Genomic DNA, 144,179 nt, shown 5'->3' with positions numbered 1-144,179 from the left:
AAGATCAAAAAGCTTTGACGAAAGAAATGTAACAGAATCTTGCCTAATTTCTGGCACTTATAAAAAGACTGTAAACATGAGCTATGGTCGTTTTAAGTGTGCTAAATTGTTAACTGAATTAATTTTAAAGCAGTATCCCCCAGACTAACAACTGATTGTTCCTTGTCGTCTACTGGTAGTGCAGTCACACCTGTGTGGGACACACCTAGCACTAACCCTCTAAGTCTCAAGTTAAGCTGCAATATTTACCCTCCTTTTGTCAGGTGCATCCCTAAGGGGGGGGAATAAAGAAGTCAAGTACCTATTGTTCTGTGCATTGCTCATTTGAAAATTCAGGTCATCCTTTGTTGTGTGTCACTTCCTGCTGCAGGTGTGCATAAGTTAAGCCGCAGATAAAAAAATGGGTACCAATTGTTTTTTGTATCGATCAGTTTTTATTCAGATCATCCTTTGTTCAGTGTGCCACTCCCTACTGATGGTGTGCATAAAAGACCTCTACCTTTTACGTTTCTGTCTCACTCTGTCTGAGGATGTAATACACGAAAGTGCTCACTGTCGCTCCTTTCGTTTCTCCTGTCGTTATTTTGCATATATATATATATATATATATATATATATATATATATATATATATATATATATATATATATATATATATATGGAGCCTCTGTGGTACAGTGGTAGAGTGTGCGTTTCGCACGCTGGTGAGCGTGGGTTCGCCTCCCGCCAGAGTTGTAAAATCTTTGGGAAGAGTTCACCAAGCCACTTGCTGCTTTGACAGACACAAGAGGTGCTGTGGTTGAACCAGTGTCGCATACTAGTATGCTTGCACCCAATCGGCTTAAGGCGGGCCGATTACACTTGGTTCACAGACTACACACACATCCAAAGCCACTACAACACAAAAATCACGCTCACAAGCACGTCTCACCCTACGTACAGTTTCTACCAGAGAGCCTAAGCCACTGGGTAGAGATACATTGGCTGTATCGTCCCTGCTTCGGTAGGGATAGGCCGGTCCTGCAGTGGACCTCAACGGCTGCTGCTGCTGATGATGATAAGGATATATATATATATATATATATATATATATATATATATATATATATATATATATATATATTATACATATATAGGTAGAAAGATAGATAGATAGATAGATAGATAGATATATATAAGAGAGGAAAACGTGCAAAAGAAGTTGAGAGTAGAATGACACAAGGAAATATAGTAACTGGTGCAATGAAGGCCTTGATAAGAAACAGAAGCTTGAGTGTTGCAGCTGTACGAGGTTTACATGAGGGAGTGTTAGTGCCAACTTTAACATATGGATGTGAGACTATGGTGTGGCATGGAAACGATCAAGAATAAGAGCAGTGGTGCTGGGACTGCTGAGGAATGTATGTGGAGTACAGACGGTGGATAGGATACAAAATAATGTGATTCGTGAATGATATGAAGCAAGGAAGTCGGTAGACACCGGAATCAAAGAGAGTGTACTAAGATGGTAGGGTCATGTGGAAAGAATGGATAACAACAGAATGGTGAAGAAGGTATATCTGACCGAATTTGAAGGAGGGAGGAGGCAAGATAGGCCAAGGAAAAGGTGGAAAGATATAGTGGATGGGTGTGTAAGGAAGAGTGGCTTGGAAGTCGGTGAGGTTAGGGAACTGACAAGCGATCGAGCTGGCTGGATGAATGTTGTGAGGAGAAGTGCATGATCAGGGATATTGGCACCCCTTTTTAATGTGGCAGTGTCCGGATTGACTCAATCGGATACGTTTATGTGAAGCTACAGAATGTGGTCAATGATTTTAGCATATACGATGGAGCCAGGATTCCGGAGACTTGAATGATGAGTGAATGGATGTGTAGCCCATTGGAATGGGCAAATTTGGGCTGTTTGGATATTGCTACGCCTCACCCTGTGCTAGTGTGGGAAAGGAGGTGCAGATGATGATGATGAATATTATATATATATATATATATATATATATATATATATATATATATATATATATATATACACTTATATATTGTTACTTCCCCGTCCCACACTGCCACAGGCTCCAACAGCAGTAGATCAGTATTGGAAGGACGTTGCCCTGTGAGTTGCTCCTCTTAGAGGCAGCCCTTATGTGTACAACAACACAGAGCAGCACAAGCATTGTAAATAAACACTGGCTTCCTAAGTTCACTGTATTTTCTGAATAATGACACTTAATGCTTGGCAACTTCATTTCACTATTTTCTAAAGTACCAAAGATACACAAACTCTACCGAAGTGACACTGTATTGACACTGAACCACAGTCAAATTAACATGAAAACTGACTGAAAACTGCTCTAGTCTCTCCCCCATTCTTATATATGGCTTCCTATATTCTAGTGTTTTCTACTACTTCTCCGAAGTTCTCATGCATTCTCGAGGGAGCACCGGTTGCAACAGTTTCCAACTCGGAGACATCCCAAACATGCCAGAGTTTACTTACACTGCATAACACTCTAAATTATCTAGCACACAAACTGAGATAAAATTACATAATTTAACAATCACATAAAGAAAACGTTATTAAGAAACATATATATATATATATATATATATATATATATATATATATATATTGTTACTTCCCCGTCCCACACTGCCACAGGCTCCAATAGCAGTAGATCAGTATTGGAAGGACGTTGCCCTGTGAGTTGCTCCTCTTAGAGGCAGCCCTTATGTGTACAACAACACAGAGCAGCACAAGCATTGTAAATAAACACTGGCTTCCTAAGTTCACTGTATTTTCCGAATAATGACAATGCTTGGCAACTTCAATTCACTATTTTCAAAAGTACCAAAGATACACAAACTTTTCTGAAGTGACACTGCATTGACACTGAACCACAGTCAAATTAACATGAAAACTGAAAACTGCTCTAGTCTCTCTCCCATTCTTATATAGGCTTCCTATATTCTAGAGTTTTCTACTACTTCTTCGAAGTTCTCATGCATTCTCGAGGGAGCAACGGTTGCAACAGTTTCCAACTCGGAGACATCCCAAACATGCCAGAGTTTATTTACACTGCATAACACTCTAAATTATCTAGCATACAGAGATAAAATTATATAATTTAACAATCACATAAAGAAAACGTTATTGATAAACATATATATATATATATATATATATATATATATATATATATATATATATATATATATATATATATAAGGCACTGCATGCGGGTTTGTTGTAAGCACCGTTTTTTAAAAACGTCAGAAATCGCAATTAAAGTTTATGCTCTTTCAGATAATCATAACTCTGTTGTTTTTAAAGTTAGAGACCTCATTCAAAAAGCAAAATGAAGGGTGATTAATGCAGAATGAGACTGTGTTGTTAATATTTTATAATCATATGAATGAATACATGCATACTAGCTTTTTTCAAAAGGGGCGAAATTGGCATGTTTGTTTATGCAACTTCAACAAAGTATAACTTGGTTATTAATAAAGACAGCAACTTCAATCAAACACTAAAGTAAAGAGTTTATAATGCTCAATATGAATATATTATCATAATTTGGTTATATCACACATTGCAGCATGGAAGACCCAGTGTTTTATAGTAACAAAATTTTCACTCGAAGTTGATTCCGATTCAACCAAAAATAACTCAGTTATATTGTGCATAGGGGCTGTGATATTCCATGCCAAGATTCCTCTTTCTCTTGGCAACATTCCTGATCCAGGTCGCTGGACGCCGTTTACGTGTACGACTCTTTCCTTGGCCCACAGTGGTGTTATCACCCTGACCATCACCATCACCATTATCACCATCACCACCACCACTTACACTCCTTTCACGATCATCCTGGCCATGCCCTTGGCTACTAGGGGCATTATCACCACCCCCATGAGCCACACATAATAACACAATATCACCATCACTAGCACCACCAGCAACTCCAGGCCCTTCACCACTTTCCTGGCCATGCCCTTGGCCACCAGGAGCACTATTACCACCACCATGAGCCACAGGCAATGCCAGAATTGCACCATCACCATCACCTTCATCATCACTATCTCCACTATCCACTTGTGGCTTACTATCACCACGTGCACCAGTTTCACCAGGATGCTTGCGGCGGTAAAAATAACTCACTTTGAAGGCGACAGAGCCTTCATCAAGCCAGCCTTCTTGCACCTCTGATGCACCAGCACATGGGTCATCCACGTATTCACTATCAGAATACATTATCACCGCAATGATCATAAAAAAGGGTGCTTGAAACAGGTTTGTGCGTGTGGTTGAAAGCGGGGAGGGGAAAACTGAGGGAGCTGCAGTACCACCAACACTAAGCACAAACGTAACTAAAAACAGCACACATCATAATCATTAGCATACGAACTTATGAGTTAATGTAAAATGAGTTTGACCTTCCAGAACATGTAAGAGCATCAGAAAATTTAATTTAAAACATGGTAAATAATGTATGATATTACTCATACAGATTGTTAGATGCTAATGGTAGCAAACATACCATAGCAGAAACATTAGCGGTGTTGCCGGCTCCCATCATGGCATTTACAACAAAACCCCTCGCAGATGAGACCTGTCAAACCAGCCCACCAAAAATATCGATTTCACCAATATTCTTCAGAAGACTTTCAACCCTATTTCCAGTGCTGTTTTGATGTATCCGACATGCCACAGATATAGAGGAAGGATCAAATTAGTGGTACATACAGAAAACTCAATTTCGGTAAAGGAGGCACTTACAACAAAACCACACGCAGGTCCTCATATATATATAGATAGATAGATAGATAGATAGACAGACAGATAGATAGATATTGATAGATAGATAGACAGATACACATGAGAGAACCCTAAAAATTCCCAGAATTGTTTTTAAAAATCTTTACAAAACGTTCAACAAATCCATTTTAGTTCCATTCAAAGACCCTTCCCCCCTTTGAGACTATATACACTTATCTCAGCTCTTTTCCCATTCCTGGAAACACTTCCTGTGGTAGTCTTCTGTTGCCTTGTTCAGACTCCTATGTTTTTTCTTGGATTTCTTCTAAGTTGTGTAATCTGTTGCCTTTCATTTCTAACTTAACCCATCACATCCAGGGATTGATTTCACCACCCAAACCACCAGCAGGCGTTTTTCTTAAAAATCACCATTATTTCAACCATAATTTTTCAGCTAAAGCTATAATATAATATTATAGTATAATATAATATTATAATAGTGCTATAATCATAATAATACAGCAACAATAATACTACAAAACACTAGATCATGTATACATGCCACCCGGACATCCCTAGGTTGTCATGTACACGTGCCACCTGGACAGGAGGGGTTAATCTTGGGGAACAAGAAAATGACAGTATCTGATGACAACGGGAGGGGGGGGCTAGTGCAGAGGAATAAGGATGCTCTCTTTGCCCAAAAATACCTGAATTGCCTGACTACACAGTGTGTGTTGGGGTGTTGTCATGATGCAAGAGCCATTTCCAGGTACACCTCTTCTCAGGACATTTGAGGCGTTACCCGTAGAAAGGGTCCAACACGCCACAAGTAAACTTTGCCTGAAAATGCACTCAAAGTTCGGCAATATTCACATGAGTATAACTCAACTAATTGATGGGTTAGAGCCTTCATTTTTTTTTTAACTGAAGCTTGATATGTCTACTTTTTGACTATGACAATGCTTTAGTGGTTATTAGTTTAAAAATTTTTGTTTATTATTATTAATGATAATAATGCAATCAGAAAATTAAATCCCTGTGTTTTTTTCTGCTATTACTGAACTATGAGTGCATTTTCTGGCACAATATTGGTTCATGAATGGTGGTACATGTTAATATGCATATTAATGATAGTGTAAATAACAATAATAATAATAATATTAATAATAATAATTATGGTAATTATTATTGACAATGAAGATGCTAAAATGGAACCTTGAGTGCATTTTCTGGTACAATATTGGATGAAGATTGGTGGTACATGTTAATAACCATGCTAACACTGGTGTAAAACATAGAAATATTATTATTAATAATAATAATGATAATATGGTATTATTATCGAAGATGAAGATGCAGTTATGGAACCTTCAGTGCTGATGATGATGAAGCTGTATAATCCGTCTGTATGTTACTGTCAGTCCAGTCATTATTACTGTTTTTATGCTCTGACAGCCACTCTGTTTAATGAATAATAATAATAACTGCAATATAGTTAATAATAATAAAGATATTATTATTGAAGATGAAGATGATGATGATGAACTTTTATAACCCGTCTTACCCACCTCTGGAAGTGACGTAACCTCCCCACCACCTCCTACTCAACCCATCCCACCACACGTCTTGCTCACTTGACGGAATAGGCTAGTGTACCCTTCCTACATGCAGGCTGCCCGGGCCGATGGTGGTGGCGGTTGATACGGCTCATTCGTAGTTTTTTTTTTTCACCAGACTATAACCCTTACTTCCAGTATAGAAACTGGCTTTAAACCACTAACAGTGCATAAAGGAAGAGTTGTACTGTGGTTTTATGCAATAAAACGGTTTTGAACATAGGCGGTGCGTTGGACCCGTTCTACAGGTAACCCCTCATTTGCACCTGATGCTTTTCTGCAGACACCTCAGAATTGTAATGTAAAACTTCTGGTTCACATGCTGTCCATGGAGAACAAACAGTTTATGGACAACTCCCTAAAATATGCCATAGTGGTTTGGGGACAAAAATTGCAAAAGTCAAGTGCACAAACAATGAAAAAAAGCATTTGGGAGCCAAATGCTAATCGCCCGCCAGAATATGTTGTTGGCCAAGTCCAAGATTTAGGCTATATCTTGACATCCTGAAGGTTTCATGTGGAGAGCTCAAGCCGTTCATGAAACAAAATGGTGCTAGAGGTGGGCAGTAAAAACTAATTGACCTGTGGTGGCCATTTTGGTGGTCTTGACCTTGACCCAGAGTGCCCATTTTCGAATTCGTCCAAGATTTTGGCCATATCTTGATACCCTGAAGGTTTCATGTTGATACCTCAAGCCGATCATGAAATATCATGGGATCACACACACACACACACACACACACACACACACACTGTTCAGATTCAAACTTAATAATGCTCACTGATGGTAACGAAATCTTTATAATATCACAGTGGGTATTAATAAAAAAATGTCTCTCAGTGTATGTAAGGCACATTATATCATATTTGCTGGTAACAGTTATATTCAGAATGACACAAATATTATGCTGGGTAATGAAAAAAAAACATAAATATAACATTTCTAGTTTACTGTGATGATAAGCTTAATTGGAAAGAACATATCAAGCACATAAAAGAAAAAACATCAAAATCTTTAGACATTATGTGCAAAGCAAAACATCTACTTCCCAAAGGAGCATTACTGTGCCAATATAATAGTTTGATTTATCCATATTTGCAATATTGTAATGTTATATGGGGTTCAGCCACAAAAATAAACCTACAACCAATATTTTTACTACAAAAGAGCCATCAAAATTATATCCAAAGTAGAACTTTTAGATCACACAACTCCGCTGTTTTAAAGCTTCATAATGTTTATCACACTGTCACTTAAACTTGTATTTAATCAATTAGGTAATGTACAAAATGAATATTTTTTATAAAACTGACAATATACACAGTCACATTACTAGGAATAAAAACCTCCTTAGACTCCCCAAACTAAATACTAACCTCAGTAAAAGCTTCCTAACCTACTCTGGCAGTAATCTATGGAATACGTTGCAGGAAGACATTACAGTATCTGATAACCTCATGACAGTTAAGCGGAACTTCAAACATTTTTTACTAAATCAGAATTAGTTTCTAAAATGCCCATTACGTTAGATTCAGAAATTCTATGAAACCTAAATAATATACAGGAGAACACTTGCTAAATTTCCCAAACGCATTATCAGGGGACCCACAAAAAATGAAAGCATTTCATGGGCTCAGCCTTGTTATATGTATTATGTTGATATGTCTTAATATATTGTGTTTCAGGCTAAATACAGTTCTCATTATTATTATTATTATTATTATTATTATTATTATGACACACACACACACACACACACACACACACACACACACACATGACAGCTAAAACATTATCGCTCCACCTACTAAAGGCAGGCAACAACAACAACAACAACAACAATTCAGAAATGCGGACTTGACCCTCTCAGTTCGATAGCACGTGGAAGAATGAGTCACCAGACTGCACTGAAGTGGTGCTTACCTGCACAAAGGGAAACAATATCTTTTTCCTGTGCTGTCAATCTAATCCGTAAAGTTTTGGGTCCGTACTCATATCTATCTATCTATCTATCTATGTACATATATGTATGTATGTATCTCTCTCTCTCTCTCTAAAATGTGTGTGTGTGTGTGTGTGTGTGTGTGTGTGTGTGTGTGTGTGTATAAATCTGCTACCAAGAGATAAGATGTGCTTAAGTGACTCCATATCGTCTTTACCTCTGCACACTTGTTGACTTCCACGGACTGCACTCGCCGCTGTGTATAGTACAACTCTCATGTCTTGGGAGGCTCCCCACATACAGCTCTTCTCAACAAGGTGGAGCGATACAAGGTAGGGCAGTGGATGTTGGCGTGGCCCTAGTGAGAGAGGGTAGTGTTTGGAAACTCCCTGTACTGTTGTCTGCAGATGATACTGTGTTGTTAACCTGCTGACGCCCATTGACGTATATATATGTCCACATATTTTTTCACTGACTCCCGTTGACGTATATAAACATGCTGCAATTGCAAGGTCCATCATTTGCACATTTTTCAAATATCGTGCGTGATTTTTGGTAAGTATACACGGGACACCTTCCTCTACAAGATGCCAGGCAGGGACAATGCCTTACCCCGCATGACCTCCCCCCCCTACGCCATTGTCTTGGCAATTCACCTGTTACCAGTGACTTGGCCAGTAAAGACATGTTGTGCCACGGTACGAAATTCAAGGCCAGAGTGATTCCCCAATCAATGACAATGTGGTGGACAAAGTTTACGTAGCATTAGAGGAAGAAACAGTCAGAAATAATGATCGGGTAATGTCACCAAAAAGGTCAGGTATGTTGAGGTGTCTGGTGAGTGAAACAATGCTTATACTGCCTGTATTACTGTGTGAAAACCAATACACTCCTGTACTACATATCAATTCATACAAATAAAAAAAATTAAATACCGTTTATGAGTGGTGTGGAAAAGTTACCTTCCCATAGAACTCGTTTTCTTTGCAGCCAGCCTGATAGAAAACCCAGTAAGGTAAGGAGTACTGCTACCTATATCCAGCATTTTAACCCCTAAACTGCGGGGTTGTTTTGGCTCTACTTGCATGTCCTGCTAGGATATTCGCGCTCTGACAGACTGTAAAAATATTTGCCAAAAATCAGTTATTAGTCCTAGAATATTATAAATAAATATGCCTATGGCACATATCTCTAGCTTTCTCCTGGGATGTTTGTTGAGCCTTCGTCGAGTACCGTAGGACTTGTGGAGCCTTCTGAAGTTGGGTAACAAAGTCTCCACTTTACACTTCCCGACACTCCGTAATATGATTACCACAGCCTGATATTATCACTAGAAACACTATTCTATGATTTTCAAATAGTTTGGAATCCATACTCAAAAAAAAAAACTGTGAAAGCAATGAAAATTATGAGCGCGTATGATCTTCCCATTTGTGCTCGTTCGCTGCTGGTATTCTGTCATTTATTATTCATAAAAACACTCACACTTTATATTTCTATTACTATATAACACTTATATATATTTGCAGTCTTTATCCATTAGTTTCCTTCGGTAATAGTAGTTTATTGTCACTGTAGGCATTCAATTTCTCTTTCAGTAAAATACCTAGCATTCACTTTCTCGTCCTGTATACTAGCGTTGAGAGCGAATCTGTTACTTTCACTTCCACTTTCATAATTCATAGTATTTATACATGCTAGAGTGAAACTTTCACTTTCATTACTCCTAGTATATATACTCGTGTTCTTATATTACTACTCGTTTTCATTTCTCTTTACAGTCTCTATTTTATTTACATTATTTACATTTCTATTTTATTTACATTGTGTTATGCACTGTCACTTGCAGTAACTTATAAAACTATTTTCCACTCTTCACTTATATTTACATTCATTGCTTTCACTTGCTGTTTACACATTATTTACATTTCCACTTGCACTGTTTTACTCACCAGAAAGATCATAGTCAATGTCCATCATTTTCATTGATAAATTAGCCAGTTCACGTTCCACAGCAGTCACTTAGCCCTTTACCCCTTTCCACACGAGGTTTAGTAGGGGTAGAGGTCACAGGACCCTTTGCATGGGGCTAAAAAGCGGCAGAATTGGACAGGCGCGAATCCGACGTGGTTTCACCGTGAAAGACGACAGTAAACTGAATGCTGTATGCTGTGGTGGCCTAGGGGGAGTGCAACACTGCCAATGTCAGCGTGGTGACAGCTGCTAATATATACGCTATGAAATGATTGGCAGGAAATCTAGACAATACATAATAAATTAGGTAGTTCCAGGTGAATGTAAATATCACTTAGGCTTCTCCCCTCCTTTCTTATATAAATTTTTATTACAAGAATAGATTATACGGCATATTTGAAGGGGAAATAAACTGTGAAAATTAGCGAACAAGTGCACATGAGGTGTTGTCAGGTGATATTTAGCCAATTCCAGGTGTATGGCACTATCACTTACCTTATTTCTTTTTTATATATATATTATTTTGTATAAGAATAGGGCATAGGGCTTATTTCAATGGATGAAATCAGTGGAAAATTCCGGGGAAGATTTACTTAGCGCAGCGCGGCCGGGCAGGCAAGAGGAGAGGATCATGGAGGGGAGGTAGGGAAGGGAGTCAAGAATGGGGAGAAATGGCTAAATTGTCAACAATGGATGGGAGTACAGATGAGATTAGGAGTGCTGACTAGTGTTGGACATTGGCAGTACTGATAGATGATACAAGCCACCACTTGAAAGCCCGGGCGAATTCAAAATAATACAGAATCACAAAAATGATGCCCCGCGGTATGATCCCTTGCTCCCAAGTGTCACGAAAGTGACGCCCTGCAGTTAAGGGGTTAAACCTCAGGTGAGCGTTTTCTCTATGAATTTGTGATGTTTCTCACCAAAAGCGGAGGTTTGATCCAAAAACATTTTTTTCCATAATTGTTCGGGATTGGGGGGAGTCAGTGGTGGAACAGTGGTCAGGATGGGGTGAGTTAAGTGAGGACAAAGGGGAGCTGCAAGGGTTGGTGGATAAGTTTGGGAGAGTGTGTACGTAGTGGAATCTAGAGGTGAATGTAGGGAAGAGTAAAGTGAAGGTCTTTGAGAAAGGTGAAGTCAGTGAATGTACAGTGAGGTTGGATGGTGAGGAAATGGAAAATGTGAGTACGTTTAAGTACTTGAGGAGTGAAATGAGTAAGGATGGAAGTTTGGAGGGTGAAGTACTTGAAAGGGTGCAACAAGGAAGAAAGGTTGCTGGTTCCATGAAAGCAATGAAAAGAAACTGGGAAGTGAGCATGGAAGTGAAAAAGTTGCAGCATGACAGTATTGTGATACCAACTCTGACATATGGGAGTGAAGCTTGGACGTTGTTGTAAGGACACAAGTCAAGAGTGAGAGCAGTGGAAATAAGTTATTTAAGAGGAGCCTGTGGAGTCACATGGAGAGACAGGCTGACAAATAAGGATATAAAGAAGCGTTGTGGTGTGGATGTGGTTTTGATAGGAAACGTTAGGAGGAACACACTGAAGTGATCTGGCCATGTGGAGAGGATGGAGGGTGAGAGACTGATGAGGAGAGTATATGTGAGTGAGGTGGAGGGGGGGGAAAGGGAGGGGGAGGCCGAGGATGAGATGGAGGGATGGAGTGGAGTGGTATATGAGGGAGGGGTGTGTGAGTTGGGAGCAAGGCAGTGGATGACGGGACAAGGTGACGTGGAGGCGATTTGTTTGTGGCCATCCCCTATGGGATTAACCCTTAGCCGCTGGGGGGTTCCCGGCTGCAGCACACTCCTCCCTACGAGTGATTTCCGAGATTTTGGAAAAAATACCCTTACTTCAAACCCTTATATCTGCCAAACTATAATAGCTAGAGAATTCAGTGAAAGTTCCTAAGACTCACCAACTCTTTGTCCTTCCAATGAATTTATCCCGAGGTCTCTAGGTGGTCCCGTCGATGAGTAAGGTTGAGTTGAAGATGAGTGGTTTTTCACGTTTTGGCACGTGGCTCTGAGTGCAGGCCACTGGCCATGGCATTGGCCCAGCCGGCTAGAGTTGGCAGCGCTGATTGGAGTGGTGATTGTAACACTGCCCGAGCGTCCTTGGAATGCGGAATATTCCACTCGTTTTTTCTACTCCTTACTCACCACCGTGAAAATGAGTCATCACCCGGTTCATGTGGCTCACCCAAGTATTTACCGCCCACACCACCATGCCACTAAGCCCCGTAGGTGTGTGGGAAAAGAAATATCTCATCGATTTTCTGTACTCACTTCTGTAAATAATCATATTTTTCCTTTACTAAGACACTTAGAACTGCATTTTACATCACAATTACGGGTAATTGCACTTTGACAAGTAAATGCTGTTGCTCTTTCACGCATTATCGTAGTGTATGAGGTAATTATTTGTACTGTAAATCAGACTGCTTTGTACTAATCAGGGTTATAGTGAAAATCATATAAATGTTTCACACAACTAACATTATTTGTACTTCACATCACAGATACATTGATGCTCATATTTGGCACAATCCCCCTGAGTATTGAGTGAAATAATTTAGGTATACCAAAGCAGGTATTGTTCATTGTGGCCCGCTCACAAGTGGTTTTCTTTCAGGTAACAGGTAGGCAAACTCAAGGTATATCCAATAATTCTCTAACCAATATCCAATAAACAGTATCAGCTCCTGTATTGCACTTACTATAAATCATTTATATGCACTTGTAGAACTTAGAAAATCACTTTCTATAATTCATTTACAATATCACACATTTTACTCATTTATGAAAATACACAAGCTTCTGGACTGCTGTACAATATTTACACTTCCCCACACACTTGCTCAGTACTCATACCACTCCCGAAGGGCCTGGTTGTGGAGATTTTGCCTTTGAAGTGGTAGGCTGAGGTGTGGGGGAGCACAAGCAGGCGGCGAGAGTGTGGGAGAATGGCTCTGCAGCGTTTTTTTCCACAGATGACCGCCAGGTCCGCAGTCACTTTCCCGATGTCCTGGGTCATCTTGCACCTCCTCATCGTCGAAATCATCACTCTCGTAGACTGTCCCTTCCTCCTGGAGAAGTCAGAGAACCCTCCCTGGCATCGGAAAGCGAGCAGGGGTTGGAGGGCAAGAGAGCTCACTCTCCACGTGGTAGCTTTTTTTTATCTTCAGAGGACGTACTCCTGCTGAGTATACGAGTGGAGACAGTATCGTCAAGGGCACGTCCTATGGATCACTAAGCCCTTTACCTGGCAATAAGGGCTGAACTTTCGCGGGGATTGATGAGGCAATCGGCCCTTCATGCGGTGGGACATAATCGGACGATGTCAAGGAAGATGACATGGCTCCTGTTGCTACCACTGGTGAGTACAAACTGAACCCCACAACCGCAGGGTACCTGGGCGTCCTACCTAACCCATAGGTATCACAGAAAATGGGCCCACGCTTAAATAGTGACAGGAAAGTGAGTGCGGTATATCAAGTCAACCGGTGGCCCTCCATCCCTTGAATCCTGCCGTGCATACAAGTCAGCCGGCAGATAGGAGTTAAGGCGTCTGACAATAGATAGATAGAATCGATAGATAACTCTCCTCCTCTTACTGGTTCCTTTCAGTCTCTCTTTGTCTTACTGTTCATCTTTATCATTCTTTTATGAGTACTTCAATGGTCACTGCTCCTCTGAACTGTCTGCTTGCATCCCTCCACCATTATGGCAAATGCATAGCACCTGACTAGCAACAAACTCTTATCCTTTTTCTGTCGAACTCTCTAATGCAAGAATTAACCCTTACTCACAGTCTTGCATGTATGCAACAGATGAATTCTGGAACTGTCTTCCTCTGTATGTACACTCATAATCACTCTTCTCTGACCAGAGTGTTAGCCATAGTCGTGGCCAGGCGTAGGCTACACAGTCAGACATGCTCAACCACTGTTCCAGAAAGGTTTAGTGCTTCAGTGCTTCAATGAACAAATTTCTAAGCATCAATGAAGCACTTTTGTTTCACATATTATATTACTTTCTCAAGCAATATATGCATGGTAAGAAATAGACAAATTTGGTTATAGCTGTTGTTTTTGGTCTATAATGAGTGCTTGATGATATTTGAATTTCATACTGTGTTTTATTTATCTGTTTATTATTTCACTGACCTATTTCTTTAGGCAAGCCTTTAACCGAGCTGTTGGTAGGTTATACTGTGGTAGAGAAATATCCGCAACTACCACAGCAGCCGGCATTCACACGACATATTCTAAGTAAGAATGCTTTATAATACATCATGGATAATACTATTACAACTACTTTGAACAATGTTTTTCTGTAGTGATAGTAGGTCCCGTTGCCTGTAGATATAAATAAGCCTAGCTGCCACTAGATGCGTCTGCACGGCCGCCATCTTGGAACGGTCGTGGCAGACGAGGTCGTGTTCCTGACGATGATCAAAGCTGACCATTTACCTGGAAATGCAACAGCACTGTGCTGCTTTTGGGTGTAGAAAGCGTTGGAATATATCTATGGTGACACTGATATCACGAGCGGCTCAATTGTCTGGTTATGCAAACGTCCCTCAGCTGATTCCCTATCCCCCGAAAGGAGCATGGTGGATTGCAGAAGGGAAATTTAAGCCTGCAGTCCACCGAGTTCACGTTTCAGATGAACCAGGAACCACAGCATTTACCACCACAACAACAGCCACAACCATAACAGCCACCACCACAACCACCACCACAACAACAACCATTATCACAAAAACAACCACCACCATCACAACAACAACAACCACCATCACCACAACAACAACAACAACCACTACCACCAGCACCACATCCACCACCACAACCACCACCACCACCACAACAGCAACAACATCCACAACCACCACCATAACAACAATCGCCACCAAACCAACAATCACCACCACCACAACAACAACCACTATCACAAAAACAACCACCACCATCACAACAACCACCACCATCACAACAACCACCAGCACATCAACCACCACCATCACAACAATAACCACCACCACAACAACCACAAAAATCACCACCATCACAACAACCATCATCACTACAACAACCACCACAACAACAACCCCCACCACAACAACCACCATCATAACAAAAACCTCCACCACAACAACAACAACCACCACCATAACAATAATCACCACCACTACCATCACCATCACAACAACCACAACAACAATAACCACCACAACAACCACAAAAACAACCACCACCTTAACAACAACCACCATCATTACAACAATTACCATCATTACTACAACCACCATCACAACAACAGTGACAACAATAACCACTACAGCAACAACCACAATAACAACTGCAACAACAATCATCACAAGAACAACCTCCACAAGAACAACCACCATCACAACGACAACAACCACAATAACCACCACAGCAACAACCACAACAATCACCACAACAATAACCACAACCACAACCACCACCACAACACCCCCACTACCACCAATGCAACAACCACCAACACCACCATAAAAACAACAACAACAACAACACCCAACACAACCACCACCATAAGAACAACCACTACAACATCAACAACGACAACAACCACAAAAAACACCACCACAACAACCAGTCCCGCCCAGGGAAGTCCTACCCCCAAGGTTACGGGAGACTCAAGAAATAGCCTGGATTCCATTTTCTCTCCTAGGTCTTGGTAGCTGGTTACACATCTTTCTGCCTCACACACCGGAGGACATCAGGCTGCCCTCTTTACACAACACACACATCCACATCATATTACATTACCTTAAACCAGCTATCCTCTCTCCAAAAAACACCGATCTTGTCGTTACATATCATACCAATTCCACAACACATCCATGTTCTTCCCCCCATAAAAAGAACCATGTCTGCTGCCATACTGGGAATCAGTGCGGTGGTTTCCCGGGTGACCACCACCGGCAGGGCTGGGTTGTCTGCACAGGGCCTTCCCAGTCGTGCCACCTCCAGTGTTGCGGCACCCTAAAGCTGCTCGTCAGTGCAGTAAAACTTTCTTTTGCAATATTAGGGAACTTCACTCCAACATCAACTCTGTTCAAAGTTTCCTCCAGTTTGAATCTCCTGATCTGCTATTCTTGACAGAGACACAAGTAAGCTCCACCTCTGATTTAGCTAGATTTAATTTTCCTGGTTATATCTTGATTCAAAATTTCAGACCCAAAGGAGGTGTATGTTGCCTTGCTAAATCAGAAATTGCCCTGGAGGAGATTACTAAACTGAATTGTCCTTATTTCGACTATTCCATATACAAATTAAATTCTTTTGGTGAAATTAAGTATTTCTGTTGTGTTTATCGTTCCCCTAATGCTCCTTCAGAGCCGAGTTTATTTGACTCTCTGTCTTCACAACTAAGTGTCCTCAGCATTAATACTGCATCAGAAATTACTATTCTGGGTGATTTTAATGTCCATGATGTCGAATGGCTCACTTATTCACCCAGAACTGATGACTCTGGTCTTGAATGTGAGCTATTTGCAGACTCATTTAATCTCACCCAGTTAGTCAGTCAACCCACCTGTGTACCAGACAACCCTGATCAAAATCCCCACCTATTGGACTTGTTTCTAACAACCAATTCAGATAATTATAATGTCGAAGTGAAGTCCCCCCTTGGATCCTCGGATCACTGTCTGATTCAAGCCACCAGTTTCACACCTACCACACCCTCCTGCTCTGAACCTGTCATGATGACTAAATGGCACTACGACAGGGCAGACTGGGAGGGACTTTAAATTTTTCTCATGAATGTTCCTTGGACCTCCTTTTTCTCTCATGATGCAAATTCCACATTGGGCCACATACAGGATTTAAAGTCGGCATGGAAACACTCATTCCCCATCGTAGTTACAGAAAAAGATGTAATTCCCCTAAATGGTTTGCCACAATTGTGCTAGAGTAACAGAACATAAAACAATAGCCTATAACATTTATACAAGGACCAAAACCAAAGAAGCCTTTAACTATTATTGACATATCAGATACCATGCAAAAACTATTATCAATCTTTCTACATCAAACTTTCTACATAGACAAGCTAACAAACTACTAAACAATCCAAATGATAACAAAATATTCTGGTCAACCCTTAATTCATTCAAAACTAACTTCACTACCACCTCTTCCATTCCACCGTTTCACTTCCCCAATGGAAATCTAGTAAGTGACTCTCGCAGAAAAGCCAACCTTCTTGTTGACATTTTTTCAACAAACTCAACCCTAAATTCAGAAAATCATAATATTCCTGTACTTGATTATGATTCCCCTCAAATACCTCCTTCATGATTCACACCAGATACGTTCAAGGCGTATTACAGAATCTATCAGCAGACAAAGCCACTGGTCCAGATGAAATTCCTTCAATAGTATTTAAAAATTGCTCCTCAGTGTTGGCTCCTGTATTAGCAAATTTTTTCCGTTTATGCATCCGTACCTCAATTTTTCCAGCCCCTTGGAAAGAAGCAAATATCCATCTTGTTCCTAAAAAGGGGAGAACTTCTGATCCATCAAACTATACACCAATTGCAATAACTTCCGTTCTCAGTATAGTTTTTGAGACACTAATTAACAAACACATAGCCAAGCATCTAGAAATCAATAAATTGATCAATGATCGGCAGTATGGATTTAGACAGGAACGTTCAACTGTAGATATTGTTTGCCTTCTTACCCATCAGATTAACAAAACAACAGACCAACATGGTGAAACACACACATTAGCACTTGATATTTCAAAAGCATTTGACAGAGTATGGCACCAGGCCTTATTGTCTAAGATGTCACACTATGGCATTGCATCACTGGTTCCTCTAATTTCTTCTTACCTTCATAGTAGAAAAATACGGGTCATGGTAGATGGAATTCATTCTCAGTTTCATTCCATAAATGCTGGCGTACCTCAGGGATCAGTTTTGGCGCCAACCCTCTTTCTCATTCATATATATGACCTCCTATCTGTCACGCACAACCCAATACATTCTTATGCTGATGACTCGACCCTTCATAGTTCTTTCACATTTAGTACCTCCTTTACACAATTTGATATATTAAATTCCCAAATAAACACAGCAATTTCTTTGAACCAGGACCTTTCTAAAATTAATCAATGGGGACAAAAATAATCTGGTCTTATTTAATGCTCAGAAAACTAAATACATTAATTTCTTCAATAGAAAGAATCCCCCAGACTCTAACATAATTTTAAATGATGTTAGTATTCCCATATCCAATACAATTTACATCCTAGGTGTTACTCTAAACCCCAACCTAAGCTGGACAGATTATGTTAAATCCCTTGCTAAAAATGCTTCTAAAAAAACTGGGACTTATGAAGAGAGTTCGTGAGTTCTTCACTGACGAGCAGATGGCCACAATATACAAAAGTCATGTGTGTTCTCAGATCGAATACTGTCCACCACTGTGGAGTGGATGTGGAGCGGTTGCACTGAGGCAGTTGGACAAAATTCAAAATAAAGCCATTAGATTAATCAATAATCCTGCCATAACGCAGGACCTTCTTCCGTTATCAGTACATAGAGATATTGCTTCTTTAGCACTATTTTATCGATATTTTTACCGTAAGTGCTCTAACGAACTGGCTTCAATTGTGCCTCCCCTTCACATTTTCTCCCGAAATATTCGGGCAGCTCACACACTCTCCTCCACAATGCAGAACCTCTGCTTATCAAAATTCATTTATCCCCAGAACTACTACTCTGGAATTCACTTCTTGGGAGTTGCTTCCCACATACATTTAATCCTCTCGATTTTAAATCCAATTGTTATAAGTATTTTATGAATGGAGGATGCCTTTAGGCACATGAACTTATTTTTTTTTCCTTTGTTTTTCCTTCCTCCATTCATTATCATTAAAAGAAAACAACAACCACCACCACCACCACAACAACAACAGCAACAACAACTATAACCACTGTCAAAACAATGAGCACCGCAACAACAACCACCAACTACAGCATCCACTGCAACTACCACCACATCCACCACAACAGCAACAACAACCACAACTACCAACAGAACAGCCACCATTATAACCACCATCACAACAGCCATCACTACCACAACAACAACTACCACCTCCACAACAACCATCACCTCAACAACCACCACCTCAACAACCACCACCTCAACGACCACCACTAACACAACAACCACAACTAACACAACAACAACCACCACCACCAACATAATAACCACCACCGCAACAACAAGAACAAAAACCACCATCACCACAACCACAACAACAACAAAAACCATCATCGCCACCAACACCTCAACAACAACAGAAACCACCATCACCACCACCGCCACCACCACAGCAACAACCACCACTTCCACTACAATAACCACCATCACCACCACCACAACAATGACCACTATCACCACCTCCACCACAACAACATTCATTTTCATAGTCTGAATTCACTCCAAAACAAGCCCCACTACTACATGCTTGACCGCTCCAAGATGGCGGCCGCACACACGTATAGCCGCTGCACTGAAGAATGGGCAATGCAGCATCTAATCTTATTTATATCTATGCTGTTGCCATCCAGTGGGAATAATTGCCCTATTCCTACGTGACGTCTTAGCTGCATGCCCCCCCTGGTCAAAATGTGTGCCGGTTAATGCCATTAATTAATAAATAATTATTACGGTATAATATGAGGTGTCTAGCGGCAGAGTGACATATGCGCCAAAAATGGCCGATGGTGAGCTATTCCCGCCATTATGTAGGTGGAGCCTTCTAGATCCCCCCTGTATAAAGCTACATACTGGCAGATGGGCAAGGATCGCGTGTTTTAGGCCTTGAAAGCCCATAGAGGAAGTCTGCTCCCACATGGCAGATGGATGTAGGGCCACGAGCGGCTAGCCATTGGGAGGCCGCGTCTCAGTACTAGCCCCCAGCCTCAGCCAGTCCCCCACCAGTGTCCCCCTAAACCTTGCACGTGGTTGATGGGCTGCACTGTCCTCTGCCCATTTTGACTGCTTTGAGTGCTTTTAATTATAAATTTACACTATAAAAATTAATCAAAAATCAAGAACTTTAATTATTAATATAAAATTTTCACAACTTATTAATTTTTATGTTTATTTTTATTTGGATCACATAATTGTAACCCATGTTAATATTTTGTGTATGACCCCAATGGGGGAGTGCGCGTTTGTGTTTGGTTTTTATTTTTGTTTGTGATTTTTGCTAAACAATGGATACATTAAATTGCATTTTTTAAGAGCATTACATTGATATAAAACATTAGTTTTTCTTTATACATTTTATGTACACATTCTTCAAATTTAAGCTTTAATTACTCGAAAGTAATCCCCTGGTGCATACGTCACTCTGCCGCTGGACGCCTCATATATGATGCCAGTACTCACATATAATGGCACATGTTTTTTTTTATTTCTTGGAAATTGCTAAATTGCAGACTGACTGAAGAAATGTCAGCCCCTGTCAATAAACCCAGATTATTACATTATGGAGGAGAAACCATAAGAATATGGTAATATCAAAGATATGAGGAGTAGTAGGCCTCAGATCACCTGGTTACAGTTCTTTGCCCCACCCAGTAGTGCAGAGGCTGTGTTCGAATGCGTGGCTCGTGTGTGGTCATAACACTGCCCACCACGCGTCTCTGGTCAGAGATTAGTAATCATGACTGTACTTCTAACAGCCTATGACCTCCAGTCTTTCAAACGCAGTGTGTCCAGGAATCTCAAAATGATCAGATATTGACTACGGCTCTCTGTTATCTTGTTTCTGTTTTTTCTTGGAAGGAACATGTCTTACAGGCTTCTGGCCTTTGGTTCTTCTTCGTTGCATTTTGTTAAGAGTATATTATAGCATACTCTTAACATTTTATCAGTCACTAAAAGGGGTAAGGTAATGCTCAAAAGAAAGCTTACTTTACTGTACACTGTAACATACACAAAAACAAACCTGGATCCGTATATCAAAAACAAACATAAAAAAAATGTGTTATTTCTCTTACATAAGCATATTAAAATAATTTACAAAAAATAATCACAGCTTGAGGAACCATTAAAACTCGTTGGTGATATTATAATCCACATCACTGTTATGTGGAGACGTGAACCAAAAAGGGGAAATGGTGCTCAGTGTGTGTTTTGTAACAGAAGTGAACAAGTGTGTCTGCATGAATGTGTCTTGTGATATACTGGCTGGTGGGAAATGCATCCCAAATGTGTCTAGAGATAAGCTGTGTTAACCCGTCGATTCCTGTCAGTGTATGGATATGTCAGAACCTTTTTTCCCACTGACACCCGTTGACATACCGGTATGTTCTGCAATTGCGAGGTCCGTCATTTGCACATTTTCGAGTTTTGCGGATGATTTTTGGTAGGCATATATGGGAGACCCACCTCTACCCGCTGCCAGTCAGTGACACTGCCTGACCCCTCCCGCACGCCAATGTCTCAGCAACCCACCTGTTTGCAGTAACCTGGCCAGTAAAGACATGTCACGCCACAGTATGAAATTCAAGGTGAGAGTGATTTCCTAATTGATGATGATGTGGAGGACAATGATTTCGTGGTGCCACAGGAAGAAACGAGCAGAAGTGATGAGGAAGTAACTTCGCCAAGGAAGGTGTGGTATGTTGATGTGTTCAGTGAGTGAAACAACTCTTATATTGCCTATATTAGTGTGTGAAAACCAATATAGTTTTGTACTGCATAGAAATTCATACCAAATGAACAAATATCTATTCTGAGTGGTTTGCAATAGTTACTGCTACCATAGAAAACGGGACAGCAGCAGCGGAACTCCAGAGAAGACAGTACTAGGTGTGGGGAGGGTCACCTGAACAGTGCACTTCAAAGCTCAGGTGAGCACTTTTTTGTGATTTACCATTGTTTCTCATAAAAAGCAGAGGTTTGAGCCCCCCAAAAAATCCAAAATAGGTCGGGATAGGGGGGTAGGTCACTGGTGAAAAATCGGTCAAGATGCCGCAGGTTAAAGTGTGTCAAACTGTATCTCTTGCTACCTCCCCATGCTTATAGTAGCTTACTCCACCTTGTTACATTTAAAAAGTCAGTGGCCTGTTTTAAGTTTAATCTCCAGCCTATTACATGCAAAGGAAGCTTAGCCACCAATTGCAAGCTAACACATCCTGACTCTTAGCCAGTTAGTTGTTAAGAAGGTCGAGCTGGTCAGTCATTAGAGGACATTTTCACTAGCTTCCCCTGTAGTATATGGGAAATTACAGAGTGTTATTTGGCCCAGAAACAGAAAACATTAAAATTATTTAGTGATCTTTCTCGTAGCTGTGCAAATAGTTTAACACGATAACTGCTACATACTTCATATGAAGGAAATGTGTAGCTGCAATATTTATCATATGAGCTATTTTTTTTTTGGGGGGGAGGCATATTTCTAATGCCGTTTGGCATCTCAAATGAGCTATTTTCATCACCACCCACGCATCCTCAGTATCTCCCTATTACTAGTATGGATATGCACAACTCCATCACACACACCACAAAGCCAGTCAGGAGACAGGACGTGTGTGCTGGGCATTCCCCAGGTCCTGTCCTCCCCACTTACTGTTTTTTAATCAGCCCATACACCACTGACCGGGCTAACGTATGGCCCGGCCTGCACTATATGTGCAGGGAATTTTCAACAACAACAACAACAACTCCATAATTTCACGGCTGGTCTAAGGCAAATAATGAACCCACGTATGTCTTCCCTACAGTTTTCCATGCACTTTTTCATTTCATATTAGCAAAAAAAAATATATATATATATATATATATATATTTTCCCGTTTTCCTGGTGCATTCGGGGATAGACCAGGAAACCTAAAGCAGCAGTTGTCGGGTTAAAAGTAGTATGGTCATGATTTCCTCAGCTCCGGTGTGCCAGACAGATAAGGAAACCTAGACCTAGACCTAGACCTAAGCCGACTCCGCTCTTTCTTTACCCCTGCACAATTGTTGACTCTATACAGGGGTTTTATCCGCCCCTGTGTGGAGTACAACTCTCATGTGTGGGGAGGCTCCCCACATACAGCTCTTCTCAATAGGGTGGAGTCAAAGGCTTTTCATCTCATTAACTCTCCTCCTCTTACTGACTCCCTTCAACCTCTGTCTCTTCGCCGCACTGTTGCATCTTTATCTCTTTTCTATCGCTACTTTAATGGTCACTGCTCCTCTGAACTGTCTGCTTGCATTCCTCCACCTCTACGACGGGCGCGTAGCACCCGTCTGGCAGCAAACTCTCATCCCTTTTCTGTCCAACTCTCTAATGCAAGAGTTAACCGTTACTCCCAGTCTTTCATTTATGCAACAGGTCAGCTCTGGAACTGTCTCCCTCTGTCTGTATTTCCTCCTGCCTATGATCTCCAGTCTTTCAAACGCAGTGTGTCCAGGCATCTCAAAATGATCGGATCTTGAATTTGGCTCTCTATTGTATTTTGTTTTTCTCTTGGAGGGAACTGTTACTGCGGGCTCATGGCCTTTGGTTCCTTCTTCCTCGCATTAAAAAAAAAAAAAAAAAAGACTGGTAAACACAGACCCTCGAAAATGATTTAGTGTTTTTGGCTACTCGTCTTGTCGTCCTACTTTATCTTCATTTCTTCCACTTTCATCCAGTTCCATTCTACTCCATCTACACTCCACTGTCACACTTATATATATATATATATATATATATATATATATATATATATATATATATATATATATATATATATATATATATATATATATATATATATATATATATATATATGAAGACCTAACACTGAACCCAGTGGCACACCACTTGTTAGGTCTATCTGTATCTAGTGTGATGCATTTCTATTGCTCAAACTCTTTGCTTTTCTTTTGGTAAATCGATCTTCGATCCACCTAAACACACTGCCAATGATAACGATGTGTTTTTAGGCTCTAAAAGTGACCTTTGTGTGGAACTTTGTAAAATGCCTTTTGAAAGTCGAGGTAGACAATATCAGTGAATTTAATCTCACTGCACATGTTCAGTGTATCACTGGAAATGTCTATTAGAACTGTGAGGCAAGAGCAATTATTCTGAAACCATGCTGCGAAACTTTGCTGAGATTATTTGCTTTTAAGTGTTTCACAAACGTGTATTTGATAATATCTTGTAACAATTTACAAACCACCATTTTAAACTAATTGAGTGGTGGTTTGCTGGTTAAACGGTTTTGCCGTTTTAGTTATTGGGTTACGTTTGCAAGATTCCACCCACGTGGCACCTTACCTCTCTTTAGTAGTAACATAAAAGTTCAGTTAAAAGCACTGAAATTTCATTCTGTAATTTCTATAATATGCATGAAAATATTGTGTCTGGCCTCAACGTTTCATTCACCTTTCTTTAAGTGAATGCAAGTCATACATGTCTTTCATTAACTATATCATCGATTATGTTAGTTTCTTCTATAGGAACTGGGATCTGCAGGAATCATAAATGGATTTCCTACTGCAAATACTAATGGAAAAAAGTATTAAGAATTCTCGCCATCTTAGTTCCATCATTAGATCTGTTGTTTGTCATTAGGGGTCCGAATGTTGGCATTATTGCCTTTTATCTGCTGATGTAGCTAATTTTTGTGTGTGTGTGTGTGTGTGTGTTTGATATTCCTGATAATAACAATATAATCTTCAAGGTTTTTCTTATTCTGCTTTATTAATATTTTGTGTTTTTGTTGGGTATCATATTTGTTTCATCTCTCAGATTCCCTTTGGTATTATGATGTTTGTTTGCAAGTTTTCTTTATTTTTCTGATTTTTTTTTCAATGCAAAGAACGAACCAACGCCATAGCCCGCAAATCGTTCTTTCCAAGAAAAAAAAAAAAAAAACATACAAAAGAGAGCAAAATTCAAGATCCGTTCATTTTAACCCATCACGTCCCGACCACTTTCGCACCTCCGACACCCCCCAGTCCCGACCATTTTTGGAAAAAAAAAATTTTTGGCTAAAACCTTTGCTTTTGGTGAGAAACATCGAAAATTCATAGAGAAATCGCTCACCTGAGGTTTAACCCACCCTGTCCCGGCCACTTTTCGACCACTGGTACCCCCCAATCCCGGGCATTTTTCGACCCTTTTTTTTTTTTGCTTAAACTTTCGCTTTTGGTCAGAAACAATGGCCGGTGGCAAAGAAAGTGGTCCCCGGGGTCCCTAATTAGCTTAACCAGGTATGCCTTGGTCCCACCTGGCCCCGTGTTCTCCCTAGGCGGTGTGAGCCTCAAACGTTTTCTATGGTATTATAAGTTTGGGAAACCAATGAAAGTAAGTAGAAATGAATTTATTACAAACATAAAAACATGTGATAAAAGAGTATATTGGATTTTATACAAAAATAAAGCAGAAATAAGCATTGTACCATCATTGCGAAAACGAGCAAAATCGGCCAACTTGGTCACAATGAATCGCTAACATTCTAAAATCATGATACATATAATTTTTTTACTTACATAATACTTCTACAATAACATTATACCATTTTACATTTTATTGAACTGTTTTTACGTATTCACAGGCCTTTTTGATAACATTTAGCGTAATGTTAGCGCTTATTTACATAGTGAGTGAACTCGCTGTGACTGTTGTTTCAACTCGTATTGTGCTTTTTCTACTTACATAATACTTTTCTAATATTATTATACACTTTTCAACTTTATAGAACTGTTTTGAGATTATTTCAGGCCTTACGTAAATATATAGCGTAATAATAGCGCATAATAACACACACGGTGAAGTCGCTATGACAACTAATTCAACTTACAACCTATTTTTGTACTTATATAATAATTCTACACTAACATTGCACATGTAAACACTTGATATAATTGATATCACATCATTTCTGAACGTACGATGGAATTTAGCGTCATGTTTGCGCATACTTACACAGGGAGTGTTATCGCGATATCATTTGTTTCATCTTACACTAGTAATCAACTTATAAAATACCTTACTACTAACATTACAACATCTTCCACTGTATATAATTCCTATCACATACTTACTGACCAGAATGTGGGTGTAATCGTGACATCAATTATGACAACTTACAGTAATGTTCAACTTATACGTTTTATTCATGCTAACATTACACCCGTTTCCACTTTATTTCCTTGCTATCACATATTTACTGACCAGATTTACACAGTGGGTATAGTTTTGATAACAATTCTTTCCACTTACACTAATTCTCATCTTATACATTACTTTTCTGAAAAAATAACACCCGTTTCAACTTTATATTTGACTTAGCACCTACTGACTGGCCTTACCATTATCATGAGCGTCATTTCGCCTTCCCACACAGTTTCAGTAGTGTAGGAAATTATGATATTCCTTGAAACAAGGCTGAAGGCACAACGCAACATTGCAATCGACACACTCGTATCTAGTGTCTTTTCTCTGCGTGGATGGTCTGACTGTCGAGTGCCTACATACATATGGCAGCTGACGCTGGGGTTTACGACGGTTTGGTCTCGAAGGGATTGCGCTGGGGTAGTGGCGGCCTGCAAGACGTAGGGGAGTCTGAGCAGCACGGGGGGCGCGGGGGCGGTGTGGGGGTCTGTCCTGGGCATGCTGGGCGATTATTTCACGAGCAAGCTCCCTCACAAACCCCTCAAAGGTCTCGGATACTCCGGTGGTCATTGCGTGCAGGTAGTGGGCGTTCAGGACCGTGATGTCGAGCAAGTGGAAAAAGAGTTTCTTGTACCACTTCATCGTTGTCCTGGCACAGTCAACACTTGAAATCATCGAGTCTGACTGATCAACTTGCCTCATCTTCAGATTATAGGCAAGTACAGACTCTGGTTTCCATACGTTGCGCCTCCTCTCGCTACGGTGATCCACGGAGTCTGTGCGGTGCATCAGGGGGTTGTGAACAGTTGATAGGAGGCAAACTTCCCTGTTGTGGTTCCACAGGGTTGCAAGGATGTTATTGGCCTGGAAGAAAACCACCTCGTTCTTGTCAAGTTTCCTCCCTATCTTGACCATATGGCGACGGTTTCTCTTGACTGTACCACAGACTCCGGTGTCGTGTTGGTGGAGGAACCTAGCGAGAAGAGGGCTAGTGTACCAGTTGTCCAGGTACAACACATGACCACGATGAAGGTACTCTTCTATCATTGTCTTCACCACGGCCCCAGAGAGTCCTATACTCCGATCTTCTATTATATCTGTCTATGCGCCCGTGTACAAGACTATGTCTTGCACATAATCAGTCTTACAGTCACACATAACAAAGATCTTGAACCCGAAACGGTGTCTCTTGCTGGGTATGTACTGCCTAAAGGAAATATTGCCTCTCCACAACACAAGACTCTCGTCTATGACGAGGTCTCTGTAGGGATAAAATGAGGAGCGGAACATTTCCCGTAAATGATCAAATACCAGCCTAATTCTCCTCATTTTATCAGTGTTATTTGCATTGGCTGGATCATCTGCATCAAAAAGGTGGAGGCGGCCGAGAATAAATTGAAATCTGTTACGATCCATTACCTTTCCAAAGAAAGGTGTGAGGATGATTGGGTCCGTTGTCCAGTAGGCAGGAATTTGATTTTTCCTCACCACACCCATCAAGATTACCAGGGCAAAAAATAGGAACATCTCTGAAATAGTCACGGGATAGTCATACTGTTCTGCATGCTTGCTTGTGGTTCCTAAGCGTTCACTTTCAAGGCGCTGGGATTGTGAAAAAATATTTGTCTGTTCTACTATGCGCCCAACAAACGCCTCACCAAAAAACAAGTTGAAAAAATCTAACCATGACGACCCAGCATTTACACCTGGAGCCGTGCAACCTGACCGTCACTCCTCAGTGAAAGGGTGAATGATGGGAGTAAAATTACTCCCATCCTCCCAGTTCCACGTGACACCACCGTCTCCAGCCACGTCACCATCGTCCCCTTCGTCAGGGTGGGGAGGTGAGGGTGGTGGGGGAGGTTGGGGAGGTGGAGAGCGGCGCCTCTCATCACTCGCACTTCTCTTCCCTCTCCCTTTTCCTTTACCCTTTCCCTTCCCTTTCTTTCCTTTACCCACATCCTGGGGCGGTGGGGAGGAAGTTTGTGAATATTCAGGGGCGAAAGAAGTGCTGGGGAGTGACTCAACCTCCTCTCCCCTAGGCCTACGAGCAACGTGCTCGTGCTGCCTCCCTCACACCACTGGCCCCTTCACCCCGCACTACCCCCACACCACTCTCACTTTCACCCCGCGCTGCCGCCACAACACTTTCCCTTTCTCCCAGCAATCCCACCACACCACTCGCCACTTCCCCAGACAAAGTACTTTGACCATACCTTAGGTGTCGTCTCGCCCCACCTTCTGATCCACGTGGTGAAATTTTCTCCTTTCCCAACCACGCGGCGATATCACGTCCTAGGCCTCCGTCATCCTCATCGTCCTCATCCTCGTCCTGATCAGAATCGTGATGGAGAGATAGCTGTGCACATGGTTGGGGAGCAGGCTGGCCTTCCCTTGCCTTACGGTATTTCACATACCGCGTTTTTCGGGGCGAAGGGACCTCCTCATCACTGCTACTTATTTCTTCCTCTGGCTGGACGTAATCGTGATCCACCACATCATCATCGAGTGGAGAATCACTGTCTCCAGTGAAGGCTTCCAGGACGGATGCGATTTTCTCGTCTGAGAGACCTTTCCGCGCCATGTCTGACCTGGGTCACTGCTGGCAGGTGAGTGACCGAGACAAGGGCGAGCGCGGGTCACGCGGGGTCTAGGACGCTGCCCGCCTGGCGGCAGGTAGGGGAGGCTTGGGTACCCGGGCGAAACGAAAATCTCCCGCGAATTTTGAAAATTGTGGAAATTATGAACCTTGCAATTGCAGGACGTTGAAATACGTCCCCGGGATTAGCTGTGACAAAACGTGAGGACTTGGAAGTACGTCCCCGGGACGGCGCGGGTTAAAATACTCGATACAGGTAGGAGTACCTCCTTACCTTACAGGGTTTTCTGTCAGGCTGGCTGCAAAGAAAACAAGTTCTATGGGAGGATAACTATTCCACACCACTCCTAAACGGTATTTATTTATTCATTTGGTACGAATTTATATGTAGTACGAGAGTACATTGGTTTTCAAACAGTATTATAAGAATTATAAGCATTGTTTCACTCACTAACTCATCACCATTCATGACCTTTTTTTCCCCACATTACCTGATCATCATTTCTGACTGCTTCTTCCTCTAATGCTATGTAAACTTTGTCCTCCACATTGTCATCAACTAGGGAATCACTCTGGCCCTGAATGTCTTTATTGGCCAGGTCACTGGTAACAGGTGAATTGCCAAGACAATGGTGTGGGGGGGAGGGGGGAGGTTATACAGTGTAAGGCATTGTCCCTGCTTGGCATCTTGTAGAGGAATAGAGTAAGGTGTCCCGTGTACAGTATACGTACGAAAAATCGCGCGAAAATTTAAAATTGTGCAAATTAGGGTCCTTGCAATTGCAAAACGTACCAGTAAGTCGATGGGACTGGCAAATGCAAAATGTTGCAACATACCCATACATCGATGGGACGTCTTGAGTTGAGACGCCTGGACACACTGCGTTTGAAAGACTGGGGATCATCGGAAATAGGAAATACAGACAGAGGGAGACAGTTCAAGAGCTGACCTGTTAAATAAATGAAGGACTGGGAGTAACAGTTAACTTTTGCATCAGAGAATTGGACAGAAAAGGGATGAGAGTTTGTTGCTAGTGCCACGTGCCTCTTGTAGAGTGGAGGGATGGAAGCAGAAGTGGCGATAGCAAACAGATAAAGATGCAACACTGCAGCAAAGAGACAGAGGTTGAAGGGAGTCAATAAGAGGAGGAGAGTTAATGACACGAAAAGCCTTTGACTCCAGCCTGTTGAGAACAGCTGTATGTGGGGAGCCTCCCCACACATGAGAGTTGTACTCTACACAGGGGCGAATAAAAACCGTGTATAAAGTCAACAACTGTGCAGGGGTAAAGAAGGTATGGAGTCGGCTTAGCACACCTAATCTCTTGGAAGCAGATTTTACAAGAGATGTAATGATCTTTCCAAGTTAAATCTCGAGAGAATGAACCCTCAAGTATGTTTAAGGATGATGCAGGATTGAGCTGGGTATTATTAAACATAAGTGGGTACTCCTGTGAAGAATTTGTCGGGTTGATAGGTGATAGAACTGAGTCCTTGATGCATTAAAAACAACAAGATTACTTTTACCCCAGTCAGAGATACGGGCGAAGTCAGACATTAGGTGTGCCATACCCTCATCCCTTGTTTGTGGAAGTAACTGCTAAGATGGATATTGCGGGAATCAGACGAAAAGGTGAACGGTGGAATCATGAGCGTATGAGTGGATAGGATTAGATGTACAGCTCTGAAGGTCATTTATGAATAAAAGGAAGAGAGCTGGTGATAGGACAGAGCCCTGAGGAACACCACTGCTGATAGATCTAGGAGAAGAACGGTGGCCGTCTGCAACAGCAGCTATAGAATGACCAGAAAGGAAGCTAGAGATGAAGGCACAAATAGAAGGTTTGAAACCATAAGATGGCGGTTTGGAAATTAAAGATTTGTGCCAAACTCGATCAAAAGCCTTTGATATGTCAAGTGCAATGGCAAAGTTTTCGCCAAAGTCCCAAAAGGAGGATGACCAGGAGTCTGAAAGGTAGGTGAGACGTTTGCTAGTGGAGCGTCCTTGATGGAACCCATACTGACGATCAGAAAGAAGGTTGTGGTAGGAAAGATTCTTTAAATTTTTTCTGTAAAAAATGGACTTGAAAACTTTTGAGACATAGAATGTTAAACCAATTGGGCGATAGTTAGAGGGTTGGGAATGGTCACCCTTCTTTCGGATTGGTTGAATGAGAGCAAATTTCCAGCAAGAAGGAAAGGTACAAGTTGAGAGACTAATGCAAAAGAGTTTACCTAGGCAGGGTGTAAGCTCAGAAGCACAGTTCTTGATGACAACAAGAGGGACCCCATCAGGCCCATATGCCTTGTTAGTATTGAGACCAGTTATGACAGAAAATACGTTAGTTGAAGATATTTTATTGCCAGCCACGAGGAAGTCAGAGGGGGGAAGTGATGGAGGAACAGCATCGGAATCATCTAAGGTGGATTTGGAGGTGAAAGTCTGGGTGAAGAGATCTGCTTTGTTAGTAGAAGAAATAGCTATAGAGCCATTAGGGTAGAAAAGAGGAGGGAATGATGATGAGGTAAAGTTGTTAGAATGGTTTTTGGCAAGGTGCCAAAAGGAGCGGTAAGAAGTCGAGTTGGAGAGTTGAAAGCATTTAGTATGGATGGAATTATTTTTAGCAGAGCGAAGAACAGACTTAGCACGATTCCGCGCAGAAACTTAAAAAAGATGTAATTCAGGAGTGGGTTGGCTCCACAACCTTTTATATGCCTTCCCCTGGTTGTGGACGACATTAGAACAAGCCTGATTACACCAAGGCTTTCTTGCATTAGTCAATGGATGATAAAAATCCCCAAAAAGGGAGATTTAAGTGTGTGTGGCAATTGGAGGGGGATAACTTTGACACCTGTAGTTGAAAAAGTCTTTTCCAAAATCATGTTGAACAGAATAGAGCCAGTAATTGATAAAAGATAAGAGAAGAACAAGCGGGATTTAGAAAGGATCGAGGTTGTAAATAACAGATTTTTATTGTAAGGCATCGAATGCAACAAGCGAATGAGATGCAAATGCCACTTATTATGTGTTTTGTGGATTGTGAAAAGGAGCTTGATAGTGTTTCACGTGGAGCTATGTTGAAAATTATGAGATTCTATGATATACCAGAAAAGTTTGTAAATATTATTAGAAGCCTGCATGAAGGTACTTTTTGTAAGGTAATGGCGGGTGGTTCTTTGAGTGATGTATTTGAACTTAGGTCAGGAGTGATTCAAGGGAGTTCATTCGCCATTGCTGTTTGTTTTGGTTTTGAATTATGTTATGAGAAAGTTTGTTAGGAGAACAGGTGCAGGAATTAACTGGAAAGAAAATAGGAAGCTGATGGATTTGGACTATGCTGATGATATTGCACTGATCTGCGGAAGTATTTACGAGATGCAGAAGGTGCTTGATTGTCTGGAGGAGGAAGGAGAAAAAGTGGGATTGGTAATAAATTGTGGAATGACTGAAATTATTAATATTATTAATATTAATAAATTGTGTTATTGGGAATAATGTGGTGAAGAATGTAGAAAACTTTAAATATCTGGGAACGATTGTATCATCTAATGGATCATTAAACAACGAACTTAAGGAGAGGGCTAGAAAGGCTTGGCGAGCTGTTGGAATGTTGAAATCTGTTTGTAATAATAATATGCACTCGGTAAATACTAAAGTGAAAATTTACAAGTCCATGGTTAGACCAATTTTAATTTATGGGCATGAGTTATATATATATATATATATATATATATATATATATATATATATATATATATATATATATATATATATATATATATATATATATATATATATATATATATATATATTTCTTTTTCTCTAATTCTCGTTTTCTAAATTTAATGTTACGTCGCCACCTGTCATAACAAGCTTTTCTTTCCATCGGTGCTTTGTGAAATTTCCTTTTTCATATTCTATCACATATATATCTTTCGTTCTTCCTTCAGCCTTTAACAGACTTCTCTTTTGTCGTTTCACATCCTTTTTGTTCCTGTCCTCTACCATTTTCCTTTTTATATCCTGAAGTTATCCAAGCCTTCTATTGACTTTTTCTTTTTGCTCACTTTCTATTTTCTAGTAAATTCTTCTTTAACCACATTTTCTTTTTCATCGAGACATCCTTCTAATTCTCTCATTTTCACTCGTCTTTAAGCCTTCCCTCTAATGACTTTGAACTTATCCTTCCTCAAAGGTTTTCTTTACCCCCCTTTTATTTCCCTGTAATCCTCCCTTCCCACTATTTTCTCCTTCATCTGCACTTTCACTTCAATCTTCCGTTCTCACTTTTTTTATTTAACTTCAAAAGGCGCAGTAGTGCCTCCTTCACGTGAAGACAGGTTAAAGGTCGTCGTGTTTCTTTCATATTTACCTTTATTCCGCCACGATAAATGAACATGGAAGGTTAAAATATTCTTACTGAACTCCTTGAACTTTTCCTTGAAACAGGAGAGCACTGACCGTAAACAAATGCTCCCACTCCACGAATCCTCAATACCCAAACTTATTCCTTACCCAACTTTTTTTCCGCATCACACTCCACACCATCTTTCTAACTCATTTACCGCCTCACTTCGCTTCTTCCAAATAACCCGAAACCATGCTACCTCACTTAACCTCCATTTTTTATTAAGATAATTCTGGCAGTATATATGGCGAATACGCTTTGATGATGCACAATATTACTCTTTGAATACCGGGGGACCTGCTTGAAAGCCTGTTGTACCGTAAATTTAATTGCGTGAAGAGTGCAATGTAATCAATTTCTAATCAGTTACGAAGTAAACATATCACATGAATCATCATCTCCGTGTTTGTGCCTTTATCGACGAAAGGTGACTTTGTTTCTAGACACTTTTGTTATCATGACGTCCGTAAATCGAGAGGTATTGGACGTCTGGTAGCCTATCATTTCAAGTCTTACGACTCAGATACGTATTATTTTTATTTTTCCTGTCGGCGGGAAGAGTTAATAAAGTCAGAAACTCAAATCCTCAACCTTTCTACTCACCACAATGTTTCATATGAAATTCCTCCTTTCCTTAAGAAGTATTCATCTTATTCGATCGTCTTCTCACAGCAACGTCACTATACTTTTCGCGTTACTTGTAACATCAGCTTCTTATAGGGTATATCATTTGAGTTTACTCCGTTTTCTTTAACTTTCTTCTCTTGCTGATCCTGATCAATGGTCTTGTACCAATATGTACCGTACATCAGTATGTGAGGGCTCTCATCACACTAAACACTTGTAAGCAGTGTGGACCAAAAGTTTTTGCGTCTCAATCAAACTTCTCTTCTCATTAACTTATTTCCACCTCTCTCACTGTTTTCACCGTAATGTTGGCTCCCACATTGTAATTCTTTTCATTAATACACTGACCACTGCTTAACACAACTCTCGGCCTTCACTCATTATCCAGACCGGTGGCAAACAGAATCGTGTCTCTGTACGATCACCCTCTGCTCGGTCTGACTCTCTAGTGCAAGCTATGACGTATTCACAATCCTTCATTTGCAGTACTGATCATCTCTGGCAGTTCTTTCAGTCTTTTCCCCACCTGTGACATGCAGTTTCAAACACAGTGCATGCAGGCATGCTGAAAGTGACGGAATATGATTATGGCCTTTGTTTCACTTATATCAGAAACAAGCTGAAAACTTTCAGCCTTTACTTCTCATTTTCTCCCATTAGTGTCTACATTATCGACTATAACGGGAAGAGATCAATATCAACTCTGGTTGCGATGGCTTTTATGATCTCAATAAAATAGTCCTCCATAAGGGTAATAAAATTTTGTATTCTCCAGAAATACGTGATAATTTATCATATTTTTGGGGTCCTGGGTTTCTCTGTATCAAATTAGTCATCTGACATCAGTAAAAATAATTGCAAAGTAGATAATTCCCAGTCAATAGGTTAAATTATCATCTCTCACTTGGTGTAATAGCTGAAAATGTGTATCTACCTGCATTAAAATTTCTGCAATCATGTAATGCACTAACGAGCACGTTAATATTTTCAAATGTTCATAGCTGTGCTTTTGAATGTATCGTACCCATATTTTTGTTCGATTGCGTGTGGCCGAAACAGTACGCGTTATCGGTGTTGTCAATAAACCTATAATCCTGCGTCATGCACAGTCTGCAACATCTCCCGTGAATTCTCTCTCTCTCTCTCTCTCTCTCTCTCTCTCTTACTTACAGGGATTCTCAGTCATTCACTTTCGTACGTATCAGTTACTCATCCTTCGTTCCCACTCAGTGACTTACTTTCTCAACTGTCTCACTTACCCAGTAGTCACATTTCACTCATTCAAAGTTATTAACTTTCATTCCCAGGAACTCAGTCACATTTTTACTTTTCACACACTCGTTCACTGTCACTCTCTCAAACCCATTCACTGTCCCAATCACTCTTATTTGCATATTCACTCGCACTCCTTCACTTAATTTCTCCCACCCATTGCCACATATACAGTTTCTCACTGTCTCATTCACTCCCACCCATCCTCTCACATTGATGTACTCTCACTTGTACTGGCTTGCATTCCAACACCCACTCTTAGGCAGTCAAAAAATAGGCCTACAACCCTTATATGATCCAGTCGCAGTATACCACCATTATGTGACTCGACAGTGTTCCACCATTAAATGACCAAGCCCCAGTATATCAAGGTAGGGTAATGGATGTTGGAGCGGCCCTAATGAAAGAGAGCAGTGTTTGGAAACTTCGTGTATTGTTGTGTGCAGATGATACTCTGTTGTTAAGTGAAGACGAAGGGGAGCGGTAAGGCTTGGTGAATGAGTTTGGGAGAGTTTGTAAGCAACAGAATCTATAGGTGAATGTAGGGAAGCGTTAAATTATGGTCTTCGAGAGAAATTAAGTTACTGGATGTACAGTAAGGTTGGATGAGGAGGAAATGGAAAATGTGAGTGCGTTTAAGTACCTGGATAGTGTGGTGAGTAAGGATGGAAGTTTAGAGGATGAAGTGCTTGAAAGGGTACAGGAAGGAAGAAATGTTGCTGGTTCTTGAATGCAGTGATAAGAAACAGGGAGGTGAGCATGGAAGTAAAAATGTCGCTACATGACAGTATTATGATACCACCTCTAACGTATGGAAGTGAAGCTTGGACCTTGTTGGAGGGACACAATCACGAGTGAGAGCAGTGGAAATGAGTGATTTGAGAGGAGCATGTGGAGTCATATGAAGAAACAGACAGACTAATGAGGAAGTGAAGGAGCGTTGTTGTGTGGATGTGGATGTGATAGAAAGCGTTAGGAGAAATGCGAAATGGTGGTGTGGCCATATGGAGAGGATGGAGAGCGAGAGACTGACGAGGAGACTATGAGTGAGGTGGACGGGGGGGGAGGTGGGAGCCAAGGATGAGATGGAAGGATGGAGTGGAGAGGTATACTCGTATGAGAGACGGGAATGTGAACTGGGAGCAGGGGAGTGACATGGTGGGAGACAGGGCGACATGGAGTCAAGTTGTTCGTGGTCACCCCTTATGGGATTAAGTCCTCTGGTAGTAGATAGATAGCAGTAGAAGATGAATACTAATACAACGATATCCACATCCCTGTAGGCATAATGGCAACATCATCCATCAGGGCTGCCAACGCTCATAGTGTAACTACATCCGTGTGTCGAGTGTTTCTCTCACTGCGTAATATGTTAGTCATTTGGGGGGAAGATAATTGTGACCGCGACTGTACTTGCCCAAATGACAGCCGTTCCTGTGGCGAAGCACGAAACTCAACGGAAGTGCTTCGTAATATAACACTGCTGGGGGGAATTATTAGGGCTAGAAACATCCCTTCAGAAAATGTATATGAAATTGAAACTGACCCGTCTGGGACTTCTTTCCAACTATCTTGCCAAGTTTCATCTATACTTGCTCAAATGAGAGCAATGTACGTGTGTGTAACATAAGGAGGAAAGTAATTTCTTTATATCTGTGGTTCTCAACCAAGGGGGCGCGCTCACCTTTAGGGACATCAGCAATTTCCAGGGGTAAGGGGACAAGGACCCAGAGGAAAAAGAGGAATGTTCAGAACAAGTGTGGGTATATTATGGGAATCTTTGATTTACAATCACTCTATGTATTTTGTCTCCGTTCCAACCTTCGAGCACGATCTTCATCGTATTCTTGTTTTTATTAGGATATTTTCCTTTCCCGTTCGTCTGGCCGACTCCCAGTTGCGTTTATCCTGCTCTGGCCGTCTCGAGATCCCCAGTGGTTTGATGTCTAGTGATGGACCACATTTTTTTTTTTTTTTTTTAGCTTAAGCATCAGTATGTTTTGCTGTGATCAAGTGTGGTATCCGTGTCCTAACTGGGAAGAAACAACAGTTGTCCCAGTGTGATCTCGAGTTTTCCATTTTAATACGACATAAAATTAGTCACCAGCTTTGTCAGCATATGAGTATTTTCAGTACCTCTCTATTTGTCCAGTTGAGGTATTTGTATTATCACAAAAAATTAAAATGTTATCCGATTCTGAGAACTATATAGAAATTGTGTGTGTGTGTGTGTGTGTGTGTGTGTGTGTGTGTGTGTGTGTGTGTGTGTGTGTGTGTGTGTGTGTGTGTGTGTGTGTGTGTGTGTGTGTTAAACGAAAGAAAATTTGTCAACTAAAGTTTGGATAATGAACATCCTTAGGCTTTCTTTTTATGTTTATGAATTTTGATAATGTGGTGATGTTCCCGACCATGTGGTCAGGGTGACAATTTGGATCTTGTGGTGGTGTTTATAATCGTATGGTGGTGGTCGTGGTTTTGGTGACAGTGACGGACTTTTTGACCATATCGTGGCATTTTACGAATATCTGGTGATTTTCACGATCATGTGTTGGTGATACATATGACCATGTGGTGGTACTAATTATCATATGATGATGTTTATGAACAAACGGTGTTAATGACAATATGCTGATGCTAATAACCATGAGGTGGTGTTGATGATCATGTGTTGGTAGTGTTTACGGCCGTAGGGTTGTCTTGTTTATGATCATGTGATCAAGGTATTTATGACCATGTAGTCAAGGAGTGTATAACTCTATGGATATGGAGATGTTTATGGTCGTGTGGCGTAGCCGGTGGTGTTTAATACAATGTGAGGGTGTTCATGACCATAAGGTGTTGTCTAGGATCATGTGGCTGTGTTCATGGGCATTGTGCTGATATTTTACCACCACGATGTGGTGAGTGTTTATGATCATGTGTTTGTGTTCAGAGCAGTATTATATTCATAATGTTGCATTTATTAGCAAGGCACAGTGGTGATGAATATGTGCTGTTTATGATCTCCATACAATAAAATAGTTTGTTGTTTGCGACCAGTTTACTAAAGCACTTCACATCTTATGTCTCAGTATATCTTGTGAAGAAAAGTTATTGTATATTTTTTACTTTGCTTATATATTTATAGGGTAAGTATTGAAAGATAAGGCAGTTGAAAAATATATCTATACTTGAATGGCACGAAGTAGAGCGCATCCTTGCCATCAGCATCCATGCAATATTCACTGAAAATTTTACGAAAAAGTTGAAAAACGCCCTATCTCGCAATGTTAAAAAAAGTGAAAAAAAAAAAAATCCTGGATCCGCACCTTTATCCGGATTCGCACCAAAATTTAATGGAGTCTATTCTCGGTCAAGGCCCATTCTTCTATCAAGTTTCATGGAAATCCGTCCAGTAGTTTTTGTGTAATCTTGCTCACAATCCAACCAACCAACCAACAAACAAATGGACAAGGGTGAAAATATAGCCTCCTTGGCGGAGGTAATTGTAATGATCCGATTTCTGTATGTTTGTTGATTTGTCCAACTGTTACCGTAACACAGCAAAAATGGCGCGTTGTAGCACAATTTCTGCCAGAGCAAGCTACCGCTAAAATGCTTTAACTTGAAGAATAAAACAATTTCCAGTCCAGTCGGGCCACCAGTTCCCGAGTCATAACTAATTTCTTGAATTCGCAGAATGACTGTGTACATGCCAATGGACACTAAGCAAGTGCATCCCACTACGAAATACTCATATTTTCACCGGTGACGGGACCATTTTAATTTTCGAAAATCTTTTTTTTTTTTTTTTACGATGGCCACCTGGCAATGAATTTTTAGCTTCTAATCCCATTCTGGGATTTATAATGAATCGCTGAAAAAATTCGCAAGATGACTCCATACATGCCTGTGGAAACTAAACGACCGGCGCTTTGAAACATATCCTTATTTTCGCAAAAAACAAAACATAAAATCATTGTTGCCGAAACGGTTTCGAATGACTATAAATTTTTAATACGAACAAATTAGTACATATTATGGGAAGTTTTATAAAAAGAAAAATTATGACAGCGCAATGTAGCGCAATTTTTGCTAGAGCAAGGTACCGTTAAAAAGCTCTAACTTGAAGATTAAACAATTTCCAGTCCAAACGGACCACCGGTTCCCGAGTTATGACTCATTCCTGAAGAAAGGAAGTGACCTGACATGAAACGGAGGCCGCCCAAGGCTGCATCTCAGCTACTATGAATTAAGGAAGAAATACCTGAAAGAGGTAGAGGGGACGTGGAGTTGAGGATCAACTATTGTAGGTGGTCACGACACTGAAAAGGATGAGAACACCGTCTATACATGTTTTGGGGCGTCTTAGCAGCAAGTAGAACTGATGGATGTTAAGTAAACCATAGAAGAGGAGGGTCAAAAATATGCTTTGCAATGAAGAGTGTTTTGGCAGAAACATGAGAGTGGGTTTAGATGAAGTGATGAAAATGATTTACCTAAATCCTGTCTGATGTGAGATGGTTCCAGTCTAAGAAATGACTCCGTTAGTGTGAACGTACATAGTATGATAAAAGTGACTAACTAGGGCATGAAAGTGATAACGCCATAATATATATATATATATATATATATATATATATATATATATATATATATATATATATATATATATATATATATATATATATATATATATATATATATATATATATATATATATATATATACAGAAACTTCCCTTCACCGTGAAGATGTGTATGCAAAATAACCACAGGAGAAATGAAAGAAGAAACAGTGAGCACTTTCGTATATTACATCTTCAGACAGAGTGAGACAGGAACGTAAAGGGTAGAGGTGATTTATGCACACCAGCAGCAAGGAGTGGCACACAAAGCAAAGGATGACCTGAATTTTTACCTGCGGCTTAACTTATGGTCACCTGCAGCAGGAAGTGGCACACAACAAAGGATGACCTGAATCTAAAAATGGGCATGCACAGAACAATAGGTACCTTTCTTTTTTCTTCGTTAGGGATGCACCAGATTAAAAAAAAAGGGGGGGGAAGGGGGTGTTGTTCACATACTGAAGAAACTTAATGTACAAGTGGTATTCAAATATGAGAACACTATCAATAAAACCCTCATCAAAAACAGCCCATTCAGTAATTCAGGCGTTGTTGACAAAATCTCGTGTAAAAGCTGTAACAAATTTTACATAGGACAATCTGGAAAAGACTGGGAAACCAGAATCTCACAACATAAATATAGTGTAAGAACAGCCCAACAGAATAGTGGTTTATTTCAGCACAAAGCATCCAGTGATCACCACATTGATTGGGCAGGCTCAAAGATTCTAGCAGGATCAAAAAGTATTGATGAAAGAAATGTGATAGAATCTTGCCTAATTTCTGGCACAGATGATAAGAATGTAAACATGAGCTATGGTCATTTTAAGTGTGATAAATTAACTGAATTAATTTTAAAGCAGTATCCCCCAGACTAACAACTGATTGTTCCTTGTCGTCTCCTGGTAGTGTAGTCACACCTTTGCGGGACACACATAGCATTAATCCTCTAAGTCTTAAGTTAAGCCGCAGTATTTACCCCCCCCCCTTTTTTTGTCAGGTGCATCCCTAATGAAGAAAAAAGAAAGGTACCTATTGTTCTGTGCATCTCCCATTTTTAGATTCAGGTCATCCTTTGTTGTGTGCCACTCCCTGCCGCAGGTGTTCATACGTTAAGCTGCAGGTAAAAATTCAGGTCATCCTTTGTTCTGTGTGCCACTCCCTGTTGTGTATAAAAGACCTCTACCCTTTACGTTTCTGTCTCACTCTGTCTGAAGATGTAATATACTAAAGTACTCACTGCCGCTCCTTTCATTTCTCCTGCAGTTATTATATATATATATATATATATATATATATATATATATATATATATATATATATATATATATATATATATATATACACACTGTGTGTGTGTGTGTGTGTGTGTGTGTGTGTGTGTTTTCAGATTTATGCTCTTCTTTCAAATATGTAATTTTAAAAACTGTCTCGGGGTAAAAAAAAAAAAAAAAGAAAGAAAAAAAAAAAAAAGTGGCCTAAAGTGTCCAGTGCACGAGTTTGTCGCAATATTGGATTCCAGAGCTTGTACTCGAATGGTAGTGGGAGAAAACATCAAATGTTTTTCAGCCGCATCCCCCGAGGATGGTTGTGATGCAACGCTGCAACAGAGAGGGCGAAATAGTCTCCATTTTCAATTGCATCTTTCTTTATAAAAAATATATATATATCACAAAATGCCATTAGTGTATTCCAGTTACGTCCTGCACCGTGATGCACTGATAGATACACTGAACTACTCTACGCACGGTACATTGCTGAAGAGAGTAACAATTATTGTTTAAAAGCTATCTATTAGGTTTTAGATTAGTTTGTATTTTCATAACTGTGCCTGACCGACTGGCTGATGTTGTTACATATATCATAACAATATATATATATATATATATATATATATATATATATATATATATATATATATATATATATATATATATATATATATATATATATATATATATATATATATATATATATATATATATATATATATATATATATATATATATATATATATATATATATATATATATATATATATATATATATATATATATATATATATATATATATATATATATATATATATATATATTTTAGAACTAACAAACGCATTCCATAACTAAGCATCGACTTCAAGCCGGCGTAACCAGCAGCCAGTGAACACCTTAACCGGCTAAATCATCACAGAAACAATCAAAACGGGCAATTACTTTATGGTGTAGGCTAACCCAATTAGCTGCTAATTTGTCCAGTAATTGATTCAAGCCACAGTAAGTCCATTATGATTCACTTTTCCTTGACACATTGGGGAAACACCGATGTGGGATTTAGTGTGTATTGTCGTTTCGCCTCATGGCTTCCTCAGAATACAACTGTATTCTGAGGAATCCATGAGGCGAAACGTCAATACACACTCAGTCCCGCTTCGGTGTTTCTTCAAGTCCATTAAGGCGCTTGACATTCATTCCAGCCTCGTCAGGTCATTTAAATGACCTAAACCAATTTAGGTTCATTCAGGATGCTTCAGGACAATTAAGTCAAATCAGATTCATCAGACTCACTTGACCAATATTAGCAACATTAATGAGATGTAGAGTTTAATACCAATCATACGAAGCAGGATGGTATTTTCGGCAACGAGCCGTATACCGTTGAACGAGATCCTGCCTGTGTGTGTGTGTGTGTGTGTGTGTGTGTGTGTGTGTGTGTGTGTGTGTGTGTGTGTGTGTGTGTGTGTGTGTGTGTGCGTGCGTGCCTTGACTCTTAGGCGTTTGATGGTCTGGAATGAAACTTCCCAGGTAATGTCGTCGTGTTGCTGGGAAGGTCTTCCAATACATACAGTTTTTCCTACCATGATTTTTTTGGGGGTCAGCTCCCTCACCAAACGAAAAACTCTCATAAGTAGTGAAAGGAGAGCGAAGATGGTTTTGATATCTTAGTACATGCTGTACAATGGACTTTCATCCGTAATGCCTTGTTTTGGAAGCGTGACCCCTCCAATGAGTCGGAGGGGAGGGGGGTTCGACAACCCTACCCCAGTAATAAACAATTCAGATATAGGCGAAAGATCTGAATGAGACTTCCTTGCTGAGTTTGGTTACTACGAAGGCCTTACACAATATTCAGTATTCCAATCCTGATTTTTTTTTATTCGTCACCCCTCCCCTTACCAAATAAAAAAAATCCTCAAAAATACTAAGAAGAGCAGATATGGTTTTGATATCTTAGCACATGCTGTACGATGGAATCTCGCCCATTATGCGATTTCTGGGGAGCGTGACCCACCTCCCTGTGATTCTTGGGGGAGTCAGCCCTTCTCCCAAAATGAAAACGATCAGAAATAGGAGAACGTGAGTAAATGGATTTCAGTGAAATCGGCATACATATCGCAGGATTGGGTAAGTAGTTTCCATGACTTTTTTTCCGAAAGCACAGAAAAAAACAGCACATCAACCAGTATAGTTCGCTTTGTGAGCGTTTGATGAGCAAGCAAGTGCCACGTTATCGCAATTTTTCTCTGATATACCACAAATGTTTTTTTTTCCTTCGTGATTTCACCATCAAAACAGGAAAAAAACGTTAAAGTAAAATTATAGGCGGAATCTCTGATATTTAATTGCTAGAGCTGATGTGAGCGCGTGACGAGCGGGCCAGCGCCATGTTATCACAATAATCCTTCTGATGGATCAGAAATGGTATGATCTCTCTTGGAGATTTTACCACCAAAACAGCAAAAAACGATAAAGTAAAACTATAGGCGTAATCTCCAATAACAAGAAGCTGTGTCAAGGCACAGCAAACCCATCCCCGGCAATCATTTTAAGGCTGACGTATACACACAACAGGATATCTAGTCAATGATGTCACATGTCCAGTTTGGAGTAAATCAGGTGAAAATTGATGATTTCATGCCCATTTCAAATTTTAGGCTCGACCCTCTTGACACTGAACTCCCCCGCTACTGCTAACTGGAGGGTGGGCCCCCTGATGTAATGAAGCACGTTATAGGATGTAGATTTAAAAGACGCACCTTTAGAATTTGGTTTCATGTCGATATGATGGCTCTGAAAGGAGTTATGGTGAAAAAGTGATTTATTTTTTTATTTTTTTTTATTTTTTTATTTTTTTGGTCCTACAGACTGGGCCTTGGCCCGGTTTCACCAAAAATTTAATAAGTTCATCAGAAGGTCATAGCCCATCATCTCTTTAATTTAAGTAAAAATCGCACCAGTGGTTTTCGTGTAAAGTTGTTAACAGACAAACAAAAAACAAAAACAAACGGACAAACCGAGTGAAAACAATACCCGTTCCCGAGCCCCTCCAGGGAGGGGAAGGGTAATTAATTAATAGAGCTAATGCAAAAAGAAAAAAGAAAAAAAAAACCGTGACGATGGAAAATCTTTTTTCTTATTCCGCAATTGAAGTGTTCACCGATTAGAGCCGAACACTCTCTTGGAAAACTCGAGATTCCAAGGGTTCCTATACTTTTATGGGTGAGTTTTTAGTTGATAACAACATTTATCGAATGACTGTACCACATGCATCACAGGAGCAAAGTTATTAGCTTCTGCTTGGCATGACGATCGGGTCGGGCCGGGCCGCTCATTTCCAAAGTTAACTGAGAGTAAACATCGCTCTCTCGCTCGTAACCAGACCACTTCTAGTTGATTTTACTTAGCTTAAGGGAGATTTCTTGTAGTCAGGGAGTTAATGAAAGACATATACTGTATATACTTCGTAATTCGAAAATTCTTTCCAAAGTTGAATCAAATCACATAAAAATAATCTAGCTATCTATCTGTCTATCTGCCTGTCTATTGCCAGACGCCTTAATCCCGTAAGGGGTGGCCACAAACAAACTGCCTCCATATCTCCCTGTCCCCCGCCATTTCATTGCCCTGCTCCCAGCTCACACACCCCTTTCTCATATACCTCACATAAAAAAATAAAATACAATATGTGTCATAGGATTTCAGAGGATAATCTCATTCAGGTATAGTTACGCTCATTCAGATTCAGTTTGGTACATTGAAGCACCTTCCCATCCACCCTAATCCAGTCAGATAAGTTCAGAACCATTCAGGCTAGGTCAGGTTCACTTACGGCAAACAAGGTCATTACTAGAATAAAAGGCACTGAATCCCTACAGTTCGAGGAGGTCTTTACTGTGATGATAGTCATCGACCACTAACCTAGCCAGAGTAGAAAAATTACTTCCCAAGCTGAAAGGCTTTTAATCCATTTACACTGATGAAGGTATATTCAAGGACTTCACATCCATTCCAGCCCAGTAAAGACAGTTCACGGCAGTCCAAGGTCATTTAAAGATACGTAGGTTGTTCAGGTCTAGATTAGTTCATCACTGTCGCTCCAAATCCACTAAGGTCCTGCACATCCATTTTGAAAGAATCATTCTGATTAAGGTCAGCTCAGAACTCACGTCACTTTAAGCTGTTTAAGGTCAACGTGCCATTCACACACGGTTAGATCAATTCGAGTCCATCTCGGCACATTGAGGTCAATTACCTACAGTACATTAGGTTGTTCACAATCACTAAGTCTCCCAGCTTAACACATGGTCATTCAGTTCAACGTAGTTTCAATGAAATCCTTTCAGTTGAACTCATAAGCATTCACATCCTTTCAGGTCAACTAAACTTCTCCTTAACTATTACAGTTCCTTTCACCATACTTGGACAGAAGTAAAACAAATCAGGTCCATTTAGGTAGAATTTGGCTGGCTTAAGCTGCAAGTCTTTTTCAGGTCAGTTTGGCCAATCAGACCGATTCAGATCAAAAACAGATTTATTTGGGTCATGTCCATGAAGGAGAGACCGAAACATCAACACCATCACTTGAATGATATTAGAAATAACTGCAGTTATGGTCTTTCAGGTTATTTCAGGGCCCCCTCTAGTCCTTCCTCAAAGTCCAACAAATTCATTTTAATCAATGTGTTACTCCAAACCCATGTGCAAAACTGTAATGTCAACATGGGTCCAGTTCTCATCCATTGCGGGTCTACAGTTACTGATCATCTTATGGGTGAAATATGAGAGACTAAATTCGTCCATAATGGATTCAGAAACTGTACCTCCGTAGCTGTTGAGAACTTAACCCGAGGTGGTATAGATTTTTTTTTTTCTCAAAATCATCCCTAAAATCATCTCCTGAAATTAGTGTGTCAAGTCTCGAAAAACCGTGCACTCGTCAAGCAGCAAACTTGCATTCCTTTTCTGTCCAGCTCTCTAATGCAAGAGTTAACCCTTACTCCCAGCAATAGATCAGCTCAGGAACTGTCATCCTCTGTCTGTATTTCCTATTCTCTGTGGCCTCCAGTCTTTTAAAAGCAGTGTGTCTAGGCATCTTTAATTTAATGGATCTTGAAATTGCCTCTTTGTTATCTTGTTTTCATTTATTATTGGAGAGAACAATCTTGCGAGCTTGTAGCCTTTGGTTCCTTCTTCTACACACACACACACACACACACACACACACACAGATATATATATATATATATATATATATATATATATATATATATATATATATATATATTTACGCGCACACACGCGGGTTCTTCAAAAAATTTTCAGCTTTACTCCCCCCCCCCCAAAAAAAAAAAAATGGATCGAGACTGTTCTCATACTATTTCCCAACATAAACTTCCCCATGTTCAGTACACTTTTTCACCGACGTTCAAGCACTGCTATCCCTTCGCAGAAGGTTGCATCTTGTACACCAAATACGCCTAAACTGTTTTTATTTTATTAATGGAGGTAAAATAAAATAATTTGAATTAAAAACGACCATAAATAAGAAAAAGCAAGACGTGTGGAGACTCAGTATACATACAATAAAAGAAACCTTACTCTCAGAAACTAGCGTAAGCACAGCAAAAAGGATACTTGGGATAGGGAAAAGTCTGATGTAATACTTGAATAAACCATTTGGTGAAATAACACATAAAAGGGAAGAAATAATGAAATTATTGAATAAACCATTTGGTGAAATAACACATAAAAGGGAAGAAATAATGAAATTAATGGAAGAATTTTATGGTCATCAATACAACTCAGACGACAGACCAAACTTCGAAGGAAATTCATTATCGACAGACACTCCAGCTATAACGAAAGAAAAGAAAACCGCTTTCAGAAGTATGAAAAGAAGTAGAGCATCAAAAGACGGTATCACAGTAGGGTGAAGGATGGATTGCAATGGAAAAACTATCAAAACTCTTTACGAAATGACTCAGAGAAGAAAAAATCCTAACGACCTGGAAAAACAGCAGCGATAATCTTCATACATAACAAAAAAAAAAATAATAAATAAAAGGACCATAAAAATTATAGACTAATTAGCCTATTGTCATTTATATACAAGTTATTCACAAAGATCATCATCAGTAGAATTTCAGACGTGCTAGACTCTAACCAGACTAGGGAACAATCAGGTTTTCGAAGTGGATTCTTAGCCATTAACAACATACTGTACATACAATAAATTAAATAACTGAGAAGACAAACGAGTATAGCATACCTTTGTGTATGGAGTTCGTTGCTCATGGAAGAGCTTTCGATTCAGTAGAAACAACAACGATATTGAAAGCATTTGAGGAAAAAAGTTTTAGATGAGATCTACTGTAGTAGGTTGGAAGACATATACAGTGATGGAACAGCGACCATTAAGTTCCATACAGACACTGGAAAAAACTCAGTTAAAAAAAGGCGATACTATCTCACCAAAGCTATTTTCTGCATGTTTAAACGACGTATTTATTGATTTTAACCAGAGAAATACAGGAATTAAAAATAGATGATTATCTGCGTAACTACAGTTTGCAGATGACATCGGTCTCATTACTGAATCAGGTGAGCAACGGCAACACATGATAGAAGGCCTAAGCCAGGAAACCTGTGCGTTGTACTGAAGATGAAAAACAATATGGCAAAAGTCTTGTTTAATGAGCAAACTCAATTTGAGGGGAAAAAATCAGAGATGAAGTTTTAGAATTACCTGATGAATTTATATACCGAGGGCAACTTGCACAGACTTACCCGTCATTCAAACCTGAAATAAGTAGACACAAAAACTGTTGAAGTGCGTTGGTAGGAAGAGTAGCATAATAAAGGGCACTTTACCATTGTATTAAAAGAGAAAAGTTTTTAATAAGTGTGTTCTCACCGCAATGACGTGCAACTCAGAGACATGGACAGTGACCGGTCCACCGCAAAAAGAGTTAAGAAGTACCAAGAGATATATAGAAGGATCGGTGGTAGGAATTATTTTAAGAGATAGGAAAGAATGAGCTTGAAATTGTAACGGATATGAAGTAAAATTAAATTTAAAGTAGTCCTACCCAGACTAACAACTGATTTTTCCTTGTCGTCTCCTGGTAGTAGAGTCATACCTGTGGGGGACACACCTTGCTTTAATCCTCTTGGTCTTACGTTACGCCACAGTATTTATCTCCCTTTTTTGAGGTATATCCCTAATGAAAAAAGTCAGGTATCTATTGTTCTGTGCATCGCTCATTTTTAATTCAGGTCATCCTTTGTTCCCTGTGCCATTCATTGCTTCAGGTGTGTATAAGTTAAACAGCAGTATGTACCACTTTTGCCAGGTGCATCTTTAAGATAAAAAGTCAGGTATCTATTTGTTATGTTAATTCAGGTCATCTTTTGTTCTATCTATCTATCTATCGATAGATAGATAGATAGATATACATACATACATATATATATATATATATATATATATATATATATATATATATATACACACACACAAGTTTCTCTATCAGCACCAAACTCCATGCACAGTACACACTACACATCCTTTTCCACACAAAAAAAATAATAATAATAATGGCCTCGGAGTCCCCAAGGGGGGGGGGGGACATAAATGCCCCCACCTTCCACCCTTCTCCCGGTGACGACTCAATCTGCCTGGAACCACAGTCAGACTCTCTTCTTCTAGTCCCTGGGCCGAAATTCATGAAGGGGGTTACTTTTTGAGTTAGCTTCATCCCCCGGGTGGCCAAGGTTTCAAGATATCATAGGAAAGGGTAGGTCCTTAGGGTCACAAAACAGTTTTGTTCCGGTCGATCAGAGTGGAACCTATAGTTTGACAGACCGTCAAAGTTTTTGGTCCAAATACGTGTAAAATTGGTACCATGATAGTCACTCTTCATTTACTGTTATTTTCCATGTAATATTGGCTACAAAACTTGAGATAACATTTAATATTAGTAAAATTTATCTTATTTTCTCAGAATACACTGCCAAAATTTAATAAATGAGGCTTTGTGTCAGTTTCAATAAATCTAACTTTTGTAAGGCATAGGTAGGTTAGCTCAACAATGGCATCTATAATGTGGCATGTACTTTTACTAATCACATTGCATTCTAAACTACTTTGAAAATTATGTTTTGATGCTTTTGATGTGTTTCTGAATGATTATGCAGTTTCCTTTGCAGTATAAAATTCTCCTATGCCCGTACTCATGACATTAATCATTTACAGAGATTAAACGTGCGACAGTTATTCCAGCCACTGCAATGCTTTTGGATACAACTCTGTTCTTTAGATTATTCTCTTGTTTTAACTGTGACTAATGGCTTTTTTTATTTGATCTTTTTCAGGTAGACAATATGCATTTAGATGCAGCAATAGAAGTAGAACATAGAAACTAAAATGGCGTCAAGAAGTAGCACATATATAGACACTAACATTTGCTTATGCCATAGCCAAGGTGTAAGTGGAGTGCTTACGAAATTCACAGAAGCAACCTGGAGAACATTAGAGTCTGCTTCGGAAAGTAGGGAAGATGATGTTTCCAAAAATCTTGAAGATCTATGGGTGCAGGGACCTATCGGTGGGTATCATCGCAAGTGCTATCAAAAGTATACCCGGAAGGATACACTGCTTCTGATAAGTAAAAAACGCAAACAGCCAACATATGACAATGTCCAACCAGTCACTGGTACACATAGTGGACTACCATCTACCAAAAAGAAGAAAATAGCTCGAACAACACGTCGGACTGTAGCATCCTCTGACCTGTCTAAGTGCATTATATGTCAAACATCAAAGCGTAACAAAGGAAGTAAGCGTACAAAACAAATGTATGAAGATTTACCTGATCTTCAGACAAAAAAAGCAGTAAAAACACTTTTGGAAGCAGCTGAAATACAGGAAGATGATCGTGTTTTATTGTCAATAAAGCACGTTGCAATTGAAGTAAAGTATCATAAGTCATGTTATAGATACTACACAAATCCAAAGCATCTATCGATTATTGCTACAGAGAATAAAAATCAGGAAGAACACACAAAACTCAGTATGACTCAGCATTTAATGACCTAGCAGCAGAAATCAAACAGAAAGTGATAGATGATGGTGAGACTCTAGCACTTCCTGCAATTTTTGACAAGTATGTCTCACTGCTTCAAAAACAAGGAATAGAAAATTCAAATTACAGGTTAGAAAAACTGAAACGCAGACTTGTAATAAGGTTTCCCACTGAAATTGGCTTTTGGTATCCGCAAGGTCGTTACAAAACGGGCTATGTGTACTCTAAGATCAAACCAAAAGATTTCTATGCACATGCTCTCAAAGGGGAGGGTGTTCTGAATTCGGAATCGGAAATTGAAGGCGATGTGATATTAGAACAATCTGATTTAGAGCCTGCCTCTCCTAGTGATTATGATACCATTCATGAAGTCTACCACACAGCGAAATTGATAAGAGGTGAGCTTTTGAGTATGAGCCCATTGATATCGTGGCCTACAGAGTGTAGTGAGTTAACTGTAGAAAACATCGCTATACCAGATATCGGGTACAACATGATTGCATGGAGTTTAACCGATGATAGCTCGAATAGTGAACCAATAACAATGGAACGGGTTAAGGTATCAGAAACTGTAGAACTCAAGATTCTTTCTTTTGGACAGGACTTACTGTTTGCTGCATCAAACGGCAAAAAGAAAACACCAAAACATGTGGCTCTGCCGATGACTGTCAAAAGCCTTACAGGTTCAGCTGAAGTAGTACATCTATTGAACCGATTTGGACATGGAATATCTTACACACAGCTAGAGAGGAGTTGGAGACTGCCATTGCAGAGAAAGAGGTTGTTGCAGAGCAGAATGGTGTTTTTGTTCCAAGCAACTGTCAAATTGGTATACCCGCTGTCTTCTGCTGGGACAACCATGATATTGCCGAGGAAACACTCTCAGGGAAAAATACAATACACTGCACGAATGGAATCATCATACAGCAGCCTGTTGCAACACGTACTCAAAAGCCAAATGAACCAAAGATACAAAGTTTACAAAAGAAGCGGTCCCTGCCTTCAGGAACATCTTTGAATAACTACCATATCAATCTGGAAAGCGGTGTCCTCCAGAACAGGTTGCTATACAAGAACCTGATATTGCAAGAAGTACTAAATTTCAGGCCAATGACAAATTGATCGATACAGTATGGCTTCTTTCACGTTTGACACTAACAGAATACAGTAACCTATATACCCATTATGGGAACAGTCAGCAGTCAGTGCCTGGTTGGACAGGGTTGAATCACCTGATGCGCCAAGAAATTGTTCAAGACCAAAGTATCATTAGATACTGTCAAATGATTGATAGAAGTCCCACCGAAGGGTCAACAGTGTACACCTTACTGAAACGTTCTTTGCAAATGGCAGACCTTCTAGGACAAAAAGATGTCGTAGTAGTATTAGATCAAGCTATTTATCCCAAGGTAGTAGATATTATTGCGCAGCAAAAAGAAGAATTCAACAGAATTGTCTTAAGAATGGGAGCTTTCCATATAGCTTGCAACTTCCTCTCTGTCCTTGGAACAAGATTTGGAGATGCAGGGTTACGGGACATCCTTGTGGAGTCTGATATCATTGCTCCCAATTCAATAAAATGTGTCCTTGATGGAAGACACTACAACCGTGCAATGAGGGCCAACAAAATTGTTTATGAAGCAATGTGGCGAAATCAGTGGGAAGTATTTTCCAAATGGTTAGATGAAAAGCCAGGCATCCAGCTAGATAGATACACCATTGTAGGCCTAGTCAAGGCAATCAGGGATGATTGCAAATCAACCAGCATTGACCAAATGATATTGTCTGAAGAATTTCAAAATCTTCACAAACGTATCAAGATTTCTGTAAAGAAGACCACGGGCCAATGGCAGCATTTTGGAACTCATACCTGGAAATGGTCAGTCTTCTTTGCTTTGTTAGGGCAACCCGAGAGGGAAACTGGTCCCTTCATCTGGAATGTGTAAGAGATATGATTCCAGCCATGTTTGCATATGACCACACCAACTATGCAAGGTATTTGCCTCTGTATTTGTGTCAGATGAAATGCCTAGATAAGACACCCTGAAGCCTGCAACCTCCTTAGTCAAGGGGAGTTTGGGGTACAAAGAAGCAAGCTCAATAGGTTTGGTAGGGTAGCCGTAGACCAAACCATAGAGCAAACACTGAACCGAGATACCAAAACTAAGGATGGTTTGATTGGATTCAGCCTGAATAAAACAGCAGTTCAGGAATGGATGCTCACAGCATACGAAAGGGCATCAGTAACAATAAACTGCCGTAGATTGGCATCAATGCAACCTTCAACAGAAGTAGATATGAAAGATATTCAGCCATTCCGCATGAAACAAGATGAACATGATGTAAAATCTGTAAACAATGCAATCAAAATGCCCCAAAAACCCATTTGAGGAGTCAATAGAACTCAGAAGTCTTGGTTCAGGTGTTGTTGTCCCACCAGATGTTCAGAATGATATAGAGCAAGCACTGACAAAAGGTGAAGAAATCATGCAAACCTTCATTGATGAAAGAATAGCTTCAGGTGAAAAAGACTTCCATGCACCTCTGAAGAAGCTTAAACTCAAATCATTTACTTCACTTTATAAAACAGTCCAGACTAAAACAAAAACCCAAAGCATTTCCCTCCAGGCTGACAGACAGCTGTATGCTAGACTCGTTATAGTAGCTCAATCCAGACAAATGAACATGCAAGATGTCCTGAAATACAATCTTGGCCCTTTCCCATACTCCATTGCACAACTGAATGGGAACCCTGTGAAGACAGATAAGGCAAAACTCACAAAAGCAATGCCCTTAGCAATGTTTACTGAGGATCTCCCAGACAATGTGCCTCACATTGTGGATTTGATGTCGATTTTACATTCAGTCTCAAAAGTACCTGGCACATTTGGAGATTTAGCAAAGATTGTTCTGCAAACAATCTTACATGGAACAAGTCTAAGGTGTAGAGTAGATATTGTGGCAGACCAGTATCCAGAACTTTCCATAAAACAAGCAGAACATGACAGAAGATCATCACCAGGGACTTACTCAATTGCAGTCAAGTCTGCAGATCAAAAATGTCCAAAGCAGTGGAAAAAGTTCCTTGCTGAAGGTGCAAACAAGCAAAGTCTACTCGATTTCTTGTTCGTTCAATGGAGAGACCAAAGTTACGCTGGGATGATAATGGGGAGGAAAGTCTACCTAACAAATCGTGACAAATGTATAATGATATTTGTTGAAGAAGATGTAGTCCGTACAAATGAGGTACCAGAATTGTACTGCATTCATGAAGAAGCAGACACCAGGATCTATCTACATGCCAAGCACATAGCTCAGCAAAACCATGATGAAATTCTGATCAGGTCAATCGACACAGATGTAATAGCTCTTGGATGCCACCTTTAAGACCAGATTCCAGCTAGGCTACTGATCAAATGTGGCACAACTGCAAATCAGAGGACAATTGACATTCAAAAGTCAGCTGGTAACTTGGGTGTAGATCTGTGTTTTGTACTACCAGGATTCCATGCGATAACAGGTTGTGATTCTGTTAGTGCGTTCTTTGGCAAAGGAAAAAAGAAGGCATTTGATCTCCTTCTCAAGAAACAAACCATGGTTGATGCACTTCAGTCACTTGGTGAAAAATTTTGATGTAAGTGATGAGCTGATGAAGAAATGTGAATCATTTGTGTGTGCCCTGTATGGTTCAACTGCTACTGACATTGACATGGTGCGATACCATAAATTTTGTAGTAAAGCTGCAGACCCCTTTCAGCTTCCCCCTACCAAAGAATCTCTGAAAAAACATATTAGTCGTGCCAACTATCAGGCTGCTATATGGAGGCGATCTTTGGAATCGCATCCTGTGTTACCCAGCCCAGATGGCCATGGATGGTGCATCCAGAACGGCATATTATTTGGCTGGATGGATTTGCCTCCAGCTCCAGAAGCTCTACTGGAGTTAGTGTGTTGTGGATGTTCTAAGGACTGTAATACAAAGAGGTGCACATGTTTAAAGAACCAGCTTCCATGTACAAAGAGTTGCAAATGTGGTGATTTGTGCACAAATTCAAATGATGAGCCAGAAGTTGATGTAGATGATGAAAGTGAAATTGAAGATGAAACAGCGTAAGGTAGTAGTGAAATGACATGTGATATCTTCCTCTTGTGGTTTTTGCTTTTCATCATAACAGTAAAAACATACGGTACCAGATATACTCGTACCAAATTCAGAATCCTTTTGTTGTTTTCAACTGAAAATAACAAGTTATACTTTCGTGGTAATTTACATGTGCCATAAGGTTTAGATGTTTAAATATGTGTATGAAATTTAAGAAAATTAAGGAAGGATATAATTATACTTAAATTGCGTTATCAAAGACAACAAAATGCTTTATGTTCTTCAACAATTAAGGTACTTGCTAGTAAGTAGTGATGTTAAAATAATTATGTTTACCTAAATAGTTACAAATTATTAGTCAATTGGCATTTTCTATATGTAGGTCTTCACATATCTACTGTAAAATATGTTATATGTATTAGAAACATATAGATACATTTAAATGAGTTAATACATTGTTTAAGTCTTCCTGTATGAAAGAATTTCCCCATTGATTTTTAAAGAACAAAGGCTTCTCTGAATGTTTAATGAGCAAACATAGTAGGTTCTATATATGAAATATATTGACATATTACCAGTGTTTAATGTACCAAACTGTTTAGGGAATGTAAATAAGTTTTTTTTATTAAATAATGTACATAAAGCATGAAAATGTTAAAAAAAAAAAAAAAAGACTAAACAAGGTACTTATTGTAGGGCAATAACTACGACTTTGAATAGAAAAGTAGTCTCCAAAGCATTTTTGTTATCTAATATAATAATATTATTACCTTGAAAACTTTGGTATAGTGCTACTTAATACAACAAACCCCTCCTTTGGAATGCCAAAATACAATGAATCATTTGTTTCATTATAAACCTTACAATTTATTTAAGATACATATATTACATATATTTTATCTTGTTATTTGGAGATGTCGGCCATAATGAAGTAGCGGCCATCTTGATTTTTTTCAAAAGTACTAATTTCATGTTTGAACCAAGGATTTCAATCAGCCTACCAATTTAGAAGCCTTTATGGCCTTTAGAAAACAATTCATATATTATAGTGTCAAAAAATATGGTCTCAAAGATATTGAAAAAAAAATTTACAGCCTCCTGAAATGATAGGTTCCAGTCAAATTGACTGGAACAAAATGGATATGACATCCCTTGGGGATACACTTTCAGAATATAACATCAAACCTTGGCCACCTGAGGGGTGAAGCTGAAGTACTTCTTAAGGATTTGGGCTCAGGGGCTATTCTTCATATCTGCAATATTCCCTGCCTTTCCTCTAACTTTCACTCTGTTGAGCACCACCTCTCCTTCTCTAAACCTCACCTTCTTTTTCTAACTGAGACTCAGCTGTCAAAGGCAACTGACAGCAGACTCTTTTCTGTATCTTCCTACTTTCTCTATACTCATTTCAAAGCCAAAGGTGGCTGTTGTGTATGTATACACAACGACTTATCTTCCTCTCGTGATCCTGAACTCGATTCTTCTGAATTCTCTACACTCTGACTTCAGCTTTCCTGTCATTCTCTGACTAATTATATCTGCGCTGTTTACTTATCTCCTAATTCTACTGGCTATCAAAAATTCTTTGACTATCTTACTGCTATGATGGAACTCATTCTAGCCATTTTTCCTTTCTCTGAAATCTCCATTCTAGGAGATTTCAATGTTCACCACCACCTTTGGCTCTCCTCTCTCTTCACTGATCCACCTGGTGAACAAGCCTATACCTTTTCTATCCTTAATGACCTAGAGCAGCTTGTACAGCATCCTACCCGTATCCATGACCGCCTTGGAGAGAGCTCCAACATACTTGACCTCTTCCTTACGACTAATCCTTCTGCTTACACTATTAATCTTTCCTCTCCATTGGGTTCCTCCGATCACAACTTAATCACCTTAACCTATCCTATTGCTCTTGTAAGGTCTGTGGACCCTCCAAAGAAACGTCGTCTGTGGTACTTTGGAGCTGCCGATTGGGAGGCCCTCAGGCAGTACTTCCTTGATTTTCCGTGGAATGACTATTGCTCCCATGGCCGGGGGCCATCTGAGTGTGCCTTCCGCATTACGGAGGTTATTCTCGTGCATGGAAGCATACATTCCTTTCTCATATCCTCTGACTAATGCAAGAAAGCCTTGGTTTAATCACACTTGGTCTAATGTTGTCCGCAACAAGGAGAGGGCCTATAAAAGGTACCGGAGCCAACCCACCTCTGAATCACATCTTTTATACGTTTCTGCCCGGAATCGTGCTAAGTCTGTTCTTCGCTCTGCTAAAAATAATTTCATCCGTACTAAATGCTCTCAACTCTCCAACTCGAATTCTTTCCGCTCCTTTTGGCACCTTGCCAAAAACCTCCCTAACAACTTTACCTCATCATCCTTCCCTCCTCTTTTCTATTCTGATGGCTCTGTAGCTATTTCTTCTACTGATAAAGCAGATCTCTTCATTAAGACTTTCTCCTCCAGTTCTACCTTAGACGATTATGTTGCTGTTCCTCCATCACTTCCTCCCTTTGACTTCCTCATGGCTGACATTAAAATTTCTTCAGATGATGTATTTTCGGCCATCACAGGCCTCAATACTAATAAGGCATATGGGCCTGATGGGGTCCCTCCTGTTGTCCTCAAGAACTGTGCTTCTGTGCTTACACCCTGCCTAGGCAAACTCTTTCGCCTTTGTCTATCAAATTGCACCTTTCCTTCTTGCTGGAAGTTTTCTCTCATTCAGCCAGTCCCAAAGAAGGGTGACCATTCCCAACCCACTAACTATCGTCCAATTGCTTAAATATCCTGTATCTCAAAAGTTTTGTTGTCAATTCTTAATAGAAAAATTTTAAAGCATCTTTCCTATCACAACCTCCTTTCTGATTGTCAGTATAGTTCCGTCAGGGACGCTCCACTGGCGATCTTCTCACCTACCTTTCAGACTCCTGGTCATCCTCCTTTCGGGACTTTGGCAAATCTGGCATAAATCTTTAATTTCAAAGCTGTCCTCTTACAGTTTCTATCCTATCTGTGCCTTCATCCCTAGCTTCCTTTCTGGTTGTTCTATAGCCGCTCTTGTAGACGACCATCGTTCCTCTCCTAGATCTATCAACAGTGGTGTTCCTCAGGGCTCTGTCCTATCACCAACTCTCTTCCTTTTATTCATCAATGACCTTCTAAGCTGTACATCTAACCCTATCCACTCATACGCTGATGACTCCACCCTTCACCTTTCCATTCGGTTTCCCGCAACGTCCATCTCAGCAGTTACTTCAACAAACAAGGGATTAGGCTATGGCATATCTAATGTCTGACTTGGCTCGTATCTCTGACTGGGGTAAAAATAATCTGGTTGTTTTTAGTGCATCAAAGACTCAGTTTTTACACCTATCAACCTGACAAAATCTTCCATAGGTATACCCACTAATGTTTAATAATATTCAGCTTAATCCTGCATCATCCTTGAACATGCTTGGGGTTTCATTTACTTGGGACTTATCTTGGAAAGATCATAAATACATCTTTTGTAAAATCTGCCTCCAGGAGATTAGATGTGCTAAGCCGGCTCCGTTCCTTCTTTACCCCTGCACAATTGTTGACTCTACAGTATACAGGGGTTATATCCGCCCCTGTGTGGAGTACAACTCTCATGTGTGGGGAGGCTCCCCATATACAGCTCTTCTCAATAGGGTGGAGTCAAAGGCTTTTCGTCTCATTAACTCTCCTCTTACCGATTCCCTTCAACTTCAGTCTCTTTGTCGCACTGTTGCATCTTTATCTCTTTTCTATCGCTACTTCAATGGTCACTGCTCCTCTGAGCTGTCTGCTTGCATTCCTCCATCTCTATGACGGGCACGTTGCACCTGTCTAGCAGCAAACTCTCATCCCTTTTCTGTCCAACTCTCTAATGCAAGAGTTAACCGTTATTCCCAGCCCTTCATTTATGCAACAGGTCAACTCTGGAACTGTCTCCCTCTGTCTGTATTTCCTGCTGCCTATGATCTTCGGTCTTTCAAACGCAGTGTGTCCAGGCATCTCGAAATGATCGGATTTCGAATTTGGCTCTCTCTTGTATTTTGTTTTCTCTTGGAAGGAAAAATAATTGCGGGCTCGTAGCCTTTGGTTCCTTCTTCCTCGCGTATATATATATATATATATATATATATATATATATATATATATATATATATATATATATATATATATATATACATATATATATATATATATATATATATATATATATATATATATAATGTGGCGGGCGGGACACAATCTGGCCGCACTATAGGGTGGTACTACTACTCTGCGGCCAGGTTGTGTTAGGAAGAATACTGCCACCGTATTCCCTGCGTGTCGTAAAAGGCGACTAAAAGGGGCTGGGTGAAGGGACTAGGGACCCCCTCCTCTATTTTTTAGTTCCTAAAAAGAGACAGGCCAGAGAAAGGGATGGGGGATGGAGTTACGAGTATCCCCGTACCCTGAAGATTGGGTCTATGAATGTGCGTGGATGTAGTACGATTGAGGCTAAAAGGGAGGAGATTGGGAGAATGTTTGTGAGAAGAAAGTTGGATGTGTTGGCTTTGAGTGAAACGAAGATGAAAGGGAAGGGGGAATCTATGTTTGGAAGTGTGAATGGAAGATTGTCAGGTGTTGATAGAGGAAGGGCAAGAGAAGGTGTGGCCTTGTTAGTGAGTCCGAAACTACAGCAGTGTGTGATTGAATGGAAGGAGGTGTCATCGAGACTGATGTGGGTGAAAGCGAAATTTGTCAGGTGTTGATAGAGGAAGGGCAAGAGAAGGTTTGGCCTTGTTAGTGAGTCCGGAACCACAGCAGTGTGTGATTGAATGGAAGGAGGTGTCATCGAGACTGATGTGGGTGAAAGCGAAATTTGAACGTGAGTTCTGTTTGTGAGTGCATATGGGCCTGGTAGTGAAAGGGATGAAGAAGAGAGGGAGTCTTTCTGGAATGATGTTGATGAGTGTCTGCAGAGTTTTGGAGCGAATGTGAATGTGGTAATGATGGGAGATCTGAATGCTAGAGTGGGAAATGTAGCAGTTGAAGGTGTAGTTGGTATGCATGGTGTGCCTGGAAGAAATGAAAATGGGGAACGAATGATAGCGATGTGTGTTGAGCGAGAGATGGTGATTGGAAATACGCTGTTTGAGAAGAAAGATATTTATACGTATACATGGGTGAGACAAGAGAGTGGAAGGGGTGGAAGGGTTGTTGATAGAGCATTGATGGACTATGTGGTTGTGTCTAGGAATGTAATAGGAAGATTGTTGGATGTGAGAGTTCTGAGAGGGGAGGGTGGAGGTATGTCTGACCACTACCTGGTGGAGGGAAAGTTAAGAGTAGGTAAGAGATGGGTGAGAGCTAGGAGGGTTAGGTGTGGCAGGGAGGTTTTGAAAGTGAGTTGGATAAAAGAGAGAAAAAGATAGACTATCAGGAGAAATTGAAAGGTGAGTGGAACGCAGCGAAAGATCGGGAAAATGGCAGTGTGGAGGAGGAATGGCAGTTATTTAAGAGTGCTGTGGTGGGGCATGCAGAAGAGGTGTGTGGTGTGAGACGTGTGGGTGGTGGTGTAAGGAAAGGAAGTGAATGGTGGTGCGAGGAAGTAAGTATGGCTGTGGCTGAGAAGAGGTGTGCATATGAAGTGTGGCTGCAGAGGAAGGATGAGATGTCATATGAAAGGTATAGGGAAAAGAGGAATAGGTCAAGAAGGGCTGTGCGTGATCCTAAAGTGGCAGCAGATGAGAGGTGGGGTAGGCGGCTGACAGAGAATTTTCAACAGAATAAGAAAATGTTTTGGAAGGAGAAGAAAAGGGTGCGAAAGGGAGAGTCTGGGAAGGAAGAACGAGTAAAAGCAGAGGATGGAAGGATGTTAATTGAGATGGATGCAGTAAGGAAGAGATGGGCAGAGTATTTTGAAAGATTGTCAAATGTAGAGGAGGAAAGGGTGGCTGAGATTGTGGCGGATGGAAGGGTGCAAGGAATAAATGTATTCGGAGAGCTGAATGATTCTTTATTCACGAAGGAGGAAGTGGAGAAGGCAGTAAAGGAGATGAAAACAGGGAAAGCTGCAGGTATGGATGGCTGTGCTGTGGAATGCCTGAAGGGTGGTGGAGTGACTATTGTTGACTGGTTAGTAAGATTGTTGAATGTGTGCTTTGTGAAAAGTATGATGCCAATTGACTGGGCAAGTGCTTGTGTGGTCTCATTGTATAAAGGCAAGGGTGATAAGTATGAATGTACTAGCTTTAGGGGTATAAGTCTGTTGAGTGTTGTAGGTAAGGCGTATGGTAGTGTTAATTATGAGAGTTAGAGAGGGTACAGAGGGAGTGATTGGTGATGAGCAGTGTGGCTTTAGGAGAGGGAGGGGATGCGTGGATCAGGTGTTTGCGGTGAGACAAGTGTGTGAAAAGTATTTAGCGAAAGGCAAGGATGTGTTTTGGGCATTTATGGATTTAGAGAAAGCGTAAGATAGAATTGATAGGGAGGCTTTGTGGACTGTTTTAAGATTGTATGGACTTGATGGTAGGTTACTAAAAGGGGTGAAAATTTTTCCTGTAAATAGTAGAGCGTGTGTAAGAGTGGGAAATGCTGTGAGTGATTGGTTTCCTGTGAGAGTGGGGCTGCGACAGGGATGTGTGATGTCGCCTTGGTTGTTTAATATTTACATGGATGGTGTTGTAAGGGAGGTGAATGCAAGAGTTTTAGGTGGAGGTCTGAGTCTGGTGAATGTTGATGGTGGAGAGTGGAATCTGAAGCAGCTGCTGTTTGCAGATGATACTGCACTGGTGGCTGATTCAGAGGAGAGATTGAGACAGTTGGTATAGGAGTTTGGAAGGGTGTGTGAAAGGAGGAAATTGAAAGTAAATGAGAATAAGAGTAAAGTGATGAAGTGTACGAGGTTGGCAGATGGTAGGGGGATGAATATAGTTTTGAATGGCGAGTTGCTTGAGGAGGTAGAGTGTTTTAAATATCTAGGGTCACATGTTGCTGTGGATGGAAGAATAGATGCAGAAGTGAAGTTTAGAATAAATGAAGTAGGAAAGGTGCTGGGAGGAATGAAAAAAGTGTTTAGCTGTCGTTCACTTAAAGTGGATGTAAAGAGAAGGCTGTATGAGGGTGTTGTGGTTCTGACTGCATTGTATGGGGCTGAAACATGGAATATGGCTGTAGCAGAGAGGAAAAGTTTGAATGTAATGGAGATGAGGTGTCTGAGGAGTATGTGTGGAGTGACGCGTATGGATCGAGTTCGAAATGAAGTGTGAAGGAGAACTGGAGTTGTTCGGGAGATAGCTGGTAGAGTTGAGCAGAGGATGTTGCGATGGTTTGGGCATATGGAGAGAATGGATAATGAACGATTGGTGAAAAAGATAACTAGATCTGATGTGAGAGGTGTAAGACTGAGAGGAAGACCAGGAATAAGATGGATGGACAGTGTGAAGAGAGCGCTGGATGTGAGAGGGATGTCCATTGAGCAAGGAAGAGTGGCTGTGCGTGACAGAAATAAATGGAGAGAAATTGTGAATGAATAAATGATGACGCAGCCCTGAGGGGATCTCCTGCATTTGGTCTGATCAGCTAGTCAGGTGACGTGCGAGTAAGGGGATGAATCTGTTATGATGTGGCAGGGGTAAACCAGCTCTGCTGTCGGGCCCTACTGCGGATGTCACTGACTGCATTGCGCAGTTGACCCTTGTGCGGGGTGGTGCGGTGAGGATCTGTCTGTTCTCCCCTTTGGGGCTAAGATGCGAATGAATGTGTTTGAATGGATGAGTAAATGGGGAGTGTGTCGTCCTGTCTCGGCTACCACCCTTTCCTTGGGGGAAGCAGCCTAGGTATATAGATAGATAGATAGATATACTGTATGTATATATATATATACATATATATATATATATATATATATATATCTATATCTATATATACATATATATATATATATATATATATATATATATATATATATATATATATTACTGAGCATTATCTGGTATCTCATTTCATCAGGGCTGACTTAGATAAATTTACACTTGCTAATTTCATGTTAATAGAGGCTATTGCAGTTAACCATATATTTAACCTGTTTTTTACCATTACATTATCCTTATAAGTCCTGAATGTTTAGTTGTTAGTTTGAGCATTAAACTTTAACTTGTAATTTTACCTAACTCTTTTGTTTTGAACCTGGAACTTTGCGGGACAGTAGTGATTTTTAGTATTCTCACTTAAAGTGTACATTATCTTTCTCTGTTCCGTAACATAAATTTGGCGACCTCTTATCAGGATATTCAGGATATATATATATATATATATATATATATATATATATATATATATATATATATATATATATATATATATATATATATATATATATATATATAGTTGTCCCCATATTTTTAGCCCCAGCCCCAACCCACCATACAGTTTTTGTAGTGGCTCGCGGCCCCTAGCCTTCCCAGAATCTTACACACACACACACACACACACACACACACACACACACACACACACACACACACACACACACACACACACATAGAACCAGCAGCTTGTTAACCGTTTCAGTAGACTCATGTTCTTTGTTTTGCTGTGAAACTGTGGGCAGGTAACAGTGGCACGTATGGTCAGATCAGTACCGAGATACCAATTATTAACTTTTCAGAGATGTACTTCAAAGTGTAAATGCAGATAGGCATCAAATGCTTTTACGCAAAATTGAGCTAACTTTGAGACAGATTTTTCTGCTAAACAGTTTTGCTTCACTAAGAGTCGGCCAGTGTGGTCGTGTGTATCATCAGTGCTTAGCAAATAAGTAAAGTAAATATAGTGCTCAATGCGTCATGAAGGTGACGATAAGATGGTGAGGAGCGATTGGGGTAGGGAGGGAAAATAAAGCTTAGGGTGCAGTCTTCTCGATAAACTTAGATTATACCACCCATCTTTGGGATATGACAGATGCAAAATAGTTCTGCACGTATATATCGCGACTAACCAGTATATAGCCTTTCGTAGTTATTATATGGTAATAGTGAGATAACGGTAATTATTTTTCCAGTGAAGCAAACAAACATAAGGAAAACATTAAGCCGATATATCACTGCAACACATCGAAATTTCTCGACATCCACCTTTGGGTCGCGACCCACGCATGAGAGTTGTAATCAACACAGGGGCGAAGAAAACTCGTGTATAAAGTCAACAACTGTGCAGGGGTAAAGAAGGTACGGAGTCGGCTTACCACATCTAATCTCTTGGAGGCAGATTCTACAAGAGATGTAATATGATCTTTCCAAGATAAATCCTGAGAGAATGAAACCCCAAGTATGTTTAAAGATGATGCAAGATTGAGCTGGATAAAATCATACATTAGTGGGTACTCCGATGGAAGATTTTGTCGAGTTGGCAGGTGTAAGAGCTGTCTTTGATGCATAAAAAACAAGATTATTTTTACCCCAGTCAGAGATACGAACCAAGTCAGACATTAGGTGTGCCATAGCCTCATACCTTGTTTGTTGAAGTAACTGCTGAGATGGATGTTGCAGAAACCAAATGGAAAGGTGAAAGGTGGAATCATCAGCATATGAGTGGATAGGGTTGGATGTACAGATTAGAAGGTCATTGATGAATAAAATTTTGCATTATTCAAAGGATATGGGAAAGGAATGTATGCTTCCATGTCCGAGAGAATAACCTTCGTAATGCGCATGGCACACTCAGATGGCTCCTGGCCATGGAAGCAATAACCATTTCAGGGAAAATCAAAGAAGTACTGCCTAAGGGCTTCCCATTCAGCAGCTCCAAAGTGCCACAACCGACGTTTCTTTGGAGGGTCCACAGGCCGTACTGGAGCGATTGGACAGGTTAAGGAAATAAGGTTGTGATCGGAGGAGCCCAAAGGAGAGGAAAGATTAACAGTGTAAGAAGAAGGATTAGTTGTAAGGACGTTGTCAAGTATGTTGGAACTCTCTCCAAAGCAGTCAGAGGTAGAGGTATGGTGCTGTACGAGCTGCATTGGTCATAAAGGACGGAAGAGATGTAGACTTGTTCACCAGGTGGATCAGTGAAAAGAGAGGAGAGCTAAAGATGGTGGTGAACATTGAAATCTCCTAGAATGGAGATTTCAAAGAAAGGAGAGATGGATAGGATGTGTTCCATCGTAGAAGTAAGATAGTCGAATAATTTTTCATAGTCAGTAGAATCAGGTGATAAGTAAACAGCACGGATATATTTAGTCAGAGAATTACAGGAAAGCCGAAGCCAGAGGGTAGAGAATTCAGAAGAAACAATTTGAGGATAATGAGAGCAAGATAAGCCGTTTCGTAGATACATCCACCTTTGGCTTTGAAATGAGTATATAGAAAGTAGGAGCATACAGAAAAGTGTTTTCTATCAGTTGCCTCAGACAACTGAGTCTCTGTGAAGATGAGAAGGTGAGGTTTAGAGGAGGAGAGGTGGTGCTCAACAGTGAGAAAATTAAAGGAAAGGCCGCGAATGTTGCAGAAATGAAGAAATGAGTCAGACAATGGTTCCAGGCAGCTCGTTGAGTCGTCACCTGGAGAGGGGTGGATGGTGGGGGCATTTATGCCCCCCCCCCTGGGGACTCCGAGGCTTGGTTATTAGACGCCATTTATTTTTACATTTTGAAAAGGAAGTAGAGGTAGGTGGTGGCGACCATTATCCACTCACTTGATGTAGTGCTGCCTACTTCTTCCGTTGCCTTTATCATTCTTTTTGTGTGCCTGCCCTCCTCTCTTCCTATTTCTCCCACCTTTCCTGTCACTTCTCATCGCTTTTCTTTCCTTTACAGGTGATTTACATTGAGTGACTAGCCAAATGGTTTCCTGTAAGCCAAAAAACCATTTACAACGCTGGATGGTAACTATATAACCAAACCATACTTGCTCCATACGTGTTAACAAGTGGGTTGGTGGAGGGTTAGTGCCCCTCCCTGTAAAACATATGACGCAAAGTCAAATGGCTACCCCTTACGGGATTATGGCCTCTGGCAATAGATAGATAGATAGATAGAAAAGGATGTGTAGTATGTAATGTGCATGTAGTTTTATGCTGACAGAGAAACTTGTATTGTAGAGCATGCTGGCCTACTCGCTGTGTTACTGAAACTGAAAAAGTTCAGCAAAGGGGGATGGTCAGGAATTAGTCCCGAGGGCTGATGAAACGGGAGCTTCAGCCCTCCCTGTCATCAGCTTTCCACCCACTTTGGGAGTACTGCCCTTTTCGACTGGTGCTACAGTATACTTCCTCAAATTTAGCTGCTATCGTGTATGGTCGTCCACAGCTCCTCACAAGTGTATACAGTAGCACACAGTATTGTCATAGTTTTATTTCCACACAAGAGTACCTCCATTTCTGCCTTTATTACTCACAGTTTCAGTTCCACATAGCACAGACTCAGCACATATTCCTTCCACCGACTAAGAATTTCGGTGACAGGGAAGAACTCACTGGCCTCGCATTCACTTGACACTGCTAATGGTCGGCCCCGGGTGTGATGGAGGGTCATTGAGTCCAGGCGCCCGCTGTATTTGCTGAGTGTCGATATTCTGGGAGCGGCAGAGCAGAGTCCGCCCGAGGTCACGTACAAGTGGTGAACACCCTCCGCACTCGTATGTGCTGGGGAGGACGACAATCATTGGCTAAATTATCAAGGCACAGTGGGAGAGGGATGGAGAGGGTCTTTGGATGTGGTTCATAAATCTTGCTGCCATTGTTTCATTATTTTGGTTATTGTGAACAGTTAACAAACACCTCAGGATTCCTCTTGTAACTTATAGCTAAAGGATACCTTTTCTCACCATCTTAAATGCTTTCATTACTATGACGCATTTTTTATTTATTTATTTTTTATTTTTTGCTACCAACAGACGCCATTATTTACCTTGAAAATCCTTATAATTCAGAAGAGGTTAAGGAAGGCTAAAACTAAAGACAGCCAAATTCCTCTAAAACTAGTTATCTGTAGCCTGCTCATCTGGAGACAGAATAATTCAGCGAAAAAAACAAAATTGAATTGAAGGAAATTAGTGCAGTGTATTGTTATACCTGTATCTCAATTCCATTGATTTTATAAATTTATTTGTATGGGACCTACTTGTACAGCACTATACCAAAAGGGAGTTAGTAATAAAAAAAGTGAACTACGTGAAGATACCTTTACCGAAGTGCCGATCGTGTGACGTTAGCGGCCATGGAGCGCCAACTTCCTCTATCCTCAGCTATCCTGATTAACTCCACATCGCTGATTCTTTCTTGCATATCACTTCTTATACAATCCATATACTTTAATCGTTGTCTTCTTCTTGCTTTTCTTCCCTCTATTCTTCCAAGTAAACAGTCATTTTCAAGTTCTTTTACTATTGTAACATGTCCCAAAAATTCCATGCCTTTTCCTTATAGTCTTCATCATTTCTCTTTCCACTCCTGCCCTTCTCAGAATATCTTCATTTGTTACTTTTCCTATCCATGAAGATATATCGGTAAAAAAGAAAACTAAGTGATTGAAGTGGATGGTACAGACATCGCAAAGGAGAGAGAGAAAAAAAGAAAGGTCAAGTGAAACTGTGCCTGCAGAGTGGATGAAGGCTGTGATTGTACCCCTGTACAAAACTAAAGGTGAGCGAAGTGAGTGCAATAATTATCGTGGCATAAGTTTATTGAGTGTGGTAGGGAAGGTATATGGAAGAATTATTATAGAGAAAGTAAGAGAGATATCAGAAGTCCTAGTGAGTGATGAACAGGGTGGATTTAGGAGTGGCAGAGGTTGTGTGGACCAAATATTTGCAGTGAGACAGATAGTAGAGAAGGCTTGTGAGAAGGCCCATAAGGTGTTTATGGCATTCATGGATCTTGAAAAAGCATATGACAAAGTGGACAAAGAAGGATTGTGAATACTTTTGCGCATGTACGGTGTAGAGGGTAAGCTGCTAGGCGCTGTCAAGAGTTTTTATGATGGTAGTGAAGCATGTGTCAGGGTTAATGGGCATCTAAGTGAATGGTTCAAGATCGGTGTGGGCTTGCGACAAGGTTGTGTGATGTCCCCATGGTTGTTCAATACATATATGGATGGGGTGATGAGAGAAGTAAAAACATGAGTAATGGAGAGAGGGATGGCGTTGGTAATGAATGGTGATGGGTGGAATATCACAAATGTGTTGCATGCTGATGATGCAGTACTGCTTGCAAGTACCGGACAAGAACTTGGTAGGCTAATGCAGAGTTTTGCTCATGTCTGTAAGCGTCGTGCCCCGGGAGTAAATGTAGAAAAGAGTAAAGTGATGGTTATTGAGAGAAAGGGTGACTCCCAGTGCGATGTAACAGTGAATGAAGAGAGACTGGAATTGGTGAGAGAGTTCAAATACATGGGAAAAGTGATAGAAAAGAGAGGAAAATGTGCAAAAGAAGTTGAAAGTATAGTGTCAAGGAAGAAAAGTAGCTGGTGCAATGAAGGCCTTGATAAGAAACAGAGGTTCGAGTGTTGCAGCTGCACGAGGCTTACATGAAGTTAGTGCCATCTCTAACATATGGATGTGAGACTATGGTGTGGCATGAAAGTGAAAAGTCAAGAGTAAGAGTAGTGAAGATGGGACTACTGAGGAATGTATGTGGAGTACAGAGGGTTGATAGGATACAAAATAATGTAATTCGTGAAAGATGCGGAGTGAGGAAGTCGGTGGACACCAGAATCGAAGAGAGTGTACTGAGATGGTATGGTCATGTGGAGTGAATGGAAAACAATAGAGTGGTGAAAAATGTATATCTGAGCGAATTCGAAGGAGGGAGGAGGCGAGGTAGGCCAAGGAGAAGGTGGAGAGATATGGTGGATGAATGTGTGAGGAAGAGAGGTTTGGAAGTCGGTGAGGCTAGGGAACTGACAGGAGATCGAGCCGGCTGGGTGAATGTTGTGAGGAGATGTGCATGAACAGGGATTTTGGCACCTCTTTTTAAGATGGCAGCGTCTGGATTGACTCTATCGGATACGACTATTTGAAGCTACAGAACGTGGTGAATGTTTCTTGGCGTATCCGATAGAACCAAGATTCCGGGGGCTTGAATGATGAGTGAATGGAAGCATGGCCCATTGAATTGGGCAAATTTGGGCTGTCTGGACATTGGTACTCCTCACCCTGCCCTAGGGTGGGAAAGGAGGTCCGGATGATGATTTTTTTTTTTTTTTTAAGGAAGATGGGGGAAACAAGAGGGCCGAGGGGAAGGGATAGTAAGAAAGAGGAAGGAAGGGGGAGTAGACAGCTGGTGGGCTGACCACCGTGCTTTTGTTTTGTTTATTGTGTTATTTTGGCTACGTATACGTATACAAACATATAGTGGTTTTGTGTGTGTGTGTGTGTGTGTGTGTGTGTGTGTGTGTGTGTGTGTGTGTGTGTGTGTGTGTGTGTGTGTGTGTGTGTGTGTGTGTGCGCGCGCGCGCTTGCGCGTGTGAGAGTTACACTAGCTAGCTAGTTGAGGGTTTGGTTGAGTTGTTTAGGTTTAGGTCATAATTAGCTGGCTTATCGTACTGGAAGATTGAGTAGTTTGGGTAAAAATCAGTGAGTCACATGTCGGTTTTAGTTGAGGTTGTGTATATACGGGTATAGTTTGGGTATCTAGTGTAGGGTAGTAGACGGCTTAGTGATTTTAAATCTTAATATATGGGGAGAGGGTCCTTTGTTGTAATAGTTTTTCTATTTGTAGTCCTAATATATGGGGTGTGGGTCCCTTGTTATTGTGGATAGATTGCTGGGGAACCATCTGTGAAAGTTAAAATTGTTTTCTTCGATGTTATTTCTCAAGAGATTGTATATGTTACTGCTGTAGGTTTAAATTTTTCCCAGATTTTCTTAGCTTGTTTATGAAGTCTAATCTTTAGGGGTAATGTTTTGGTAGTTTGACGTATTTGCTCGGTGTTAAGTGTATAGGGATAGTATTGGTTTGTGGCGAATCTGAGGGCCTTGTTTTGGACTATCTGTAACTGTTTTAGTTGTTTTTTGCTAAGTGTGTGTGTAGGTATGGGGGGATATTCTAGTATTGGCAGTACTAATGCTTTCACGAGGTGTACTTTAATGTTGGTTGGCATGTCTTTAAATCGATATAAGCGACTAAGGGCTCCCACTGCCTTTTGTTTTCTGTCTATTATACTGGGAAGGTACCCTCTTGAGTTGAATTTGAAGCCTAACATTTTACCTTCTTCCTTAAATTCCGTGATTTCTTCGTTAATGGTGAGGGGTTCTTTTTTGGTATTTCCTAGTTGTATTACGGTAAATGTATTAATATTGGTCCGGATTTTCTATTGGGCTTCATATGTATTGATTTTTTTTCTGCCTCGTTCTTTGTTTTAGTATTCATTATGTTTCTGGATGGGCCTGGGTAGTGTGTGATTTGTGTGATATCATCGGCAAAGCTGATACTGATGCCGTGTGTTGATAGAGGAGTATCGTTTGTGTAAATAGTGAATAAGGTTGGAGATAATACACTTCCTTGAGGAACTCCACAGTTTAGGTTGAAGGTAGGGCCTAAATGGATGTTTATTTTTATTTTTGCTTTCCTATCAACGAGGAAGTCGCAAAGAAGTTTTTCTGTGGTCGGCGGAAGATTGAGTCCAAGTATTTTATATTTTAGCCCAAAATGCCATACCATGTCAAAGGCTTTAGAAATGTCCCTAAGGACTACTTGGCTTTGGCCTTTGTTTGCTTTATAGATAGATATGTGTTCGGTGGCGATGGCAGTTGCATGAGTTGTACCTCTATTAAATCTAAAACCATATTGATGTTCATGGTAGAGGTTATTGTGTTCTAAGTGGGATCGAAGTCGTTTGTTAATAATATTTTCAAGAATTCAACCTGGAACTTCTAATAGTGATATTGGTCTGTAATTTACGACTTAAGGGGGGTTATTGTTTTTTTTGGTATAAGTTTCAGGGTGGCAGTTTTGAATTTATCGGGATAATAACCTGCAGAAATGGTGGAGTTGAAGATTTGGGCTAGTTTGATTTTAGCAATACTGGGGAGATTAATCGGAATTGTTTTATTAAAACCACTTTCTCCTGGGCATGTCTTTTTTATTTTACTAATGATTGCGGTAATTTCTGTTTCAGTAATAGGGGTGGTGAATATAGTTTCTGAGTCTAGTCTGGATGGGTCAGCAGTATTATAGGGTGATAGTCTGTCAAGATTAGTGTTGAGGAATTATCTTATATTGTGGTCTTGTATGTTATCATCTTGGTCCTCGTTTTCCTCCACGAATATAGATTCCCAGTATTGCCTGTGTACAGCCTCTTTTCCCTGGGGGGGGGGGTGTTGTCTGGAGCCTTTTGAGTCTAGAATATAGTGAGGGTCAGGATTATGGTTGCCAGAGAGAGATTTTATTTTTCTCCAAAATGTAGATGGATCTCTGTATGTGTTGGCTGTATCATTGATGACGTTGGCTCAATGCGTGTTTTGTTCAGTGATGAGAGCGGTATGGAGTAGTGTCTGGAGTGATTTGTATCGTCTGTAGTGTGCTACTGTCCATCCGTGTGTTTGGGAGTGTGTTCTGAGGGCACTGAACTGGTTAATTAAGTTTTGTGTCTCCCTGCTGAGTCTGGGGTGAGTGGTTGGTCTATAAGTGGTAGTGGGGATGTTGTTATGTACGGGGAGTGAATTTTTGAATACCAGTTGTCTAGAGCCAGGTCTGTTTCTTCCAGTGTACCTCTATTTATGTCAGCGAAGTTTAAAAATGCTTTGCCAAGGCAAAGTTGGGTCTAGGTTGGGTAGGAACATGAATGGGTGTAATAGAGATGGTGGCTATTATTGGGGTATGGTCACTAGTATTGAGGGGGCCAGGTGTGAAGAGTATGTTATGGTATGTGTTATGATTACGTAGTGCTATGTCTGGGGTAGTACTAGAGTTGTGGGAATGAAAAGTGGGAAAATGAGGGCTTAAGTGTTTCAATGTGGTGTCAGAAATGAGTCTAGCAAGTTGTGTATCTACGGTAGTTGTGTTTCTAGTACCCAGGAGATGGTGTTTTGCATTTAGATCCCCTATTAAATAAACAGGAAAGTTTCTTTTAAAAAGATTAACGAAGTCTGGGGTAGGTAAATAGGGCCGGCTGGGCGGAAGATAAATAATGGCTATTATGATATTACCTGTGTGTGTTGGAATTTCTACAGCAATCATGTCTGAAATGAAATGGTCTAGTATTTTATGAGTTATGTTGTTCTTTATGGCTATAGCTGAGCCATCCATTGGTCGGTTAAATGAGTTTCTTTTGTGGGTGGTGTATCCTGGGATTTTTAGTGTAGTGTGTGATGAGATTCCATGGCTGTTTATTAGTATTATGTCAGGATCAATGGTTTTATAGGTGTTTATGAGGCCTAGGTTTCTACCTGACCAGTTTAGTACATTATGTTGCAGGATTTTCATTTTTGGATCTTTGTGATCTGTTATTGTGAGGTTCGGTGGTTTTGTTGCGGTTTTCTAGGCTGTGTAGGAGGAATTTCTTTTCCTCATTCTTGGCCATTCTGATGGAGTCTTAAATGTTACTGTATTTTTCTGAGATGGCTCTGATCTCGTCCAATGCTGCATCTTGTTGTAGTGTTTTTTGTTGCATTTTTACCATGGCTTTGTTCTCTTTGCAAGCTCTAGTTATTTCTCTGATGATGTAAATTTTGTTGGGTTTCCATATGGATGGTAGTAATATCACCCCTGTTTGTCAGTTTCTTTTTTCTTTTTCTAGGAAGTCAAGTTCTTCTTCAGATGTATCGTTTTCCTGGATGTCTACGGCGGTAGCACCCTCCAAGATGTTGGTGTTTGGGGTAAGGGATTCTGTTATGTGGAGTGATGATGATTCTGAAGAGTGTAGAGTGGGTGTGGGGACTGTGATGTGGTCTTCGTTTGGTGTAAAGATGGTATCTATTGCTGTGAGTGGTGCTTGTTGAGGAGGGGGAGGTGAAGGAGTGGTGTTAGCAAGAGTGTTTACTGATGGGAGGGTGAGGTAGTTAGTAGCTATTGATGGTAGGAGTGCTTGCATGATTTTACCTGAGGGGAGGTTAGAAGGCAGATTTATTATGGGGAGGTTGTTGAGTTTACTGCTTTCTTCGAAGGTTGAATTAAAGCTGCCTGGATTAGCAAGTTCAGTCAGATGAGCTTTGATAATGAGCATCATGTATTCAGAAATTTTCGTGTTCTGATTCAGGATACTGGAAAAGCTGTAGTTATGGGTTGGGGGGAGCTGTTGGAGGTGGATTGGTGAGTAGCCTGAGCATAGGTGATCCCAGGTCGGGTTGTGGAGGTCTGGGGAGTGGCCATTTTGTTTTTAACTATTTCCTTTCTCTTCTGGCATTTCATGGCCAAAGTGCGGTGTTGTTCTCCACAGTTTATGCATTTTTTTGTTGGAGAGGTGCAGTTTTTCCAGATATGCTCTCTGGAGGAGCACTCAGATCATATTTTAAAGTCTTTTGGTTTGGGGCAGTTTTTGATGCTGTGTGATTGTAGAGCATATTATTTGAAACAGGTAGAGATGTTGACATACTTTTCTGCCTCAATTTGTTGACTACTAATGCATAGATGAAATAGTTTGATGCCCTCCAGAGCCTTCTAAGCCATTTTGATGTCTTCAAATTGTACTTTGAGAAGGTTGTTCTTGCCAAATTTTGTTACCTTTATGACTTTGGCCCAGGTATTGTTCCTCATGATTTCTGTGGTAATTTCTTCCTCAGAATGGCAGTAAATTATGCCATCGGTTTTGGAGCAGATAATGCTCCTGCTGGCCTTGACTTCGGGACGAAGAACTGTTGTGAATCCATGTTGTTCTAGAGGTGTCTTTAGTTTGTCTGAGAGTAGTTCATCAGAGTCGAATTCAGAGGGGGTAGATACTATAATAGCTTCCCTGGAAGAGTGAAGAGCGTTGATCTTGATGTTGTAGGGAGCTACTAACACAAGAAGTTTTAGCTTGGTTGCATTGTCCTGAGGGGACTGTAAAAACTTAAAGGTGGTCCATCCTACCTAAAAATTCTGAGCTTGGTAACCTAAGCTCCCCCCCCCCTCTAAAGGGAGTGAACACTTGCAAGTTCAAAGGAGCACCCAGAATTCCTATCCCTAACAGAGAAAAACCCACCCTGGCGTCAGCTAAACCACCCGCTAACGGGGCCCCCTCGTGCTTATAGCCTCGGAATTCAGAGTTGCTTACACCAGGGCATCTACTGGGCCGGCCTAATGGAACCAAGGACAAGTGAAGAAATGCCAAGTCGGGCGTTGGAATGAATGGGAAAGAAAAAAATGGGAAAGTGATTCCCAAGTTGAATATGTTGCAGATCTAGCAAATAGACTGCTAGAGGAATGGTGGTTCTCAGCTAAAAATCAGCCATGGTGGGCGGGCTGACAGACGGACAGACTAATGGCAGTGGCCACAGAATCAAAGAATATATATATATATATATATATATATATATATATATATTGTTACGGAACAGAGAAAACTGTCCCGCAAAGTTCCAGGTTCAAGACAAAAGAGTTAGGTAAAATTACAAGTTAAAGTTTAATGCTCAAACTAACAACTAAACATTCAGGACTCATAAGGATAATGTAATGGCAAAAAACAGGTTAAATATATGGTTAACTGCAATAGCCTCTATTAACACGAAATTAGCAAGAGTAAATTTATCTAAGTCAGCCCTGATAAAATGAGAAAACCGGATAATGCTCAGTTAATGCAAGATATATTATTAGATACAAACTATTATTACTACTGGCTGACAGTAAACCTTTACATTAATCACAAAAACCTCACCAGGCGTACGAATTAACACCTTATGCTATACAGTACAAGAAAAAATGTAATAACACTTATACTCAAATTACACAGCAGCTAGCTGGTTGGAGACTTCCTGAGCACTCACAAAAATAATAACAACTGTACAGGGGAGGACAGAGATGTGAACAAAATGAGGAGTAGATCTAAGTGGCAATTAATGCAGAGACTGAGCTCATTATATAGGGGCCGGCAGAGCTTGATACAACTTGCAACAAGGACACGCAAATGAAGCCATAGAGGACAAAGAGTTGACACTCCTGCTCTGAACGACAGAAAAAACGACTTACTCTACTATAAGGAGAGAAGGGGGAAGTGAGGTAGAACACGCTCGTGATCAAACATGCAGCATACTGTACATTAGAATTATACAAAGGATGATGAAATCATAGACTATGTAACTATATATATATATATATATATATATATATATATATATATATATATATATATATGAATAAAAGAACCATGGTCGCAATCCTCATCTTTATTCGCAACGTTTCGGAACAACTCGTTCCATCATCAGCCCTAGTAACAAAGAATTAAAATATCAAGAATTATGATAAAAATGAAAAATTAAAATATTAATATAACCCAAGCCTGCAACACAAACACAGACATCCTCAAAATATCATATCATAATATTAGTTCACAAATATTGAAGTATAATGAAATAAGATATAGATTCTACCAGAAAATTTTGTTTTAAAGTTTTCAGACAAAGTGCTATCTACTACAGAGAACAAGGCCTTTACCAAAGGACTCAAATATGTTCTTTATCCAAGGAAACTAAATTTTGCTAGACATTTTCTGAGTTTTGAAAAACTGTAAAAAATTGTTAAAGATCATCCCATTTACGATCTATGTGCTAAACGTTTTAACTCTGTCAAAGCAGCCTTGAGATGTTTGGCTTACTGGTCTTTCTATTCACATGACAAGGTTCATAAAGATAACCTCACTAAAGAAGAATTCAGTGCCCTTAAGAGTGTCTCTCAAGAAAAAGAATTAATTGTTATTCGTCCAGATAAGGGTAAAGGGGTTGTTTTACTTAGGAAGTGTGGTTATGTAAATAAAACTATGAGATATTATTCTTCGTGATACCTCTAACTTTAAGTTATTATCCGGTAATATTTTCCCTATTATTTTGAAGTGTAAAGATAGAATGAACAGGCTTTTGAGAAAATTTAAGTAATGCAGGAACTATTACCCAGGAAGTATTTTCCAAAATTTTCTCAACATGCTCTGCACCTGGTCTTTTGAATGGTCTAACAATAATTCACAAACACAATGTTCCCGTCAGGCTCATTCTCTCGGCTATAGGTACCTTTAACTATAACCTAATTAAATTTCTTGTACCCCTAATTTCGCCAATAACTAAGAATCGGTATATAACTACTAGTTCATTTTCATTCGTTAAGGATTTGTAATTTCCCTGTAAATGAGTGCTTCTTCGATAATTTCGATGCAACACCTTTATTTACCAATATACCACTGACTGAGACAGTTAATATCTGTGTGGAGCTGAATATGTCAAAGATATTTATCCGTGATCAGTTTAAGGAGTTATTAATGTTAGCAGTTGAAGATACAGCGTTTATATTTAATGGTAAATTTTACAAGCAGTGTGACGGTGTGGCAATGGGATCTCCACTGGGCCCTACATTAGCAAATGCTTTTCTGTGCCATTTATGAATACTTCGTACTTATTGCTAGATAAATTGCCCTCTTGCTTTTAAGCCTTTCTTTTATCAAAGATACAATGACGACACGTTTCTTGTATTCAGATCATCAGAACATGTCCTTCTTTTTCTTAATTACTTGAAAGATCAACACTCAAATATTAAGCTCATCTCAGAGACAGAAGATTACCCCGTATCAGCCGACTGAGACGTAGCTGGGAGTACTGTTACATCATGACTTTTTTCAATTTATCTTAGTATTCACAAAAGTTTACCGAATCACAGATTTAATAAATTTCAATATTGATATAAAACTTTTAATTAGTTAGATTTCATATATTCAGTGAGTTTAGTTAATTATCACAACATAACCTAATGGTGTTTCATCAACCGGCCCATGGTAGTAGGTTCTAGAACATTCTATCATATTCTGACTTTGCCTAGACAACCAGACCCACAGTGTATAAAAATGATCATCCACAAGCCGTTCGTCAGATATTGGATATTCTCGCTACTGATTACATTGTCTCAAGTTCAGTGTATCAAAACACTGTCTCCAACGAACCCCGACTAAAGAAGGTAAGACTCACTGATTGTCAAGATACTGTGATGATGAAATACTGAATAGTATTATATCATGTGGAAACTTAACACTGTAACTAACCATCGTGTTTGGTCTCTTTCTAGGTTTTCGTTTGTGGACTATCTAGTCCTGTCATGGCATGTGCGACAAGAAAACAGGATCATGTGTGGCTGATTGGCTTTCCAGCTGACGTGATACCCGAAAACCCCATCTTGGGCAAAAGTCCTGTGGCAGTACTTCAAGTTACACCAACACGAAAAGTTCTAAGCAGAGTGCAGCTACCCAGGCTGTTCACGAAACAATGAGCATTGACCACAGAAGACAGGAATGCAATTTCTAAGTTGGATAAGAAGGTGACGCAATACCAGTCTATCCTTAATAGAAAAACTCGACGATCTACACCAGAGATAATGAGAGAAGATGAGTTTAAAGCGAGTCACAATGTGATATTTAATACTGTCCACGTCGAGGCTCGTCAGCTGATTAAATTTCCAGAGGACCACAATTCCTCAGAATGCAACGGGGGCTGAGGAGACGGGGCTTTATTGTCGGCATCAACAAAGTCCTAGCAGAAAAAGTGGAGCAGTCTCTTCAACATAATCAACTGATGACAAAGACAGTGCAAGAAGAAAAGAACGAGCAGTGAGAGAGGAGACTCCTGGGTTGATATACTCACCGAACAGCAGTGACAGCAGCAGTGATGAAGCCAATGATAGTAGGAATGATGGCACTCTTTCCATTGCAAAGAGATTGTGCCGTGCAAAGACCATAATTACACTGGAGTCGACTGCAGCACTTGACAATGCTCAAGTCAGTGACCGGACGGCAGTTCACATACTATTTGCGACAGCATCTGCCTTGGGTTGTGAAAGGTCGGAGTTGACAGTTAATCAGTCATTGATCAGGATATCAACACAAACCCAACGGAAGGCGATCACGGAGAAAATCCTGGGAACTTTTACTAGGAACAGGAAGCTAATCATCCACTGAGATGGGAAAATCCTTCCAGATGACGATTAGAAGGTTGATCGTGCTCCTGTCATTGTCACAAACACAAGAGGAACTGCAAGGCTTCTTGGTATATTGATGATTTCTACGGGAACTGGACGAGCAATGGCTAATGCCGTGATGCAATGTCTCAAGGACTGGGAGTTATCAGAGAATTTTTTTTTTTTTTTTTTTTTATGTGTCCGACTCTGGGCATAGGGTTCACAGCCTGCTTTCAAGGCCCAGTAGCCCTCCTTTGGTTAGTATGAGCTTTGATATGACATCTAATAACACTGAATCAGCATTTCGTGCATGCACTCATCTGCAGCAACAGTTGGGACGCCCACTGTTTAATTTCACATGCTGTCATTACATCTTGGAACTGGTTGCAGAAGCATTTCCAATTAAGTTGGGAAACCGTCGATCAAGAGAAGTTTGAGTCATTGATGCCTGTTCATATGGATCCTGCCGTTGTCTGCGCATTTTGCAGTTACAAAGTACAAATTGTGTCATTTTGCATCAAGGAACTCGAAATTGTTCAGTCTAGAGATGATTACCATGAACTTCTAGAGTTAGTCAATGTTCTCTTTGGTAATGTCCACCAAGGGCATCGTTCAGCTTCCTCCAGTCAGGTGCCCTTCACCATGCAAGGTGGATGGCCCGCATGATGTACGGAATAAAGTTATATTTGTTGCGAGCTCATTTTCATATGACTGTTGCTGACCTCACTACCCTGAGACGATTTGTGACATTCACTAGAGTATTGTATATGAAAGCCTGGTTCGATTATCTATCCACCATTGCTGCTCCAGCTGGAGTTCTGGCATTTGAGAGGACTATTGTACTCTCCAGTCCTGATTCCAGCATATCCACGGTCGCTTGCAAAAAACTTGCCAATCACCTGTGGTACCTGAATGAAGAGGTAGCCAGATTCACTGTATTCGATGGGACAATTCCCATCGATATTAAGCGTAAGATGGTGGTCACTCTCAAGGGGGAACACGACGAGAAACCTCAACCAAGGGCAAATGTTGACGCAGCAGCAAAGGAAATCATCGTTGATAAGACTGAAGCAAATTTCATCATATCTGCCTCAAGCAGGATTTTTGAGGCATTCAACATCAACATGGACATCCTAGGCAGAGACCCTCCTGACTGGGAGGACTCCTTCTCCTTCCAGTCAGCACAGCAGGTACTGGGCTAGATTGCATTTGTACAGTAAATGACTGCAAATCGTGCAGTAGCTCTAATCCAAGGCTATAATCAAGTCATTACAAAATTTAATGATGAACAGCAATGTCAGTATCTACTGCAAGTTGTTCAGTGGCATCGTCCCCAGTTCATTGGCACGAAGAAAACAGGAACTCCACCTAGCTGCCCACAGAATTATTTATTGCTTGTGAGATGTGCTGGTTCATAATACCTTTGTGGTGTCTTAGTTTTAATTGTCAAGTTGTCAATAAACCAGAATTACAGGAATGATATGTTTTCTCTCCATAATATTATTATTCCTCTGAAAAAAGTAAAATTTCCTATAGTTTTCGTTTCAGTATCTAATGCTGCAATATAGCCATCCTCCGACTCGGAGACCAGAAACCCATAATATTCATCGCACGTGTGACAGGGGTTAATGAAGTCGTTTAAGAACAATATCTGGCTGTATTTTGGTATTTGTATGAATCATTCCATAAGGAAGCGTCGTTAGAATATTACTTTTGGATTATGGTGTACTGCTGAGGACCATCCTGATATATATATATATATATATATATATATATATAGATAGATAGATAGATATTTATATATATATATATATATATATATATATATATATACATCTCTCTCTCTCTCTCTCTCTCTCTCTCTCTCTCTCTCTCTCTTTCTATATATATATATATATATATATATATATATATATATATACACACAGGCATACCTATGTTTAACGATCTAATTGGTTAGGTAAAACCCCATCATTAGGCAGAGTATCATTTATCGGGGTACTTTTAACGTGTATTTCAATGTGGACCGTTAACCAGCCCTGGGTTTCCCCCAAAACCAAGTCCAAAACCTGCCCAGATGAGCCCCAAAACTGGTTTAAAGGCAATCTCAATGGCCTAACAGCTGTAAAGAAAGCTAAGCTAAGCCTAACACCTGTAAATAACTCACTAAAATGAACAAATCAGATCTGAATATCGTCAAATATATGTCTGGAAAAAATCAAGCTTAGCAAACCGTACCCCTAAATAACAGAGTTCACCCCACCTATGGCTAAAACACATTAATCAAAGTCTAAAAACAGTTTATAAATCAACCTAAACACACAATTCTAGTCTAAAATATTATCACGATCGGTAAGAAAATATCAAAACCCATCGTTAAACTGGGGTTTGGCTATCATTAGGCGGGGTATGGTGCAATTTCTACCCCCATCTTTAAGCCGGGGTATCGTATCTAGGGGTATCGTATATCGAGGTATTACTTACTGAATATATATATATATATATATATATATATATATATATATATATATATATATATATATATATATATATATATATATATATATATATATATATATATCAGTGCTACTGTACTCATCCATCCATCCATTTTTCCATCCATGATCAATCATCCTTACGTTTAAGATAAGAGTGACCAGCCTCACTCATCCCTGAGTGGCATTGCTTGAGCAATAAACCTCAACCATCCCTTGGATATAAGCCTGCACAGGCTCATTCCCCTTGGAGCGCCTTCTTTTATCTATTCACAATATATTGGAAACAGGCAAAGTACATAATTGGCAAGATTATGACTGTAAAATGCAACAACTCCATATATGCAGGATAAGATCATAAGAATATCAAATGCTACAGTGTAAAGGTGAAAACTAAGCCAATATATGTGTGTAGTTACTATCTATTTTATGGCTATGACAGCACTAAGTATGAAAAAAAAAAAAATCGTGGCTGAAGAAAACGAAAAGGCAGTACATTTTAGCTAGCTGCTGGCACTAAAACATCCAAGTTAGCAACACTTACCAGGTGACGAAAACAACGAAAGTCTCTCTCTCTCTCTCTCTCTCTCTCTCTCTCTCTCTCTCTCTCTCTCTCTCTCGTCATTAAATAGGTTAATGGTATATCATATATATCGAGGAAAAATTACGGAAGCTGAAATTTCGGACAGTTGAAGAATGTTTAAAATTCCTCCCAGACAAAGATTGTGACACCTACATGCAGGACATGTCCGGGAAAATCCGGACTTTTGGCAACCTTAATACACACACACACACACACACACACACACATATATATATATATATATATATATATATATATATATATATATATATATATATATATACCCCTACCAATTCTTTTTAACTGATTCAGGAATTTTTGGCCAAGCACAACATCCCACGGACCCGGCAGGTTCCTTACTCACCAAACGTGGCCCTATGAGACTTTTGGTTATATTCCAAGCTCAAAAACTCCACTAAAGGGTTCTCAATTTGAGAGAAAAGATCATAACGAATGCGATGTAGCACCTGCAAGAGATACCGAAAACCGACTTTGGAAAATGTTTCAGGCAGTGGAAACAAGGATGGACTACGTGAGTGAAGTCAGAAAACGCTATATATATATATATATATATATATATATATATATATATATATATATATATATATATATATATATATATATATATATATATATATATATATATATATATATATATAATCAGCAGCAGCTGCAGCAGCCGTCTGAGTATCCACTGCAGGACCGGCCTATCCCGACCGAAGTAGGGATGATACAGCCTATGTATCTCTACCAAGTGGCTTAGGCTCTCTGGTATATATATATATATATATATATATATATATATATATATATATGGAGCCTCTGTGGTTCAGTGGTAGAGTGTGCATTTTCGTACACAGAAGAAAGAGGGTTCGTGCCCCGCCAGAGTAATAAACTTTGGGAGTGTTCCCCCGGCCACTTACTGCTTTGGTGGATATAAGAGTTGCTGTGGTTGAGCCAGTGTAGCATACTATAAGGTATGCTTGCCCCCAGTCGCCTTGCACGGTCCAATTACACTTGGTTGACAGACTACACACACATCCAAAGCCACTCCAACATTACATTTACACTTGCAAGTATTTTTCACCCTACATACAGTCTGTACCAGACGTCCTAAGCCACTTGGTAGATATATATATGCTGTATCGTCCCGTCTTCGGTTGGTATAGGCCGGTCCTGCAGTGGATATTCCATCTGCTGCAGATGATGATGATGATGATGTATATATATGTATATCTATCTATCTATCTATATCTCTCTATCTGTCTATCTATATGAATGTATGTATCTATATTAGGGTGGTCCTTATTACTATGGGGGAACTTTTTCTGGATTATGCTTATTGTGGATTATTTTGTTTGTTGGCAGTGTATATTGTGAGTTTAGGTGTAAACTCTTGAGACACCAAATTTTAGCCGAATCGGATGATATTTAGCGTACTGGTGTCGCATCATTCTCAAAGTTTGAGCCTATTAAGCAAAATTATTGTTGTGATAATCTTTTTGGTTATTTGAATAAAAGTGTTTGCTCTCCTTCATTGGAGGTTACATTCTGTTAAAACCTGTATTTGTTTCTGTTTTCAGGGATTGTCTTTTGAGTTATTATTAAGCACTTATTTACTGCAAATGAAGTGAAATTGTCAATGTCAGTGATGAAAAGCAGGAATAAAACCAAGATTTGGTTTGTTGGCCAACCAAGTGAAAGATTACATGGTAGTAAGTTTCCTTCTTGTCGTGAAGTGTTAGAGCGCCTTTTCTACCTGAATCGAACAGTGACACAAACACTGAGGGGTTCAGCATGTGTTCTGTCTGAGGAAGTAGGGGGATTCTGGGAGAGAGATCGCATTCCTGCATCTGAGCCATGAAGTTATATCCACTAAATCGACTCTCTTTATAAAGAATGGAGAAAGTTGGAGAAGGGTAAGAGTTGGAATAAAGAAAGTGAGGAGAAGAAAATGAGCTTCCAAGAACAGATGAAGGATCTCTTTGACACTGCACACACGAATGCCTTCGACCTCAACAAAAATCATGAAAATAAAGAGTCTCTTGTGGCTCAGAGGAAGAAAGGGAGGCGAGGCTCTGTATTGGATATTGATGTCAAAATCCACCGGAAAGAACGAAGACAGAGAGAGAGAGAGAGAGAGAGAGAGAGAGAGAGAGAGAGAGACGACAGACTGAACAGGAGAGGAGAGAGCATGAGGAATGTCATCGAGCATTAAGAGAGGAAATAGCGGAGCTGGAGGAAAGCCCAACTAGTGATGAAGACGAAACAGGTGACGATTTTACAGCTATAACCAGGTCCTTGCTTTTCGGCTGCAGCTCCTCCTTTGAAACGCCAACGAGCACGAAAAACAGTTGTCACTCCTTCAGTTACTGCTCCTGCTTTAGATCGGACCAAGACTTTAGACCATGCTGCAGTCCATCTGCATTCTGCGACCATTTCTGCCTGTGTACAAGATCCAACAATGTATACTATCAACGGGCAAGATGTCCGCCGAGATAGAATCAAGAATTGGAGGGAATCTGCAGACTGGCTGAAGTAATCATTCCGTCCAACTGTGCCACATGTAGAACACTGGGATGGAAAACTAATTCCCGATGTAACAGGTGCAAATGTCACTGAACACCTTCCAAGTCTCGTCTCTGGTGATGGAGTTTCAAAGCTTTTAAATGTACTCAGTTTGTATAATGCTAACAAACTGTAGTGTATGGTATGAGGTGGGTTGGAGCTGGTTGAAGGGGATATTGCGATCAGTGATGGACTGATTGGGTCAGTGCCCAAATAGGTAAAAAGGCATAAAACTGCAAACATGTACGACACAGAAACGTACTCGAAAGGAAGAATACAAGGGCAGGTTCCAAGAACTCTAGAAACTATTCTCTGAACTATAATGGAGAGGAAAGGATGGCATGATTATAATCAACTGACATACGGAGAGTAAGGAGATGTTTTTGGAAGAGGGGACAGTGTGAAAACAACGAGAGATGTAACAGGAGAAGCAAGAACGGGATGGTATGATGAAGTGACACCAGATTCTGGGAAGGCGAAAGGTGTTCAGAAAATTGTTTAGATTTATGAGTTATGACAGTAGGTGATATAAATAAATGAATGAATGAATAAATAAATACATATAAATTATATATATACATGTATATAAATACGTCTCTCTCTCTCTCTCTCTCTCTCTCTCTCTCTCTCTATGCAGTATATATGTCCTCATTATCATCAGCCATTGCAAGTCCACTGCTTAACAAAGGTCGCGATTTCATTGATCGAGACAATCTCTGCCATGTTTTCATTGCAAACTTCTGTGTCTCATCTCTCCATCTCCTTTCTGGCCTTGTTCTGCTATGCATATAATCTCTTGGAGCCCAGTCAATCAGCCTCTTGCTCCATCGGCTAAACCGATGTAGCGAGAATAGGGGATAACCGATGTACCAGTATATATATATATATATATATATATATATATATATATAGGGAGAGAGAGAGAGAGAGAGAGGGGGGGGGGGATTACAGACACTGAGGTCTGGAATGGTTTGAATGGCAACAGACGAACTAAGGAATGAGGATGTTCGTGATATAGCTTATTAGGGGTTTCAGTGAACGACGGGAGTGAGGAGAGGTACAGCCTACTGCAGATGAAAGTAATACGCCAAGATCACTACATGAGAAGAAGTAACGACATAGGACAAGGTGGCTCAGTGTTCTGGACTGTTGGAGTGAGTGTGAGACTTAGCAAGAGGTCCAGTATTCTGAAACCTGTAAAGACAATAAATACAGGCAGATCTCCCTTAATATAAAACACTTTCTGGCCTCATATCACATGTATTTGCATGGAATGTTGTATTCAGGGTTTCTGCTGACATAAATTATAGTGAATAAATGATAAGCAAATTTCGGTTCATGAATAATAATAGTTCTATTTTATTCGGCGGTAAAAGGCTGAGTAGCTCTATATGAGCTTATTGTTACACTGGTGTTGTAAAATATATAAATCCTTTGTTTTCGTATAAAACTGTCAGAGTATGTTCAGTATAGCACTGTATACAAACACTATAACGATGGACACAGGTATCAGTTCATTCCATGTTTGCCAAAGCAGATTACATAAGAAACAGATCAGAGAAATTTATAATCCATAATGGTTTGGCGAAACCCCCAGAATTAAAGATTACAATTCTCGTCAATTTGTTTGTTGTATGGAAGCATTCCAAACCTGTTACTGACCTCTGTCCTTCCTCTGTGTTTGATTAAAATCCGATCAGAATTGTTTGTTATTTTGCTCACACACACACACACACACACACCGCTCGCTGGTGCAGTGGTAACGTTCCTGCTTGCCAACTGGTGGACGGGAGTTCGCGCCTCGCTCAGGTTGCGAAAAGTTTCACTGACGAACTGGGTGGTTACTGTCCCCCTCGAGCAAGGGGATGGGTGTGTGCATGTGTGAAGGTCACAACCTTGCCCTTAGATCGGACTATATGAGCTCTCAGCTCCCTTCCGGGAGGGTAAAAGCTGACGATCACGACCATCAAGTGATCCTGACCGACTCGGTGAATTAATTAATTACACACACACACACACACACACAGGTCGAACTTTGACCTTGCCCTGCGACAAAACTGAATCACTTCATTATTACCTTAGCCTCAATCCCTTACCCAAGTTTGCTCTAAGCTGGATAGAAACTACTGAAATTAATTTTACTAGGCAATTGTTTGTTCAGTCTCTGTGATCATATCCTCTGGTCCATTGTTTTTAAAAAATAATTGGTTTACTCATTGGCTGACTCTCAACCATTCCTCCCAGTTTGCTTAAAATCGGATTAAACAGTTATTTTGTTCACACGCACACCTACAGTACAAGAAATAAAATGCGCTCTCGCTTTGTGAATAAGGGTGTAATGAGGGGAATGGAGACAAAAGGGAAACAGGATGACAAGAAATGCAACAAAGGGAATGAGAGCTGAGGGAAGGAAGTTGAGTAAAAAAAGAAAGGGGTAAATGGCAGGTAAACTAGTGCTGTGGCAGTCAGGATTAGGGTAGTGAGGGATGGGCTAGTGATGGATAAGAAATGTCAGGATAGTAAGAGCAATGGACAGAGACGCTTGGGGTAGGAGAGTGATGGATAGACAAGTATGAAGAAGGAGGGCAGTAGATAAAGATCTTATGGGAAACAGAACAATAGACAGAGTAGCGGGAACGAATAGCAATGAAATGAGAGGCGAGGGGAAATGGTACAGTGAACTGATGAGCAAGGGGTGTTCTTTTGTTTGAATACGAGAATTTTGAGGTTCCTAATTGAGCTCCCAATTAAACTTCTATATTGTTTCATGTTACTGGAAGTAAAAAAAAAAATCATGTTTCTAGGAGCTTAGGAACTGTAAGTAATTACACAAAATGCATTAGCTTCCCTTTCTACCATCGCAGTGACATTTATCAAAAATCAGCTTTTACCTACCCTCAAATTCCGTTATGGTTTGTATTCGTGAAGACTCACAGTAGGCTTTATTGTTGCAAAACAAGTATAATGCCGGTATAAGTAAGGCCGTATGTTCGAACACTATGTTCATTCTAATTTTCTAGCTGAACAGTTAGATATATTATCAGTTCAACTTGGAACTTCGAAATTCACTTGTTGAAACACAGGGGCTTACCTCACCTACTATCCCTCCCACTAACAAAGTTACATAATAGATTAGGGACGTGGACTCGCCTTATGACAATTATTGTTGTTTTTATTATAATACTGTATTAATTTTAACTAATGATTTGATGTTTTATACGTTTAGTGATTGTGTATATTTGAATTTCCATTGTCTCATGAAACGCTGTGTTATACAGAAACTATCCACCTTTTATCTAAACGTGATGTTGAGCATTGTCGCTTACACCCTGGCTGGTTTTACTGAATAATGTAATATTGTCACCTGCAGGTCAAGTGATTAGAGTGCCCACAGTTAGGGGACGGCCTTGCATAGGCTCAATCCAGTAGATGTGAGTGGATGTTCATCAGCCACGTAATGCTATCAATGGAAGTAGACTTATCCACTCTGAAATGTACTGGACTACGGTAGCCTAGCCTTGGGGCCCTACACCGCAGAAGAAGTATAACAGCGTTTTACAACTTCTGCGGTGTCAAACAGCACAGGGAGTGGGAATTAACACATTAAGTGAGCGGTAAATAACACAGTGAGTGAGTGGTAAACAACACAGTGAGTAAGTGGTAGTTTAAACATCACGGTATGTGGGTGGTGTGGTAGTATAGTATGATGGAAAAGGTTGACCCGGGTGTGTTGAAATGGTATGGCCAGATTGAGAAATGGGTGATGAAAAACTAATGAAGATGATTTACAGATTAGCAACAACGGAACTGATAGGAAGGAGGAGGTCAAGGAGGCTGCAGAATAGTTTGAAAGAGGTGCCTGAATCATAGAAGTGGATGTTTGAACCCGTAAAATAGAATGAAATGGATTGTGAGGGGATGAGACGCAGAGAATTAATGAACTGTTACAAGGAAGAAATGAAGCATCCTACGAAAACCCCAGTGTCATCGGCCGGGTTTGGACGTGAAAATTGCTAAAAATTTGTTGATTATAGACCGTTATATACAACTGAGAAGATAAATGTTAGTGAATGAGCCATTCATTCGTTCGTTCATTTTAACTAGGCGGAGATTTTCATCCCTTTCCAGCTCATTTTCCGTACACGAATGGCAGGATAAAAAAGAAAAAATACTACAATTGAATATCCATATCTTCTGGCAATGCATGCCTACGTTTACCACTAGCATCATTGCCATTAGTCACTGCCGACACCAAGTATTATTTAACCACCATTAACATGTTCTGCTGTAAATAGCTGTGTAACTCCCCATCCCCCTTAAATCAAACATTGCGTTGCATATGACAGTACGAAATGAAGTGTAATACACCTTTTCACATTTCAGTTGTGACACAATTACATATCACTATGACATAATTAAAAATCAAATGACAAACCATAGATCGACTGACATACCAACAAATCTGTTAGTGTACTCTAACAGAAATGATTGACAATGGCCACGACATTGACAGATTTTAAAAATACACTGACAGTTTACATAATCTTTGACATTGTAACATCTGGAAAATGACAATCTGTCATAACATTTTAACGATCAGAAAATAAATTGATAAACAACAGTATCATTGTAATCATAGCCCAAAGTGCCTCGTACACTGACGACAGTAGTGTTGAACAGGGGATGATACATATACACAGGTCTAACATTCGAAACTCAAGATTTCGAAGCCCCATTACATGAAGCACTCCTAAACAGTATCACCTGAAACAGTACGAGCTGATTTGGCTTGGTGTCTCTCCTGAAACATCACCATTCCCAAGTCAACCACCCGAGGTGTACCACAGGATCGCCCTACTATTGTGTACTGTACAGCACAGTGGTACATGTACTACTATGTCTCGCAGACGATATCGGCGAGTCTTAGATGAAGACAGTGATAGAATCGTCAGGAGATTTGAGACGGAAGATTTTTTGGACACAGCTGCTGACTTACTCATTCCTAGAACCACCGTGTGTGAAATAATTCGCAGTTTCTTGGAGACTGGAGAAAGGTGTGGGCGACTAGTTAGAGGCAGGCGGCCATCTTTGCTTGATGATGAGACAAAGGACTTCCTAGTCATGCTAATTTAAGCTACCACAATGATCACCATCAAAGAGCTCAACGAAACACTTTAACAGATATTTCCAGACAAGCCACATGTATGTAATATGAATGTGTCTCGAGCTTTGGACGGAGAGCTTGTTACCCTAAAGAAAGTGCATAATATACCTGTTAACAGGAATTCAGAAGACGTCAAATCAGCTCATGTAGCATTTGAGCAGTACATGTACGAAGAGGGCATTCATCAACATTAGGTGTACATCGATGAAACTGGCTACAAACTGTACACATAAGTATGACCTACGGACGGGCTCCACAGGGACAACGCGTCAACAGGAAAGTTGCAGGAATGCGAGAAAGTAACGTGACTCTAATAGCAGCTATCTCCAACCTGGCAGGCTTGTTTTATCGTGAGATTCATGTCCCATCTGTAACCAAAGAGGTATATACAAAATTCATGAAGTCAATTCATGCCGTACTGGACCCCAACGATGCTGTGATTTTAATGGACAATGCTCCGTGTCATGAGGGAATTGTACAGAAACTCGAGGGTTGCATCACCAAGAGGCTACCTCCACACTCGCCTTTCCTCAGTCCTATTGAAAACTGCTTCCCGGAACTGAAGCACAATGACAAGGAGTCACCTTACGAGCTTTTTGCAGCGGGTGTTCAATGCTCCCATTCCCAACATTGATGCTGCTATGTGTTCTGCAAACTTCCAAAATTGACACATATCTACGGAAATGCATCGCATGGGAGGACATCTGGGAATATGCTAATTGACTTGGTGACGGTAGTGATGGGAAACTGGTGATAATGGTGGCGGTAGAAGTATGGTGGGTACATCATATTCAGTATATATACATCAGTTTTGCATCCGTATGATCTACAGTATATACAGAAATTTGCGAACAGTAGGTAATTCTTGGGTTGGTGTTGTGTCTACTATCCTTCGAGGATGAGTATATACATTTCCTACACGTATATACATTACTAGCAAATATATAACATTTTAGTATTTGTCAATTAATGTTTGAAAATATCCAGTCTTTTATTATCACTGTCAAACTGTATTTGTACATCGTCAATCATAATGTGACTATGCCACATGTCAAACTATTGTCACCCCGTCAAACAGTTTTATTGCAGTGTCTGTTGTATATGAAGAAATGTCAAGATTGATAGCAAACTGTCAAGGAAATATGTGGACTGTCATAGATTTTCACTGAAGTCTGATCTGTTGTGTGAAAAGGTGTAGTCTGTTACTGCTAAATTCTTATTGATCTGCTGCCATAAATATTTCACTGGATAACATCACCCCCAAATTTAAGTAGCAATCTACCCAGAACACAAAAACACCATCATGAACTATTCCCAACATGACCATTAATATTATGCAAACACATTATGACAACTTTTCCACAATCGTCGTCTATTTTACAAGTGATCAGTATAATAACTAGTCATAAAGTCTGTAATCAATAGCAATAAGTTCCAAATATTTCTGTAATGTCGACGACTCATCTTACGACACAAAATCCTCCCTAGTGTAATATTCTACATCATCTTTGTACCTGTACTGTTGTTTGCAGATGATACTATGTTGTTAAGTGAAGACGACGGGGAGCTACAAGGCTTGGTGGATGAGTTTGGGCGAGTGTATAAGAAAAGGAATCTAAAGGTGAATGTAGAGGAAAGTTATGGTCTTCGAGAAAAGTGAAGTCAGTGAATGGACAGTGAGGCTGGATGAGAAGGAAATGGAAAATGTGAGTGCGTTTAAGTACTTGGGTAGTGTGATAAGTAAGGATAGAAGTTTAGAGGGTGAAGTGTTTGAAAGGGTGCATCAGGGAAGAGAGGTTGCTTGTTCCTTGAATGCAGTGATAAGAAACAGGGTGAGCATAGAAGTGAGAAAGCTACTACATGACAGTATTGTGATAGCGACACTAATGTATGGAAGTGAAGCTTGGACCTTGTTGGAGGGACACAAGTCAAGAGTGAGAGCAGTGGAAATGAGTTATTTGAGAGGTGCATGTAGAGTCACAGAGAGAGGCAGACTGACAAATGAGGTAAAGGTGCGTTAGGGTGTGGCTGTGGATGTGACAGGAAACGTTAGGAGAAACACACTGAGGTGGTTTGGACATGTGGAGAGGATGGAGGGTGAAAGACTGACGAGGAAAGTGTATGTGAGTGAGGTTGAGGGGGGGAGGTAGGGGAGGCAAAGGATGAGATGGAGGGATGGAGCAGAGAGGTATATGAGAAAGATGGGTGTGAGCTTGGAGCAGGGCAATGAAATGGCAGGGGACAGGGTGACATGGAGGCGATTTGTTTGTGGCCACCCCTTGCGGGATTAGGGAGTCTGGCAATAGATAGATCCTTGTACCTTGTTATCTTTTTTCTCTGTTTCATATTCTGTGTACCTTCTTCTCTACTTCCTCTTCCACTTACCTCAGTATCATACACTCTCCTTGACAGTCTCACATTCCATTTCTCCTTATAGTCAAATCTACTTGATATATTTTTTTTATATTTCAAACAAAAATTTCTGTGAGATGTCGTACTATCACACCTCTCGCCTTTTTCCTTTTCGGGCATCGATATTATAGCAAGCATGATTTATTACTTCATAGTTTTCAGGTTCCATCTTACTGCGGCCTCCCATTTACAAAACATTTTCCACTTTACATTATTTTTTTTGAGGCGAAGATGCACTTGACAGGTTGATGATGACTGGCTGAATGCATTATGTCCAAAAAATATTTACTAACCCAAATTTCCCCCTCAGATATTTGTTGTCAGTTAATAATGCTAGATTATGAAGTAATGTTGCATTCAGGCAATAATCACCAATCTGTCAAGTTCATCTTCGCCTCGATAAAAAAAAAAAAAAAAACGGAGTATAGTATCATCCACTACTGGAACCTACCCTGCATTGCTTGTGCGTGTGCGTGTGCGTGTGTGTGTGTGTGCGTGTGTGTGTGCGTGTGTGTGTGTGCGTGTGTGTGTGAGCGTGTGTGCGTGTGTGTGTGCGTGTGTGTGTGTGTGTGTGTGTGTGTGTGTGTGTGTGTGTGTGTGTGTGTGTGTGTGTGTGTGTGTGTTTTGCAGCCGAACATCCCTCTCCAAGTGATCACTATTTTTAGCTTCCACTCTCTGCCACTGGTCGAACCCTCCCCAATCCTGATTCCACGGCATCGTTTTTGCTTATCGCTTTCTCCAGCTGACAGAAATATTTTCACCATCTCCTCAGTTCCACATTCATTCCATTAACACTAATATTGCGCTGCTTTACTCCGTTGCTGCTTTTACTTCCACCTGCATCTTTACTTTTGTGGTGTATTTTATCTGCTACCGTTAATCTTAGTATCACTTGCTGCCACTCTCGCCTCCAACCTGTTACCATCACCATATTACTAGTAAGCACTTTCCTCACATTACCACATCTGCATTACTTTAGTATTACAAAAATCGGTAAGATCACACAGTCGTCACAGGCATTACGTTACCAGTGCCATCAGCACCAACAGCAAGCCAATACAACCAAAGATGTTTTGCATCTCACTAAAATGTGCCTTTGCAGTTTATCCTTGCTGCTGCCACATCATTTTATTAATCTCAGTTGAACCTCCATGTAGTAGAGAGGAAAACGAAGATCACGATATATTTAGCCACTGCAAGAGAGGGAGTATGTCTGATGATAAGCAAGAAGTGGAAGGAGAATATAAGAGAGTATGGAACAGTGGGTGTAAGGATTGTATGGGTGAGGATGAAAGTAGGTATACAAGCGTGGGCGATTGTATATGTGTATGCCCCGACAGAGGATCGAGTGGCAAGAGTGAAAGATGAGTTTTGGGCGAGAGTAGAAGCATGTATGGACAAGTTTGAGAGGAGCGAGAGAGTGCTGTTGATTGGAGACATGATTGGCAAAGTTGGGAATTTACGAGTGGATGGAGTGGTTGGTCAGTGGGGTGTGCCAGCTGAAGTAGATGGGAATGGTAGTGCTTTGGTGGACATCTGTGCTTGTAAGGGGTTGGCAATAGCCAACACCTACTTTCGTCATAAGATGATCCACCGGTATACATGGAGAGTAATGAGGAGGATGGATGGTGAACTTGTTGAACGAAAGGCAATGATGGACTACGTGTGTGTGGATGAGCGAATGAGAAGACAAGTGTTGGATGCAAGAGCGAGGACAGGGTGGGGGAATGGAGTCTCGGACCATCACTTAGTGATGGCTAAGGTAGAGCTGCAAGAAAGTGGTTGAGGAGACGAAGGGGAAGACAGAAGGAAGCAGCTCCTGTGAGAAGAGTGGAGAAATTGCAAGATAGTGAGAAAATGACAGAGTATAAGAGCATAGTGGAAGAAAGATTGGGAAGGTATGAGCTAGAGCAGATGGAAGGGGTGGAAGACGTATGTAAGATATTCACGGAAGAGATAGGCGCAGCGTGTGAGGCGGTTTGTGGAGTGAGGAGGAGATGCAAGGGTGTGCAAGGGACAGCATGGTGGAATGATGAGGTGAAACGAGCTGTGGAACAAAAGAAGAAGGCATATAGTGAATGGTTAGCGAGTAGAGGTAGGGGAGAAGATGAGAGAGAGAAGAGAGAGGTATATGTGAGCAGGAGAAGGGAGGTTAAGAGACTGGTGAAGGAGAGTAAGAAGAAAGTGGATGAGGAGTGGGAGGAATCTGAGTGTGAAATGGAGGGAGAGTAAGAAATTGTTTTGGAAGGAGGTAAAGAAAGTAAGGCAGTGTGAAAGGGGAAATAGTAGCGGAGTGAAAGATAGGAATAATAGATTGTTGGTGGAGAAGAGAGAGAAGTTGAGGAGATGGAAGGAGCACTTTGAGGATTTGTTGAATGCAGAGAGTGAGAGCAGTGCGAGTATAAGTGGTTGGGGAATGGCTGGGAGAAGAAGAGATGAGAGGGGGGAGGAAGAGATCAGTAGCGAGGAAGTAGTGGAAGCGATAAAGATTAAACTGGGAAAGGCCCCAGGAACTGAATAAGTATGTGGTGAAATGCTTAGGTATGGGGGTGAGATTGTTGTGGAGTAGATATGGAAGTTGTGTAGATTGGCTTGGGAAGAGGGGAGGGTTCCAGAGGACTGGAAATCAGGTGTTATTGTTCCTTTATACAAAGGAAAAGGGGAGAGAGAAGTATGTGGTAACCATAAGGGTATTTGCTTTCTTAGTGTGACTGGTAAATAATATGGTAGAATACTCATTGATAGGGTTAGGCATATGACAGAGGAGCTAGTTGGAGAAGAACAAGGGGGATTTAGGAAGGGAAAATGGTGTGTAGATCAGATATTTGTTCTAAGATGATTAGTGAAGTATCTAGAGAAGGGAAGGAAAGTGTATGCTGCCTTCATGGACTTGGAGAAAGCTTATGACAGAATAGATAGGCAAGGTATGTGGAAGGTATTAAGAATATATGGAGTGGAGGGGAAATTGTTGAGTGCTGTGAAGAGTATGTACGAGGGAGCTAGGGCTACGGTGCGAGTGGATGGTGAGCTGGGTGAGTTCTTTGATCTCAATGTGGGACTGAAACAGGGTTGTGTAATGTCTCCATGGCTGTTTAATATATCCATGGATGGGGTTGTAAAGGAGGCGCAAGGTAGGGCAGTGGATGTGGGGGTGGCTCTAATGAATGAGGGTGAGATTTGGAAGATTCCGGTGTTGCTGTTTGCTGATGATACAGTATTGTTGAGTGAAGATGAATGGGAGTTGCAAGGTTTGGTGAATGAATTTGGGACAGTGTGTAGGAGGAGGACTCTGAAAGTTAATGTAAACAAAAGTAAAGTTATGGTGTTTGAGAGGAATGAAGTCACAGAGTGTGCAGTGAGGTTGGATGGTGAGGATATGGAGAATGTGAGTACATTCAAGTACTTGGGTAGTGTGATGAGTAAGGATGGAGCTTTGGAGGATGAAGTGCGTGAAAGGGTACAGCAGGGAAGGAAGGTTGTTGGTACACTGAATGCAGTGATGAGAAATAGGGAGGTGAGTATGGAAGTTAAGAAGTCACTGCATGATAGTATTGTGATCCCTACCCTGACGTATGGAAGCGAGGTGTGGACCTTGCAAGAGGGGAACAAGTCAAGAGTGAGAGCAGTGGAAATGAGTTACTTGAGAGAAGCATGTGGAGTGACGTGGAGGGACAGGTTGACGAATGAAGAAGTGTAGGAAAGTTGTGGGGTGGATGTGGATGTGGTTGAGAAGATTAGGAGAAATACACTGAGGTGGTTTGGACATGTGAAGAGAATGGAGAATGAAAGACTGACTAAGAGGGTGTATGTAGGTGAGGTGGAGGGAGGGAGAGGGAGGGGTAGACCGAGGATGAGGTGGAGGGATGGAGTTGAGAGGTATATGAGGGAAGGGGAGGTGAGTTGGGGAGAGGGTATAATGTCCTGATAATTCCAAATGGTGGGTGACAGAGAGACTTGGAGGCGTTTTGTCTGCGGCCACCCTTTGCAGGATTAGGGCGTCGGGCTATAAATAGATAGACTTCGCCATGTCACTCCTAACTTGAGTCAAAGCGTCCGGAACGAGAAATTGTATTAAAATGCCGTCTTCGAATTGATATGCATAAGGGGAAATCCAAAATAAGCATGTAAAAATCTATGCAAAGCAAATGTAATATCTGATGCATGAGGGTTGGCAACATAGACTGGTGAAGCAGGAGATAAACGGGGCAATTAGGAACAGGAAAAAATGTGGCCATGCCTCAGTGCCAGCTGCTTGCTTGAGCGCCTAATTTCCATGTGGGCGTGTAACGTGTCGTATCACAACGCCCTGGAATTATCAGGACATTATAACAATACAAAGTTTACGCGAACTCTAGGGTGAATAGAGGCCAAGTTGATGAGGGAATGAAGAGCAGGAAACCGAAATGGAAAGTAAACAAACGAAGCAAACGAAAGCAGGAGTGAATAAAGGGAGTCCGAAAACAGTATTGTAGGATAAAAGAATAAACACCTAAGGAAGGCCGATAAAAGAATGAGAAGAGAGAAGCCGGAAGTGAGAGAGAAAATAATGAATATAGTTTAATAGCAAAGTGAGGAAAGAAAGGGTGGGGAATAAACTGGTGATTTAAAAAAAGAAAGAAAAAAAAAACAGTTTACAGGAAAGAACCGGACGAGAGAATGGCGAGTGAATAACCAAGAAGTACCGTAGGTAGAAAATTTAAGCAGATGACGTCACTGAGACTGGGAAATAGTCATATAAATGTTGGCATAAGAAACTTCATACTGACTCTTCCTCACGAATCAAATTTCCATTTCCATCTTACTTTCAGAAGTATCGAATGCACATTTCCGTGGCTACCCTGTATTGATTCTCTTATTAGACATCTGGTAACAGATTAATAGAGAGATACATAGAAAAGATACGGAGCTTAAAAAGGGTTTAATTAGTGTTGTGGACTAGAAATATATAAGGTAATATCTAATGCAATGCTTCCGTGCCAAAAGAAATGAATGATGAATCTGGCATATTCTCTTCCAAACCGGCTGGAAAGCGTGGCATACCAAAACGACGAAAAAATAAATAAAATGCAGGGAGTTGCGAATCTGCCCAGACGAAAACCCTTACAAGGAAAACGCTCGCGTTACATGAAACACGCATACTCTTATTATAAAGTAACGACGACGTTCATGATCACCGTCGAAATTTCTCGAGCAAGATATATATATATATATATATATATATATATATATATATATATATATATATATATATATATATATATATATATATATATACAGTACCATTCCGCACTCGATCCATACGCGTCACTCCACACATACTCCTCAGACACCTCATCTCCATATATATATATATATATATATATATATATATATATATATATATATATATATATATATATATATTTTACTTTATTTTTTTTGCTGGTACCAGTCGAGATTATCCACATTAGGAGAGCCTCCTGATGCGATTCTGAAGGAATTTATAATGGCTGTTTTATTCGGTCAGTTTCAAATATCTAGGCTAAAAATAGCAGTCTGCATAACAATATACATACATACATACATACGCACACACAGACACAGGCGCACACACACACACACACACACACACACACACACACACACACACACACACATGAGAGAGAGAGAGAGAGAGAGAGAGAGAGATTTAGTCATGTTCACGTGGAACCAGTTGGCAGGTAAGACAAGCACTAGACCCTGGTCATATCGTACAAGCTGAGGCTGTATATGCTGTCTGAACTTGGTGGCCGGCAAGTGGATAGTTTCATTAAACATCTTTACTCATTATATCCTCTTGTGCATCATGGCTGAGACACGACTAATGGACTGCAGTTAACACGTCTTTTACCCCCAGTATCTAGCTATTGTTGGAGTTAATCAAAACTACTGTTTACCTTATCAACTGCCCGCCATTCGCTGACCCGCGTAGGAATTGCCACTCTGCAGATGTACAGGCGACACTGATATTTTGCCCAGGTTCTTCTTAATAAAAGCAGAATTAAACAGGATTAATACATCAGGTCTGGCACTACAAAAGAAGTCACTGCGTTATTATAGTGTAAGTTTTGTTAAATATAAGTAAAGTTACCTGTCTGAAACAATATACCTACTATGGACGATAATATTAGAGAGTAAATCCAGATCATTTATCTTTGAAAATAGTGACACCGACAGAGTGAGGAAATTAGGAACATGGTTTCTCTCTTAGTCGCATATAAAGTCGTCAGAAATTGCAGTTCCGTCATCATCAGCATTAACAGTTGCAGCTAATCCCACTTCGTGAAGGGTCGCAATTCCTTCTAAGTCGTTTCCACTCCTATCTCTTAGTTACCACGATTGCCGCCCGGTTTTTCCCCCTCATGTCTGCCTCAGTACACTCTCTCCATCTCCTACCTCTGTCTCTTCGCAGCACTGTTGCATCTTTATCTCTTTTTTGTCGCCACTTCAATGGTCACTGCTCCTCTGAACTGTCTGCTTGCATCCATCCACCACTACGGGGGGCGCGTTGCACCCTTTTAGCAACAAACTCTCATCCTTTTTCTGTCAAACTCTCTAATGCAAGAGTTAACCGTTACTCTCAGTCGTTCCTGTATGCAACTGGTCAGCTGTGGAACTGTATCCCTCTGTCTGTATTTCCTACTGTCTATAGTCTCCCGTCTTTAAAATGCAATGTCCAGCCATCTCGAAATGAACGGATCTTGAATTTGGCTCTCTCTTATCGTGTTTTTGTTTCTTCTTGGAGGGAAAAAACTGAGGATTCCTGGCCTTTAGTTCCTTCTTCCTTGCATTAAAAAAAAAAAAAAAAAAATCGCCTCCCCGGTCTTCCCCTCATCCTTCCTGGCAATACAAACCCCATCACTTTCCTCTCGATATATTCTTTATCTCTCTGCATACCATGGTCTTCTCTCCAGAACTTACTGTGATACCTCTGTTGCTTTTATCGTTCCTCTTCGTCGGTCATTCCTGTGTTTGTCTTCATTGGTGGTTCCAGCCATCCAGCTCTGCAGACTAGTCTCTGTCATATTCATCTTCCTTTTCCAGCTTTTCTTGATAGGACATGTCTCAGTAGTACACGTCATTGCTGGCTTCACCATCGTTTTGTACACTTTACCCTTCAACTTAACACGCCTCGTTTTGCTGCAAAAGAACTGCTGATACTTTTTTCCAGTTCATTCATCCTACATTATTTCTGTGACAATTATTACTCCCCCTCCCATGATTCCATAATAGACGATCCCAGATATCTGAAACTCTCCGTTTTCTCCACAATTTCGTCTTGCATCATATCTCAAATACTTTTTTTTGTGTGTGTGATCTTAAGTATCATATTTTCCAAAGGTTCTCTCCACCTCCCTAGCATGACTTTTTCCTCTGCTCTCAGCAAGCGGTACAACATCATCAGCAAACATTTAGGATTTCTTTTCGGAAGATACTGTTACTGCAATAGTGGCATTTTGTAAACATCATGATATACATACTTCTGCTTTTCTGAGTAACACGTTTGCTGAAAATGCTTCCCTTGATGCCCTCTATGACATCAGTGTATTTTATATTGGTTATCAATAGTTCAAAGTAATGATAAGCAAAAATCGTTATGAAAGTTATATTAACTTGCAGTGACATTCAGTTATTTCCAGCTCTTGTGAGCTTACAACCAAAAGTTATAAACAAAAAAAGAACACACAGGAAGTACAACACCCACTCCCAGCAACTGGTCTAAAGGTTGAATATTTCTCTGACCTGTGACCTTGGATATCGACATATAATTATCAAAATAGAAACCTTCATTCTAGCCTTTTGCTCAACCCTTCCAACAACTTTGGTTCGTATCAGATCAAATCTGTTAGCATTGACTTTACCCAGTGACCTTGACCTTTCCTTGTGATTTTGTCCAGTGACTGATTATTCCCGATGTCGAATTTCTTTATCCCTGTTTTAACCTAAACCCTTAATGAAGCTTAGTCTACATCAGATAAAAACTGTTCCAGTTGACCTAGCCCTGTGAACTTGAACTTTGAACTTTTATTCTCAGAAACAATAGATCAGTCTATTGGGTAATCCTCAACCTGTCCACCATGTTTGATCAAGGTCAGACCAAAACTTTGTAATTATTTCGTTCACACAGAGACATTTACTTTGCCTTGTTAACTTGACCTTTGACTGATAGTTCTCAGAACTGAATCCTTTCGTTTTAAGAATTTATTCAGATCAGACCGAAATAGTTTGATCTGACCTAGTCTTGTAACCATGATCCTTAACCTTTCCCTGTTACCTTGGTAAATGACCTTTCCCCGCGGCCTTGGTATTTAACGTTTTCCTGTACTCTCGACCTTTGACTGCCTGTTCTCAATGTCAGATTCTTGAATTCATTTACAATTGCCATATCCTCAGCCAATGTTTCATCTAAATCAGGTAAAACTTTTTTAGTTGACCTTGACCTTTGACCCTTTGTTATAACAAACACCCTTCGACTACATTTGCTTGAAATCAGATCTAAACTGTTCGTCTTATTTGTCACGAATTCGCGAGATCGTGTTATTATGACAATTCATGACACTGTATTATTATTATTAGAACCCATGAAAGTAGTGAAGCCCCATAGAATTTCGCTCAGTCAGTTAACCAAATGCGTTTGCAATCAAACTTTATTTTTATTTTTATTTTTTTCAAAGCATTCGTCATTGTACCGTGAGTAACTGTCTATGTATTGACAGAAATGTTTCAATGAGCGAATTATTATGTATAATATCGTTCCCTGTCCCTGTCTTTATAACCGTTAGAGAAAGCTCCGCCCATTTCCGCTATCGTGCATTGCTTTGTGCCGGTGTCATATGCACACCGGGCGTGAGAAAATTAGTTAGTGCCAGCCACCGTGAGAGATGGACATTACGAACAGTTTAAGGTAGCAGAATCACCGGAGATTACGTTCGTGCCAGTGGCGTGTCTCAGCGACTTCATTGCTTAGTTCTGCCTGCAGCACTACGTCTTCAGCATCTCTCCACTGAGCTGGTGATAGACAGGAAGTGGACGTCACGTGCAGTGTGTATTGCAGTGGCCAGTGGGCAGCGGCCATCCAGTCTCTTCACAGCCGTGTCTCCATGTTCTCCACCGTCCAGTATATTCTTTCTGTGTTTTTCTAGGCTCAAGAGTGTTAGCTAGTTTGAGTGAGTGTGATTACTCGTTTAAATCATCGTGTAAGGTAAGAATTCATTTGTTTGTCATTAACATATTGTTTGTCATTAACATATTTGTTCTTTTCTTTGAGCTCGATTGAATGTAAGAATCGTTTTTCATTTCTCCATATTGTGCGCATTTTAATTTGCTTGCTTCCAGTTTGCACAAAGTTTTCTTATATTAATCATGACTGGTAGTTAAGCCAGTTCCTTCATTAATACATAAATCCGTTGTGACAGGTAGGAGTTAGCATTAACAAGAATCTGCTTTCTGTTACCACGTTCTGTGGTAAAAGCAATTATTAAAGACTCTCAGGAGTAAGGACACTTTCTCAGAGGCCACCGGTATTAACAGTTCAGCATTCGTGAGTGACTAGTCTCCACTGTGTACTGTTGAGAAAGTTTATGAAATTCTCGTGTTCAGAGAAGCGGTGACGTAAGCCAAATAAAGTAAAACTTCCTATTTTATTTCATAAGTCGATAGCCCTTGTGTCAGTGGCGACTTTCCTTTTTCTTCCATAAATTGTAGGGATATAATCAGTATATATTTCTTTTCCCACCGTGACACTGACGACTTACTGGCAATTTATACGTATTTCACTTCCCCCTTTGACAATATATATTAATATCGACTCACGGAGATTGAATTTTATCCTTGCACAACGACCTTGACCCTTGACTGATTGTTCTCAAAAGAAAATACTTCATTTATGATTTACCTTTAACCTTTTTCCCATGTTAGTTCTAAAACAAAATAAAACTCTTAAAGATGATTATACTAGCTCATTGTTTGACCTATCCATATGTCCTTGATCGTTGATCTATTGTTCTCAAAAGCAATAGGTTTCTCAGTGGCAGACCTTCAATCGTTCCACTACGTTTTATTATAATCAGACAAAAACTGCTTGAGTTATTTTCACACACACACACACACACACACACACACACACACACACACACACACACACACACACACACACACACAACGAAAGACGGACAGATTCTCATACCAATCAAAACATTACGCCTACTCTGGCCTGGCGAGCGCGGGTGTGAAAATGAAAAGATTTAAGCATATTATTGCAGCGATGTTTAACAGTTACTCAGTGTAACCAGTTCTATACTGGGGCTGGGGGTGAGCGCATTCAGTGTAGATTGCCTGTCACGAGAAACTTGTGGGAAAATATTTTGGCTACATATTGCAGTCGCAGTTTGAAAGTTGTGGGTGTGTGTAGGGGGGGGGGGGAAGAGAGAGAGAGAGAGAGAGAGAGAGAGAGAGAGAGAGAGAGAGAGAGAGAGTTACAAAGACAAATATCTCAAAAGATCATATAACCTCAAAACGGATATCAGGGTTTAATGGGTACATTTAGGTACCCTAATAGTGACAGAAAAACACTGTAATAATGAGAGCTACCCCCACCCACTCCTCGTACCCGCAGTGCCGACGCCATGAAGAAAACGTACTTTACCTAAATCAGTGAATAAAGACATTTTCAGTGAACGTGGACATTTCCATCGTGCAAAAAAATTATTAGAATACTTTTTATAACCATGTCTTGAATTGCTCTGTCGCGGAACTTTCAACTCCCTTTTTTAGTGGCCGATTCGAGGTGTGGCAGATCTTGTATGTGAAGAAATTACGTAATGTATGATAGTGGAAACACCGAGTCAAGCTTCGACCAGTGCCTCATCATTGTGTTGATCTCCATCTATTGCCAGACGCCTGAATCCCGTTTGGGGTGGCCACAAACAAATAGCCTCCACGTCGTCCCGTCCCCCGCCATTTCACTGCCCTGCTCCCAGCTCAAACCCCCCTCTCTCATATACCTCTCCACCCCATCCCTCCATCTCATCCTCGGCCTCCCCCTCCCTCTTCCCCCCTCCACCTCACTCACATACACTCTCTTCGTCAGTCTTTCACCCTCCATCCTCTCCACATGGCCAAACCACCTTAGTGTGTTCCTCATAACACTTCCTATCACATCCACATCCACACCACAATGCTCCTTTTTATCCTCATTCGTCAGCCTGTCTATCCATGTGACTCCACAGGCTCCTCTTAAATAACTCATTTCATTGTGTTGATATTCAAACTAAAAATACATGCTACTAATTCGATCCTTTCACATCCATGAATCTATCATGTTATCTATAGCCAGACACCATAATCCCGTTTAGGGTGGTCGTTTGCCATTGAGTTTGTTGTTTTCTGGGAAGGAGCACTCATTCTCCCCCCAATCCACATGCTGACACGTAGGGAACAAGTATGGGTTGGTTATATGGTTGCCACCCAGCATTGTAGATGACTGCCTAGCTTACAGGAAACCATTTGGCTTGTGACTCATTGTAAAGCCACCTGAAAACGAAAGAAGAGTAATAAAAGTGACAAAAGATGGAAGAAATAGGGAGAGAGTGCAGACATACAAAACGTGATAATTGTGAAGGAAGAAGTAGGCAGCATTATATCAAGTGACTGGATGGTGGTCAAAAACACCTCCCACAACATCATGAATGACACTGAACAATATAATTAGTTGCTCTAGCAAACAACTAGTTTCTAATGCCTTCTGCAAGGCCAAATAAAAAAATATCAATTGCATGACACAGGTCAGGCTCAGAGACCATACAGTGGAGGAAATTAATTGTAATGATCAAATATGAATGCTTCTGCCTAAAGCTGTGCTGAATCATCCAGAATCCTGTCTACAACGATGCTTTCTAACACCTTACTTATGATAGGTTTAAGGCTAGTTGATATGTCAATTTCTTGAGAAAAAAAAAAAGCTATTTCCCCATTTAAAGACAGGGGTCACAAATGTGTCCATCCAGTCCAGTTGTATTTCTCTAGTAACTAGCAGCTTTCTGAAAACAACAGAGAGGTGAGGGATCACCTGATTTTGTACAGTCATCACAAGTCCTCTCGCTTCAACTACCTCATTCTTCATAGACTTCGAAATTCATTGTGGTGGACTTGCAACGATGCTGATAACGTTGATCTGTGGTCACATGAAGTTGCCAGTGTCAGTTTCTGTGGCTTCATCACAATGATTTTCATAATCTGTGAATAGAAAAGTAAGAGAGCTGACGGGACTTTTGAGTCCAACTGTACTTATCATTAGATTATTGGAAGGAACTAGTCTTGACAGGGGGGATTCTCTTTTTTTTTCGTGTGTGTGTGTGTGTGTGTGTGTGTGTGTGTGTGTGTGTGTGTGTGTGTGTGTGTGTGTGTGTGCTTAGTATGCCTGCCAGACACTTCTGCTTTGATGCTCACATCCTAATGAGAAATTGCTGACTCCGGGATGTTTTATCTCCTACTTTACACTGATAAGAAGTGGGAGTTTAAAATATCTCTTGTCTAGCTATCAGAGTTTTGCATAACCCTGTTTGCATCAGTTAGTGGTCTAATCTGGTTCCCATTAGTGTTCTCCTGTTCAGGTAAGCTAAGATCTTGGAATTCTAGTAAATGAACAAGTGCTCGTGGGCCCTTCGGACCCCTCGCACTTGCTCTTGCGGAGGGCTCTCGCGCTGCTTTAATATATTTTAGTTATAGCTATGGGCAAAAAATTCTACGGGGATCCTATGCCGGGCGCCTGGAGCTGCGTTTTTTTGGTCAAAATGTGATCGCTCGTTAAATATAGTAAAAGTTTATCAATCGTGATGGGACCAAGTTTTTTTTCATATCAGTGAATTTTTTTAGATTTTTGTGCCAATTTTGGTGCGATTTGAATGTGTAGTTTCGGCTGCCCAAAATAAACACACACACACACACACACACACACACACACACACACACACACACACACACACACACACACACACACGGCTAGTGCTATAGTATATGAGATACTCTCTACACTTGCTCATCATGCTTAAGCCAGTCGATAAATGACTTCACCTTCCTGTGGTAGCATATGCAGTCACTCTGTATTGCTAGACTACCAGAGTCTTTAAGTTTGTGTTACTGTTTTTTTTTTTCTTCCAGTTGCTGCTGTTATCTCCCACAAACTTTGCAAGCTCTCCCATAAAACAGACAGTGAATGGGCACCAAGACTTACACACACTTTCTCACATTTCCGGATTCATTGCACACAATCTTCCTGTTGCCGTTGAAATCTGCCTTTCTTTTTTTAGATCTATTGTGATGCTGAAAATTGGCTCTAAATTTAGATATACAATAAGAATATATGAACATTGTAATTTTCTCCTAATTGATTATCTGCAGTCAGCCTGGAAGGAAGATCAGTCTTACTGGTGTACACAGGATCTAACATAATCCTCCAATATGTGGGCTTGGTCATCACTGGGTCAAGAAAAATTCAACAGCAAAGCTGATAATCCTTCGTAATTTACCATCTCCTGTTTTGTCTCTGCATAACGTGATAGTTCAAGTTACCTAGGATAACTAAACTTTTGTTTTTCTTTTTGTATTAGCTTACTAAGTTCATTATGATCTAGCATCATCATTGTTAACATGGTTTAGTGGACGGTAGACAAAAAAGAATCTGTACATAGAGTAACTCCAACAAGAAAGTGCACACCTCCTGCTGTGATCTAAACTTTCAGGCCACAGGATCCATGAAATCCTGGGCATACAGTACCACACCTCTTCGCTCTCAATTGGATCTCCAAATGGCATTAGTCTTCTATGTCTCCAGTTTTATCTGTGTACTTTGCTCCACACTTTGAGTTGGTGAGTATACAGTGACCTTTTCCAATACTAATTGGCAAACTTCATCATCAGTGCAGTGTAACTGCACATACCCATTTCCAGGGTGAGGTACACAACTAGGATCTCCAGTTCTGATCGATATTCGCAGACCAAGAGATCCATGCAGTCACGGATATATAGTGCTACTTTTACTCCTGACTGGATTAGCCTTTATGATGTGATCTGAATATAGGGAACAGAGACTCTTACAAAAACAAAGAAATTCCTCCCACTGGCATGAGTCAATGACCCCGTAGTCCCTATTATGTACGTCCTCTCCGTTGTTAGGCATTTAAATTCGCTAAGCTTATTCCAAATTGTCTTTGCACTTATACAGTATAAACCACTTGAAGGGAGTCAGCACATATTGATCCCTTAGTCTGGTACGTTTCCTGAAGGTTAGAAAAGTATCCAGTCTAGGCTCCTTGACAGCAAATGCTGTTACTGCCAGTGCAGCCACCTGAGGTGTCTGGATACTGTCTGTGATAGGTCCTCCCACCGTTTGGGTGAACTCTCCTAAAACACTGTCTCATCATGGTGCTGCCTCTACAAAAACATTTGAGGAACATGAGTGTCTTTAAGAGGACGATACATACCTCTCACAGGGTAAGAACTTAGCAGACTTTTTCAGCCAGGGGTCCACGGACCAGAAAGGGGCCATGGGGTCCGAGAGACTGGTTAGAAATGTTGCGAGTATTGACTATGTTCAGTTCATCTTATCGTGCTTACATTTTCTTTTACCTCGGTTTCTTTTACTGGGCTTAAAATTTCCGTCTCTTTCACCTCCACACTGTATTAGTGTTCACACATTCTTTTGTTAATATTGAAAGCTTACAAATAAAAACAATTCTGTAATATCTAATTCTATTTTTTCCTGTGTGGGTACAAAAAATATCAATTGCCACTTGTCTGTAATTATATCTTTCGGACACTTCTGATAAAACGTTTCTTTATGCAAGCTGGGTGAAGGGAAAATTTATATACGATTTAGCTTAACTGCCGATTCCAAGTAATTACTGGATTATTTGTATATAAGTAAAAGTTAGATATCTGGAAAATATAATGATCCAGCGATACTGAGCTTTCAAAATATGTCTGGTTAACTAGCCATGCTGTGTATCACAGACTCGAGCATGGCTAAAGATTCGGTGCAATGTATACCGTGGTTGTGCCATTATTCATTGAAGTGTATTAGTACTTTTAACCTATTTCGTAGTTACTGTAGTTCATGCTGTCCAGAAACAGAGCTGTTCGTAGGTATGCAAGTATGAAGTAATGCAGTTTTTTGTTTAAACAATTGGCCGAAGGTGAAGGTCATTGGGAACAGTCAAATGTTCTGTCCTTGGATCAGTACTATTGCAGGCCACGGGTGTTGCACTCATCGAGTTCTACTTCTCGTTTCTCATCTGATTTACCAACAGATTTTCCTGCTTAGGAAACAGTCCTACTGCAGCTTTAGGAAACTGGATAGGCAGTAAAATTCACGGAATTTTTATAAAAGCGCCAACTTACTAATAATTATAAAGGAATGTTGTCATGCAATCTGACATTTATTATATCTGTAGTAGCAGATGAAAATGGGTTTAGGCACTTAGGGCGCCCTGAAATATTTTGCTGCAGACGGGGCGACCGCAGAAAAAAATAAGTTTAAAACAACTGCCACAGAGGACCTGATTAACAACGTCCACCAGTACTGACTATCCTCTGTTATCCAAAAACACTGCACCTGCCAGGTTCAGATCCAGTGGCCCACAAAACATGTCATACATACGAGTCCACAAACCTCACACAAGTCGGGACACACAAGTGTTCCTGTCTCTCACTGATGTCATTGACGTTGGAGAGTGTATAGTCACTGGCATCAAGATTAGGCAGGACCCCTAATAACAATAGCCTATCAGTCTTCAGCTTGAAGTTATCCATTGTATCCTGTGTCTAAGGGATGATCTCCTCAGTAACACCATCGTCCTCAATCCTACGGATTTATGACTGTACTCGGATTCTCAGCCCAAATCTTCGCAACTGTTTACTTAATCTCATTGGCCATCTATCCCGGCAGACACCAAACCATTCTCTTGGTGCCTCTAATCACACCAAAGTATGTCCCTCGACTCCTTCCCAGAGAGTCACCTACCAAGCATTGCTTCCTGTTCTTCGAGAAAAACTAGGGCATAACTTATTTTATGTGTACCATGGAATGGTATTGGGCCGTCCAACCCTGTAAGTCAACCCAACCACCCTATGTGGTAACTCTACTGTAAGTGGCCAGCAAAAAAGATGAGCAGCCTTTCAGGTTCACTAAATGCTCTTAACTCTCCAACTTGAATTCTTCCTGCACTTTGCCAAAAACCTTTCTAACAACTTTACCTCATCATCCTTCACTCCTCTTTTCTACTCTGACGGCTGTATAGTTATTTCTTCATCTGATAAAGCAGATCCCATCGCTCAGACTTTCTCCTCCAATTCACCATAGACGATTCTAGTGCTCTTCCTCCATCAATTCCCCCCTCTGATTTCCTCATGGCTGACATGAAAATTGCTGACGTGAAAATTTCTTCAACTGATGTACGTTCTGCCATCACTTGCCTCAGTACTAACAAGGCATATGGGCCTGATGGAGTCCCTCCTGTTGTTCTCAAGAACTGTGCTTCTGTGCATACACCCTGCCTAGGCAAACTCTTTCGACTTTGTCTTTCAACTTGTACCTTCTTGCTGGAAGTTTGCTCTCATTCAGCCAGCCCCAAAGAAGGGTGACTAGTTCCAACCCTCTAACTATCGTCCAATTGCTTTAACATCCTGTGTCTCAAAAGTTTTTGAGTCTATTCTTAACAGAAAAATTGTAAAGCATCTTTCCTATCACAACCTTCTTTCTGATCATCAGTATGGGTTCCGTCAGGGATGCTCCACTGGCGATCTTCTCACCTACCTTTCAGACTCCTGGTCATCCTCCTTTCGGGACTTTGGCAAAAGCTTTGCCATTGCACTTGACATCTCAAAAGCTTTCGATCAAGTCTGGCATAAATCTTTGATTTCCAAACTGCCCTCTTACTGTTTCTATCCCTCTATCTGTGCCTTCATCTATAGCTTCCTTTCTGGTCGTTCTATAGCTGCTGTTCTCATAGATCTATCAAAAGTGGTGTTCCTCAGGGCTCTGTCCTATCACCAACTCTCTTCTTTTTATTCATCAATGATCTAAGCTGTACATCTAACCCTATCCACTCGTACGCTGATGATTCCACCCTTCACCTTTCCATTCGGTTCCCGCAATGTCCATCTCAGCAGTTACTTCAACAAACGAGGGATGAGGCTATGGCACACCTAATGTCTGACTTGGCTCGTACCTCTGACTGGGGTAAAAATAATCTTTTTGTTTTTAATGCATCAAAAACTCAGTTTTTACACCTATCAACCCGACAAAATCTCCACAGGAGTACCCACTAACGTTTAATTATACCCAACTCAATCTTGCATCGTCCTTAAATAAGATTGGGGTTTCATTCACTCGGGACTTATCTTCGATAGATCCTATTGCATCACATGTAAAATCTGCTAAGCCGACTCTATCTTCTTTACCCCTGCACATTTGTTGACTTTATACACGAGTTTTATTCGGCCCTGTGTAGAGTACAGCTCTCATGTGTGAAGAGGCTCCCCACATACAGCTCCTCTCAATAGGGTGGAGTCAAAGGCTTTTCGCCTCATTAACTCTCCTCCTCTTACTGGCTCCCTTCAACCTCTGTCTTTTCGCCGCACTGTTGCCTCTTTATCTCTTTTCTATCGCTGCTTCAATGGTCACTGCTCCTTTAAACTGTCTGCTTGCATCCCTCCACCTTTATGATTTATGCGTAGCATCCATCTAGCAGCAAACTCTCATCCCTTTTCTGTCCAACTCTCTAATGCAAGAATTAACCGTTACTCCCAGTCCTTCATTATGCAACAGGTCAACTCTGGAACTGTCTCCCTCTGTCTATCTCCTACTGCCTATGATCTCCAGTCTTTCAAAAGCAGTGTGTCCAGGCATCTCGAAATGATCGGATCTTGAATTTGGCTCTCTTTTGTATTGTTTTGTGTTTTCTGGAAAGGAACTGTTTTGCGGGCTAGCCTTTGGTTCCTTCTTCCTCGCAAAAGAAAGAAAAAAACTTCTACGGTGCCATACCACCAGCAGTTCAACTTGACATTGTTGTACCGCAGTTGCAGAATCGAGCCTGGTAGTGTGTGTGTGTGTGTGTGTGTGTGTGTGTGTGTGTGTGTGTGTGTGTGTGTGTGTGTGTGTGTGAATATAATTACTGAAACATTTTGCATATGATTTCAGCCAAATTTGGTGGAAAGCTTGAAGGTTAGCGATTTTTTTTTTTCCCTAGAACAATAGATTTAAGGTCAAGGTTACATGGCAAACTCGACGTAGATATTTTTCCGGTTTGGACGAAACTTGGTTTAAAGGTAATACAACAAACATACAGTCTGCAGTTAAAGTTCTCAGACCCGTCTGTGTACATCCTTCAGCCATAAATGAAGCTTTAATTGTTGCCTAGGGAGAGGACAGAGTAAGAATGTGAGAGGTGATTGTATCTGGAGGAAGGAGGATGACTGGGTGGAGTGTTGGGATTCAGGTTAATCCCTTGAAGAATACTAACACACAAACTCATCTCCGGGTATCAACCCCATAAGTACTTATTTTCCCCCGGGACCTTTACCCACATGGACATATTTTTTCCCCCCATGGATTTATTTTCCTCCAAAGAACTATATCCACCGTGGACTTACTTTCTCCCATGGACTTTGTTTTGCACTTAAACCTGTTTTCCCCATGGACCTATATTCCCTCTTGTTCATATGATCCCCATTGATTTGATCTCCTCATAAACCTATTTTCCTTCAAAAATATATATCCTTTCCATGGTGTAGCACAGAACTAACACATGGGCATAGTTTATTTCATGGACCTAATTTTTCTCATGGACCTATTTTCTCCAATGGATCTCTATAACTCACTGGACCTATATACCTACATGGAGCCATTTCCCCAAGTACCTGACCCTCATGCAAGTATTTTTCCATTTCCCATCCATCCATCCACTCACTCAATAATCCAGCATGCCCATCTATCTGCCTACCGTGCCCACCCACCCTCCCACCAAGACCATCGGCCCACCCATCTCTTGTACCCTGCCCACAGGAAAATCACCAGCATACTGGATTACGAGTATACTGATTGTTTCGCAGTAGACATGTATGTAACCAACATTCAGCTGAGGGCAGTGAAAATGTAAATAAATGTTTTTATAGCTGAATAAAGTGGAGAATTAATATTTTGCTGCATAAAATGTTAAATGCAATCCTTTAATCATTCAGCTTCAGTCCTGAAAGGCGGCTGTCAAGAACAAATTCTCTCATAGTACCCTCTCGTCTATCACTTGAATTCGGTTTTGATTATACAGCTAAGGTGTCAAAGTTTAAAATTTATGATGGGAAGTGATGAGTAAGTGCTCCTTTCACACCTCATGTGCAGTGAGGGACTGGCTGAATCAGCATCCTCAAATAATTGTCTTAAGACTGACTTGAGCAAAGTTTTCATAAAAATTGTAAGTCAAAGCCAATTTCGACCAGTTCTGTCAATCTTCTTGAATATGGACAGTGTCGCCAAAACAGGAAATCAGCGAGTCAAGTGGTCATATTTCACTTTATCGTATCATGTGCTAGCCCTGCCATCTATAGAACTTACGTTAGATTTAGACGAGTGTTCAATGGAATGCTTACTTCACCAGGAGAGGCTGTACTTCATCTGGGAAGCTAACATTATGTGGGTTTAAGAAAATGGGGAAGACAGTATCACTCAGTAACTGGCAGAGTCCCTCGGGAGCAACTTTGAATAATTTTGACTCATCATGATCAGGAGTAAAATTCATTCTAAGATTTGTTGCTCTGAAAAATTGAGGTAATCAGTATTCATGATCAAAACCAGTCAAAATAATTTTATCGTTTTTCCTCATGAAACCGCAAGTTTGCGAAGGTGTTTGTAGACATCTCACTATCTCCTCAGTCTCCTTGAATCCCTCTCCAAAAGACTGAAAGAAGTTACTAAGACTGTGAGAGGATACAGTTCTTAATAACACATACTTAGGATACAATAATTTTTCTGTGCCGAAAGATGAGTCGGGGAGGGGGGGGGGGGCAAGTACCTTACTGTGTTACTCACTCAGTGGGCTACTGTACTTTGTTGCAGAACGGGGTCTTGTCCTTATAGGAGGAGTGTTAGGAAAATGAAATTTCACACACTGGTAGACACCCCTGGACTAGGTTTCGGGAAGGGTGGGATCCTCCAGGGCTGCCCCCATGTCTCACCCAAAACTGTCAAGCACAGCCATTTTCCTTCCCTTGGAGAACGAATTTTTGCATGGTGGCAGAGATTCACTGGAGCCAGATTATAAACATTATCACCTTGACCACATTTTGCGAAAGGTGGAACCACCAAGAGTCGCCCTCCATGGTGTGGGGTCATTGGCAAGCCATTAAGCACAACCTGGGAACATGAAAGTTTGCATTTTGGCAGGTAGTTACCGCAGTCATGTTTTATGCACGGCGGTACCCTCAATGACCACCCTTACAGGTGGAAGAGATGGCCGTCATCGGAAAAATTCCATACATATATATATATATATATATATATATATATATATATATATATATATATAAAGACCTTTAAATTTTGCACGGTGTAGATCTTCACAAGGGCCACACATTAGGCAGGGTTGGAATCACAAAGGCTACCCCAAGTGGTCGGAGGGAGGAGGTTAGTGTCCTGGTCAAAGACTTTATGTACAGTCATGGTTTTTAGCCTAGGAACACGAAATTGTTCATATTAGTAGATATTCACCCTAGTTACATTTAAAGAGGTGGAGTGATCCTCAGTGGCAATCCTCCCCTCTGGTGAGACTGCCCTCAGGGACGACAGTGCTAAAGTTATTATGCTGACAAGCAAAATTTTACATAGAAGTAGACTTTTATCTGGACCAGAGTTTATAGAGGATAAGATCCCTTGGGTTCGCTCCTCCACTTTCCCTGTAAAATAATATTTTGTTTTCTTTACATTGTAAAGACAAACGACACTTTTGCTAGTCACCCCTTCCGTACAATACGGTAAAGTTTATAGTCTTGTAGGGGGCGGGGGATGGCAGTCAAAAGTGACTTTTGTCTTTTAATGTTTACCTTCAAAAACAGATAATGGCTACATGTTAATTTCATATCTAGTACTCTCATGAAGCCAGAGCAAAGTATTGTTTAACAGCGTCAGAGGATACTACTACTTTAACTGGTGCGCGCATGTGTGTACTTACCTAATTGTACTTACCTAATTGTATCTTTACAGGAATGAGTCAAGCTCGTACTGCCCCGTGTCTTAAACCATATTTATCGTTTACACATCCTTAAATTTGTGAATTGTTTTGGCACACACTATTTCATTCGGTAGTGCATTCCATTGATCAATTGCTCTGTTTGGGAAACTGAATTTCCTTACGTCTTTATCACCTCTCTTCTTATGCAGTTTTTTGCAGTGTCCTCTTGCTGATGCTTCTCCATATGTTAAGTAATCATTTATGTCTATTTTCTCCTTTCCTGATATGCACTTATATAGCATTATTATGTCACCTCTTTTCCTTCTCTCCTGTAGTGTTGGTAGATTCAGTTTATTTAGTCTTTCTTCATAGCTTAGGTCCCTTAAGCTTGGTATCCATCTTGTAGCAGCCCTTTGAACTTTTTCAATCTTGTCTATATGCTTTTTGAGATGAGGACTCCAGACTACTGAGGGGTATTCCAGGGTTGGTCTAATGAATGATCTTATTATCCTTCTTAGCATGTCTTCATTTATGTATGTGAATGCCATACTCATATTTGCAAGCAGTGTATACATGTTCCGTACCTTCTCGCTGATGTGGTCAGCCGGAGATAGTCTGTTATTGATAATCACACCTAGGTCTTTCTCTCTTTCTGATGTGTATAGGGTTTATTTCCTAACCTATAATCCCAATCAGGTCTTTTTCCACTTTTACCAAACTTGATTACATAACACTTGTCCACATTGAATTCCATTTGCCATGTACTACTCCATTCATGAAGTTTATTTAATTCTTCTTGTAGCTTCCTACAAGAATCTGTACTAGTAATTCTCCTTTGTATTTTTGCATCATCTGCAAACATATTCAGATAGCTCTCATTTCCAGTGTTACTGTTTATATCATTTATATACACTAAAAACATGATTGGTGCCAGCACCGAACCCTGTGGTACTCCACTAGTCACTTCTTTCCATGATGAGTAATTTCCTCTTAGTACTGTCCTCATTTCTCTTATGAGAAAGTCTTGCATCCAACAAAACAGTTTGCCTCGAATTCCTCCTTGATGGTACAGTTTCCATAAAAGTCTTTGGTGTGGTACTGTGTCAAAAGCTTTCTTGAAATCTAAATATATACTGTCCACCCATCCTTCCCTTTCCTGTATTGTGTTTGTTACTCTGACATAGTAGCTCAACAGATTAGTAACACATGATTTTCCTTTTCTGAAACCAAACTGTCTTTCTGTTATCATACTGTGTTTTTCTAGATGATTTACCCAAGCTTTTCTTATAAGTTTTTCTAATACCTTGCTTACAACACTGGTCAGTGATACTGGTCGGTAGTTGAGAGGATTTTGTCTATTTCCTTTCTTGAATAAGGGGACTATATTTGCTTTTTTCCAAATATCAGGTAGTTTCCCTTGACTCAAGGATTTCTTGAAAATTAAAAATAATGGTTTACTTAACTCCTTTGCACATTCTCGTAATAACCAACATGAAATTTCATCAGGACCACTTGCTTTTCCTCTGTCTAATCTACTTAGCTCCTCCTGTATTACTTTTTCTGCTATTTGTATATCTGGTAGTATGTGTGGACATGCGTGTTCCACATAGTCCCTCTCAAAATTTTTTTCTTCTGTAAAAACTAATTGGAAATTCTTATTTAGTGCTTCACAAATATCTTTCTCTTGTGTATAAGTGATTCCCTCGTCCGTAATGGATTGTATTATATCTTTTACTTTGGTTTTGCTTCTGATATAGCTGTAAAACAGTTTTGGTTGATCACTACTTTTTTTTATTATATCCTCCTCAAACTGTTTTTGGGCATCCCTCCTTATTCTTGTATAGTCGTTTCTTGCCTGTTTGTAATTATTATACGCCCTTTCACTATTGTGTCTTCTGTAACTATTCCACAACAAATCTCTTCTTTCTTTTGATTTTTTACATTCTGTATTGAACCATTTCTGTATTTTCTTATCTGCTTCTTTGTGCTGTGGGATGTACTTCTGGACTCCTATTTCATAAAATTCACAAAAATTTTTATATACAGCATTTAAATCTTGTCCTCTAAGCTCATTTTCCCAATCAACTTCTGAGAAATACTTCTTTAGGTCTTGATAATTTCCCTTTTTATAGTTTAGGCTCTTTTTGTAACTTTCATTGCTGTTTACTATGTCATATGCTATCCTGAAGTTATAATTTAGTACTGCATGATCGCTTTTGCCGAGTGGAGGGTGATATATTAAACTGTCAATGTCATTTTCTTGCCTAGTAAATATTAGATCTAGCATTGAACATACATCAAGTCCTCTTTTTCTGGTGGTTTCCCTCACATGTTGCGTTAAGAAAAACTCTTGTACGAGATCCAGGAGCTTTTGGTCCGAACAGCTTTCTTGGCTATTTATATCTAGAGTATTCCAATTTATATTTGTATTGAAGTCCCCAGTTAGTATAATTCTTTCCTATTTCTCTTCCATTTTATGTAGCAATGATCTTATACTCTGAATTGTACTCTCTGCCAGGTCCTCATATTCGTCTCTTTCCCATGTGTTTGATCTGGGTGGCATGTACAAATTGGCTACAATTACTTTACCTTCAGATGTGTCGATCTCTACTGCAACCAGTTCTACTTGTGATGGTATATCTAGGTTTATTTCCTTGACTTTTATATTTTTCTTAGTTAATATTATAATTCCTCCTCTTTTTTTTAAATTTCTGTCTCTTCTCCATATATTGTATTCCTCTAAGTTTAGTATGTCATTGGATATCCTTGGTGTTAATTTTGTCTCAGTTAGGCATATTAATTGTGGTTTATTTTCTCTGACATAATCATTCATCTCTAGTAATTTAGATACCATTCTATCCACATTTGAGTACATCAACTTTATCATCTTGTTTATATACTTGTCATTACATGGTTCTACTACCTTCCTCCTTTTTCTTCCATCCTGTATGTGTACCACTTTCGTACCTGCAATCCTATTACTTTGTAAAAAAAATTTCTTCTTCTCCTCTTCTGATCTTCCCTCATTTTTTGTTTTTGCTTCCTCCATTTTCTCTTTCAGTAATTCCAGTTCCTCTTGTGTTAGGCATCTTTTTATCCATACATTTTTGAACTCCTCTTTTTCCATAAGATTCTTTGCATTTTTTAGTATCTCTTCCACAGTGTTTACACTCTGGAAAGTCACCTTTAGAGGTCTTGTCTTGCTTTTCTCGTATTTCCCTAACCTTTTGTGTTCCTCTGTGTCTTTACTACAGATTTCCTCTGATACTTCTTTCAGTAAACTCATTACATTTGCCATCTCCTTTTTGTCTCTAGTGATCTTGTTTTTAACCTCTTCCTCTTCTATACCAGTGAATACTATTGATTTATCTCTACTGAATCTTTGACTAACTTTGGATTGTTTTGGATTATTCTTTTCACTTCCTTTTTAATGCTTTTTTCCTCCACCCTTGTTTCTAATTCTTTCTTTACTTTCACCATTTCAGCATACGTGGTTTCTACATCATTTTTGTAGCTTTGCACAGCTTCATTCACCTGTGTTATCTTCTCCTCCATATCACTGCTCTGGTCCATAAGACTGCTTGCTTGCCTAATTGCATCTGTGTTGTTTTTGAACTCTTCCATAACACTCTCGTGATTGACTACCGTACTTGCCATTTCACTCACTTTCTTCCTAAGCGTACTCAATTCCACTGTTAGTTCACTGATGGTTGTGTCTTTCTTATTGGCCTCCCTTCCTAGTTTTTCTATCTCTTCCTTTTGCAAGTGCATTTGCTTCTTTATTTCATCAATTTCATTTTTGAAAGCCATTTCTAGTTTGTGTACACGTTCAACCAGTCTATTGTGAGTCTCCACTTCAACCAGTTCTTGGCAGAAATCATCATTTTGCTTTTTGCTTTTATCCCTTTTCTTTTCCAAATTTATTTTACTGAAGTATGTATGCATTTTGTAATACTAAATGAACAGCGTATGTACTTACAGAGTATGTACACTTTCCCCGTGTTGCTGTAGTCTAAACAAACCCAGCTGACTCAGCACATCGTGGTTTTTTGTTCAGTTTGAACCAGTCTTATTTAAACTTATTATTTCTTTTCCTTTTAATAATGAAAAATCATTTAGTCTAACCTGGTACAGAGCTTGACTCATTCAAAGACACTAATTTAGGTAATGCCACTGGCCGTGTTGGCCTGGTACGGAGCGCCGATGACGAACGTCTACCTCCGATGACTCCTTGTGTGTGTCTGTGTGTGTGTGTGTATCTATCTATCTATTTATCTATCTATATCTATCTATCTATCTATCTATCTATATATATATATATGTATCTCTGTCTCTCTCTCTCTCTCTCTCTCTCTCTCTCTCTCTCTATATATATATATATATATATATATATGGAGCCTCTATGGTACAGTGGTAAAGTATGCGTTTTCGTACACTGAAGAACGAGGGTTCATGCCGCGCCAGAGTAATAAACTTTGGGAGCGTTCTTCTGGCCACGTACTGCATTGGCGGACATCAGGGTTGCTGTAGTTGAACCAGTGTCGCGTATGTTTGCACTCAGTTGGCTTGCACGGGCCAATTACACTTGGTTCACAGGCTACAAACACATCCATAGCCACTCCAACACTACAATACACTTACAAGCACTTCTCACCCTACATACAATTTCTACCAGACAGCCTAAACCACTTGGTAGAGATAAATTGGCTGTATCGTCCCCGCTTGGGTTGGGATAAGCTGGTCCTGCAGTGGACACTCAAACGGCTGATGGAAAAAATATATATATATACATATATATATATATATATATATATATATATATATTCAATATATATATATATACATGTGTGTGTGTGTGTGTGTGTGTGTGTGTGTGTGAACAATATGACTCGGTTTTATGTCAACTTTAAATCAACTTGGCAAAATGTCTGAGGAGGAGCCAATGGGACGATCCTTTTTATTATTATTACTTTTTAAGATAAACAGGTCTCTGGTCAAGGGGGTAGATGAAAGTATGACCTAGTACTGTCAGCTCAAAGCCTTTATCCGATTTTGGCCAAATATAGCTGAGCTGTTGTGTGTTATGGAAGAGCAAAATGACTCGATTTTGCAAACAACTGTATTCAAAGGTCAACTTTACGGATCGAGATCCAAGTTCAACAACGGTGTCTATGTGTGAATAAATTATCTAAAACAGGTTTGATCAGATTTTAATCAAACTTGGTGGAAGATTCTATGAACACCCAAGGGACTGACTGACTTTTTGAAAAAAGGTCAAAGGTCAAGGTCATATGGTATGGTCATCTTAAGTAGGTTTTATTCGACTGAAACCAAAAGCTGCGGAAGGAATAAGGGTCTGGCAAGAAGGATATAGTTAGTTTTTGAGAGCAGTCAGGTGAGGATCAAGGTCACAGGGCAGAGTCAAATATTGGAACAATCTGTGGGTACGATTGTTGCACTTTCTTAGTGCTCTTTCTTATCTTAATAATACATTATTACCAAGAAGCAGAACTCACAGTGTTAAAATGCCTACACCCATTTTACCCACCTCACCAACTCCTTTCTGACAATTGCACCCACCATTACTGCTACATCTTGCTTTCCCACCTTTGACTTGCATCTAATCGGCCTGCCTGCAACAACCATTTTGTGAACCATCTTGTGAGCTACTTCACTGGCATGCGTCATCACCCACTGACTTCCCAGCACACGGCGATAATTCTTATCCACTCATCCCTCCCACTCCATTCTACCAGTCCAGTGACATAATGTTTTACTTCCCAACCTTTGACTTAAATCTTAATGGCCTTCCTACACCACCGATCTTCATAAGATACAGTATGCTTCCCTGGGCTACTCTCCCTCCAACCATCATCCTAGCCCATCCGACTCACGCCACTGCATGATCACCCAGTTTTGTCATAATGTGGTAACTTTCTCAAAAAGTTATTGCACCGATTATCATCCGGCCTACATGGTCAATAATCACAAGGCATCCCTACCCCCTCGTCGTGGCCTGCCATCCAGCACCATCCGTGTCCATCTCGTCTACTTATCTCTGTCAAGCTCGCCCTGTTCTTTATTTAAAAAAAAAAAAAAAAAAAAAAAGGGTTAAAATTTGGCATGAACTGGAGCGATTCCTACTATTACGCGTCAATCAGCTAGACCCAAAGAGATGAAATATCCTGACACATCCAGATTCATTATTCCAAAACCATTTCACTGATTGTACTAACTGTGTGCATATTACTTTGTAGACATGTCCTGAATCGATCTGTATCGATGAAGCTGAAGATGATTGAAAGATCCGGAATTGCTTGAGGTGGTCCTGGCTCCAACTTCTTGGCCTTAGAATGTTTGAAATGTAGTAATGTAACTAGGAGGATGCACTTTAATTTGAATGGTTGTAAATGAACCAGTGCTGTTTTAACATGTCCTGACTGTACCCCATTTCCTGAAAGGAAAAGTGTTAAAATGATAAACAGTTTCTTTCGTTAAAAAAAGATATGACCAACGAAGTACCGTACAAAGAATTAAACAGAGTCCTCTCCCCACTGACAAATCACTTGAGAGTTAGGGTTGCATGTCACTGAAGACTGCGAAATCAGGTAACACTTGATGTCAATTGAGAAAGTCAGGCTGACTTGAAGCAGAGTACTGGGCATTAGTTACAAATAAGGAAGTCCTTGTAGGCAATAAAGTAGTTGAGAACACAAATGAATGAAATATTTACAAAAAGTGAAAGCAACACAAGAAAAATTAGGTAAAAACAAATGATAGTCATTATCAAAACTCCACAATTTACATCTAACAAATAAGTGGTGGTTACGACCAGAAAAAAAAAAAACAAGGAAGAAGGAAGACAACTAAAAGTTTAATATGAACAAATCATAATTTGTGAAACTGAGGAAGTTTGAAAACAATAAAACTGTGAACTTGCACAAACAGAAACAAACTAAATAAATGAGATTATTAATGTATAAGGTGATATTTACGACTAAGAGGTCAGTTGCATAATAGAAATGGTGGCCAAAGTAATCCCAATAAAATATTGAAGAAAAGAAATATGTTAAGAAATAGGATGTAAGAGGTAAAGACGTTCTCACAACTTAACTGAAGAAGCGTGCACGTGGCTTGCCTGCAGCAAAACATCAAAGCTGTTAAAGAACTTCAAAGGAGCACCGACGTCATAAAAAGTGCATTTATTATACCGCTCGCAAAAACGTCACATTGGGGATTAACATAATACCGCTCGATGAGTATTCACTTTGATCTGTGTTAACTTTTTACGTAAGTCCTACCGAATGACATCACTGTTGCACTTGAGCAATTGTTCTCGGACTGGAGGCAAATTACTTGACTGGGGTAAGTGTGATACTTCCATTGGGTATTTGGGTTCGGGGTACTCTGCGGAAAAAAAAGAAAAAAAATAAGGACATGCAACTTATATTCTAGTACTCCACATGGGTACATGAGTTATACGGCTGTGATGATCATGATGATGATGATGGCCTTGCCACCTCGAATGTCCAATGAGTTCTCAGAATTTCTGTCTTTGGTTTACTGAAAATGGGAAAGTATAACAGGTTTCTTTATCCATTTCATATATGCTAGTAAGTATGGAGTTAGCATGAATGAGTGCTTGTATAACCTTAACTTTAATTTCTGCAGCATTCCATGACACATATAATGCAGGTTTGTATTTAATAAAACCTAGATACGGACATTCTTATGACCAACGTTAAAAACCGCAACGGATATTCTTTACGGTGGTAGGTGGAGGGCACTCACCATCCACTCACTCGATGTGACAAGCCAAGTGATTTTTTGTGGTCCAGAAAAAAAAAAAATGTATTACGTAACGTAATAACCATATAACCAATGATGCCTGGTGGTGTGGTGCGATAAGGTGCTCCAACCAAAGGAGCCTTAAAGGTTTAGATCCGAGGATTAGTTGAGGGTTATTTTTCACATTAGTCACTCGGAGACAACTGAGGCTGGTAACCCTTGCTCTAAATATCGAGACTTGGTAGCCTAGTCCTAGGCTCCAACGTAGTGTCCTGAGGGGGCAAAAAATGATTGGATAATCGATATATGAATGGTTGGTATTTTCTGAATGTTCATAGGCGACTGTGGTGTAGGAATTATCATAGGCTAAGGATTTGTACCAGGGACGTCACTGACCTCTCTATCCAGCAAGGTTGTCTCTTTACTCTGAATGGAGTGAAAGTGACCAATCACCAAGGACTTACTCGGGTCACTGGTTTGTTTAGATATAGAACGAAGGAACATTCATTGCCCTAGCTGAAAGTAACATCTCTACCTCGTTTTTTGTTTGAATTATGAATTACAACCGTAATATGTATATGCACTGCGGTTAAACTATGAGTAATACAGGGTATCTGAAGTGTGCATGAAAAAAGCAAATAAAGGCAGTGATTGCTGTGGAAAGGAGAGTACCAGGCATCCCAGTCCCTGTGTCTCTAGCAAGCTACATTCCTCTTCAAGTCGCTCAGATTACCAACCTTTGCCCGGTATGTCTACCGGCACGAAAAAATGCCAAACCTTTAACAAATTGCAACAGATATTTTTTTTTCTTTAATCAGCATTTCAGAGGCACCCTCAAAACAACAAATTAAAATGCACTCAAATCTACCTCGGGGATATATGCCTAAACCACATGAAACCAGTATGGCGACTGAGCTTTGGCAGATGCTATTTATACCACACAACAACATGTAATTAAGAATGTTAACTAGCTTAACAGCATACATGTGTCTTGTATATACAATGCGAAATGCTTAGGGAACAAACACATTGGTTAACAATAATTTGCATAATTTGCATAAATTATAGATAGCCGCCACAATCCCCAGTTGCAGCCTACATTTAACGTGCAGGTATGGTGAGAATGTTTGAAATTTATTTTCACACCTAAAGTTCTCAAGTACGAAATTCCAACCCCACAGAGAATATATATATATATATATATATATATATATATATATATATATATATATATATATATATATATATATATATATATATATATATATATATATATACTGTATATATATATATATATAATATATATATATATATATATATATATATATATATATACTGTATATATATATATATATATATATATATATATATATATATATATATATATATATATATATATATATATATATATATATATATATGTATTGGAGTGGGTCGAAAAATTTAAATTCAACGAAACATGGATGTTTTGATACCCGAAACACCATATAAACTGTTACTGAAAATCGGCCAACTCTTCTCCAGCAACTTTATTATATGCTTGCACTGAATGAGCGCAGTAATAATTTAGCGATAATACGAACTTGACAGCTTTGACAGTGACGATACTGATTTTGACGGCTTTGTTACCGGTAACACAAACGAGCTCTGCCTGTCAGTTGTTGGTTTTTACCAGGGTTGGTGATTTTTTGGAAAAAAAAAATCGATTTATTTTATCTTTTATTCTTTTTATTTTTTCCGTTTATGATACAGGTTATAGCTAATATTTCAAAAGCAGTATACTGAATACTATTAACTTTATGTACTGTCTATCCACTGATGGTTCAGGCTGAAAGCCACTGCCCAGAATTCAGATACATACCTGTTCAAGTCTTGCCTGTACACTAATGGTTAAGGCTGAGTTGCCAGTGGTAATCAAGACTGCATATTCCAAAGCTGATTATATTACGACACAGAAAAATCTTAAGCTGATATTATTATTATGACATGTCCTTAAGTGACCAAGCATAGTCTACCTAGTCTTACGGCTTTGATCTTTAATTTATGGCTCATTATTTCAGATGTACAAATAATTTCAATACTTAGTTCCACAAATGTAAAAATATTTTTTTTTATCATACAACGAAGCAGTTTCTAATGGCACCATGCTCCAAAATCTGCTAAGTTAATGCTTAAGTATCTGAATAAATGAATGCCAACACAAAGTGTTGCACAACTTTTTTCAGACTTTATTTTTGTTAACTTTTAGAAAAATTTAAAAGAAAATAAAAAATCATGACTTTGTTTTAGGAAAATAATCAATGATTTAATCACATGATTAAATCAATTTGATTTAATCATTGAGAAATCATGATTTTTTTTTTTAGCAAAATGATCAATGATTTAGTCACATGATTAAATAAATTTGATTTAATCATTGCCAACCCTGGTTTTTACTTTTTGCACTCATTTATACCCTGTGTTGGAATGATGGCTACCTGCAGCACGAGAGAAAAGGTCTAAGATTCCGTATTTGGTTTACCTCGTAGTCTTCCAGTGCATCAACTACCTACAGGCAAAGATGTCATTAGAGAATACGTGGAACACAAAATGACAGATCCATTGTCAAGCACGCAAGTCCACGCTGAATCTATTGCTGACCAAGTAGTAGAAATATATGAGAAGACATAGATTCCTATAGTTGACCACAAGAGCGTTGTCATCCATGTGAAACTCTTGATAACAAAAGCTCAGGTGGGAAAAAAATTCTCTGCAAACAGGAGGACTTCAAACACCCACTTAGACAAGTTGGCCAGCTTTGATGCACTATTGACATCTGCTGCTGTAAATGCTACAAAAATGCTGATCTCGAGAGAGGTCTGAGTGTCGTTGTGCCAGGGCTTTCAATATACCTTCTGACGAATGTCCGTTTTGGATGGACCAAAAAAGTTGTAGGAAAATGTATATCGGCAAAGTAGACAAGCAAACGACAGCAAAAAATGAACTTGCTGCAAACAGACACATGAAAAGAAAGTTTCATTGAAGGTCAATTCAGCAAGCCTTGCTTGATGAAAATGCAGGAACAGCATGTAGGGGTGATATTGATGATACCAGTTGTGATGTATCAGATGATATGATGATGATGATGATACTGAAGAAGCAGAGAGAGGCAAGTAGGGTCAGAATAGATTGGCATATCCTGAACTATGTCTTGTATCAGACCGATGCCAAATAAGCAACAGAGATAATTATATGCTCCTCAGTGAATGCTGCACTGAAGGACGTGGGTATTCTTCCTGAGGAAAACAAACTTGATCCTAGCAAACTTCGGGGTCAAAGAAGATACTGCAGGGTTATTGCTCTTCAACAGCATCAAAGCGCCATGACAAAGATAGTTTGCATGGGTTTTGATGGTAAATTTGACAAGACTCAGAGTAAAACCCCTCGTGGTGGAAGGGTCATCATCAAGGATGACCACTACTCAGTAAATAGCTTCCCTGATGCTGCTTACATAGGTCACATCTCCCCTGAAAATGGAAAAGCAGTTGATATCGCCAAGGAGATCATGTCGGTTGTCCATGAGACCAATTCAGCAGAATCACTGCAAGGTATTATTTGCGATGGCACGAACGTAAACGCTGGTAAGATTATGGGATGATTTGTGTGCTGGAAACCCAGTTGCAGAGACTATTACAATCGCTTGTCTGTTTGTTACATCTCATCGAAGTAGTTTTCAGACAGTATTTTGATGCCACTGATGGGGCAACGACAGGTCCAGTTGGCTCGAGAGGGGAAGTGGGTATATCCCTTGAGTTAGATCCAAAGGCTCTGACAATTATTGTAGACTATGAAAGGGTGTGTGGAAAAACTTGCACTCTACCATATGAAGTTGAGAAGGATCTCAGCAAAGATCAGCGATACTTGCACCGCGCATGTCTGGCAGTGCAAGTAGGAGGAGCCGAAGGCGTTGTTTTGAAACAGTCTGCGCAGCCAGGGCCACTGAACAATGCAAGATGGCTAATTAAAGCCAACCGTACACTGCGGCTCTGTATGTTGCCAGAAGAACCATCTCCAGTATTGAAACGACTTGTTTCATTAATTCTTAACCTTTACACTCCAGCTTGGTTCAAAGTGAGAGCGAACAGTCTGTGTCAGGATGGCGCCAAGTATTTCTTCTATATGTTGGAACTATTGCGAGAATTGCTACTGGAAAATCAGGGCATCGTTCGCCCAGTACTCGGCAATAACAGTTACTTCTATCACCCTGAAAATATCCTGCTGTCGGTTGTTGCTGATGAAGCTCCACACGTACGTTGCATGGCTGTTGCACTCATTCAGCAAGCGCGAGAGAACGACAGCAACGATGTCAGAGTGTTTGACAAATCTACTTTGGTGGATAGATTTCGAGGCCAAGAACTACACCGAGCTGGTGCAGCTAGACAAATCATTAGTCGCAATCCCTCCGCTTTTGAAGAATGTCACAATGGACAACAGCCAATCCATAATCTTGGACCAACGCTACCCTTGTCACCCTCAAGGTGTGGAGCATTGCGTCAAAGATGTAACATCGACCACACAAGAAGTCTATGGGCACCAGGTGAGACATGGCATGCTTCTGCAATGTAAGCGGTCTCGCAGAGATTTTGCGAAGCGTGAGAGAGAGAGAGAGAGAGAGAGAGAGAGAGAGAGAGAGAGAGAGAGAGAGAGAGAGAGAGCGAGAGAGAGAGAACTGATCAGAACATATGTGACTGGTTCGTGATTACGTTTCCTAATGAAATAGATCGGAAATGCGTTATGTTGTTTGTCACTGTTTGGTGTTTCATATACATTTGCAATTTGTAGTTTTTTGTTTATATCGGCAGAATACGGTTTGTATACTGTATATTGAATACAGGCAAGCAGATGATTCAATGGTTCGTTCAAAGCTAAATCATGTGAGAAAAACTATACCCCGTATCATTTAGATTCTTCATTTTTGTCATCACTTCCTCGATTTTGGAGTGAAAGTTGCCGGAGTGAGCGTACATACCATAAAAACCCGTTTGCGCAGTGGCGTAGCGACCGTGATGGAGCATCATTTCACCATGTTTCAAACTAGCAACCCTAAGTTCATAGGAATTCGACTCACTCTAATATATATATATATATATATATATATATATATATATATATATATATATATATATATATATATATATATATATACATACATATATATATATATATATATATATATATATATATATATATATATATATATATATATATATACGTATATATATATATATATATATATATATATATATATATATATATATATATATGTATATATATATATATATATATATGTGTATATATATATATGTATATATATATATATATATGTATATATATATATATATATATGTGTATATATATATATATATATATATATATATATATATATATATATATATATATATATATATATATATATATATATATATATATATATATATATATATATATATATATATATATATATATATATATATATATATTGATAACAAACTTCCTCTGTCCTAGAAGAATAAAGTATAAAATAATGATCGTGTCCTTTTCAATCTAACATAATGGTCGGAAATCTGATATGTATCTTTTTTCAGCCCTCACAAAGGAAACAAATGTTTGGAATCACTTGGAAGAAAAATAGCTTCTTGAATAAAGGAACAAATAAAAGTGGAAAGATATACTATCAACAGTCCACTAATTCAGTGTGGTGATGTCTTCCAAGTTCTTATGCCTGCTCCTCCCAGGTTATTTCATTCGGTTTAGGAAAATGCTCTCACACTGAACGGATTAGAAACCTCTACTAACTCTTCGGTACAATAACTTGGTCTGTATTTTATTGTTGTTACCATCAGACACTTCGAGTCACCTCACGATGTTTGAGACGATGTATGAAGTAGAAGGAATGCCTTGTTTTATTTTCAGTATATATCCAGCCATTATCTTGGAGTTTAATATATTCGACTGGAGCGATAGTTCCTTGCAACCCTGTAAATTACCTGGTTGCATACGCAGTACTACGTGTATCACGCAGTAGGAAAGGTTAATGAAGGGAAGGTGCTGGGAATGAAACAAACAATTTGTGTGTGTGTGTGTGTGTGTGTGTGTGTGTGTGTGTGTGTGTGTGAAAGAGGGTAAGAAACAAATCTGTGGCATGATTACACTTAGGGTTTTGTACTGGCGCCAAGTATGTGACAGACTTAAACATAAAGGATACATCAGGCGCCCATATTACTTCAAGAACTATTCGTACCCCAAACCCCAGCGGCTAACTGACTGGCTTTCTTTTTGTTTGTGATGATGAAATTTATAGTGAAGTGGCAAACATGTTTTCCGCCGAGCAAGCATTTGATAACATTACCATGAAATGAAATTTAGAATCGCGATAAAGGAACTGACATGACAACAGAAATGGTACGTTTGAGTGATACGGGGACTTTTCGTCAGCATAGTCTGAAGGGAAAACATGCTTAGCTAGAACATCTGTTAGAAACTGGGATTTGTCTAGTGGCAGGTTGCGTTTGGCTTAGGCATCCTCTGAAGGAAATGAGTATAAGTATTGTTCTTAATGATGTTTTCTGCGTCTGGTTTTCAGTGACGTTGTATGTACTTGACCAACAGAAGTCAGGGTAAAGGAAGTCAAAAGCTCATCATTGCGGTTGGAAAAGTCTCTCCGAAGCCTTTTTTTTTTTTTTTTTTTTTTTCTGGAGACAGCAAGAATACAATAAAAAATACTCATCAAAATTGTTGGGTTATCATAATGCGAAGAGACAGCCTGGATAACAGGGTGGCAACGCAGTCACGGAGTGAGATGAAGAGGCAGACAAAAAATGGGATGCAGTGATTATCTTTGTAAATTTTCTGGAAACAGATATTACTAGACAACTTCCGATGGGTCAAAGTAGTGAAAGACAGGTGAGGTATTCGGTCTGCGTTGAACTGCCCCATGATGATGGTGGTGGTGGTGGTGGTGACTATTGTTAAAATTTTTTTTATCCTTCCCTCAAATCCAAAACTGTTACCTCTTTCTCCACACCGCCTCCCTTTCATGGTCCTTCCTGCCACAGCCTCACACAGCTTTAAATTCCATCACCTTTCTCCCTCTCACTCTTTTCACCACTCCCCTCTCCACCCTTTAATTCCCTTTGTTCGCCTTTGATTCTTTCCGCACAGTCCTCTTTTTTACCTTTGCTCTGGTTTTCTTCTCCCTCCCCCTCTCTTTTTAACCATGTTTACCTACTTCTTACCTCTTGTATCACTTTCTTCCTTTGTCATGTGTCTGTCTTTCCCTTCTTTTCCCACTTGTCTTCTACTTTTTCTTCCGTGCCACCTTTCTGTCATCCGTCCGTTTCCTCTCTGCTATATGTCTGGTATTCTTCCCTTAATAGTTGCTGTTCTTCCTTAAACATTTTCAACAGATCCTCCGTGTCTATGGTTCTTCATTGGTAAATCATCTTCGTTACAATGTATCCCTCCATTAATTTTTTTTTCCTCACTCTACATTAGTTACTGTATTTTTTTTCTTATATTTTCACATTCCGGTTCTTCTACTCTGTTTTACAACTTTTCACTTAATTACTCGCATCACGTTCATTTTTCACATCGTTCTTTTAAAGTAAAGAACCAGATCTGTCCATCCGTTTCTCACGAACAGTTTTCGGACGAGGGGTGCTTCAGTCCCTTAGACTTTCGTGACCTTCGCGAAAACAAACCACACCACACCATACTATCCTTCCACAACACACCAAACAAAAACACTGTCCCACACCATACTCCCTTCCACAACACACCAAATCAAAACATTTTCCCACACCATACCACACAGACGGCATTAATCAAAGGGTTCTGAAGTTCCCGCATGTAGTAATTTTGTAATTGTTCTGCGTTTTTCTTCTTCTTCATCTTCGCCTATCAGCCCGAGGACTTCATTTCTGTTTTACCGCCAGCAGACAGTCAAAACTTGAAATGCAGAGGCAAAACTGCATACCGTAAGAGTAGAATGGCATTCATAAGTTGTAACGGTAAAAATAATCGGAAGGGTATGTTTGAGAGAGCTAGGGCTGCAGTGGGTGTGGAGGGTGAATTAAGTGAATAATTATTTTTATCTGAATGTTGGACTGAAACAGGGATGTATCATGTCTCGGTGGCTGTTCAGTTTATATATGGATGGATACAAGGCAGGCCTGTGGATACTAAAGTGTCTCCAGTGAGAGAGAGTGGGGTTTGGAAGCTTCCTGTACTGTCCTCTGCTGATCATATTGTATTGATAAGTGAAAATGAATGCGAGTTGCAAGGCTTGGAGAGTGAGTGTTCAGAGTATATGTAAGAAACATGATCTACAGCTGAATATGATGAAATAGCAGCATGCACAGTGAGACTGGATGATGAAAAAATGGAGAATGTGAGCTATGACAAAGGAAAAAAGTTTAGAACATGAAGTGTCTTAAAAGGTAAAACAGGAGAAAAAAGACTGCTCATTAACTGAAAGCAGTGACTAGGAATAGGGATGTGTGCATGGAAGAATGTTGCTGCATGACCGTATTGAGTACTGTGATCCCTATTCAATAGTACGAAAGCAAAGCTTAGACCCCGTGGGAAGGAAACAAGTCAAGAGCGAAAACAGTGGATTAGAGTTATTTTAGAGGAACATATAAAGTTACAGAGAGACACGCAAATCAATAAGTAAAGGAGTATTGTGATACTGATTTGGATCATTCAAAGCGTTAAGAGAAGTCCTCTGAGATGGTTTGGTCTTGAGGAGAGGATGAAGTATGACAGGCTGACTATGGAAGTGTGTGTGTGTGTGTGTGTGTGTGTGTGTGTGTGTGTGTGTGTGCGCGTGTGTGTGTGTGTGTGTGTGTCGAGTGGCCTGGGAGAGGGGGAGGGAGAGACCAATGATGAGTGTAGGGATGGAGAGATTTATGAAAGGGAGGGCTATGAGTTGGAAGGAGGTCAGCAGAATGGCAGAGGAAAGGCCAGTTCCGAAAGAAGACGTCTGGTCACAGTACAGATAGTGAGAATGATGGGATAACATAATAGCCTGATGGAAGCAGTCCCATTTAACACCCAAGAAAGGTAGGATTTAACGAATTAGGTTTAATGCTATTAAATGCACAATATTACATACATTAAGGAATCTTCACCCTACCTTAAGAGTAACCCCCGAGATTGCCCTCTCTCCCGCCAAGATTAGGGGTGGTCAGAAAGTAGTGTGAAGAGATTTTTTTTTTCCACGGTTAAATTAACACCTTCTCCCAGCTGAAGGTATTGTACTTTCTTAAACCCCAATCCTCTTAGTAAACACATGGGGAGAGAGAGAGAGAGAGAGAGAGAGAGAGAGAGAGAGAGAGATTCATTCCATACTCCAATTCATTTGAGAACAAATGACAGCACCTTTCAGCGCCGAGCATTAAAATGCATTGTATGGGGTTCACTAATCATCCACCTATATAAATGCAATGCGATGTAGTTTATGCCACAACAAGTACCAAGCTCATGTGAAAACTACGCAAGTGTAAAATCTTGCAGCATCGTTGTTTTGCGCTTCATATAATCTAGAAACATGCCCTTTCTTGTTGCATGAAGGTTGGATGAAAAAATAATAATATTGCAGGTTTCAGGACGGCCAAATACTTTGTTGACACTGAAAGGTCAGTGCTGGTAATTGGTTCTTACCAACGCGTGTAGCGCACAATGTACTATGGGTCACAAAAGTAACGGTGCAGGAGGGGTCCGATGCCTACCGAAAACATTCGATCAACTGCTGATGTTTACCGACGTCTCATTGTGTATGAACAATGTTTGTTTATGTAATGATAACATTTGCTATATGTTTGCAAGAGGATATTGCAAGTTGGCAATAGCACCAGTCGAACAGGGCTGTAGACTGTAGTAGGCTACCAGTCGAACAGGGCAGTTTTCCCGAGGTGGATGGCAAGCTGGTAATAGGGAGAGCTGGAGCTCCCGTTTCACCAGCCCTCAGGACTTGATCCTGACCACCCACCTTTGCTGAACATTTTCAGTGCTTTCATTTACACAAAGAGTAGGCCAGCATACTCTCTTAAAACCTCTCCCTTCAACTGTCTGCACCACATTACATACACATAACATATCACACCTTCTATTCCACTCAGCAATGGCCGCTGCAATTTTACTCTCGAAAGAGGTGGTACCTCGGATTTCCACTACCGGCAGGGTAGGGCTGGCGACACAGGGTCCTCCAGGTCGCCATCAAGCGACTGTGCCAGCAGCGACTAGTGCGATTTCCGGCCATGGTCATCAGCGGAGAAATGAAAATGCCGCCATATTCTTCACCAACATCCGTGGGCTTAGTACCAACTTAAATTCAGTACATTTTTTCCTACAGTCCATATCCCCTCTGGCCCTATTCCTCACAGAACCACAAATCTCACCGTCTACTGAACTATCCCCATATTGTTTTCCTGGTTACCATCTCCTCACAAACTTCCGTAAAAAGGGTGGCACCTGTTGTTATATCAAATTCCAATATGCAGTTGACACCATTTTAAACTTCACTTCACGCAGTTTTGATTACTCATTGTATAAACTAAACTGTCAAAATATTACCAAATATATCTGTGTGGTTTATTGCTCCCCCAATGCTTCTTCTGAACCCAGTGTATTTGATTCCATTTCCACACAGTTGAGTAACATTAATCTTGCCCATAACACCGAAATTACCATCTTGGGTGATTTTAACGTACATAGTGTTGAATGGTTATTGCACTCTGCCAGGACTGACGATGCTGGTCTAGAGTGCGAGCTGTTTGCAGAATCATTTAATCTCACGCAACTGGTAAAGCAACCAACCAAAATACCAGATAATCCTGACCATAATGCCCATCTTTTGGATCTGTTCCTGACAAATAATCCAGATCAGTACAAGATAGAAGTATTGGCTCCACTTGGATCCTCTGACCACAATCTCATCAGAACCTCATTAGTTAGCCCCCCCAAACCTCCCCATTCTGCACCTGTCAGGGTGACCCGATGGCACTTTGCTAGGGCAAACTGGGATGAATTTAGAAATTATATTGCTGACATTCCATGGCAGTCTTTCTGCTCTAGTGATGTCAATTTTACCCAGTCCCACATTTGCGATTTAATACTAGCTGGTATGGATTTATTCATACCAAGTCAACAATTCACTAAACGATCGAACTCTCCAAAATGGTTTGATGGCAACTGTGTCAGAGCAACAGTCTAAAAGTCATCAGCATACAACTATTACTTGAAATCAAAAACATCTGAATCACTCTCTCAATTTAAAATTGCTAGAAACCATGCAAAAGCTGTAATAAATCTTGCTAAATCAATCTTTCTTCAAAACCAAGCATCAAAACTACTTAAAAGCCCTAATGACAATAGAATAATCTGGTCAACTCTCAATTCTTTCAATAATAACTTTAACAAGTCATCATCCATTTCCCCACTAAAATCTCCAGATGGCAACATTACAAATGACCCGCGTGGGAAAGCAGATATTTTTGCCAGTACATTTGCCAGAAACTCTACCTTAGAGGAAGCCAGCCAGAATGTCCCAGTACTAGAACTTGACTCTCCTGACATTGTTTCACTTAAAATACGGAAAAGGTATGTGTAATCCATCCTAGACAATTTACCTACCAACAAAGCTCCAGGCCAAAATGAATTCCGCCAATTGTTTTGAAAAAGTGTTCCCCAGAACTTGCCTCTGTTCTTGCAAAATTATTCAGACTATGCATACGTACTTCTTCATTCTTTAATTCATGGAAAGAAGCCAATATCCACCCAATTCCAAAGAAAGGAAGTTCCTCTGACCCCTCTGATTACAGACCAATAGCTGTCACATCTTCTGTTGGTAAGGTTTTTGAAACTGTAATTAATAAGCACATCGTTAAACATCTTGAATCCAACAACTTAATTATATAGTGATAGACAATATGGTTTTCGCCAAGAAAGATCCACCATTGACATACTCAATCTCCTGACTCAAACCATCCATCAATCAGTTGACCTACATGGTGAAACTCATGCAGTAGCCCTGGATATCTCTAAAGCTTTCGACAGAGTGTGGCACCATTCCCTGTTGTCCAAACTCCCTTGTTATGGACTAACGTCTTTTGTTCCTATGATTTCCTCGTATCTCAGCAATAGAAAAATAGGAGTAAAAGTAGATGATGTATATTCCACTTTCCAGTCAGTTAACGCTAGCGTGCCACAGGGATCAGTTCTGGCACTAACACCGTTCCTCATTCATATTAATGATCTCTTATCTGTCACTCACAATCCCATCCATTCATATGCAGATGACTCAACACTTCATAGTTCATTCACACTCAGACATCCATTTACAAAGTCCGATATCTCTAACTCTCAACTCAGTACAGCCATTTCTCTAGATCAAGATTTATCCACGATCAGTGAATGGGGACAAAATAACCTTGTCTCATTTAATGCTAGTAAAACTAAATATATGCAATTTACTAATAGACAGGTATTGCTAGAATCGTATATTACTTTAAATGCTACAAATATTCCCATTTCCATAAGTATTGAAATTCTCGGCGCCTCGCTTAACAATGCCCTCAGATGAACCTCTCATGTTAGATCACTTGCTAAAACCGCCTCAAAGAAACTTGGATTATTGTACAGAGTCCGTAACTTCTTCACTGACGAGCAGTTAGTTATAATTTATAAGAGTCATGTGCGCTCTCAGCTTGAATACTGCTCACCCTTGTGGAGTGGATGTGGAGAGGTTGCATTAAAACAAGTACCGGGTAGACAAAATTCAGAACAAAGCTGTTAGAATTATTAATAACCCTGCTATTACTAATAAACTACCTCCCCTACAAGTAAGAAGGAATGTTGGCTCCATTGAGTTATTTTACAGATGTTTCTATAGCAAATGCTCAGACGAAGTTGCGTCCATGGTGCCACCTCTTCATGCCCTCCCTCGTGCTACACGGGCAGCTGGCAGCGCTCATGACTGGAGTGTCACTCAGCCATACTGCAGAACTTCTGCCTATCAGAATTCTTTCATTCCCCGAACTGCATCTCTCTAGAACTCGCTTCCCGAGTTGATTCCCTCCAAACTTCAACCTACTGCTGTTCAAGTCTAACTGTTACAGATATTTTATGAACAGAGGACACAAGTAATCTGGTGCATGGATTTTTTTTTTTTATTAATTTGTTTTTGCTCCCTCTGTTCTGTTATTAAAAAAAAAAAATGACGTCTCCCAACATCAGGGCTATCAACGTATGGTTGGTCGGACACTAATATTTCAGTGATGTTCGTTCTGTGGTCCCCAATGTTTCACACATATTGTGCACCGATACTTTTGTGCCCCATAGTTCCTTTTTATATATTAGGTAGATTTAACTGATTTAATTCACATGATCTACTGGACTCTAGCCTGCAACTGTCCGGTCGGCAGCGACTGAAATTTAGTCCACCACCGGTCTAGGGTTTGTCTGCTGACTGCAGGAACCAGTATTAGGTCAGTGTTTCAGAAATGTCCCTAACTATGAACATGCGACATTCTGGGAGCGCTGAAACAAAATTAGAAAAGTTTAGTAGATAAAAGGAGGAGATTCAGTAGGATGACAACCATGACGAGCTTAGGACGAACATAAAGTCAACTAGAAAGCATTAAGAGAGCTCATACCTCCACCAGTGCCAATGCCATTAAAGCGTATCCTGATCCGGATCCGTCGAAATAGTTCCGGATCCGAATCCGCACCCAAATTTCCTCAGTTATTTCTTGGCCCATGCTCACCCTTCCACAAAACTTCATTGAAATTCACCGAGAACTTTTTGAGATATCGTCTTGACTAACAGACAGACTGACAGACAGACAGACAGACAGACATAGGTGAATACATAACCTCCTCCATCTTCGTAGGTGGAGGTAACAATGAGGGTGATGAGATGGTTGAGAAGGCCAGTTGGAGATGATGTTTATTTATAGATTCTGCGTAGGGGTGTCCAGGAGTCATGCAGTTCTCCAATATCAGCGCATAATCAAAATCAAAGCAAATGTCGGCAGATGCTTGTCGATTGAAGGAAGTGCTGTCAGACGAGCAGATACTAAAGGAAATGAAGGTGGATTATTGCAAACTGAAGGAAATAATAGCATATTATCTGTGGTATAACTTTTTCTTTTAAATATGAACGGGTTTATGTGAATGTTCGTATGTTGGCGAGGAGTAGGTGGTTCAACGCGAGAGAGACCAACTGTTTGTTTATCTGATTATCTTTTGCACTGGACATTACTGTACGTTCCATACTACGGTTGTTATGGGAAGTATTGCCTTTTCATTGGCCTGTTCATGATTGTGCGTTATTTTCTTACCTCTGTAATACGGTTGCCAGTTTCGGGAATGATTATAATAACTTTGTTCTTACTCCAGTATGACTACCTCCAATTGAAAGGGTTAATTTTGATTCTTTTCGGATTTCACTTATCATAAACTGATTGATTGCTTTCCGTCTCTCTCTCTCTCTCTCTCTCTCTCTCTCTCTCTCTCTCTCTCTCTCTCTCTCTCTCTCTCTCTCTCTCAACTCAGCTTAAATACATTCCATTTCATAATTCAGATTGTTTTGTTTATTCATTTATCTTTCCAGTAATAACTTTCTGTTGTCTCACATTCTCTACTTTCCTTACTTTCTTGCTTACTTCGCATTCTTCCTTTTACCTCACGCGTTACTTTCTTTTATGCAATCCCTTTCTTCCCACGCGCGAGCACTTATTCAACGTAATTTTCATCCTCTTCCTTTCCCCCGTTATTGTCTATGGTCTAACATATTTTTCTCTCACCACAATTTCTCCCAGTTTTTCCGTCATTCCTGCTCCTTCTTTCGTTTTCATATTCCATTCTGCCAGTTTATGCACCTGCCCTTCACTTTCTACCTTTTCCAGGTTCCACTGCTGAATCCATTTTTTTTATTCTTAGGTAACTGCTCGAACTCCTTTTTGAGGTGCCGTCCATCATCTCAAGCATTTACTCTCTCTCTCTCTCTCTCTCTCTCTCTCTCTCTCTCTCTCTCTCTCTCTCTCTCTCTCTCTCTCTCCAACGATAGGCTATATCTATATATATACATAACGGCTAACTGCATTACCGTGTAGTCCTAAATCAGCAGTATATACAAATTAGCAGGGGTTACATTATCAGGGTAAAGGGTATTTGTCCGATGTAGTAATTAATTTTTTCAGCGCTAATCACTTGATATTCTCCTGACTGGTTTAATTACGAGCTGTTAATCGATGACACACTCATAATCGTCATTCTGTACATGAGGCGTTTAGTAGGTATTTGTAGTCTGTCGTGCAAAATATACCGGTATATTACTTGAAGAACAACAAATACCAATCCTTGACATTACAGGAACAACCAGAAATCAGGTGCGGTTGCGTTTTTGTTTACCATCTATATCGTGGTTAACCCCACCCGATGAATAAAGCATAGCATAGTTCGCTTCTACCTTGGACGCGGCCATTTGACACATTAGTAGTATTCCCTCACTTGTGTTCTTATGTCTTTGCGCCTTGTTGATTTTGCAGAAAGGTTCCGTTCCCCCTGTAGAGGTGTAGCCGACTGGGAATGATGCTGAGATGGAATTTACGATAACCCTGGTTCATATTTAGGTATAACAAGGAGGGCTATGACTGCCATTATTACCTGCCGCGATGGCGAAGCTGTTATTGTTTGTAATGTGTGTGTGTGTGTGTGTGTGTGTGTGTGTGTGTGTGTGTGTGTGTGTGTGTGTGTGTTAGCACGATAACTTCGCAACCGCTCAAGATATCATCACAATACTTTGCAGGTGTGTAGGATCGAAAAAAAAAAAAAAAAAAAAAAAAGAGCACGAGATCGAAATTGGTGAAAGAAGGTCAAGGTTTGCCTGTCAGTTACCACGATAACTTCGCAACCATTCAAGATATCAGCACCAAATTTAACGAATGTGTAGTAGGGATGAAAATCTCCTACGAATATTGTTTTCAGTTTATTTGTGTATGTTCCTCTATGTCTGTTAGCACGATAACTTCGCAACTGCTTCAGATATCATTACAACATTTTACAGGAGTGAAGTAGAGATGAAAATATACGAGGAATTCGAAAATGGGGAAAGTAGGTCAAGGTCTGTGAGTCTGTCACCACGATAACATCGCAACTGCTCAAAATATCATCACCAATTTTACAGGTGTGTAGTAGGGATGAAAATCTCCTGCGAGTACAAAATCGGTGAAAGTACTGTAGGTCAAGATCAAGGTCATATTCCGAGCAGCGCTAGATATGTATCGGCTCGCAGCTGGTGTGATTCCCCCCTTGGGGGGCCTTTAGTTATTATTTAAATTATTATTATTTTTATTATTATTATTATTATTATTATTATTATTATTATCATCATCATCATCATCATCATCAATCGGCGAAGTAGGATGATATAATTTTCGGCAACTTGCCCTCTACCTCTGCACATGATTCAGTGTGTGTGTAGTTCACCGGGTCGGTCAGGGATCACTTGATGGTCGTGATCGTCAGTTTTTACCCTCCCGGAAGGGAGCTGAGAGCTCATATAGTCCGATCTAAGGGCAAGGCTGTGACCTTCACACACGCACACACCCGTCCCCTTGCTCAAGGGGGACAGTAACCACCCACTTCGTCAGTGAAACTTTTCGCAACCTGAGCGAGGCGCGAACTCCCGTCCACCAGTTGGCAAGCGAGAACGTTACCACTGCACCACTGGTGTGTGTGTGTGTGTGTGTGTGTGTGTGTGTGTGTGTGTGTGTGTGTGTGTGTGTGTGTGTGTGTGTGTGTGTGTGTTAACATCTCTTAGGCTATTTGATGGATCTGAATGAAACATCCCAGGCAAGTTCGTCCGCTTACTATGAAGGTCTTCCACTATCCCAGGGATCCTCAGTTACTTTCTGTGAAGGTCCAGTCTTCGGATGTGACAGAGGTCCAGATGTAAATCTCGTATTTAATATTAATAATGGAATAAAATATTTTAGGATGCAAAGTAATTAGTTCTTTCAATTATACCGAAACTGTGAGGAAAGTTAGTACCCTGAACAAAAGTGAAGAAAGCTTTAGCACATATACCTTCTTCTGTTTTAAGATAGTTAAAGAACACACAAAAATCTTTTCTCCAGACTCCCACCTTCTCAAAGAGACAAAAAGACATTCTTCTTTTGCTCAAATTACAGTTACCATCCTTACATAAGCACAGTCACTTTAAGCACTGCCACCACCACTTTAGCACCATACCGTCCACTAGTAACTAGTCTTAATGCCTTCAGTATCTTTCCGTTCGTTCACCAACTGAACAAGTCAATGGCAACAATCGGTGGGTACGAGTACATGCACTGCAGCTTGATAAATACAGAATTCCTGCGGCTAGGAATCCTGTTCTCATGTTACCAATATTTACCGCTGACGAGATCACAGTGATATTATGGTATTTAGTATTATGAAACTCATGTTACTCTGACTAATGGGAGCACCTAGATTAGCTGGAAAAATTAGTAGCTTCTGTGTTGCTCAGTTAGCTCATTCGTCTGTATTGTAACCATCAAGTGGACAGGCTGGTATTACTGCAGTAGATAAAAATAACTGGCAACCCGATGAAATTGTATTTATTTGAGCCGTATTGTGGACATGACCCATCCAGAGATGCTAAATATTGTTTTTCTTTCTATCGAGGGCGATACTGAACATTCAGTGATGGAAGTCTCTGGGGTCCGTACCAAAACTCGTCACGGTCTGGATTCGGACCGCGGTCCGCCATTTGAGTACCACTGCACAATACATTGATTCAGCAATGAGTTTTAGGGTGCTCAGTCTCCGTCCACGAAATATAAATTATGAGATATAGGGATAGACGGGCAGATATGGCTTTGATATCTTAACATAAGTTGTACACTGGACTCTAATCCGTAACGTGATAGTTGGGGAGCGTAACCCTTCAATGATTCTTGGGAGGCAGCCCCCCGCCCCCGCTCAAAAAAAAAAAAAAAAAAAAAAAAAAAAATCTATCAGAAACAGGATAAATTGAGCACATTGATTTCAGCGAAACTTCTCAGGTCAGTTTGTCAGTTTTCCTGATGATATCATTCGCTATAAAAATTTTCCGCCATTATGTAGGGACTAAGCCCCTCCCCCCTTCCAAAACGATAATGATGGCAAAATATTTGAAGAAAGGCAGATGTCGCCTTGATATCTTGGTAAATGTTGTAGAATGGGACCTCATATGCTAACTGCTGCTGCTACTACTACTACTACTACTACTACTACTACAACTACTACTACTACTACTACTTACTACTACTACTACTACTACTATTACTACTCTTTGAGTGCATCCTGGAATATCACCCCTTTACATATGCCACCACTTCGATCATGTGACTTCTACACCGGGGTACTAGCTACTTTTATGACGCGTAATATTATTTTATAATTCAAATTAGCATGCACATTTCAGGATTGGATATGCAATATCCGAATGCATAGAATGAAACTGTACGTCTGCTTTATTATTATTTGATGGTTTCTGTAGTAGATTACCACCAATAGAATGGGGCGGCACTCTTGATGGCTTTGGTGAATTTCAGTGTTTCATCAGACAAGTCAGCTGACGTGTTTCATCAGGCAAGTGAGTTGACCGTGTAAACCTGCATTGTGCCATGAAACTGACGAAGGAGGAGGGAAGGATAATGAAATAGACGTGGTGAGGTGGCGGTAGGGTTGAAGCAGGAAAATATGGGCGGTACTCGTAAAAATGGGAAATCTCTCTCTCTCTCTCTCTCTCTCTCTACCTTATATTGTAAACAGAATTATGCTAAGGTACGTGATACTGATAATAGATGGAGTACCGGTACTCAGTGAATATCTCTGGCTTTATTGTCTCATCTTTTTCGGATGTACTGTGAACTTGAGAGAGTAATAGTGTTGATTGTATGTGTGGTGGCGTTTATCGATAAAATGGATTCACACTGATCAGTATATAGTCCAGATGCCTGCATATGCTATTTTGTGTCCTTGGTGTTGTGAGAATTACATTTCTGGATTTGGCTTATGACCTAAGGCTGTACTTGGGCATGGGGTTATTTCCATGTTGGGGAGGCGATGGCACAATCGGTCGAGAGGCGGCTAGTAGTCCTACCGGACCCAGGTTCAAATCCCCGCTGGGAACAGTTTAAGGATTTGAATTTCATAAAAACAGACTTTACTGATCTACCAGAAGACCCGCCGACATGTAAAAATACCCCCGCTAATAGTATTACAGCAGTCCTGTATGAGACAGCCCTACGATGAATTCAATATGGATGGTGGGCGTTAGCGCCGAAGTGGTGACATGTAGAGGTGTAAGGTATGTAGGAGAACTACTGGGCCTTGAGAGCAGGCTGTGAAGCCTATGCCCAGAGTCGGACACATAAAAAAAATATATGTCATCAGTGTGTTGTGGCAGCTGCTGACACTCGATTATATAGGGTAATTGTAGGCTGAAGTTTCTAAAACTATTTTGAAATTATCAATATGTATTTTTTTTTTGTCTCCATTAATGAGAGCCTGGATTACCACTTTATTTCCGTGTCTGGATATTACACAAAATGGACCTTCGAATTTCGGGGTTAACTTAGTCTCCCAGATGTGAATAAGTGTATAATGTCACCTACACTGAAGTTCCTGGGCCGTCTTGTTGAACATTTCATTCATGTTTTCCTTGGTGTGTGTGTGTGTGTGTGTGTGTGTGTGTGTGTGTGTGTGTGTTTTCTGTTTAATTACTGTGTATTTCTCTGAATTTCCGCATGATGTCTTTAGCATGAATGCTATAATTGTGTTATATGAGCATTAAAGAGAAATTAATACAATATGAATGTATTCATTTGCATAGTTATCGGCAAGAATATGTTGCAGAGTATCTACACTTCACAGTTCGCCCATTCTATAAGACCACTAGAGGCAGGGCAATAAGGTAAAGCATTTACCTTACACAAGATAAGCTAAAGCATTTACCTTACACACTTTATATTGCTAACAAACTACATTTCGAATGTCGTTGACTTCACCTCCGCTATTGATAATAATCACCTTTAGAGTCGTATTTGCATATCCTGTGATCTGTCATTACTTTTGCCACTGTTGTTGCTGGTTTGCCTCAGACTAAGACTTGGATTACATACTGAATAATAATTGGTTCGTTAAGTCAATTGCTACAGTGTGCCAAGGTTGCTAAAGAATCGGGAACGTACTCAGGGTTGCTGCAGCTGATGGAGTGTGATCCTTGTTTTGAGAGCAATAATCCGGAGTCGTGGGTTCGAATTCCACAACTGTCACCAGATGTTAGGAATGTGATTATTGTAATTGCTAGGAAATGATAACAGCTTGTCACTAGTTGTTGCTGTAGTTATATGAGTAGTGTAGAGAACGATTGTTGTTACTACTTGTATACAGGTTGTGCCATTGAAACCAATTTGTGATTGATAGTGTATCTCTCTCTCTCTCTCTCTCTCTCTCTCTCAGGTTGAAATGACCGGACAGTTCTGCTCTCCCTTGTCTCTCGTTACCCTCTGAATCTAGTAGAGGAGAAAAGAACGGTGATCATGAGTTTATTGGCAGAGATAAATAGGAAGCGATGCTGTACGTTCTCTCCCCGTGAGAACTGCATGAAAACTGGAAGTGTGCAAGAGAAAGTGTGCGTTTGCACATGACCGGATGTGGTTACCTGAGTCATATATTTCTATGAGGTTAGCCTAATTATTTATAGGTACGCACGTCTATGTATCTAATCTTATACTGTACGTTTAATATATGGAACCAACAGTTGTGGTGCAATGATGGTTTATTTCAAAATTTCCATTAAGAATGAAAGTGTGAGAAAGGGTTATAGAAATTGTCGCAGGGGAAGAAATGGATGAAATGAGCTGAAATGGTGGTGGGAATTGGGGAGGGGCCATAAGGGTAAACACTAGAAATGGGTGCTGTAGGATTAATGGTTTGAGTGCAGTGAAGATTTACTTCAGAATTTTTTGCAACAACAGTGAGAACAACAAATAAGTTCGCGCTCGTCTTATATACCTGGCATACTGCAATGCATGTAAAATTACAGAACAGTAAATTATGCACTCATAATATTTTTCTCTAATACCTACATCAAACTATATGCAGAACACCACCACACATGGTACTTCTCCTGATGGCAGGCAACTGAGATGCCAAGGACCGTTTTCTAACTCCCTTTTTATCAATTTATGTGGCATTCCCAGCCTTTCCACTTGCCCGCTGTTGAACACCACCTCACCTCTAAACCTCACATGCATTCCCTTACTGAAAGACTGTTGCCTGAAACCTCTGGCAGATGTCCCTATCCTTTATCCTCCTACTTTACATTCGTTTTAGAGGCAAAGGTGGTTGATACTTGTATATATGTATAGTTATAACCTATATTGAACTTGTGTTCCTCACCATGAATAATTCAAGTTCTCTGCTCTATGGCTGCGGATATTTTATGTTTCTGACAAAATATGTTTGTGCTTTGTTTATCCCTTAAGTTTAGTGATTATCAAAATTCTTCTGCTGTATTTTTGAAAAAGTGAAACCATGTTTTTTTTTTTTTCATTTTCCTTTTTCTAAAAAAACAGTCATTAGGATACTTCAGAGTTCACCACATTTTCAGCTGTCCTCTTCACTTACTGAACCTTTTGTTGAATGGCCAACATATTGACCACTTTGCAATGAGTTCCAACACACCTGACCTCATTTAAGCATGTAATATTTCTTCTTACTCAGTCTTTTTTCTCCAACGGGCTCCTCTGATCACAAACTTATTTCAGTAACCCTTCCTGTTGCTCTAGACCTTTGGATCTTGCAAAGCCTCGGCATCGGTAGCATTCTGGTGATGTGTATTGTCAGTACTTCTTTGCTTTCCATGGAATGATTCTTGTTTTCATGGCCAAGTGCCATATGAGTATGCCCTGCACATTACCGAGTATCCTTGTGGGCATGGAAGCATACATTTCTCTTTCTTACTTGCTGACTAATGCCAATAAACCTTGGCTTCATCATGTTTGTTCTCACGTTGCCATGACAAGTACATTCTTCACTGCACTGGTATATGCTTTGTTAGCGAATTTTCGTTTTAATCAATTTACTAAACCCTTGGGCGAAAACAAGCCCATAAGGCCAAGTATTATGTATGGAGGAACTCGTGTCTCGCAGGGTATACTGTTTTTTTTACACATATATATTGGAGTTTACAATACAGAAGTTAGCATCCACCAAAGTGTGGATATCTCACGAGAATGATATCTAAATGATTTTCTGTGAGTAAATAATTACATGTGTCAGTCAGGGACTGTCCCTTTAGGGAGTAGGTCCCTGACTGTGGGACACTCAAGGGAGCAATACTGAAGATTATTGACGTTAGGACGGTCACACAGTTTGCAGGAGATGTGAGGCACATCCCCTGCCTCTGAGACTCGCCAGACAGGGCAATACCCGAGCCGAAGTCGAGTAGATACAACAGTGTGCCTGCAAACCATAAGTTCATGTCGACGATGCTTGGGAGGAGACAGACAAAAGTGGTCGTAGTGTTGGATGGACATACTCTGAATTCACTCAGTGATCCTGCGACGGAGTGTTGGGAGGGGAGCAGCTGAATACGTACATCTTTTTGGAGCAGAAGAGGGAGGATGTAGTAGCATCATCAGGTAGAGGTAATCCACAGGTATTTTTTGCAAGGAGGTAAACAGTGTCACTGGCTGCAATTCCGACATGTGAAGGAATCCACAAGAACTGTATGGTAAGAGAATTTTCTTGAGCTGAAAGGAACTGACATAAGATTTGTTGACCTAAATGCTGGCACGTGGGTTATAAAGATGATATGGCTTGAAGGGAAGATTGAGAGTCACATATAATTATACCATCCAATCTCTGCTGAGAAAGGAGTCTAACTGCTGGCAAGAGTCCCTGTAGCACATAGTAGGTAGAGCTAGACGAATTCAGTAGTCTGCGGCCAACCCAGCCTCCCTCTGGTGGGAACAAATCGGGTGAGCACTGGGTAGATGGAGCATCCAGCACTCGCATTGGCTTCCAAGGAACCATTGATGTAGAGATGGGGCGTAGCAGGAACTGAGGAATACATCCTTGGGATAGTCTCCAGAGCTAGCTTTTTCTGGAGAAGTGGTTGGTCTGTCGTAGAGGGAGAAATAAAGCAGACTTCAAGATGAATCCTCCAGGGAAGTGGACCATGAACCACTTCTGCGATGGGAACATTAATATAAACTCTTTGTAGGATGGAACAGGCCATATTAAATAGGTTGCAGACGCCGGACCGAAGTGGAGGTCGAGGTGCAACAGGGTAAAGTGAAGTTCTGATGACATGAGAATAATGGGGGGCAAGATGGGGAAAGTGAAAGCATTTGACACTGAAGTAAGAGACGTTGGCATATATTCACTCAACGAGGGTGGAAGATTGAGTTCAGTTTGCATGTTGACTATTCTGGTGGAAATAGGGCAGCCCAGGTATATCTCAATACTTGTTATGAAAAATTTTAGTGCGTTCCAAGGATGTCTTCGGGAGTTGAAAGAGAGCAGGGGAGAGGTAATCGACAACTGAGCTTATGAATACAACGTAGATAGTTCTGTCCACAAGCATAGTTTCCTGCAGGATTGTTGGTGAGCCACTTGAGGGGAATTAAGCACTGCTGCAGCTGATCTAGAAGGTTTCGAATGATGGGATGAACACGTCTGACAGGTAAGGTTGGGGTAATCCGTACAGGTGCACCCACGTAGAGGTACTGCCTGCATAGAGGGATGACATCATTTCCTATGGTGAACTCTGGAAGCATTCCTGGGTTGCAGAGAGAGAGAAGATTCTGCTTTTTTTCTGGGGAGAGCATGAGGCTACAAGTGGAAGGTGACTGATAAGAATGACTGAAGGAAACACTGAAGATCTTCTGGAGAGCTGGAATGAATGCACATATCATCAGCATAATAGGTAAGAGTGGTTCCAGGAATGTAGGGAAGAAAAGAGTGTAACCGATGCATCAGTACATTAAAAAGAAATGGGCTTAGAACACCTCCTTGCAGAGTGCCGAGTTCGAAGGCCACGGAGGAGTTACATGTGCCTTTAACCCCTCCGTGGCCGCTGGCATGAAATGACGTTTAATCAATAAAAAGGGCCGCAGGAGTCGTTTGAGCGCGGCTTATAAAAAACGGCGAAAATTTTTGGGAAGTGAACGAACGTTCTGAACGTCTTCAGACTGACTACATTACACTCCCATACACCCCATCAGGCGGTTCAGAGCCTGCTGCTGTGATGAGTACATTTTCGATTTTTTCTCTCGTGACCATGCCTAAATGAGCATAACGACACCCATTACCTCGACCCAGACAGAAAA

Source organism: Coenobita brevimanus, chromosome 65, assembly GCF_032717465.1.
Source record: "Coenobita brevimanus isolate Jiangsu-jjx chromosome 65, ASM3271746v2, whole genome shotgun sequence".
Classification (NCBI taxonomy): Eukaryota; Metazoa; Arthropoda; class Malacostraca; order Decapoda; family Coenobitidae; genus Coenobita; species Coenobita brevimanus.
Note: the sequence above shows the minus strand (reverse complement) of the source record.